Raw genomic sequence first — 143482 nt, 5'->3', positions numbered from 1 at the left:
ATGCCCGAGAGGCTGGGAATGCTTCATGTAGCCCTTGCCTTGGGCGACACCGGCCTGGGTTAAACCAGGAGTGGGGGTTCCTGGCAGTTGTGGTGTGTCCTTCCCTAGGACTGCAGGACTTGCTGGATCCTTCCGTAAAGTCCTGGTACCCTGGGGCCAGCCGCAGGCCCAGACCTCATAGACACCTGAAATGCAAGTCTACCAGCAGAAGGAGGTGAGGTGGGAAGGAAACAAAGACCAGCCCTTCTTTCCTCCTCCTCCTGGGCTTGGTCTGAGTGGCCTCAAGGCTCTTGGAAGCCTCGGAGCAGAAGGGCAGAAAGGGGATTGTGGGTGTGGAGCTGGGAGGAGCCCAAGACCCCTTGAAATGACTTGAAGCATTTGGGGCATGATTTGTTGGAAGTGAATGACTTATGTTAAGCAGCTGTTAGGAATGTTTCCTAGCTCAAGTCCATGCACGTCTCTAACTGTGCAAGAAAGAAAGGGGGCTGGCAAGGTGTGACCATGAGTGAGTTCTTTCTGTACCATTCACGGTCTGGATGAGAGGTCTCATGGGCAGCATTCCTGAATGCCAGACGCATGTCTCTGTCGTGGTCCTTTTGCTGGTGTGATGACATGGCTTATTAGTAGCGTGGCTGCTGATCAGCACAAGCCTCCATCCGTCCAGTGAGGTCTTAAGAATTTGGACTATTCCTATCAGTCTGGAATGGCAGCGTGAGGACCTTCATGAGCCTGCTCCTCCAAAAAGCCACAAACACACTGGCAGCAATGGTCAAAGTCAACGTGTTCAGGACTCTGGATGCTCGCCCAAGGCTTGCAACAACCTGAGGAGCTTTGATTCGAGAAAAAGTGCTGAACCACAGCAAGCACAGAGGGTTAGTGGCTTTTTAACTTGGACTATTCCTGTCCCCTTTTCCCCAGCTTCAAGGGAGTCTTCAAATCCAGCCTTACAATCTCTCTAATTATAAAAACCAGGCACCTAGAGAATAAACCAAAACAAAACAAAACAAAACGCCAAAATGGAAAGCAGTCCAAATATACTTCTGTTAATAGTGATGATGTGATTGGGGATTGAGATTTGAGCAACCTTTGCTTTTCACTTTATAGCATTTCTATCCTATCAAATTGTTAGAAGAGTATTACTTTTTGTTGTTGTTAAGTAAACTCACCCCAACATGGGGCTTGAACTCACAATCCCGAGATCAAGAATCGAATGCTCTACTGACTGAGCCAGCCAGGCACCTCACAAGAGTGTTAAATTAAAAATAAATAGTAAAACAAAAGAGCAAATGGGGGCGGAGTTTCTGAAAATGGTCTAGTGATTAAAGAATGGTAGATAGAAACTGCATAGAACTAACGATTTATGACCGTTTCTAGTTGAAGACCTGTATAAAACAACCATGGCCCTTTTATTTGATATGCCATCTTTTACATTTTGTCTTAGTGAGATTCCAAAAAAAAAAAAAAGAAAAGAAAAGAAAAGAAAAGTTTGTAACAGCTTTTATACACTCACATTTTGACCTTTGGTTCCTGACTCTACTTCCCCTATAAGATTCTAAGTTTGTCCGGTGTGAATTCTCCTCCCATGGTGGTTTTCAGGGACATAACTGTAGCAAGGGGAGAAACAACCAGGGCACGGGGTTATCAGGCAGCATGGCTCTACTACTGTTTGCAGAAATAACTATTTCAATTCATCTTTCCAACTAACAGCTAGGGGCCCCTGGGTGGCTCAGCGGGGTTAAGTGTCTGCCTTTGGTTCAGGTCATGATCTCAGGTTCCTGGGATCCAGCCCCACATCGGCCTCTCTGCTCAGCGGGGAGTCTGCTTCCTCTTCTCCTTCTGCCTGACTTTCTGCCTACTTGTGATCTCTCTCTCCCTGTCAAATAAATAAATAAAATCTTAAAAAAAATACTAACAGCTAACCAGAAGCCATCATAAGCAGATTTCTGTGCCCACTGTGATAGGCCAATCTGGAGGCTAAAACTATTTTTGACTGAGAATAATGCATCGAGGGCCCAAGAGGTACATTAGCAGAGGGCTTTGGGTAGCCACCTGCTGTGATAATATCCCCACAATTATTTCGAAGGCTGTCTGTGTGAATGAGCTGAGGAAAAAAAACCTGCCAGGAATAAAATCCCCCGCCTCCCACTCCAGACACAACAGTTATTCATGTTTTGTTTGAGACCAGGAAGTAACCTGCAGAGTTCAGATTCTCCCATAATTATTGGAAAGTATCTCTGCTTAAGACCAGGAAGTAACCACTGTGATCAAATCCCCCACAGTAACCTGTTGACCATGGATAGGCTTTGGATCTTCTTTGATGGCCCTAAAGCTGTAGATGCAGTTTTGGGCTAATGTGAATTGGGAGAGGGTCCACTGCTTTCATCAGTTTCCTGAAGTGGCTCGTGGCCAAAAGAAATATAAGATCCATTGATCTGAGGGTTTGCTGGATTGAAAGTAGGAAGTACCAGACCGATGAAAGGCATTCCTTTCCCCCCACCTCCTCCCTAGATTCTTCAAAGACCTTGTTGAGTCTGGGATAATCCTTGTACCTGAAGATTTTTGGCAACTTGATCATTTTAAATAAAAGTTATTGAAGACATAGCCTGCGTGAGGAGAACACTCAGATCCTCCTCTGTCTCTTTGAAAGCACAAACCAAATATCCCATGTGAAAGGAACCTTTCCTGGACCAGGAGGCAAAGAGACATCTTTATTGCCACAGCTGGGAATTTCAGAGCACAGAAGGTTATAGAAACATCCCTTGTTACTTTGTACTAACGTACAACCCTGGCCCAAATTCTGTTTAGGATTCCTTCCTCCCGGAAGCTCCCAAAGTTAAGTTTTCTTTGCCCTGCCTGTACCTATAGATTTATTGTCTCTTTCTCTAAAAAGGATGAAAACTTCCTGCCTTGGTCATTTCTTTAAGTCTTAATTTCATTACTGGTCCTCCGTGCACATTAATAAAACTTTTTTTTTTTTTGTCTCCTGTTGATCTGTCTCATGTCGATTTAATTCTTATTCCAGCTAGAAGAACTTGAAGAGTAGGGAAAGAATTTTTCCTTCCCTACAGATGAAGCCCTGGGAGAGGAGCTGGTAGGAGGAAAACATGATAAGGCAGAAGGGTGCTTCCAAGCTCCTGACCTGGAAAGGATCTTCAGGGAGAAGGATCTGTCCTAGCTTTGAAAGTAACCCCAGTCTTAGGCTGTGGAGCCTAGAGGAGAGGGCAGCTGGGTGTTTCTGGATGTGTGACCCAGGCAATAAGTAATTGCTATGTTAGGAACCATCATAGATCCTGTTGCTATTGGATTCAGGGGAATTGCCCCTGGAGCCGGCAAAAATAGGACCAAGCACCAGGGCTGAGGGAGAGACGCTACCCAGCCTGGAGTGAAATGGGCTGGAACAATGCAGAAGCATAACATACAGGGAGCACTGACTGGCATCCCAAGTTCATGGCTCACTAACTGTGTGCACTTGGCCCTTAGCCTTTTGAGATCCCATTTCCTTCTCTGCAGACTGTGAGTTTGGGACTAATGACACTCCCGAGCATACATCTTTCAGAGTTTCATGTTTAAAAGCTTTGTTTATGTTTCCAAAAGTCAGAAAAGTGTGACTTTGGAGCTAATTTGTGCAAGTAAGATGGAACTAAGCTGGTCATCTATATAGTGTATCTACCTGGGGCCCTGAGATGCCTCCTGCCACATGACAGTAGAGTAGATTTTGTTGTCTCAGGTGCTGTCTCAGATCATTATGATTGAATGAAATGCTCGAGAGGAAAGGACTGGAAGTGGCATGATGCTCAGAGCTGCAACCGGAAAATCGCTGCCCTCAGAGGAGAAGTAGATGCATTAATTTCTCTGGTAAAGGCAGTAGAATTGACCTGAAGGAAACTGGGTGAAGATCCTGTTTGGAGGTGCAAATTTATCACATGAATCAAATAAACCTTTGGGGGACAATTCTTTTAAAACAAGATTTATTTATTTACTTATTTGAGAGATAGAGATAGAGATAGAGAGCACACAGAGGGAGGAGCAGAGGGAGAGAATCTTCAAGCAGACTCCCTGCTGAGTGCAGAGCCCAACACGGGTCTCTAGCTCCTGCTCCTGAGATCATGACCTGAGCTGGAAACAAGAGTCGGATGCTCAACTGACTGAGCCGCCCAGGCGCCCCTTGGGAGACCATTCTTAGTCTAGGTGGAGGATCATCACCATAGAGGCTCACCTGTACCTTCAAAGCTGAAGGATGTGTTCATGGAGCATCAAACTTCAGAAATGGTTGATGACATATTCAGGAACAGTCTCGCATCTTCTTGTAGGAAAGCCAATTGTTTGAACCCTCTTGGGAAGCAGTTTTCAAATATTTAGTAAAAGCCATGAAGCTGTTTGTAACATCTGAATTAGTGATTTCCATTTTGGAGATTCTATCCTAAGGAAATGGCCCAGATGATTGAAAATTCATCATAAACGGATTGTCATCCCACTGACACCGATCTCACCAGAATATGGAAAAATGATTCATAAAGTATGCAAAACAACTGATGTACTATAGTCCAACCCCTCCCCTCCAGCCCCCCCAGCTGCCCAGCATCCACACATGCTCTTCTTTCTGTTCGTTTACTTGCAAAAATGCACCCTGTGTCACTATCATATGCACTGTGCCAAAGGCACTCACCCTTTTCTCAAAGGAGACAACCCAAAGTCTCATCCTTCTTTTGTATCAAGCTTCAAGTGCAATACCTCCAGGTGATGGTCTTTGCTTTTGTTCATTTCTAGATGTAGTAGTTTTTAAAAAAATATTTTATTGATGTATTTATTTGAGAGAGAAAGAGAGAAAATGAGAGAGAGAGGGCATGAGAGGGGAGAGATCAGAGGGAGAAGGAGACTCCCCACCAAGCAAGGAGCCTGATGTGGGACTTGATCCCGGGACTCCAGGATCATGACCTGAGCCGAAGGCTGTTGCTTAACCAACTGAGCTGCCCAGGTGTCCCCAGATGTGGCACTTCTTAATTCATAATTTCGCCTGCAGTTTAAAGGAGAGCGTGACCCACTCCCAGTAGTCCCAATACAAGATGAGAGTAAGATAACAGAATATCTGTAATACCATGTCCATTTAGAAAAGGAAGGGGAGAGGAGAGCCTGCATGGCTCAGTAGCTTAAGTTTTTGACTCTTGATTTCTGCTCAGGTCATTATCTCAGGGTCCTGGCATTGAGCCCCACATCAGGCTCAGTGCTCGGTGGAGAATCTTCTCCTCCCCTCACTCGTGCTCTCCTTCTCTCTCCCTCTCTCTGAAATAAATAAATAAATAATTTGGAAAAAGAAAAGGAAGGGGAGAAATCACTCATGGTGGTCCTCAAAATGCCGCATATCTCTCCACACTCTGCTGTAGAGGAGAAAGCAGGTACTCCCCATTCTGATGAAGGAGTGAGTTGCTTGGGCCACATTTCTGCTGCCCTTGGTTTCTGCTCTCTGGGAAGATAAACTTTGTCCCTTCTTGTCCTGCCCGCATCTGAGTAAGGTACAGGGAAGGAGTCCTCTTCTGGGGGTGTGGCAGCCTCCTTCCTCATGGTAGGGTAAGTATATGGTGGGGTAAGCCTTCAGGTCTTTGATTTTGAGTCTGGAAATTTCTCCAGCAAGATGACCCCTTTATCAAATTAGAAGGTGGGGGATCTCTTTGCTTCTGGTCAATGCTATAGACTAATGATTAAAGAAGACAGTTACCAAACAATAGATTTCAGGGTGTGTGGCTTTTCAGTCCTTGTTGCTAAGACCAATCCCCTGGCTTTGAGCTTAATGACCTTTGATTTCTGCTTTAGGATAATTCAAAACAATAACCTGGGATGGAGAGGGTCTATGGGGATAATTGATATCCTTTCCAGGCAAGGAATGTCCAGCCTGAGTTGCATAGAAAAGGCTTGGAGGATCAGTCTTGGCTTCTCTTAGGTTTCTGCCTTAACTGGTTCTACCTTCACCTTGGGGCAGATAACTGGACTTTGTCCACGTTGCACTGTTGTCTGATTCAACCATCTTGGAATTAGAATACAGGGGTCCTATTAGGACAGCTGTATTTTCATCTTTGTCTGTCTTAAGATGGATCAACCTCACCATCCAAAACTTGTCTCTTCCTTATAGTACCTCTTTGAATGCCACAAGGAGCAATGAAAAGGATACTTGTATTGAAGTCATATAACCAGGTTCTCCATTTTCTAACACAAGACAGAGAGCTTTTCTCTGTCCTCCACCCAACCTTTCTTTAGTCAATTCTACATTATTCGGAATGGCCCTTACCAGACCACACTTATAGGAACCAATTTCTGTATGGGATTCTTCCACTAGTCTATGATGGAAGAATGGAATCATTGTGTTCTTGTGATAAGTTCAACTGAATGAGTGTCAAGTAATGTTGGATTGTGAGATGGTGGTGGATGAGTGAAAATTTTCCATACTTCAATTTTAGTTTTTCTGATGTCTGCTAGTGCTTATGCCCCAAATATTTAGGTGGTTTGAAAGTGTTAGTGCTCTCTAGCCAGTGACTACCAGGAGCACACTTGTAGTTGAACAAGTTGGGTTTATTACTCTTTACAGGTGAGGAAAAATGAACACAGTGGAGGAAACCATAAGGTCTTTCAGTAACAGCAGTGTGATGGGATTCTTCCAAGTAGGTAAGACCAAAGGGTAAGAGGGAGGCAGAAATTGAGCAAGAAAGCAATAGAAGGATTGGATTTTATCCAGGCATCCAGCCTAGATAAGAAGTCATATCACAGAAAGATAGTTTTGAGATCACTGGGAAGGAGGACAGTGATCAACAGCATTCAATAATAGGGAGATGACCAGAAAGAAAAGGACTGAATTGTGTCAAGACCAATATTGACTGAGTAATAGGGGTAGAATCCAGATTGCAACAGTTGAGGAGTGGATAGGAGAGCAAGATTTGGAGAGAGCAAATACAGACAATTCTTTTGACAAGCATGACCATGAAGGAAGAAGAAAGAATGATAGAGAGTGCCAGAATCAAGATGTTGATTATGTTGGTATTGTTTTAATGGGAAAGATTTGGGTTTGTTTAAATGCTGGTGAGAAACATTAAAGGGTGGAGAAGAGATTGAAAATAGAGGGTAAAGGGTGGAAATGGAAGAGAGGAATTAGAAAAGAATTCAATCAGTCAACAAGTGTTTGAGGGGCTACCATATTCTCCACATTATATAGATCCTGAAAATGCAGTGGTAATCAAGACCCAGAGCACAGATGGATAGACTGGGCTCAGATGAAGCAACCCATCTTCTGCTGTGACAAAGAGAGAGGAGACAAGGATGGCTGCTGAAGTGGGGGAGATTTTAGGGCCAGGAAGGTAGAGAGCTGAGGGGGCTCTTGCCCAACAATGTCCATTTTCCCTGAGGAGTCGGAAGGAAAGTCCTTTCGCTACAACTGAGGTTTAAAATTGGAGAAGGTTTCAAATAGTTCTTGTGGGGCATGGAAAAATGTGATGGTTAGTTTATGTTTTGACCTGGCTGGGTCACTATACCAGGATATTTCATCAAACACTAGTCTAGATGTTGCTGTGAAGTTTTTTTTTTCTCCCAGATGATATTAGTGTTTAAATCAGTGGACTTTGAGTAAAGGATATTACTTTCCATGATATGGGTGAGCATCATCAGTCAAAGGCCTTAAGAGCAAAAGACCAAGGTCCCCTCGGGAGGAGGGAATTCTGCCAATGGACTGCCTTTGAACTCAAGTTGCATCATCCAATTTTCTCTGGGTCTCCAGCCTGCTGGCTGACCCTGTCAAATTTCGGCTTGTCCAGCTTGTCAGCCTCCACAGTCATGTGAGTCAATTCCTTACAATCATTCTTTCTCAATAGATGGATAGATAGATAATAGAGATATATCCTATTGGTTATGTTTCTCTGGAGAACTCTGACAGAATCTAGAGAGAGAGATTGAGTCTGCTGACTTAGGATACAGAGAAGAATTGATGGATGGCATCAAGGACTGAGTTGAGGTCGGAGACCACGAATCTGTAGTCCATCCATCCATGTGGTTGCAGGATTTTCTCTTGCAGTGTTCAGCAGCCCTAGATAAGGGGACATAAAGAAGGCAGAGGTATTTGGATTGATATGGGATCAGAGTTTTGGAGAAATGGAATAGAAATACAAGGTGGTTAGGATAGGGAGTCATCAAATGATGTATTGTACATTTAGTCTAGATTGGGAAAGAATTAAAGACAGAAAGGGGTTAATTGAGTAGGAGAGCATGGAAGAATCAGGGGCCTTAAATTTGGTGAGATTTTTAAAAAGACAAACCCAAAAAACCAACCAACCAACCAACCACCCAAACACCCAACCAAAACAACAACAAACAGTGTGTTATGGGCTGAATTGTGTACCTTCCAAAAAAGAGATGCTGAAGTCCTTATCTCCAGGGCTTCAGAACGTGAACTTATTTGGAAATAGGATCTTTTACAGAAGTAATCCAGTTCAAAAAAGGTCATTAGTGTGGACTCTAATCCAACAGGACTTTCTGTGTCCTTATAAATGGGGAAATTTGATACAGTGACAGACATGCATAGAAGCAAGACAACATAAAGACACAGGAAGAATGCCATGTGAAGCCAGAGGATTGGAGTGAGGCACCTATAATCCAAGCAACACCAAAGATTGCTGGCAACCCACTGGAAGCCACTAAGAGGCAAGGAAGGAATCCCTTAGAGCTTTCAGAGGGAGCAAAACCCTGCTAACACTTTAATTTCAGACTTCTGGCATCCAGAGGTGTGAGGCAATAAATTCCTGTTATTTTAAGCCACCCAGTTTGTGGTGCTTGTTACAGAAGCCCTAGGAAACTTACACTACGTATGTGGAGAGTAAGGGAGTCAAAGAGCCTGAAGGATAGGAGTTGATTAAAGAGTAGATTCTAATTGGGTCCAGACCCCTAAGGAAGTTAGGTAATCTTGGGGGGGTATACAGAATAATCAGTTCCCCCAGAGTTTCTGAAAGCCCCAGATTTGTAGGGGCTGATGCTGAGTAACTAGGGGGCTTCATTGGAGCCATGGGACTCTTTCCTCTGTCATCCCAAGTCTTGCTGGTGGTCCCAGGGCACCCCAGAGCAAACCAGGGGTTCAGAATGTAGGACCTCCCCAAGGAAACCATTTTGAGATCAAATGAGCACTGCCTTGCTTTCATCAAACATCGCTATGAGGCCATTTTGTGCGTAGCTGTAATGGCAAACAGACTTGCGGTTCACCATAGGGTGACTTCCTTTGGCCGTCACTAGGCAACAAATCAGGATAGATCCATCTGTAGCCAATTACATGCTCTCCAGAGCAACACACTTTCTTTAGGAAGCAAACCTAAAAGTCCTAGATTATCAAAACCGCAGTAGAAATCCTTTATTTTGCTAAAAACACTTTGACCTTTTAAAATTGCTTCAAAATGAAGTCAAAACTTCATGCTGTGCATTGGATTCTAAGTTGTAGTTAAGGTAGCCATTATTGTTCGAGAAATGTCTGGTTTTGTTTTATAAAGCTAAGGTGGCAGGTGACCCATTTCATTGACCTACTTTCAGTTTAAACAGAAAGTGTCAACTAAAACCCACCTCATGTCAGTTGCAGGGATCTTTCAGTGTTGATGTGTGAAGGAAAAATACTATAGGTTTCTTCATAATTAACAAGGAATGCCTATTGGACATTGGCTCCAAAGATGATTAGGACACAGATCTTGGCCTTAGTAGAATGTGCTACAACCTAGTTGGGGAGTTAGTATGTGCAGGTAGAAAGATAATAATATCCAGTACCATGGGGGAATATTTCACTCAACCCTCATGACAGTCTTATAAGGAAGACACTATTACTGTGGCCATTTTACAGATGAGGAAATCAAGGTACAGACAGGTAAAATAAATAGCCTAAGGCAACATGGTTATCAAATGGTACCTCCAGAATTTGAGTCTAGGTAGTTTGGCTTCAGAGTCCATACTTTTAAGACAAAACTCGAATAACAGTGAATGACTCTTTGAATGACAGCCTCGGTATTCCAAGACTTGAGCTAGGACAATCAAGAGAGAAAAGGCTTTTGAACATAATTTCACATTCCAGTCCCTAGTTAATAATATAGATAGCTTTCTCAAAGTACACTAGGTTATCATAGACAGTCAGCCAATACCAATCAATTATTATAAAACTACCCCAGACACAGGTGAGTGTGAGGAAGGCTCTTGGTCATCCATACCTCAGTGCGAACTCTTCTCTCTGGTTTCTCACCTTTATCATTTTTTCTGACTCCACTGTGATGGTCTGCCATCTGACCAGTTGAGAAAACATAATGACTAATAAAGGACATACAACCTTACATTTGCATTTAAGGAACACAAGCTCATATGCGTAAGCATTATTGTAAGCTCATATGTGTAAGCATTATTGTGTATTAGCCTGTTTGTATCTATGGTATCAATCTTTATCAAAAACCCAAGGGTAGGGGCACCTGGGTGGCTCAGTGGGTTAAGCCTCTGCCTTCGGCTCAGGTCATGATCCCAGGGTCCTGGGATCGAGCCCCGAATCAGGCTTTCTGCTCAGCGGGGAGCCTGCTTCCTCCTCTCTCTCTGCCTCCCTCTCTGCCTACTTGTGATCTCTGTCTGTCAAATAAATAAATAAAATATTTTTTTAAAAAAACAAACCCAAGGGTAGGGGTGCCTGGGTGGGTCAGTGGGTTAAAGGCTCAGCCTTCTGCTCAGGTCATGATCTCAGGGTCCTGAGATCTGCCCCACATCGGGCTCTCTGCTCAGCAGGAAGCCTGCTTCCTCCTCTCTCTCTCTCTGCCTGCCTCTCTGCCTACTTGTGATCTCTCTCTGTCAAATAAATAAATTTTAAAAATCTAAAAAAAAAAAACAAAACCCAAGGAAACCCAAGGGTCTCCTTACTCCTCCATCTTAACTCCCACAAAGCCTATGGAATTAGTATTATTATTACCTTATTTGGTAGCTGAGGAAACTGGAGTACATATTTTTTGAAGATTTATTTTTTTACTTCAGAGAGGGATGGAGGGGCAAAGGGGAAGGGAGAGAGAGAATCTCCGCCAGACTTCTGGCTAATCGCAGAGCCTGATGGGGGGAGGCTCAATCTCACGGCCCTGAGATCATGACCTGAGCTGAAACCAAGAGTCAGATGCTTAAGGGACTGAGCCCCCCAGGTGCCCCAAAACTGAGGTACATATTAATTAAAGGGCACAGAGCTAGCGAGTGGTGGTGGGGACCAGGTCTGACCGACTGTGGTCTGTTTTCTTTTTTCAAGACTTTTTTTTTTTTTTTTTTAGAGAGAGCATGTGGGGTGTGAGGGATGTGGGGGGAGGAGGGAGCAGAGGAAGAGGGAGTGAATCTTAAGCAGGCTCCATGCCCAGTGCAGAGCCCAACGCGGGGCTCGATCCCAGGACCCTGAGATCATAACCTGAGCTGAAATCAAGAGTCAGGCGTTGAACCGACTGAGCCATCCAGGTGCTCCTATGGTCTGTTCTCTTGAACTCTGTACCCTAATGAATTCCATGCAATACTGAAAGAGAAAATTATGTCTGTGTGTCAACTGACTATGCTGTTTTATATTCCTGTTAATGTTTATATGTCTCTTCTGGGTACATCTCCTCAGCTTATTTGGAATGTCATTGCTCTAGGATTCCCCATCATTACCCCATGCAGAGAAACCAGAGTTTCTCTATTTCTCTGTTGTATGGCAAATTTCTCTGATTTGAGCTAACTCATTAAATTTACCCACTCTTCCTGTTTAGGGATGCCTGTGTGTACGTGTGTGCATATGTGTGTGTCTTGCATGCATGCACACATGTGAGTGTTTATTAAACAGTAATTCAACTCAGGGGAATCTATTCAATGAAGGACCTTAGCTATAGCAGTCTTGCATTTCTAGATACTTCTGCTGTGAGAGAGCCATTACACACACGTGCGCACATGAGCGTGACTTGCATTGGGTCAAGTCAGCAAAATCATCCTTACCTTAAGGCCAACTGGAAGGTGGTTCTGAGAGCCCCATGTGCTGGAACTCACGTAAGGGGCATGCTGAGAGAGAGAATAAGTCCCTGATGTAGAAAAAGAAGTTACTGGAGGCTCATAGACTGAGACTGGCAAGTTATGAGGGACCACTCAATCGTCCTGCTCTATGGTGCCTTTTCTCAGGAAAGCAACCCTGATGTGCATTTTGCCTTGATTTGCTCTGGATTTCAAACATAGACTGCAAGGATCAGAGAAGGCATTGAGAAGTAGTTTTCCCAGGCTCCTGTTAATGACGACTTAGAATGTTCTATCCACTGTCTATTTTCCAGGCTCTCCACTGCCAACCTAGCTTAAGCTGTCCTGTTCTCTAGCCTGAATGATCACTTGCTGGCCTGGGTAGCCACAGTGGTTCCCAGATTCAGTCCATCCTATGAACCGGATACAAGAGTAATGGTCCTTCAAAGTCACACATGACACTCACCTCCCTGGGATGAACTTTTCAGTGGCTCCCTGGATTTCCAATACAAGAAAGTGTAACTTATCTGTTAGCCTATCAAGACCCTCTCCCATCAGGCCTCACCCCCGCCACCCCCATGCCCTCATTTCCTGCAACTCCCAACACACTTCCGCTCTAGTCAAGCCTGTCCTATCAGTTCCCCACAAATCTAGCAAGCTCATTCATTCACAGATTGTTGTATTATGATGAAATACTGTATTTCTTTCATTCAAAAATGTATTGCAGATGTCCTCTGTTCCAGGATCTTGATGAGGTCCTAGATCCCAAAAGTGAGCAAGACAGTCCCTTGCCACTGAGTAAAGGTCAGAGAGATGAAAAGGCAAGCACAATGAGTAATATGGTGAAGGAGGCCAAGGTTGCTGCGGGAGCGCAGCAGAGAGGCACCTAAGCCAGACTCGGGGCAGCCAGGAAGGATCCTAGAAAAAGCAGTGTCGTAATCCCGAGACATGAAGGATGAGTAAGATAAAGGCAGGCCAGGAGCTGGAGAGGACAAGTGACATTGCCAGTCCGAAGAGCAGCATTTACAAAGACCTGGAGAGAGATCCTGACCCCTGCTGCACGTAACTGCGTAACTGCCTGTAGTTCAGTCCTGGAGGGTTGAGAGCAGGGAGTTGAAAGTGTCATGGGAACACACCAGGGCAGAGAATCAAAGACAGCAGGGAGGAGGAGTCTGAACACTGTTTGGGTCTTTTGCTTTGCTCATGCGCCACGCACTCTCCTGGGCACAGAAGAGGCGCTCGCGAGTGGTTCTTACTTGACCCTTCTGCCTCCCCACCTGCTACCATGTAACAGATTCATTTTGGCTGAGGGATAATGCTTTAGTCATGCTGCAGTAACGAGGCCAAAATCCCAGTGGCGGACTACAGTAGCATTTAATTTCTTGCTCACGCAAAGTCCACTTTGAGGCCAGCTGCCGCGCCGGGGCAACGGTGACTCAGTGGTCACTGTCGCTCTGATTCTGTGCTTCCACAATCACTGTGGTAGGGTGGAGGGAAAGGGCAGGGTCTCACACAGCCGTTTCTGCACCCTAGGCATGAAAGTGGTCACTTCATTTCACAATGCATTGGCCAGAATAAGTCATCTGGCCAAGGTGGCCGCAAGGGGCAAGCCACCCAGCAGCCAAGGGGTGCAGGGAAGTGGACTCCTCTGGCGTGCTGGGAAGAAGGGGACCAGTTAGACTAACGCCAGCTGAGTGAGTGCTCGACTTCTAAGCAGATACTACTTAGGAGTATGGCATGCTGAGTGGGTCTGTGGGTTATTGTGTCCAGAGAGCCAGGCGCTCCAAAGTTTGGGCTTTAATGGTTTTGTTACAGTTGTTGTTTTTCCTGCCTGGAAATTATGCCATCATCCATGCTTGGGTTTACGCCAACAATGCTAAATCATCAGGCAAAGTGATTACACTGCCTGAGGCACAGTATTAACGATGCTTTTGTCACCATTTGGAAAATGGGATCGGTAGGTGGAGTAAAGCAAGACAAGCGGCCAGGTTTGCAGACCCGCTCTGCTCTCTAAGTTGTTGTAACCTCCTAAAGATTTTCTTCCTTGTGTCTTTTGATGGCTGAGTGGGCTATTTCCTTGGATTGGGCTAGTGTGTATCCTGAGTCACACCTATTACCCATTTAGGTCTCCAGTTCCTCCCTATAAACTCTGTGAGTTGATATATACCAGACATATGTCTCAGTGCGTGTTCCCAGAGTGGGCATCTGACATGCCAGGCCCCCGGAAACGGCCGTGAGAACTTTCTGGAGATATTTGCAGGTTATACAGAGGAACGATAGAAGCCCAGTTAACTTCTTCAATAGTGATGTTTCCTAATTCACCCTAAATAGGGATGTTTGGCATATATCGAGTATTGGAACAATAAGATATCTTTTTTTTTTTTTTTTGGTCCTTTGTAGTAGGAAAGGTTTAAAACTTCGATAGTATTGAAGAGGATGGGGACAAACCAACACCCTCCCGCTGAAAGTGAAAATTGGTATAACATTTTCAAAAGGCAGTTGGATAGCGTGTATAAAAGGATAGCTTTTCAGACCCAATGATCCAACATTTTCAGTGCTAAAAATTGAGCACAACTGTGAAGAAATTCGCCACAAACTTGCCGAGATTTATGTGCAAGGATGTTCATGGCCGTGTTGTTTGTGACAGGAAGCATGGAAACAACCCAGGTGTCTATTCATACAAGAACTGAGAAAAGATACAATGGCGCATTGTTTTTACTTTTATTTTTTAAAAGATTTATTTATTTGAGCGGGGAGGAGCGGAGGGAGGGGGAGAGAGAGAATCTCAAGCAGACCCCCTCCCAGTGTGGGGCTCAATGCAGGGCTCAATCTCACCACCCTGAGATCAAGACCTGAGCTGAAATCAAAAGCTGGACGCTTACCCAACTGAGCCACCCAGAGGCCCAAGTGTGCACTATTTTTTTTTGTTTGTTTGTTTAATTAGATGGATCTCCGTGGTATGGGAAAATGTCTGTGCTATATAAATCAGTGAAGAGAGAAAGCTTCAAAATGGCATGAAAGGTTTGTTTGAGAACTGTTTTTTCTTAATAAATGCTATTATGCAGACAAGAAAAAAAATGTCTGGAGGAATAGATACCGACTTCACAGGAGTTAATCTCTAGTGCTGGGACAATGGGACACTTTCACTTTCTGTAACACTTGCATAGTTCCATAACATTAGAAAATTTTGGAATCAGTAAATGACATTAATTTTTTTCTAATTTAAAAAAATGGTGTAAAACCTTCCTCCGAGAAAACCTATAATACAATTCTTTGAATAAACCCCCGACTTCTGAGAAAATCCCAGTTCGCTCTATAGCTCAGGGAATAGATTTGACAGCTCTTAACTTGACCAGCCAAGTGTAGCAGAGTGGAGCTTAGCAAACAGCTCCGAGCAATTAAAGCTATAGAAAATTCCCAGGCACCAGAGTTTCTGATGGAACCCTGGCCTTTGCACTGTCGTCTTTGATCTGCTCTCAGGACCTACTGTTCTAAGTGCTTAGCGCTTTGGGGAGGAGAGCACAGTGCTCATCAGAACACACGCTTTAAAACTTTCCATGGCTACCAGTTGCATGCAGAATAAATCCAAATCATTTAGCATGGCATTAAAGGCCCTATGCTATTTCCCAACCCTTGATGCCAACCTAGTCAAAGGGCTTATATAGCAAATGTTTAAGTGTTCAGGCTTTAGATTTTTAGCTAGATCTAGGATTGAATTTTCTGCTTCATATCCATTTCAAGAAACCCTAAGCTATTTGCCTTTCAAAGCTGAGTTCACCTGTCCTTTCTCCAGATCCCTGCATGGTTTTGTCCATATACCTTCATGGCTCCGACACTTCCTTACAAAGTAGTTTTTCTTATGACCTCCCTAGTAAAAGATGAGCTGCATCTTCATGAATGTCTGAATCCCCTACAGCGTGCAGAGCATTCCTTACACCTGCCAGGCTGACAATAAATATTTGAATATTTGTGGAATTGAATGACTAAACAATAAATATTTGAATATTTGTGGAGTTGAATGAATGAACAAATAAATACATTTCCCTTTTAACCAACTCCTCTGCCATTCATCACATTGCTACTCATCAGAGCCTAAAATCCGTAAATAAAAGAGAATAAAATCCTTCTGCAAGGGGAGAATTTCTAGTTTAAGATGATTTGGTGGCATCGAAAGTGCCGAACTCAGAGTCGGGTAACCTCAGCCTTGTCGCCCCAGATCCTCCATGAATGTAGATATGTGAATTTCAATTTCCTTCACTTTCTGGATCTGTTCGTGTCTTCAAAATGAACATCAGGATGGGGTGATTTCCAGAATTGGACATTCCATGTTTTTTATAGTCTGCAAACTTGAGATAACTGGAGCAATGAGATCCTTGGATTGTGGCCACCATCATTTTCTCATCTATTCTAGAATATACTTACAATTACAATAGGGACAGAGGCATTTCCTTAGATATTCTCTCCAAATGCTCTTTCCTTGTTTGGACATAGTGGGATACACCAGGGCCCCACCATCCCAACTCTCTGACTGGTATGACTTGAATGAGGAAACTGGGTAATGCTCTTTAGAAGTGGGAGGAAGAGGAGGATGAGTGGAGGAAATTCGGCTCAAGAACCATGGGATCAGCGAAAGCCCCTAACAGCGGGAAGGAACTCTGTTGTGTTTATTTGGCAACCTCTGTTTTCCTTCTGTACAGTGTTCTGTTTGGGGGAAAGGCATAGTTACATTCTATAATGACTGTTATAATTCAGCTGTTGAAAAAACTTTAAAACTGGGTGCCTGGGTGGCTCAGTTGGTTAAGTTGCCGACTCTTGATTTCGGCTCAGGTCATGATCTCAGGGTCCTGCGATCAAGCTCCGAGTTGGGCTCCACACTCAGTGAGGAGAGTGTTTCAGGATTCTCTCTCTCTCCCCCTAAGCCCCTCCCCCCTGCTCACTCGTTCTTTCTCTCTCGCTCTCTCCAAAATAAAGAAATGAGTCCTAAAAAATTGAAAACCCACAGTTTTATATTTATCAATAGAACACTGTTCCTGCCTTCCCAGGTGGGGAACAGATGGCTGAAGCCAGAGAACCAAATGGTGCAGCCAAAGTTTAGAGGCCTAGGTGAGAGCAGGTAGGCATAAGGACAAGAGAAATTCCTATCACCTAGGTCAGGTTTCAAAAACCAAGAAAGGAAGGGGGCACCTGGGTTGCTCAGCTGGGGTTGAGCATCTGGCTCTTATTTTCAGCTCAGGTCATGATCTCAGGGTGGTGAGATGGAGTCCAGTGTCAGGCTCCATGCTGGGTGTGGAGCCTGCTTCAAGTTCTTGCTCTCCCTCTACCTTTCCCCGCTCCCTCTCTAAAAAAGAAAACAAAACAAGAGAAGAGACAGGGTTGCCAATCTACTTCAAAGAAAAAACATGTACCTAGTTAGTGTTTTATTTTTAACTTTTTAAAAAGATTTATTTATTTATTTGAGAGAGAGAGAGAGAGAGCACGAGAGAGAGAGAGAGACAAGGTCTTAAGCAGACTCCCTGCTGAGCTCAGAGTCTGACCAGGGCTCCAACTCAGGACCCTGAGATCATGACCTGAGCCAAAACCAAGAGTCTGTGCCTAACCAACTGCACCACCCAGGTGCCCCTCGTGTTTTATTTTGATCAACAGATTTAATGGGTATTGCATTCAAAGTGTGGGTACTTCTGAAGCTGCAATAATTTTTTTTAAAGATTTTATTTATTTACTTGAGAGAGAGTGACAGAGAGCATGAACAGGGGGTGGGGAGGAGACAAGCAGACTCTCCATTGAGCAGGGAGTCTGACACAGGGCTTAATCCTGGGATGCTGGGATCCTGACCTGAGCTGAAGGTACATGCTTAACTGACTGAGCCACCTGGGCTCTCCTGTATAATTTTTTTTTTTTAGTAAAAATTTGAACTTGCAGTAGAAGTCTGGTTCTAGCTCCAAGGGAAGATTGTTGCAGCAGAGGGTGCAAATTACAAGAGCAAAGATGAAATTTGGAGAGGGAAACTAACAGGTGGAAAAAATGCTTCCTAGTTATGAGGAACAACTACTTTAACTGGTGAACCAAGGATATTAATGCATTGAAAGAAATATAGAAGACAGCATGAGAGAAAGATTCGATCTGCGCATGGGCAGCATAGTCTAAGGGAGAGACAAACTGAATCTTATATATATTAAGTGGAATAAACAGATTCCAACCTCTCTACACAATATGATCCATTGCCTTTTTTATGGAGGTATAATTTACACAACATTATATTAGTTTCAGTGTACCACTATCTTTAATTGTAGTGCATACACATAGAAAAATGAATAGCAAGGGCACCTGGCTGACTGAGCCAGAAGAGTGTGTGGCTCTTGATCTTGGGGTCGTGAGTTCAAGCCCCACGTTGGGTGTAGAGATGACTTAAAGAAATAAACTTGAAATAAAGAAACAAAAACACATGCATGGCAGAAAATACACAAATTATGTTCATAGTGGTTATGATGGAATTCTAGGCAGTACAAAATTTAAGTTTTCTTTATAATTTTCTGTATCTTCTCACTTCTCTATGGAACTTGCAAAACTTTTACAATGCAGAACAAAATTAATGCCAAGGCCTGCTGCGTGAACAGGGAAAAAGACAGGCATAGGGTCTGTGGATCCTTGAAGCCCATCTTACCAGCCAACACCCACAGATTCCCAAGAGTAAGATATAATCCCAAAGATGCCCCAGGAAAGAGCCTACTTAGTGCTCAGTCTCTAAGTAGTTAAATACTCTGGTAAACCAGCCTGCACGAGCGAGGTTTAGAGACGCCTCTTGCCCCTTGAGCTTAAAGGAATTTAGGCTGGGGATAGACCTGCCTTTTTCTCCTTGGCCCACTCCCTGGGAGAGGTCAAGGGTGCCTGCTCATAATAGGAGGTGACCCTGGTCTGCCTTGCCATAAGAGCCACATGAGATGCAGGGGTTAAGGGAGAATGTGGACAGAGCTTGCATCACATGGGGGAGCTGGCTTTTGTCCTCTTCTAACTAAAATCAGCTTGCTGTTTCCAGAAAAAAAGCGCCAACCCCACTAGGGGAGGGGAATGGCAGAAGCAGGGGCTGTCACGCTTTGGTGACCATCCCCGTACACACACAGCACACACTCTCACACTCTCTCACACACCCCAAAACAATGCATTCGGCAGCAATACCTTATAATCGGGGCTGACTTCCTAGGCACATGACTCATACAGTAACATAGGGCTCTGAGCTCAGGAAGACTCCCACACTATGGTTTAATGTTCTGCTGTTGCCATGTTGACATCGCTAATAATTTTATTTTTGAGCTTGTGTTTTGCAAGTGAAGTGGGGTGGAATGGTGGAGCTTGCCCGTGAGCAGGTGCAATTCGGGCGGTATGCATGTCTGCTGCCATTTCTGTTCTTTTCCTTCCTTCCTTCTTTCCTTCTTTCCTTCCTTCCTTCCTTCCTTCCTTTCCAGACTTTTATTTATTTATTTGACAGAGAGAGACACAGCGAAAGAGGGAACACAAGCAGGGGGAGTGGGAGAGGGAGAAGCAGGCTTCTTGCTAAGCAGGGAGCCCAATGTGGGGCTCAATCCCAGGACCGCAGGATCCTGACCTGAGCTGAAGGCAGATGCTTAATGATGAGCCACCCAGGCGCCCCATAGTAAAGCAGTAGTTTAACCCCTTTTGAGCATAGTAGACCTTCAAGTATTTTTTAAAAGACTTTATTTTTAAGTAATCTACTCCCCGCATGGGGCTCCAACTTACAACACCCCCATAACCCCCCAACCCTCCCCTAATCAAGAGTCATGTGCTTTACCGACCAAACCAGCCAGGTGCCCTGACCTTCAGGTATGTTTGTATGTATTTTTAAATATTTTATTTATTTATTTGAGAGAGAGACAGAGATAGCAATAAAGGGCACAAGTGGGGATGAGAGGGAGAAGCAGGTTGTCCATGACATCTCTGATTTTTAAAAAATATTTTATTTATTTTATTTGAAAGAGAGAGAGAGAGAGTACAAGCAGGGGGGGAAGTAGAGGGAGAGGGAGAAGCTGGATGTGGGGCTCGATCCCAGGACCCTAGGATCATGACCTGAGTCGAAGGCAGATGCTTAATGACTGAGTCACCCAGGAGCCCCTCTGTGGCCATTTCTTGCTGCCCACTTGCATACAGTGTTGCTGATGCTCCATGAACACAGAACTCTGGTGGGCCCATGAAACGGCATGGTGGGGGGTAGTTCAGCAAGACCGGGGGCCAGGGTGAGGTCAGCATGTTGCATCTACAGCTGAGTAAGATGGGGGGTGGGGTGGGGGACCATCGGTGGTGACAAACCAGAGTCCATGCTTTCCTTTTGAACCAGAGCTTATTCCAGTGCAGAAAGAAGGCAGGGGAATTCTGGGAACAGGAAGACCAAGGAACCCTAGCACGTCCTGGTGGGTTGCTTTCCTGCATTAGCGGACCACTTATGCTGAAAATAATGACACGGAAGGCAAAGATAAACCCACCCTTTCCCTTTCCTCCATCCTTGCTCACCAGTAAACTGAAGGTAGAGACAGTTGGTGGAATGCATGTGTATCAAGACGGGAAATAACGTTTTGTCCTTGGGATGAGAATAGCAAATAATGATGTTGTACACATGAAACTAATATCATGTTCTATGTCAGTTATGCCTCAATAACAAAAAAAGAATAACAGAACATTTAGAACATGAAATCAAAACAGTTGAATCAGTTTCGTGTGGTGTACTCACTATTCTGGTAAGAACCAGTACTTAGTATAAATGCAAGTATGAGCTACAGAATATGAATTGTGTAATTTTGGTGATTCTGCAGGTTAGTTAAATGTTTTTACGTTTGCATTTTATTTTGTATTTTTAAAAATATTTTATTTATTTGACAGAATGAGAGAAAGAGAGAGAGAGAGAGAGGGAGAGCACAAGCAAGGGGAATGGCAGGGAGAGGGAGAAGCAGGCTCCCAGCTGAGCACAGAGCCCAATGAGGGGCTCCACCCCAGGGCCCTGGGATCACGACCTGAGCCAAAGGCAGTCACTTAACCGACTGAGCCACCCAGGTGCTCCCTTAACATTTGCATTTTGAAACTGCATTGCAGAACATAAAGAGGTCTAGTGAAATTCATGGTAAGAATTTTCAATTTTATTTTTTTTTCCTTAGGATAACAAACGGATAAATAGCAAATGAAAAAAAAAATGCTGTGACAAGTCATGCCAGACAGTGCAGAAGAGCAGAAGAAAGGAAAAGCTGAGTGCCTTAAATGCTGCTCATGATCTACGAAATTGATTTCATGATAAAAGCATTGTGACGGGCAGTTGGAAGAACACTGTCCTAGAAATTAGAGGGTCTGGTTACCATTCCCCCAAACATTCTTCTCCTTAAGGGCTTAACAGCCAGGCTTGGGGTCAATCAGAGGTGGTATTGCCCTTCCCCCTCCCTGGGGCTGAGGATCTGAGATATCAGAAAAGTCCCACCAGCACCTTCACGAGACTGCTTGATTAATTATTGCCATGGCTTCTTGAACCGATGAGATGGGTAATTTGGTCCCTTAAGGCCTTATACTTATGTCTCTTTGATCTTACCCCAGAAGTCTCTGCAATCCATCAAACTAATGCTTCAATTAAGTTTACCCAAAGCTAATCTAGGTACTAGGTCAAGAAGTCACCCCCGATTGTATTTCCCACCTAAAATCCTGCATGACTCTGTTATCTCAGTAAGATCATTAGACGGGTTTGTACAACGAGTACCAGAGGAAACTACATTTCTAACACAACGAATACTTCGGTGGTTTGGAGCATATGCATAGGAGTCAAGTAGACGCATACTAATCCCAGTCCTGCTCCTCTCTTGGGCGTGTGGCGAGCTTTCTGAGTTTTGATGACCTCATCTGTAAAATGGGAATATTAATACTGACCTCGCAGTGTTGATGTGAGGAGTAAACTAGTTAATGTGGGGGGAGTGCCAAATAGCACTTAGTAAATAAATGATAGCTCTTGTCAACTGTATTTCTAACAGAGAAATGTCAGTACAGTTATGGAAAGTTCTTACATAACTTTCATCTTGAATTGTTCAGTCCCACCAAAAGGGCCTTTATGGGGTGCCTGTTCTGTGGTTCTCAGTGGAGGGAGGGGGACTTTGCCCCACTAGGTGATATTTGGCAATGTCTGGAGACATCTTTGGTTGTCACAAGTGTGGGGGAGGTGTTCCTGACATTGAGTGGGTAGAGGCCAGGGATGCTGGTAAACATCCCACCACACACGGTCTGCCCCTCCCCCACCCTAACACACAACAAAGAATGGCCCAAGGCCAAATGTCAGTAGAGCCAAGGTTGAGAAATCTGTGGCATCTATGGGAGAGTGCTCAGCTCCCTCCAAAATTGGATTGCTCCAACCTCTTACCTTCCAAAGTTCCCAGAGCCATCAGAACCCATGGCCCCTGGTGCAGTAGCAAAGGAAAATACCCATCATTATCTGAAAAAGTTATTGAAATGCTCATCTTTTTTCCAACTGGCTGTCTATATGAGTCCTGATTCTCTTTGCATGTTGTAACCAAAACAACATATGGCAACCGATTGAACACAGAAGCCGACATGAGAATCAAGCCGTCTTTTATTATCCCAGACACTAAGGAGAATTTTGAAAATGCAAAACAATGCTATTTTTCTCACGAATTCATTTTGTTTTGGAAAACGTAAGGTTTCTAAAAAAAATTCACCCCCTATCTGAATAGCCATCACATCTGCGGATCTTCTTCCTGCGAGGAAAGAGATTCTAAATAAGAATCTAGCTGGCTTTTATCATCTGTTTCCTAGGGATAGGCACAATCTGAGTGAAAATACGTGAATTCCTGGAAAATGTGTCCCTGAAGTGAAAATAAAAATGGAAGCGCATTTCCGTGGACAAGGTTGGAAGATTGTAAGGTTGGGAACTGATGAATCGAAGGGTAAATATGTATGAATGATGGAAATTTGAGGTAGAAAATGGGGAGATAAACAAGAGAAAAGTGATTCAGAGGTATGCCTTGCTCTGTAACGAAACTCTAGTGAAACTCAGAGCGACAGTAAGCTGCTGGGCAACTACTCAAATGTCCATGAACAGGAGGATGGAGAAAATGCGGGATGTTTTCTTGCAACGGAATGCTACTCAGCCATGGAAAGGAATGGTCTGTGGTTACACACAACACAGTCTCAACAACGGTATGATGAGTGAAAAAACCAGGCACCGAAGAATATACACAGTGTGTACATTTTTCAAAGGCCATAAAAGGCATGTAGGATCTGTGCCTTTAATTGAATTAAATTTTGCCTCAATGAGAAAAGTAAATTCACAAACCAATGGTTCAACCGTGTTTTGAAAGTATCTGTTTGTCACTGATCTCTCCTGAGACGCTCTTCTTTCCAACCGCAGTGGTTGGAGCAAGACTGTCACTGCCTGTGGTCTGTTCTTGTGCATCTGAGACAATCCCCCTCTCCCAGAGTATGTCTAGCCCTACATGTATGTGCCCCTGCATCCTAACACGGAGCTTCATGTAATGTCTCACTTGGATAGTACAGAGAGGAGTGGAATAGGGAAAAACACTCCTTCCTCCAGCAAAAACATCCCAACCAGGCAGATGGTCCTAAAATGAGACTCATACTTAGTTGATGCTACAAATACTTCACTAGCACTGAGTGCTGGGGAAACCACTGACTGAGAACAGGACAGATAGCCCCTGCCTCCCAGAGTTCACATTCAAGTGGAGTGAATGACATAAAATGCATAGTACAACATCAAGGCTATGGTAGTAATCCAGGGGTTGAGCTAACGGTGGCTCTTCCGACACCATCTCCACCCCCAACATTGGCAACCTAGTAACAGCTGAGAAATCCCACCCCAGCCTGATCACGTTGCTTCTCTCTGCTATCTTCCTATGTTAGGCTACCTCCTGACCAGGTTACTGCCTTTCCTGTTTTCACTGTGTTTCCCAGCCATGGCTGCACAGTGGGATTGTTTAGGGAGCCTTTAGAAATACTGATACACTGGCTTCCCCTCCACCAAATACTCAGTTTTAATTGTTCTGGTGAGTGGTCATTACAGGCAGATATTTTCAGTTCCCAAGGTGATTCTAATGTGTAGTTATAAGGTTGAGATACTGCATTAGAAAGATACAGCAAGGGTGGGTGTCTGTGATTTGTTACAAGATTTTATTTATTTATTTGAGAGAAAGAGTTAGAGAGAGAGAGAGAGAGAGAGAGAGGAGGAGGAGGAGGAGGAGGAGGAAGAGCAGAGGGAGAGGGAGAAGCAGATTCCTGCTGAGTGAGGAGCCCAGGTGGGGCTCAATTCCAGGACCCTGAGATCCGGACCTGAGTCAAAGGCAGATGCTTAACTGACTCAGCCACCCAAGTGCCCTGACATCTGTGATTTTTAAAAAATATTTTATTTGTTTTATTTGAGATAGAGAGAACACAAGCAGGGGGAGTGGGAGAGAAAGAAGCAGACTCTCCACTGAGCAGGGAGCCCCATGTGGGGCTCAGTCCCAGGACTCTGGGATCATGACCTGAGCTGAAGGCAGACACTTAACTGAGCCACCCAAATGGCCCTGGACGTCTGTGATTTTTAACAAGCCCCTGCCCTTTGCTGAACAGTTCAACCCTAGATGGAGGTTCTCTTCTGTGGTCCTCTCAGTGCCTGATTCTGCTGGAGGGCTTGTTGAATGCACACTCCTAAATTCTACACCCACAATCTGAGATGAGGCCCACAAACCTGTCTTACCACAGCATAGAGAACTTCCAGCACTGTGTTGAATGGTAGTGGAAAGAGCAGATGTTCTTGCCTTGATCCTGATCTTATGGGGTTGGGGGGAACATTCATTCTTTTCCCATAAAGCATGATGTAGGCTGAAGGTTTTCTGCAGGTGTTCTTTAACATGTTGTGGAAGTTTTTGAATACTTTTTAAATTTTTATTGATTGATTGATTGATTGATTGATGGAGGAAGAGGGTGGGAGAAAGGCAGAGGGAGAGAGAGAATCCTAAGCAGGCTCCATGCCCAGTGCAGAGTCCAACACAGGGCTGGATCTCACAACCCTGAGATCATGACCTGAGCTGAAATCAAGAGTCAGACACTAAGCCGACTGAGCTACCCAGGCGCCCCTAATAGTTTTTTAAAAATCATAAATAGCTATTGGATTTTGTCAGATTTTTTTTTCTGCATCAAGTGATAGAATCATGTGACTTTTCTTCTTGAGCCAAATTATTCTTGTGGATTATATTGATTCTTTTTTTAAAAACTACTGAACCAGGGGCACCTGGGTGGCTCCATTCGTTAAGCCTCTGCCTTCAGCTCAGGTCATGATCTCAGGGTCCTGGGATCGAGCCCCCGCATCGGGCTCTCTGCTCAGCAGGGAGCCTGCTTCCCCCTCCTCTCTGCCTGCCTCTGCCTATTTGTGATCTCTCTCTCTATGTCAAATAAACAAATAAAAGTCTTAAAAAATTAAAAAAAATAAAGTTTGCAATTCTGAGGTTTAAAAAAAAAAAAAACTACTGAACCAGCCTTCCATCTCTGGAGTAAAACTCGTTTGGTTATGGGATAGAATTGTTATATTGCTGGATTCTAGTTGCTAATATTTTCTTGAGTATTTTTGCATCTCAGTTCATAAGGGATGTTGGTCTATAGTTTTAGTTTTAGTTTGTTTGTTTTTGCAGTGTCTTTGCTTGGTTTTGTTACTGGAGTAAAACTGACCTCATAAAATGAGTTGAAAAGTGTTCCCCTCTCCTGTAAGGTACGGAGGATTATTCAGGTTAATCGATTGTTCAGTGTTTGGTAAGATCTTTAATGAAACCATCTGGGCCAGGAGATGTCTTTTTAGGGGGATTTAAAGTTACAAATTCAGTTTCCTTCATTGTTGTAGTACTATTTGATATTATTTATTTAATAATTGGGTGAGTTTTGGTAGTTTGTGCTTTTCAAGGAGTTGGTCCATTTTATCTAGCTTCTCTGTGTGTAGGGTTGTCTGTAGTATTTTCTTATTATCCTTTCGGTGGTTGCAGAGTCTAGTGATGTTCTCCATTTCATGCCTTGTGTCTTCCCTCTTTCCTTTCTTTCTCAGTCTTGCTAGAGGTTTGTTAATTTTATATGCTTTTTCAGAGAATCAGCTTCTTTTTTTTTTTAAGATTTTACTTATTTATTTGACGGCACCTGGGTGGCTCAGTGGGTTAAGCCTTTGCCTTCGGCTCTGGTCATGATCCCAGGATCCTGGGATCGAGCCCCACGTAGGGCTCTCTGCTCAGCAGGGAGCCTGCTTCTCCCTCTCTCTGCCTGCCTCTCTGCCTACTTGTGATCTCTCTCTCTCTGTCAAATAAATAAATAAAAATCTTTTAAAATGTTTATTTATTTATTTGAGAGAGAGCAGGAGCACAATCAGGGGGAGGGGCAGAGGGAGAGGGAGAAGTAGGCTCCCTTATGGGAAGTGAGCCCGATGAGGGACTCAATCCCAGGACCCTGGGATCATGACTTGAGCCAAAGGTAGATGCTTCACTGACTGAGCCACCCAGGCATCCTGGGAGAACCAACTTCTTCCTTCATTGCTTTTATGTGATTTTTTTCTCACTTTCAGTTTTATTGAGTTCTGCTTTTTGTTATTTTCCTCCTTTTCCTTGCTTTGGATTTATTTTTGCTTTTCTTCTTCTGGGTTTTTTATTATTTTAGATTTATTTATTTAGTTGAGAGAGAGAGAGAGAGAGAATGAGAGTGTGAGTGGGGGGAGGGGCAGAGGAAGAAGGAGAGAATCCTCAAGGAGACCCCTGCTGAGCGTGGAGCCCTATGTGGGGTTCAAGTCCTTGACCCCGAGATCCTGACCTGCGCTGAAATCAAGAGTCGGTTGCCTGACTGAGCCAACCAGGTGACCCTTCTTTGAGTTCTTCAAGTGGGGACTTAGATTATTGATTTGATTCTTTTCTAACATAAACATTTAGTGCCATAAATTTGCCCTTTAACATTCCTGTAGCTGGGAGTCAGAAATTACATGTTGGATTTTCATTTTCATTCAGTTCAAGGCATTTTAAATTTTTCCTTGAAACTTCTTCTTTGATCTATGGATTATTTAGAAGTGTGTTCTGTAGTTTCCAAGTGTTTCAAAGTGTTCCTGTTAGCTTTCTCTTCCTAGTTTCTAGTTTGGTTCCACTGTGGTCAGAGAACCAACTGTGTGCTTCCAATTCTTTTAAATTTGTTGAAGTTTGCTGTTATGGCCCCGAGTCTGGTCTATCTTGGTATCACGTGTCACAGGGGCCTGAAAAGAATGTGCATTCTTCTGTTGTTGGAAGGAGTATTCTGTAAATCTTGATTAGATCCTTTTGGCTTATGGTTTGGTTCTTCTCTGTCTTTACCGATTTTCTGCCTGATTGTTCTGACTCTTTGCTAGGCCTTTTCCACTCCACTCTAGCCGGGGGATGAGGATGCTCTGTGACAGCCTCTTGAAGGTGGGGTCTAGGTTCTATACCAAGATTTCAGTGGCATGGCTGGGTTGAGGCCATTGTACTTTCTGTGGGGTTTGGCTGGAGTAGAGTGCTTACTGTCTAAAAGGTTCCTTTTTGTTAAGATTTTGTTTATTTATTTGAGGTAGAGAGAATGCACACAAGCAGGGGGAAGTGCAGAGGGAGAGGCAAGCTCCCCACTGAGTAGGAGCCGGATGTGGGACTCGATCCCAGGACCCTGATATCGTGACCTGAGCTGAAGGCAGATGCTTAATGACGGAGCGATCCAGGTGTCCCAGTCTAAAAGGTTTCTGTCTTGCTAGGTTGTCCCTCTCCTTGGCCTTGGGCTAGAGAGAGCTTGGAGGCTTTTCTGTCTGTGTCTTTTGGCATTTGGGATTGCTACCTTCTCCAGCATCCAGTGTAGACAGGATTCACTGCTGTTGAGTTCCATGTGTCCCAAGTTTTCTCCTCCACTTGTTTTTTTTTCCCTCACCTTTCAGTGTCTTCTCGGGTTTTTTAAATTTTTCAGTAAGTAACGTTAAGACATTTTAGCTGTACTTCATGGGAGAAGTAGGGGAAAGCACATCTATTCGATCTTTCTGGAAACAGAGGTCTGCAGATCCATTTTGAAATTCAGAATTTGGGGGATTTGAAGATGGCAATGTGAGGCACAGTGGTTCTCACACTTGAGTGTGCGTCAGAATTGCCTGGAGAGCTTGTTAAAACACAGCTCGCTAGGCGCACCCCCCAGATACCTGGATTGATTAAATGTGGGTTGGGGCTTAGAAATGTGCCTTTCTGACAAGTCTGAAGGCTCCCCAGACCTTACTCATAGTAGCCCAAAAGTGGAAATAACCCATATGTGCCGCACCCAAAGAATGCATCATCAAAATTCGTTATACCCATACAACAGAACAACATTCAGCCATGGAAAGGAATGAAGTACCAGTCCATGCTACAACACAGGTGAACCTTAAACATGTAAAGTGAAAGAAGACGGATACAAGAGGCCACCCACATATTATGATTCTGTTTCTGTGTAATATCTGAAATAGGCAAATCCATAGAGCCAGAACTTAAACTAGTGGTCGTCAGGGCTGGTGGGATGGGGAAGAAATGGGAAGTGGCTGCTAACGGCCATGGGCTTTCCTTTTGGGGCTGATAAAATGTTCTGGAATTAGACAGTGGTGATGGTTGCAGGATTTTGTGAATGTGCTAAACACCACTGAATTGCACTCTTCAAAAGAATGCATTTTAAAGTTTGTGAAGTCTATCTAATTAAAATAGATTTCTCTTACGTGACACCCAATATGTTCCAACGCCTGGAACAATGCCTCACGCGACGTTACAATGTGGACAGGAGCCACAGAAATTTGTAAACGTCTAGGTACAGTGTTTATATTTATTTTCTTAAGTCACAAATGTAGTGCCCTAAATTTGTCTGATTAGAAGACTCCCCTGAGAGCATGTTAAAAATATAGAGTTCTAGGAGTCCCTGGTTGGTCCAGTGGATGGAACACGTGACACTTGATCTCAAGGTTGTGAGTTTGAACTCTATGTTGCATGTAGAAATTATTTTAAAAAATGTATTAAAAAAGTTAAAAAATACAGAGAGTTTCAGACCCTTTTGGTGAGGATCTCTGGGTTATAATCAGATTCAGATCTGGGACAGTGCCTGAATATCTGGAGTGATTTTGATGTTCAGCAAGGTTGGCAAACACTATCTCTCTCCTTTTTTAAAAAAATAAACTTTCCTTTTTATTAAATTTTTAAAAATTGAAGTAGAGTTGACACAGAACGGTGTACGACATAGTGATTTGACAAGTCTGGACATTGTGCTGTGCTCACCACAATGAACAAAACACCATCGTAAGTGAAGTGAAGCCACTGAAGGTTTATTCTCTTTTAATTGAGAATTGTTATTTTCTGAAATGTCTTATTGTTTCAGTATCTTATTAGAATACAGTTAATTTAATCCAAATTTTGATTTACCACACGTTTGTCAAAGAGCTCTTCAGTGCCCTTATATGTGAGCTATGTTAAACAACGGGAAATGGGCTGTGTATTTGTAAAGCCCATTTGATGCTGAGTCTAATTATGTCTCTGTAGTTGGTTCCCACAGTTAGCAGATGTGAATTGATGTCAACTGTAGATTCCAACTGCTAGCTCATTGTTTCCTTGTCTTGTTCTTTTTTTTCTTTTATCCATGCATAGAACATTTCTAACATTTACATCATTTATGCAGTGTTTCTCAAAATGGAAAATATCTTTCCTGACAGTATTAAATGCAATTTTTAACTATAATAGAAAAAAATTAAAGTTCTCCAGACTTGCCTACTTCCCAGAAAGAAATTCTGTTAATGCCATTTTATTTTTTAAATTATTTTTTAAAGGATGTGGGTTTTTTTTTTAAGATTTTATTTATTTTTTTGACAGAGATCACAAGTAGGCAGAGAGGCAGGCAGAGAGAGGATGAAGCAGGCTCCCCGCTGAGCAGAGAGCCCGAGGCGGGGCTCCATCCCAGGATACTGGGATCATGACCTGAGCCGAAGGCAGAGGCTTTAACCCACTGAGCCACGCAGGCGCCCCTGTTAATGCCATTTTATATACTTCCAGACACTTTATGCATATATACAAAAATGGAATTATACTATGACTTCTGTCTTTTTCACTTGGTGAACATCTCATGACAGTGCTTTCGAGTGCTACCTTGTCTATATTAGTGGCTATATGGTACAAAAATTAGACAAGATTAATAGTACCTTGTTTGGGCTAGAGTGTTATGTAGGTGAAAATTGGTCCAGCCCCATTAAAAGGTCCATCTTACATTGCCTATCTATATTTAAATTGTCCACACCCTAGGATCCAGCAGTCACGTTTCCAGGACTCCAACCACTTCTATCGAAATGGCACAAGTGCATTAAGACATTTGCACAACAGTACTCCTTGTGGCACTACTTGGTAGCAAAATGTAGAAACAATCAGATGTTTTTTGATAGGGAAATGGTTAAATGAGTGATGGTGTAATATACTGTATAACTCTTTTTTTTTTTAAAGATTTTATTTATTTATTTATTTGCCAGAGAAAGAAAGAAAGAGTACAAGCAGAGGGAAAAGTAGTCTCCCCGCAGTGCAGGGAGACTGACATGTGACCTGATGCCAGGACCCTGAGATCATGACCTGAGCCAAAGGCAGATGTTCAACTGATTGAGCCACCCAGGTCCCCCTGCTTTGTAACTCTTAAAATGAATGAATTAGATCTGCATGTGCTGTCATGGAAGGATAACCAGGAAGCAATGTTAGGTAAAAAAGCAAAATGGCAAAAAGAAAAAAAAAGCAAAATTATGGGACATGATGTGTGTTGTGATCCTAATTTTGTAAAAAAAAAAAAATGTTTCTTGGGGCGCCTGGGTGGCTCAGTGGGTTAAGCCGCTGCCTTCGGCTCGGGTCATGATCTCAGGGTCCTGGGATCGAGTCCCGCATAGGGCTCTCTGCTCAGCGGGGAGTCTGCTTCCCTTCCTCTCTCTCTGCCTGCCTCTCTGTCTACTGTGATCTCTCTATGTCAAATAAATAAAAAAATAAATAAAATCTTTAAAAAAATGTTTCTTGAACATATCTACTGTATATGTGTATATAACATATACATATATGTGTATATAACATGTGTATGTGTGTATATATTTTTACATATCTAGAATAGGCAGAATACACACATACCTAGAATACACACACACACACACACACACACACGCATGCACCCCTAGAAAAATGTCTGGAATATAACAGCAAATGTTCACATTTGTTGAGCGATAAGTTCACTTTTTTTGGTATTGTATTGTATTGTAACAAATCTGAATTTATTACAGCGAAAAAGCAAAGCATAATTTCTGTAAGTATATGTATATATTCAGAATATATGTCTATTTGGAATATATAAATTGCAGCTGGAATTGTATAATTCCATCTGGAAGCTGTGCTTTTGTGAAAGTTGGCAGTTTTTGAGGAGTTCGAACATGATTCCAGCTTGGCTTTAGTTTCATCTGGGGAGACAAGCACCAAGGGAAAGGACAGATGGCAGAGACACCCTAGAAAGGAAAATCTATAGGACCTAATAATGACTCATTGTATGCAAATGGAGAGAGCTCAGTCACTGAAAGAACCTGGGGATACTAATTGCCCGCATAGGGAAGCTAGAGGAGGAATTTTTAAAATTTTATTATTATTTTTTTAAAGTAAGCTCCATACTCAACATTAGAATCCTGAGATTAAGAGTCATGTGCTCTACCAACTGAGCCAGCCAGGTGCCCTACTAGGTGAGTAATTTTGAAGGGGAAAGCATCTAGGTAGATGTGTCAGCTATCTGTTGAAGCGAAATAAGTTCTTCCAAAATTTAGTGGCTTAACTTAACAATAATCACGTATCATCTGTATGGTTTCTGTGAGTGGGAAATTCAGACGAGGCATAGTAAGGGAAACTTGTTTCTACCTCATGATGTTTGCACCCTCAGCTGGAAGATCCAGAAGCCAGGAGCTGGAATCATCTGATGGCTTTTCTCACTCCTGTGTCTGAAGATCGACGCTGGTGTCGGCTGGGCCCTAGCTGGGACTTTCTGCCAGAATGCCAACGTGTGGCCTCTTTGTGTGGCCTGGCTTCCTCACAACATGGTGACTGAGTTCCGAGAATGAGCATTCTGACAGAATGAGAGAGAGAGTGTGAGCGTGCGTGTGTGGGAGAGGTCCAGGTGGAAGACATATTGCCTTATGACCTTGCCTTGGACATCTTCCAGCACTACTGCATGCCATTGGCCAGTGCAGCCACAAACCCACATCCCTGGATTCAAAGGCAGAGAGCATAGACCTCAGCTCCAGTGGGAAGAATATTAGCCATGTTATAAGAGCACGTGGGTGAGAGCCATACGTGTGGCTATCTTCGGAAAACACAATCTCTCACACCTACATCATACCTTGAGGTGAATTAGACTATTAATGTCTCAATGGATTATCACTTTCAGAGAGATCTGTATTTAACTACAGACCCCAGTAGTCCCCCATGCCTTGACCTAAATGAATAAGTCACTAAAGGTGGGAAGGCTACCTCATTAAATGTGGGAGGCATGATTGAGGAAGAGTGTTTGAGTCTAATAGAAAAGGCTTAATATAAAAATAAAAAAGACTCACAGGTCTTGAACAGGGCACAGAAGGTTCTCTATGATCTGGCCCTTGCCCAATTCTTGGGTTTAATATTCCAATTATTCCTAGATTCACCCCCTAAATACAAGGTATGCCAAATTTCTAGAAGTTCATCAAACATACTATCTTGGTTTGGGTTCCCTAGAAGCAGATCCTGAGTGGAACAAGGATCGGGGTGATTGTAATTTACTGTGGGAAAGATCTCAGAAGAAAGAGAATGAGGGAAACACCATGGAGTGGGGAATGGGGCTAAGCAAGGATGTGGTCTCATTTGGAGTCTGACTCTGGCCAGATCCCAGATCGCTGTGAAGTGCGAATGACACCACGAGGTGATCCCATTCTAGGGCAAGGGGACCGTGTCCGTCCGTCATTGGCTGCAGGTTGGAGGAGGGGAGGTGGGAAGGCTGCCCACGTGGCACGGTGCCTAACCTCCGGGCCAACGTTGCTCTCACCCCTCAGGGTAATTTTCCAGAGAAGGGAGAGAGGCTGAGAGCCTTTAGCAGCCCATGGTCACAGCAGCTGTGGGATGGGTGCACCGGCCACGTCAAGGGCCATCATGCCCATTAATCTGTTTCAAGACCTCAGACCCTGACTCGTACTAGTCCTTTATCCCGGGATACAACTGCCTCTTTTTTGCATAATGGATATCACGTCCTCCAGGAGGTTTTCCATGGTAACTGGCTGGCCACCCCCTACCCTTCCATGCTCGCAGAGAATCCTATGCTACTCTCCCCGTAGCTTAGCATTTACCACCTTGCGCTGAAAGTGTCTGCTTGTGTGACCAGCCTCCCCCATGGAGTAGCCACTTACCAAGGCAGGAACCATGTCCTGTTCATCTGTTTGCCCCAGGCAGCCAGCAGAGTGCCCCGCGGAGCCGGCCTCAATAAGTATCTGGTGAACTAAGCACCAGGTAAGTGACTTCCGAAGGGGGTAGCGCAGCTCGGTTGTCAAGAGTTCTTCCGTCCCCAGTAGTAGGAGGGAAAATGGGAAATCTAGTTAATATATTTGTGAAAAATTAAGTGATTTAAGACAAACAAAGTGGCTGTAGGACTTCTCCCTCCATCTAAGTACAAATACTGTCCTACTACTGGTGCATTTTAAGGAATATGTTCTAACATGGTTTAGATATTGTTGATTTAAAAAAAATTGTGGGGGTCGTCTGGGTGGCTCAATCAGTTAAGTGTCTGCCTTCAGCCCAGGTCATAATCCTGGGGTCCTGGGATCGAACCCCCGTGTTGTGCTCCCTGCTTAGCAGCGGGGGAGTCAGCTTCTCCCTCTCCCTCTGCCTGCTGTTCTCCACTCTCGTGTTCGCTCTCTCTCACTCACTCTCTCCCAAATAAATAAATAAAATCTTTAAAAAAAGTGTTATGGGGCACCTGGGTGGCTCAGTGGGTTAAAGCCTCTGGCTTCAGCTCGGGTCATGATACCAGGGTCCTGGGATCAAGCCCCGCATCGGGCTCTCCGCTCAGCGGGGAGCCTGCTTCCTCCTCTCTCTCTCTGCCTGCCTCTCTGCCTACTTGTCATCTCTGTCTGTCAGATAAATAAATAAAATCTTTAAAAAAAAGTGTTATGATGAGAAGGCAAAAATGATGACATCTCTGCTTTAGCAGGAAAAGAGGCAGTTTCTTTAAGTGGATATGGCTGGTGTAAGCTGTTGAAGAATTTGTTACTGCCTTAATTCCTCCCCAAGAGGTCAAAAAGGAAACTAAAGGTATGCCAGTAGTATTGGCTCCTTAGATGCCAAGGGCCCAAATGGAGGGATAAGGAGGGAGATGAACCCGAGTAATGTCTATAAAGTAAAAGCTCCCTGGGACTCAGTGGCTTGGGGGATATGAGGAAGGGCAGAGGGGGAGGGCTCCGCATTGCTGGGGGCATGGGTGGGGGGGTGGGGCTGGCTTCCCTGCTGTTGGGCTTGGGCTCCCCGTGGCTGGGGATGCTCTGGCCTTGCGAGTTTCTGACTGAGGTTCCATACGATGGGGGAATGGGGTGGTGGCCCCAGGGCGGTGAGATGGAAGGAGGGGAACACCACAGAAGATCCCAGGACCTCAACCCCAGAGGCTCCTAATGCCCTGACTGTGACAGGAAGTTACCCAAGTGGCAAAACCCGCTGGGGAGCTTGTCTGGGGCTGCCCTGGGCCGAATTTCATCACCAGCTATTTTTACTTTTAGCTTCCGCCACCTCTCAGAGTTACCGGGTCTATAAATGTCCGTCCGACTTGCTGCGTCTGAGCCCAGGGCAGAAGGGAGCTGCTGACAAGGACTGTGCTAGGCCCCTGCGCCAGGCCACCCGCTGGCCTGGATTGGCAGAGGCCTGGCTCACAGACGCCCCTGGCTTACCTCACTGCCCTCCTGCCATCAGGTTTTTCACAAAGAAGGTTCCTGGGGCCCCGGGGAAATCAGCAGGCAGCAGGAGGCTGATCACAGCAAAGCCACGACCTCATAGGATGGGTTCTCACAGGCCAGGCTTTCGGGGGTGAGCGGCCAGTCTCCAGGCCACTGGTGCTGCCCGGGGCAGGTGGACGGCTCACACCTTCCTCTCTCCGGCTCTCTGCTCATCCCCTCTCATCCCCTCTTGTCCCTGCAGAGTAGGGAAGGAGTGCTCGGGCTCTGGGCTCCAACAGCTGCCCAGATGAGGGCCTGTGGTTTCCTACCCCGGCACCATGCTTTGAATAGGCCTCCCCTCGCAGGACTTCTGGCCTGAGGTGAGGTGTGCAAAGCACCAAGCACCTTGCCTGCCACGTCGTTACGGCTTACGAAATGAAGCGCCCACAACTTTGATGTATTCCCCCCAAAGCTGCCAGAGTGGGACAGTGTCTCCTCCCTCGGAGGCTTATTTTTATACTTTCCTAGGCCAGCTTGCCTCCTACTTAGACTCGGGTGTCCCTCCCTTATTTTCTCCACAGCGTTGGTCTCGTGCACTAGATATGCGCTTGTTTATTTATTTTCCATTCCTGAGGGCAGGGATTTTGGCCTTTCTTGTCCACCGATGTCTGTCTAGCTTCTGGAGCAATGCCCGGTGCGTAGTAGATGTTTAATAAACATTTATTGCCTGAACCTCCCCCCCTCCCCCAAGTATGCCTCTCTTCCTTCATGCCCAGTCTCACTGTGTGGCCCCACAGTGGCCCTAGTGCTCAAGCGACAACACTGGTCCTCCTCTGCTCCTTTCTCTTCCTCACCCTCACATTCAATCAAGGGATAAGACCTGATTATCCTACCACCTAAGGGTCCCTGGAACGCATGCGCTTCCCCTCACAGCCTTGTTAGCATGACCCAGCTAGAATAAAGAATGAGACCTCTAATTTGCCTCCTGGATTCCATGTTTGACCTCATCTGACCCATCCTTCAAGCTGAAGACAGAACGATGATACCCAAATGCAATCCTTCAGTGGTGCCTCACTGCTCCCAGAATGAAAGTCCGACTCCCCCCGCAGGACCTACCAGGCTCCACCAGACCCCACGCATTCTGGCTCTTGCTCACGTCTGCAGGCCCATCTCCAGCCACAACTGTCTCCATCCTGCTTTCCCTCCCTCCTTCCCCTTTAATACACAACTCCCCCCCCGCTTTTTTTTTTTTCCTACTGGGGCTCTTTTAATGTCACTCGCCATCTTGCTCACCTCACCGTTCCCTGACGAGAACACTCTCCCTAGCCTCCTTGTACCATGCCTCACCTTCACCCACCCTCCTCCAAGCTATTTTGTTTCTTGTGTGTCAGCTTCAAAGTCAGCTCCTCAGGAAGCCTTCTCTCTGTGTCCCCCTGACCTCCCCATGCCCTCTAGAGCGAATGTGCCTTCGCATGGGCCCATGACACCAAGCTTTGCCTCTCTCCCAGAACTTCCTAAACACTACATCCACTCTTCTGATCATTTTCCCCACTAGAATGTCCTCTGCATGTGCATGGACTCTACCTGTTGTTGCTTTGGTTTAACACCTACCTAGAGCTTACCCTGTGTTAAGCCCTTCTAGAAACTCTCTACAGATATTCATTCATTTGCTCCTTGTAACAGTCATACGAAGCACAACTCTTATTACCATTTTCCAGACAACGAAGCTGAGGCAGAGAGAGGTCAAGTAGCTTGCCCAGGGTCACAGAGCTAGCCAACAGCAGAGCTGGGATTCGAACCCCCAGATCTAAGCTCTGAGCTCGTGCAATAGACCATTTCCCTTGTTCACCAAAGGATTCTTGTTACCTGTCATATACCATGCATGACCAAGAAATATTTGGAAAAAAGAAAGAATGCATGAGCACCAACAGGGGAAATAGCCAAGTCTTCTGTGGGGCTATGGGGGGAGGGAAAAGAGGTAGCCGCAGACTGAGACAGCCAGTGAGTTTAGGAGTCTCAAGAGTTTGAAAGCAAATCATCCAAGGGGTAAGGAAGACCCTGATAGAAGTGGCAGGTGATGAAAGAAATGCTGGCCCGGGAGAGGGAGCTCAGAAAGGCAGGTGACAGATAGCTCCATAGTGGACAAAGGAAAATATAGAACAGACCATTAGATCTGGCCAGGAGCTGGCCCCTGGGGACTTTGGGGCAGTTTCCAAAGAGTGCCGGGGAGAGAAAGCAGACTGCATGGTCCAGCCAAGGAGGAAGCAGGAATGGGAGCAGCCCGACAGATCTTACTCCCCTCTGAGCCATGACCAGCAGAACTCAGGAACGGGGTGTAATCAGGTTAAGCAAGGTCTTTTTGTCAAGATGCCAAGGTGATTAGGGCCGGCTTAAAGGCAAGAGGTAACAAATCTTTGGAAAGCGAGAAGTCAGACCAGATATCTCTAAACAAAGGTGGACTGCATCGCCATACCACGGCCAATGCTAGGAAATATAAACATGGGACAAAGCGTGCTAACAGTTGGTGTGGAGGGAGTGAAGGCCAGGAGGGCAGTGTTTGGAGGAAATTTTATCCAAGAGCTGTCTGGTAACCCCAGACATGAGGTAGAAAGGTCTGGAACGGGGGGAGTATGGTGAGCCATTAAAGTGAATTGATTTAGAGGCTTCTGGTGAATGAAAAGCAGATAAAGGGCAGAGACATGAAGAGGGAAGCGGAAACTATTTTCAAGAGCTAGCGAGTTCAAAAACATGAGAAAAGCCAAAAGAAGACAGGATGGTTAGTGCAGGTCACAGGGCCGCCATGAACAAAGCATCCTGTTACCTGGCCAGAGGCCTGGCGGCAGAAGTGGGCCTGAGACTGGATTTGACTGAGGGAAGCAGAGAGTGAGCAGTGGCTCAAGGAAGAATCATTGCAGAAGGAAGCTTGAGTAGAACCACAGGGAAGCTGCAGGGTTTTGGGTTGGTTGGTTTTCTGGCAGGGTTGTTGGTTGATTGGTTGATTGGTTTTCAGGCAGGGTGAGGATCATCAGCTCAAGGGCTTTGCCCAAAAAGGGCTCACTGGTGCCCAAACCCCAAAGGGACAGGGAGCTGTCCTGCTTCAGTGGAGGGTAGCAGGCAGAGGCTGGTAACTCAGGCCTACAAAGACAACAAAAGAAGGGACAGCCAGTAATTTCTTTCAACAACCATTTGCTGAGCCTGTGCTCTATACCTGTCATTGGTTCTAGGCTCTGGCTGCTCCCCAGGACTTGACATTCCAGAAGGAGGCAAAGCCAAGGCACACATTAACCTATAACCTGAGTGGGCTGATGGTCCGGAGAGGAAAAAACGGGAGAAAGGGCTTGTGCGGCGGGATTTAGGGTTGATGTGTGCCAAAGAAATGCGATAAAGGTGTCTACGCCGGCTCAAACAGGACACGGCGGTTATTTTCCTCCAGGGAGTAGGAAGAGAGGTTTCATGCTGAAGGCTAATCCTCCTGGGGGGATTGTTTGTGAAGCGTTTGTATGTCATTTAAAAAAAAATTTTATTTATTTTTTATTATTATGTTCAGTTAGCCAACATATAGTAAGTACATCATTAGTTTCTCCTGCAGTGTTCAATGATTCATTATTTGCATATAACACCCAGTGCTCATCACATCACCTGTAATCCTCAGTACCTGTCACCCGGGTACCCCATCCCCACGCCCACTTCATACAAACTGTATGTCATTTTGTAACGTAATCTCTTGCCTGATGGTACAAGTAGGGTACACTCATTGTAGAAAAGTTGGGGGGAAAGCAAAAAGATTTTTGTGTGTCATCTCAAAATGCCATTGGTGAACTGGGACATAGCTCTGTCTATCTACCTACCTATTATATATAATATAATATAATATAATAATATAAATATAAATATATATAATTATAAATAATATAAATATTTATAATTAAATTTATTTATTATATTTATTACTATAGATAACTGTTTTCATATAGATACAAATGTATAAATAAGGAGTGTGATATGCCCCAATTAATAAATGATATTTATATATTATATCAGTATATTATAAAATATATTATAAAACATATTAAAATGTATAATATAAAATATATTATATATAGCATATTATATATTATATAATATAAAATATATTATATATAGCATTATATATATTATTTATATGCTATATATAAATATATTATATATAGGATATAAACTTCTATAGGAAATCTTTTTATTTTTTAACTTTAAAAATTTTTTTCTTTTTTAAAAATTTAAATTTAAATTCATTCAGATACAGTGTTCAGTGGTTCATCAGTTGCATATAACACTCAGTGCTCATCACATCACATGCCCTCCTTAATGCCCATCACCCAACTACCCCATCCACCCACCCACCTCCCCCTTCTGTAACCCTCAGTTTGTTTTCCAGAGTCAAGTGTCTCTCATGGTTTGTCTCCGCCTCTGATTTCTTCCCATTCAAGTTTCCCTCCCTTCCCCTATGATCCCCTGTGCTATTTCTTTTATTCCACATAGGAGTGAAACCATATAACTGTCTTTCTCTGCTTGACTTATTTCACTCAGCATAATCTCCTCCAGTCCCATCCATGCCGATGCAAAAGTTGGGTATTCATTTCCGATGGCTGAGTAATATTCCATTGTGTATATGTACCTCATCTTCTTTATCCATTCATCTGTTGAAGGGCATCTAGGCTCCTTCCACAGTTTGGCTATTGTGGACATTGCTGCTCTGAACGTAGGGGTGCATGTGTCCCTACTTTTCGCTACATTTGTATCTTTGGGGTAAATACCCAGTAGTGCAATCGCTGGGCCGTAGGGTAGCTCTATTTTTGACTTCTTGAGTAACCTCCATACTGTTTTCCCATACTGTTGCATTCCCACCAACAGTGTAAGAGAATTCCCCTTTCTCCACATCCTCGCCAACATTTGTTGTTTCCTGTCTTGTTAATTTTAGCCATTCTAACTGGTATAAGGTGGTATCTGGTGAAACGTGGTATCATAGATAAGGAGTATGATATGCCTCAATTCACAAATGACATTTATATATTATATCAATTTATTATAAAATATATTAAGCTGTATAATACAAAATACATTATATATATGATATAAACTCCTAATAGGAAATATTGTTTTAAAAGACTTATTATTTGCTTTAGAGAGAGAGAGAGAATGTGTGTATGTGAGTAGGGGAGGGACAGAGGGAGAGGGACAGAGAGCTTTGAGCAGACTCTCCACTGAGCACAGACCCTGGCTCAGGGCTCTATCTCACCACGCTGAGAACATGAACTGAAATCAACAGTCGGATGGTCAGGCACCCCCTTAATGGAGAATCTTGTATTCTTCAACCAAAGCATAGTCTAAGCAACCAGTCAATCCCATGCATTGATTTCATGGGCTGAAAGTGGCATATTATTACTTGGAGTTGACTCTAACCAAAACTGTGAGCTAGGCAGTGTTTGTTTCTAGATAATAACCCCCCCATCTAATGTTAGGCAGAATTCATAGATGACCCCCAAGACCCTCCTTCTGACTGAGTTTAGAAGCAGATTCTTTCCCAGTCAAATCTCCAGATGAAAACCCAGCCTGGCCCACATCTTGATTGTGCTCTTTGAGATTGAGCAGAGATCCCAGAGTCATGGCCAGTGTCAGGTAATAAACACACATGTTGTTCTGAGCTGCTGACTCTGTGGTAATTTGTTACGATGCCCCAGCCGGGGCTGTGCTTTTAGTTCCCTGGCTCATGTAGACACTGCCCTTGTCCAACCGTATTTGTGTCAGAATGGAAATGGAAACTTCTAGTGCCCTTTTCATCCTGATTTCCTCTTTAATTCCCACTGGAGGTATCCCACCACACTGGCCTGAAATGCCCAAGCATATTACTATCACTGGCTGAATTTTTGTTCACACTATTCCTTCCAACCCGGAATCCCGCCCTTCTGCCTCTGTGCCCTATGCATGAAACCTTCTGAACTTCTAGACCACTGGACCATTGTCTCTGTTGCACTTTTTACTTGCATTGCTTGTTTGTCCCTGGTTCAAATACTGCCACGTGGCTTCTTCTAAAATCTTATTTTTCTGAAAATGTTATTGAGTGTATACATAGGTATATGTATGTGTGTGTGTGTACACACACTATATATACTACAAAGAACATATGAAATGGTAAGCTCATGGAAGATCAAGTGTTCCACGTTGTTTACAACACACTGCTGGGAATCACACCTCCATATTTAAAAGTTGTGTTACGTGAAGTAGACAGCCAAGCGTGGTTGGCCCCTCCTGAGCCTCTCCACAGAACCAGACCTGAGAATATTCATTTTAAAAAATATTTTATTTATTTATTTGACAGAGAGATAGAGCCAGAGAACACAAGTGGGGGTTGGGGCCGGATGGCAGAGGGAGAGGGAGAAGCAGGCTCCCCTCCTTGCTGAGCAGGGAGCCCATTGCGGGGCTCAATCCCAGGACCCTGGGATCCTGACCTGAGTCACAGGCAGACACTTAACCATTTGAGCCACCCAAGCACCCTTATTTTATTTTTTAAAAGATTTTTATTTATTCATTTGAGAGAGAGTGAGCACACAAGCAGGGGGGAGAGGCAGAGGGAGAGGGAGAAACAGACTCCCCACCTAGCAGAGAGCCCAGTGCGGAAGTGGGGGGGCTGGGTCCCAGGACCCTGAGATCCTGACCTGAGCCAAAGGAAGATGCTTAACTGACTGATCCCCCAGGCGCCCCATCCCCTTTTAAAAGAAAATATTCCTCATTGTTGCCCTAATTCCGGCAAGCTGCACTTTCCCTTATTGAAAATCTAATATAATGCCATCTACCATAATTGTTTCAAAGATTAAATAAAGCTAATGTAGGTACCTGGCACTTCATAGGTGCTCAATAAACGTGAACTGAATCACAATGTAGGTTGGCAAACCTCCCATGTGTAAAGGCTGTGCAGACGCAAGCATGGGTGGAATTATCACTGGCAGGGCAATACTTAAAAAACCTCCGTGAAACCGAAGAAGCTTGTGCATTCAAAAGGCCGGTTTAGGTAACTGTGTTTAAGCTTTAGTTTTCTTTCTGAGTGGATATACGTGGAACGCAAGGCCAGCAACCGCCTTACAAATACGGATCAAGAGTGGGGAGGCATTGAAAGGAATGCGAGTAGGACTTGCCAGGAAAGAAGTTTGTGCTTCTGAAATGTTTTGGTCTTAGCCACTGGCAGGATTGATCGATTGCAGTTAGAGCGTCTTCTGGGCAGCCTGTCCAAGCATCTGCTTCTGTAGTGCTGAGCAACTGTTGCTCAAATTCACTCTCCCTTTCGAATCGTCATCTCTGAAGAGCCAGCGAAAATCCCTTCAAACCACCCAAGTATCCTGACAGCTTTCAAGTCCTTTAAAGGAGGGTCCTTAACATTTCCCCCTTTACCCCCTGCCTGGGTTCAAACTTCAACTCCCAGGGTTCGCCCAAGTCCCTCCCCTTGCCCTGTCATCTAATGAATATGCAAATACCACATAATTGGCAGCCAATGGCGTGGGTTCTGGTCACATGGTGCCCATGGTAGGTGAGCGGACAGAAGTTGTGTGTGGGTGAACAGAGACAGCTCTCAGTCTGGGGCGAGCGCTTGAGTGAGCGTGGACGGATGCTTGGGCAGTAGTCCCTGCGGCGGCGGCGGCAGTAGTGGTGGCAGGGGAGGGGAAGGGGGAGGGCCCCGAGGGCTACACACGCTCACACTTTCAAGTTCCCTTGGAGGGAGAGGAGGTGGGGCTGCAGAAAGAGGAGGCCAGGAGCAGTTCCATCCGTCCCGTCCCGTCTCCCCCTTTTCCTCTTGCTCCCTGCACCCTGGCTCTGCGAGAGTTGAGGGTTCGGGTGGTAGTCCGCGGCAGTGAGGGCAAGAGGGTCAGGAGAGTGGGCAGCGGAGCCAGGGGTGCGGGGGAAGATGCCCATCCTGCTGTTCCTCATAGACACGTCCGCCTCTATGAACCAGCGCACTGACTTGGGCACCTCCTATTTGGACATTGCCAAAGGCGCTGTGGAGTTATTCTTGAAGGTAAAGGGAGGGGAGGGGAGAGCTGGGGAGAGCTCCTGAGGGATGGGGGTGGTGGTGGATCTAGGTGCTTCTGCAACGTTCGTATCGCCCCCTCCTCCCTCCTTCCCTTCGCGGCCCCCTCCGTCATCCCTCGTCACGCAGCTGCGCGCCCGGGACCCGGCCAGCCGCGGAGACAGGTACATGCTGGTCACCTACGACGAACCTCCGTACTGCATCAAGGTAAAGGGGCCATCGAGGGCGTGGGCGGGCGGGAAGTGGGAGCCAGGCGCCCGGGGCTGCCGCCCCCTGCCCCCGCCCGAGGCGGTGCTGCGGTGCCCCGCGGGGCGCGCGGGCCGGGCGGGGGCGCGCGGAGGGCTGGCGGAGCAGCGGCGGCGCCCGGGGCCGGGGCCGGGGGACGCGGGAGGGGCGGCCGCAGGGCAAACGGCTGGAGGGGGGGGGCCGCCGAGCCGGTGGCGGCGCCGTCCGCAGCGGCCTCGGAACATGGCGGACATTTTGCTTTTGTATGAGCCAGAGAGGGAGACTGAGGGCGCTGCTGAGATGGAAGGGAGGGAGGGGAGGGAGGGAAGGGGAAGGAGGGCCCGAGACCCGGAGGGAGGCCGCGGGGTGGGCCCGCCCCCTCGGGGCGCACCGGGCGCGGCGGCGGCGGCGGCGGCGGCGGCGGCGGCGGTGTTGGCGGTGGCGGCTGCCGACGGGCCGGGCGGGCCGAGCGACTCCGCCCAGAGGTGCTGCGGGCCAGGCGCGCGGGCTCTCCCGGCGCCGGCTCCTCCTCTGGCCCTGCCTCCTCCTCCTCGCCTCCTCCTCCTCCCCTCCTCCCCTCCCCTCGCCTCCCGCATCGCGCCTCCCGCTCTTCCTCCTGCTGCCCTCCCCTTCCTGCTGAGAGCGTGGCAGAGCCAGCCACCGGCCCTCGGATAGGAGACGGAGCCTGTGCATGTCTGTGGACTCTACCCCACCCCGCCCGATGGCCGATCTGCCCCCGGAGCGAGCCTCCCCAGCCCCAGACCCGGAGAAACTTATCTTTTCAATCCCCCCCCCCCCCGCCGCCCCGATCGGTCCGCTCCCGCCCGCCTGTAGGCACCTCTGCTACTGTTAGTGTTTCTTTGCGGACTCCGCTGGAGCCTGGACGGGCCAGGGCGGAGACGTGCTGATCGGAACTCACAGGGGGCCCGAGCTTTTTAGGGACCTGGCCTACCTATTCACATCCTAAATTAGGTTGCTGTTAGCCACGGAGGGGTTTGTCCTGGGCGAAGAAGAGAGGGAAGGGGTGGCGAGGACTCGACTGCGCGAGGCTGCAGTAGTCAAATTCGATGATTTGATCCACGGCACTCTGACCTACAGGCGAAAAGTAGGGAGGATTTAACCTCCATGGGGTGGTTAATTTATGTTCTGAATAGCGAGCAGATAAAGAACTGCCTTGCCTGCAGTGGCCCGATAAACTAGAACGCAGACTTTGAAATCAACCTGCATAAGACTCCTGCTTGCATGTTGAAATTTCAAAAATGTATTATTACCATAATCCTTGACGTCTTTTGCTAGACGCCTCCTTTCTCAGAATTATCTTAGTAGTGCTGGAGAACAGCAGTCTGGATGTGTTGTAATCCGTTTTCAGGCGAGGGAAGTGTTTTAAAGAACGGAACCTACCAAACCGAGTAGTTGGCCAGAGAGTGTGCCTTCAGAAATAAAACCAAAGGGAGGCTTTTTAATCTTGTTAACTCCTAGTTTGGGTTAACAGTTCGATTAGTGGGTTCCCTCCAGACTCCTCTGGTTTGGAAGCTTTGTTTTCAGTTTTCCATTTATCTATATTAAAAACTGCAGCGAGTAGACAACTTTCAAAATGCCATAAGCTTTTAAAAAATGTCAGTTTCCCAAAAGGGTGTGACCATTTTTCTTCCATAGAGAAAAGCAGATGTTTGTCCGTCCTAAGTCTGAAAGTCTACACCCTTTGAGTACTAATGCAGATAAGAACCCACCATCTGTAGTGTGGCCATTGGAAATTCTCCTTAATTTGAAGTAGTAAAAAGGATAAGCCACAAAGCAGTGTGGCTTTTTTTTTCCTTGAAAGGATAACTTATTGAACGCTTTTGCTCTAGAAACATTTCATGACAATATTTACAGAATCTTTTTAAAGGAAAAGGAAAGTCTCACCCCTTCCCCCTTAACAACCATCATGCATCTTAACCACCATATACATATTACTTTTGTTCTTACTTTCCCCACCTATTTTGTCCCATGAATTATTCCGGCTTGCCACATAGTCTTCATACTTAAAATTTTTAGCGGCTGCGTAACTTATCCATGGTATTTTGGAGGCTCCAGATAGTTCTGGGAACAGAGGGGAAAAGTTGGATCTTGTTTTTAGTGGAAGTTTCATCTGTTAGCTCATTTTATCCTGCCATTTTATAGATCACATTTTTTCCCCTTAAGGAAAAAAAAAAAGTCCTTCCAAGTTAAATTTGATCCTGTTTTCTCCCATAGGTCAGGTATGGGAAGGCACTTTGTGTAATGCTTTTAATTACCCATCATTAGTTGCCTTCTTATTTAGGCTTGATACTTTTCCAAGGTTCGCTCAGGTTTTTCATTTTCATCTCACATGATAACTCCATGTGCTAGAAAATGGTTCATGGTTAATGATCTCACAGATGTTTCTGTCACGTTGCTGTGTGTACCTGAATCACTAAAGAAAGGCATCTTTAGTAGCATTTTCTTTTTCTGAGTCTCCTTAACCACTCCCTCCTGCCTTCCCCCAACCCCTCAGCATGTGGTAACTATTTGTTCTTTGGCTTTTAGGATCTAGGCATTTGGGAAGGCCTGAAATTTTAGAACATCTGGTGAATTTTTCTTAAAATTTAGTTGAGTCTTTCATTAGCTAATAGCTGGGAGCCAGAAAGGTCTGTTTTCTGTCACACAGATTACCAAAAAGTTCTTTGATTGTCAGCGGGCATCTGAGTTCCTACTCAAAACCTCACTCTTCATTAATAGCCTGGGCCCCGGTCAGCCAAGGGATGTTCCATTATAGGGTTTTATCGGTAGCTGATTTTTCTGCAGAACACTGTGTACTGGTATTTCCCAGTCGCTTTACAGTTGGAGGACCATTGATTATCTCTTCTCAAAATAACCGCTTATTTCTCAGGTGTTGGTTATATACAGCTCCAAACACTGCAGAGAGAATTTTTTTTCCTACCATAAGATTCAGTTCTTTTGGTGGTGTAACAGGCAGGAGTTGTGCATTTGGTTGGGAGGTTTTTTTTCCTAATAGGCGTGGAACTATTCCCAGTATATCCACTTACAGGCTCTGACAGTAAATCTTGTGAAAAGTTACAGTGGCTCGCATTTTCCCCCCATGTATACTGTTGAGTACATGAATATAGTGTTTCACCTGGGACTCAGTAGCTTCTTACTGCACATCCCCTAGAATGGCTGTGTGCTCTTTTTAAAAAATTAGTCATACCTGTTACTTGCAGTTGGCTGGCAGGGATGGAATGAGGTTTGATTGGGGGACTGCATAAAAAGCATATGGAATGCAAGCATTTTGTGCTACATCTGTTTCAAGCACTGCTTTGTCGGCAAGTTTAATACACAGTGTCACGAGTGTTAACACTACTTTTATAAAATGGTATCTTTAGTGTACACAGCTTGGATGAAAATCCCCATTTAATATTTGACGTTTCTAGTGTAATCATATAAGACTAATACATGGTTTTTAAAAAGTGGGGCTTGTTTTGCTTACTGGTTCTTAATAGTTTTGGCTGAGGTTCTGCTGTCTTGTATGTTTTGTTTTGCTATGAATCATAATTTCCTTTTATTCAGTGAAGAAAGTTGAGCCATGAGACTAGGGGATATAATACATATTCAGAATAGTTTGATGTTTGAAACTACTTTCTTAAAATGATTTCTTTTTTGTTGAAGGAAATGCTTTTTGAACATCAGACTGAGTCACTTTTCTAGAAATAGCTGAAACACATGTATAAATAGTGGGCAGTTGTTTGTTTGTTTTGTTTTTTTTATAAGTAGGAAGACATGTTTCAAAGAACTATCCCAAGTCTGTAATCTGAAAACACAGAGCACTTGAAAAAGTGAAATTTCCCCTGGAGTGTTGCTTTTTCACATCCTGTAGCTAGCTTGTTTTGCTTACTGGTTTGTTCCCTGGTATCTGCATGCCCGAGTCCACATGTGTCAGCAAAGGCAGCAGTTTGGCTTACAGATTTAGGAAGTAAATTTAATGCTTTTTAATTGATCTGTGTTCCAAACATGTGTTGGTATTTTAACTAAGGCATCCCGTTTTCCTATGCCTGCCCCCCTGCCCCACCCACTATATGTGATGGTCCTTATTTGGACAAAAGAGTGACTTAGAGGGGAGCCTTTCACTGTGGTTGGAAGCTAAGGAAGTACTTTTGGGTGAACTGGTAGCAACAGGGCCTGTGAGAGCAACCCGAGACAAGAAGGTGCACTCGAATCTCAAAATGCCACGAAGGGGGTGCACCAACTTCTATGATCAACTGTGTCTCCCCGGACCTTGCTTCCTTTTCAGCTGTCATTGGCCATTGCAAGCATGTGGTGGTGGGCATTTTGAAATAAGGGGAGAGGAGCTTTTCACAAAGTGAAAAGGCAACCTTCTGAATGGGGAGAAAATATTTGCCAATCATATATTGAGATAAGGCATTAATGTCCAACATCTATAAAGAACTCATCCAACTCAATAGCAAAAAACCAATCATCTGAGTTAAAAATGGGCAGAGGAGGGGTACGTGGGTGGCTCAGTCAGTTAAGCGTCTGCCTTTGGCTTAAGTCATCATCCCAGGGTCCCATAGTATCAGGCTTCCGGCTCAGTGGTGGCCCGCTTCACCCTCTTCCTTCTGCTGCTCCTCCTGCTTGTGCTCTCTTGTACTCTTCCTCTGTCAATTAATAAATAAAATCCTTAAAAAATGGGCAGAGGATCTGAATTGATGTTTCTCCAAAGAAGACATCCAGATGGCCAACAGGTACATGAAAAGATGCTCAATATCCTTCAGCATCAGGGAAACGCAAATCAAAACCACAGTGAGATATCACCTCCCATGTGTTAATGACTGTTATCAAAAAGACAAAAGATAACAAGTGTTGGCAGGGATGTGGAGAAAAGGGAACCTTGTGCGCTGTGGGTGGGAATGCAGACTGTGCAGCCGCTCCGGAAAACAGTATGGAGGTTCTTCAAGAAATTAAAAATAGAAATACCCTATGATCGGCTTCTGGGTATTTATCTGTAGACAATAAAAACAATGACTCAAAAGACACCTGCACTCCCAGTCCCCTAGGTTTATTGCAGCATTTTTTATAATAACTGAAGAAATGGAAGTAGCCTAAGTGTCCATCAATGGATGAAGGATAAAGAGATAGTGATACATGTATTATTCAGCTATACAAAAGAAGGAAATCTTGCCATTTGCAAGACATGGATTATGTTCAGTGAAATAAGTCAGGCAGAGAAACACAAATACCGTGTGATCTCACTTATATGTGGAAGCCAAAACAAACAAACAAACAAAAACCAAGCTCATAGATACAGAAAACAGATCAGTGGTTGTCAGAGGTAGGAGTTGGGAGGTGGGTAAAATGGGTGAAGGGGTCAAAAGGTACGGACTTCTGGTTATAAAATAAATAAGTCATGGGGATGTAATATATGGCATGGTGATTATAGTTAATAATACTGTATTGCACATTTGAAAGTCGTTTAGAGAGTAAATCTTGAAAGTTCTTACCACAAGGAAAAAGAAAATTTTGTAACTGTGTATGGTGATGGGTGTTAACCAGAATTATTGTGGTGACCATTTCGTAGTATATACAAATATGAAATCAATACGTTGTATACCTGAAACTAATATAATGATATATCAGCTATATATACATACATGTGAAGTAAATGCTTACAGACTTTTGTCCAACCTATGAATTAAATGTAGTTTACTGGAAAGAATTTCTCTTTTTTAAAAGATTTTATATATTTCTCAGCGAGAGTATGCTAACACGAGCGGGGTGGGGGGCGGAGGGAAAGGGACGAACCGACTCCCCACTGAGTGGAGAGCCACTCAGCTGGTCTCCCTACTTCTGGCCTTGCTCCCTACCGATTTCTCCCCCTCCTTGCCACTAAATTGGTCATTCTCATAATAAAAGTAAAATAAAGTCATCCCCCTACTAAAATCCTTTAGTGGGTCCCCAGTACATTTCGGAGTAGAATCTGGACTTCTCCAAGGCCTTCATGATCTGGCTTAACTTCCTAGCTGTGCCTTCTCCTGGACCTCAGGCTCCAGCCACAGTGACAAAGTCGGCCGGCTGTCTTCTCCAGACTCACTCTGCCTCTTGTTGTTCCCTCTGCCTGGGACAAACTTGGCCTGACATTCTGTACATTCTTGGTCTTCATTCTGTATTCTCCAGAGTCACCCTGCCCCTCTGCCCCACGTCTACTCCAAAGGGCGTAACAGCTTCCACTGTGGTCCCCCAACACTGTGCAGACCTCCACTGTGGCAATCAGCATGTCATATGGTGATTCTCAGTGCTCACGCTGGCTTCGCTAATGTGAGCTCCTTAAGGCCCCATATTTGAACTTCTTTCTCTTTGTGCCCCGAGCTCCGCGGGGAGTGCCTAGATTTTGGCAGGTACTCAAGAAATGGGAGAAAAAGACTTCAAGTAGTACATAAGTGAGACAGCTCCCCAGTCCCCACTACGGTTTCTGCTATTCTTCCTAAAGAGAGTGATCACTATTAACGGTTTGACGTGTTTATTGTTGATTACAGCTAGTGTTTTCACTTAGGTTCAGGTTTATAATTGGGGAAAATTGTGTCTTTGACAAGACCGATGTATGTGCATCCTTGTTTCTTTTGTTGGCTGGAGTATAACTTATATCCTGAGATACATCAATCTTAACGACCTGATACAGTTTTAAACCTTTCTCCATTCGTGGAAGCACCGCCCCAGGCCCAGCTACAGAACGTTTCCATCACCCACCGAAGAAGCTTCTTGCTGCTTCCTGCAATCCCTTCCTCCCCTGCAGGTAACGGTGGTCTGACTTTTATCACCACTGGGGTCATAGGATCAAAATGGTGCTTCCAAAAGAGAAGTCTGACAGTGGATTGTTAGCACTGTCTAGGGGCCTGTGATCTAGGCCTGAAAGATCTGGCCAGGGGGAGGGGCGGCAGAAGGGGAAAAGTCATGGTCCTAAGTCATCAAGAGTCATGAGGATGGTCCTTGGACAAAAGGTGACTGGAGAATGTGAATGAGGGATGGGGTGGGTCAAGAACAGTGGACTCTTAGCCAACAGCTTGGAGGTGAGGAAGGCGGGTAGGCAAGCTATGGCGAGAATCAGTTTCTCCAGTCAGGATTATAACGAGCTGTGACTGGATCACGAAAGGGCTCTGAATCCTCCAAGTTAGAGTGTGTACATTTTTCCTGGGATGAAGAAACAGAAGACAGTTGAAGAGCAATGGCGCCGGGTTTGTCTGTGTGCTTATTTGGTGATTATTCCAAATAATCACCTGGGGGGAGGGGATGAAGGAAAGGTGGGAGGGAACCCAGAAGCTGTGGGAGAAATTGCCTAGTTTTGCATTAGTGCTGACCACTTGAGAGCTCTCCGCCTTGAGGTTGGGATTGGGGTGGGAGGGATGGCAGAAGGGCAGGGCACAGGGAAGGAAAGGGCAAATCCTGTCCTCCTCAGGTTGCTTGTGCTTCAGGAAGATAATTAGAACCGTTTCTGGGACAGAGCTCTTAGTTTCCCAGAGTGCTCAGACATGGCTGCTTCCCAGAGAAGAGCGGGATTCAAGGACCCTCCATATGGGGGACCCTCTGTATGACTGGTCTGAAGACAGGACCCCGCTGATTTAAGTCCTTCAGTGAAAACCTCTTTGTAAACTGGCCTCCAGTTCCCTTTTGCAGAAAGCATAAATGAGAGATCCAGGCAGTCCCTTTGTGTGTGTTCTGGAAGGTCAGAACACACTCTCTCCAGGATACAATGTTCTAAAGGGTGATTAGGTTCCCAGATCTTCCTTCTCAGGAAAGCCTTTTTAACCCTTAATGTCGCTTAACCAGGGAGCTATTGTGTTTGTTATTGTTTCTATGGGGAAATGGATTTGGGTTTCCCCAATGTGTTAAAAACACATCCTTCCCCTCTTCCTCACAACTCCTGATGGCTAGTGGTCCAGGGGAGGGGTGGGGACACTCTCAGGGCTCCAGTAAGGAGGGTGAAGGACTGAGGTGGCAGTGAGGGTAGGCATAGATTTTCAAACATACCATTCATGTTTTATTATTTTTTAGTCTTTTTAATTCATTTATTACACACACACACACACACACACACACACACCACACACATTTTAGAGAGGGAGAGAGAGAGAGGGAGAGGAGAGACAGAGGGAGAGAGAGAGAGAGAACCTTGAGCAGTCTCCATGCCCAACCGGGGCTCGATCTCATGACCCTGAGATCTTGACTTGAGCTGAAATGAAGAGTCGGATGTTTAACCGACTGAGCCCTCCAGGTGCCCCACCATTAACGTTTTAGATCGGCCATATTTACACATTCAGTACAGTACCCTCTGGGCACATATGGCAGTCGAGCCCTTGAACAGTGGCTAGTCTGAATCAAGATGTGCTGTAAGTGTAAATTAAATACTTGGTTTTGAAGACTCAGTACAAAGATATATAAAATATCTCATTAACAATTTTTGGGTCGATTATAAGTTTAAGCAATCATACTCTTCGTATATTGGGTTAAGTAAAATATACTATCACTTTCACCTATTTCTGTTTTTTTTTTAAATGTGGCTACTTAAAAATATAAAAGGACATATGTGGCTTGACTATATTCCTGTTAGCAGTGTTAGTGTATATTCTTTCTTAAGATATGACGTTCATGTCCTAGAAACTATTTGCTAAGGAGGCTCTTTTCTCTTGAAGTTCTGTTTAAAATTAACACCATAATGGACTCATTTGTGCATGAAAGGTTATCATATAGTTCAGAGTCGATGGGTTGATAACCCCTGGCCTTGGAGCAAAATATGAAAGCATCCCATTCTTGTTTGAATTGAAAGCCAGTTCGGTAGCTTACACTTTTGGATACAGTTGGTGATCCAACTGGTTGGGTTAGAAGTGTTTTCCTGGGCTCAGTACAATAGAATATATGTGTGAACGCCTAATGTAAGCACAAGAATGCAGAATTCTGTTTGTAATATGTGCTTGCCAGTGGCCCTACATGTTGCATGCTTTTAGTGTTATTAGAAATATGTGACATAGCCCTGATTCGATTTATAGAGCTTCTTGGCCCAAGAATCCTTAGGAACAGCATTCATCAAGAAAAGTAGGATAAAGGATAAATTCTCCAGCTTGGCATAGTATAAAACCCAAGAAACAAAGGGGGTTTGTATCCCTGCTCTTACTGAAGGCGTTCTCCGTGTTTCCTAGCAGAGCCCTCGTCTTATATCATGGGGTGTCATCAGAAGCATTAAAAGGTTGGGGGACGTCCAGGTCCACAAGATAGGAGAACTCCCATGATTCCTCTCTCTAACCTTGGTCCTCCTGATGTGGGTTATTATTATTTTTGCCACTGTAAAGACTCCCCTTTAAGGAAGAAATAGCAATGTTCAAATCTGAGTCTGGAAGAAAGTGCTTTTTACAGATATGATTGGCCTTTATAACTACTTTCTTATAGTCGTGGACAGTAATACAGTCGCTTTCTAATAATGGCAGCTGACATTTCTTGAGTAAATTAGCCTATGTACAGGGCAATGTGCCAATGACTGTAGAGCACATAACTCCATTTCTCTTCCCAACCAGCCTAACTCAGAGAAACCCGGGGCCAGAGCTTGCTTATAATGCAGCCGAATAGTAACCCGGGTCTGTCTGTATTCAAGTCTTCAGTAAATGAGCCACTTTGCTTTACCTCCAGTCATGGGAGAGCTTTCCTTTTAATAACTTCCCACTGGTATTTTCTCATTATGATGTACGTGCTGGAGCCATGTTTTTTAGACAGAATTATCATGCTCTTATTTATAGTTGAGCGAGCACTCAATGAATGAAAATTATTACTGCCAGAGTTACTAGTTTTATTTATTTATTTTTTTTCCTGACTGTTTCTAGGTGAATATTGTGGTGCTCTCGTTTGTGAAATGGTTTGGGTTTTGATGTTCCCCAGGTTCTGCCCTTACCTAGGACGGTGTGTGGAGCTGGTGGAGATCATGGTGATAGGGGCTCTTTGTTGGGGGCGGAGTCGAGGGCCTGTCCTCCGGGCTGAGTCCACCCTCTAGAAAGACCTGTAGGCCTGAAAAAGCAATGGGCTAGTCTTCGCCCAGCTATTGGCTTCCAGAATCTGATCTGCCACTTTCACTTTAGCAATCTCCTGATACATGTTTTTCTTATAAGGAAAAGAAAGGTGTTCAAGATACGCCACAGTAACCGTTTCATTTCTTCAAATCCATAACCTGTGTGGAGGCAGAGTGGTTTTGTAGAAGCCTGGAAGGCTCCAGAACCTCCTTTGCCCTGTTTTATGCATCAGCCTGGGCCTTACCGAATGGTACCTTTTTCATTCCCTTCCCATCGCCCAGTCTCCCCGACCCCCGACCCCTGCCATACCAGGTAGCTTTTATTTCTTCTTGCTTAGTTAGGTTGGGAGAGGTGGATTTCAGAGGAGAAATGGAGATGCCCCCTGCCCCCACCCCACTCACTCGCTGGGGTCTTAACCAGAGAAAATGTGTATGAAGATTTTCGTGCTGATGTGTCCGACATTGGGAGGAGAAATGGAGTGCCATTTCTTAAACAGTGTTTGCCTGAAAATACCTGTCATTAATGGCATTTGTTCTCTCATTATCTATGTCCTGCCCTGTAGGTTGAATAGTTCAGTAAACTTAGTACCAAGAGCCAAGCTCTGGACTTAAATGCTAATGAACAAAAGACTGAAACCATTTATGTTGGTACAAGTGAGGAACAGTACTAGCGAGGAAAGTAAATATGATTTTTCAAGGTCTTAGAATTCACTATATAGCTACTTGGGCCAGTTTACTCATGTTTATTCTCATGGCCCTTGACTACGTTTGGAACTGTTAATACTCCTTCCTTCCAGAAGCTGTCTCTTCTGTATTCTTTCCCTGTCTTCCAAATCTGCTCCCTTGGTCAACTCCTTTATGGCTTCCAATATTCTTCCCACACAGATGCCTCTCCATCTTCAGCTTCTTACCCAGGCACCTGTAGCTGACTACAGGGCATCTCCACTTGGCTGTCTGTCCTGCCATCAGCTCATAGTAAGCACGTCAGGAAGACCCTATAGCCCCAAATCTATCCCCTCTTCCACATTTCCCAGCTTTCAGTCACCCAGGGTTGAAAGCCAGGCACTATTCAGCTTTGACCTTGTCCTTCCATTTCTTCTAAGACCTGTCCATCATCCCTTTGAAATGTCTTTTACATATGTTCCTTTAACGCAATTTCCGCTGCCATCACTTGAAGCTGGGTCTTGCCTGGCCTTTTGAGCTTTGACCACTGTGGTCTCCCCAGTGCCTCCCAAATTCCTACCCTTCCCCCACTGATTGCTGACTTTCTAAAAACGGCTCGTTTCATCATATCGACCCCTTTCCCCACCCAAGCTTTCAAAGACTCCCCACGTCTATGGATGCCATCCTAGGCCCACTGGGATCTGCTTCATGCCGTGAGTATAAAACTTATTCCGCATCATTTCCCCACAGGAGCCCTGTGCTTCAGCCACGCCTGTCTCTTCTACCCCCTGAGCTGGGTCTCCCCATTCCTGATGCCAGCCCTTAGAGCATCAGTTAACCAAAGGCGGTGGGGGGGAGACACAGAGCCCAGATAGCTGGAGGCTGGGGACGTCATGGGGGGGGGGGAGAGAAAGTGAACTGGCAGCATTCCAATAAGGCTGTGACATGAGGGGGTGGATGTGACAGAAGGTGCTTTATTATAAAGATGCCAATTTGCAAAAGGAAGGGGGGGAGGGTAGAGTATGACCTTTGGAGGCTGACTAGCCTAACTAGACCAAGATGTGATTTAAATCGGCCTGCAGTTGCCTGGAGGCATGGCTGTGTCCTCAGGAGCCCCGTCTCTCTTGGCGTTTGTCTGTGTCCCAGGGAGCCTGCAGAACTAGACAGTAGACAGCAGGATTGTGGGGGAGAATATCTAGGCTTTCAAACAGCCATGGCATTGGAAAGTGAGGGTCTGTCCTGGTTTATTTCTTGCAGGTGAAAGCTGAGAGTGGGCGGGGCAAAGGTCTCTATTTTTCTTAAAAGCTCACCCATCTGTGTCAACGTTGGGATCTCTACCTCATAGTGACGCTTCTGAGCTGTGTGTTAGAAGTCTGGTTAAGTCTAGGTCCTTTTTACAAAAATAAGTTTCTAAAAAGTGGTCATGGTACATCCTGTCTGGTGGTGTCCCGTCCCCCCCGCCCCGCCCCGTCACGTCACGTCACGTCACGTCACGTACCTGTGGCTAGGGATGTCAGTTTAGGACGTAGCCACAGTCTGCCACTGATTAGATAGATTCTTGACCCTGGGCAAGTCACTTCCCTTTTGTAGAGTCAATTTTCTTATCTGTAAAATAAAGGGATTGACTAGATTATTTCCACTGTTCTTTCCGGAAAAAGTACAGGTCAGACTGTATAACTGAAAGGCATGCAGGGGAATAATTGAGGCATGGAATTCAGGGTGATTTCAAAATTGCTTTAAATTTTAAGAAAAATGGTTCCTGCCCATGCCTAATGTGCTTTCTTACACACTGATTCCTTACATCAGGGAATGTCACTCCATTTTAGTGGTAAATGTCACTCCATCTTGTTGGTGTCATTTCTGTTTGCTGCTAACAGATCAGTGATTCTCAGCAATGGTTATGTCTGAAGAGTATGAAACTTTTTTTCTGAAGAGTATGGAACTGACCTTGTGTTTCTTTTTTTCTTTTTTAGATTTTTATTTATTTATTTGAGAGCGATAGCGAGTACCGGCGCACGCACACACGGTGTGAGCCAAGGTGGCTGGGGTGGGGGAGGGTGGTGGCAGAGGGAGAGGGAGAAGCAGGCTTCCCGCTGAGCAGAGAGCCTGATACGGGGCTCCCTCCCAGGACCCTGGGATCATGACCTGAGCTGAAGGCAGACACTTAACAGACTGAGCCATGAAGGCTCCCGCTGACCATGTATTTCTGTTGGGATTTTCAACAATGAATATAGGTTACTTATATAGTGGAAAAACAAAACAAAACAAAAACTGCTCATAAAATTTTTTGACAAAATAATTTTTTAAAAAGTCTAAGGGTGCCTTGGTGACTCTTGGTTTTGGCTCAGGTCGTGATCTCAGTATGGGGGCTCTGTGCTCAGTAGGGGGTCTGCTACTCTGTCTCCCTCTGCTCCCCCCACCCTGCCCCTACTTGTGTGCTGTCTTCTCTCTCTCTCTCTCTCTCTCTCAAATAAATAAATACTCTTTAAAAAAATTAGTCTGGAGGAAAGAGATGCTATGTGATCTTTTTAAGTCATGAGTGGCCATTCTGCGGTCTCCTCTGTTCCATTCATTCTGTAGTGCGTGGGTGGCTTAGGCTCACTCTGTCCTTGTGTTTTTCCAAGGCCACCTTTGTTAATCTGTATTTTGTGTATGTGTTCATAAACGTGTCTCCTATCGAAACCCAAAATCTAAACATTTGAACACGTGATCTGCGCAGTGGACTTTTTTTTTTTTCTGATAATAGGTCAATAGCTACAGTTGAAATGGTCTGTAAGTGAGAGAGGTAGCATTTAACACTATATCTGACCGAGTTTGGCAAATTCTTTGCTACTCCAAGTATTTTTTTTTTCCTTTCGTAACAGGGCAGTTGACTCTCAGAGAAAAGTTTCTAAAGTTTGGTTTTTATGTGTTCGCATCCTCTGGCAAAGATCAAATTTCTTTTGATCATATGCTTTCAGGTGAGGGGTGTGCTACTTCACAATTTCATCCTGATTCTTCTCTGGGGTAAGAATTGAAAACTCATAAATGCATTTTGCAGATATTTTAGACTAGTCTTTAGGATAACAATCCTATCCACTAAAAAATCCTACTAAAATCCTACCCGCTAAAAACAAACCAACCTCATACTTCTAAAGAGATAGAAAAAAAATCCATGAATTTTGTGTCAGTAGACTCAAACTGTGAATTATTTCTTTGCCCATTTTACTTAAAAATAGGTGTTCATGGTGGCACCTGGGGGGCTCAGTGGGTTAAATGTCTGACTTTGGCTCAGGATTAGGCCCCACATCGGGCTCTGTGCCTAGTGGGGAGACTGCTTGAGGATTCTCCCTCTCCTTCTGCCCCTCCCCGTGCTTGTGCTCTCTCTGTCTCTTTCTCTCTCAAATAAATACATACAATCTTTTAACAAATAGACACTCATTAGGGCCTTAGCCATCTGCTGGAAAAACAGTCCTGCAGGCTACAGACTGTCAGATACATTTCTGCAGTGTACTGGAGGGGGGGCAATTTCGTAAGAACTTTTTTTTAACAAGTAGAGGATTCAAATAAGCCAGAATTTTTGTGTGGTCATGACTGGTAGTATTTCCTGAAGCACGTGGATGGAAATTAATTGGTGGACCGAAACATAGAATGGTAGCATTCAGAGTTCTCAGGGAGAGAACTGATTTAGTCAAATAAACACACTTTGAGTCTTTTAGCAAGTTCCGGACATTACATGCCTCTGGGGAAGAGACTTTGACAATCAGGAATCCAAGAGAACTGAATATTCTTAAAACCAGTAATTTTATAAGAAAAGGCTATATTAGTAATGCAGAATGATAGACCACCTCTTTTGAACCTGAAAGTCTGTCAGTACCTTCAGTCCCCCGAAAGTGAAATCAGTCTAAATCGTGAGTTTTGAGGGGGAAAAGATATCAGGGTTAGAAAATATAATACCAGGAGAAAGTTTTAAAGGACATGCAAGAGGCAAGACAATTTCACTCTTTTAATGGTACGGTGTCTTCCTAGTGTGTATGTAGTTCATCATTTAACAAGCTCCTTTCTAAGTGTGTGGCCTGTAAATACAATTTAAAAAGAAGTTTGAATGTTTTAAGGTGGTTCGGCTATCACAATGGTCTGTTTACATAGGAGGGCAAGAAAACCTTGTCTTCTCTCTCTCAGAATTAGAGTCTGTTTTCATTGTGAGAAGAAAACTGCAGAAGTTTTAAAGTTTTAACTCGCGTAGTTATTCCATATAAGGCTAAGGGCAAAGACCAAGGGAAAAGTCATCTGTCTCCTCAAGAGACAGAGTTGATTGGAAAAGCAGGGCTTCCTACTCTCCATGTCATTCCGTCTCGCTGTCCGTTTACCAACGCGAGAACGGCATGCGATGACAAAGTTGATCGAACGTCAGATGGGAGAAGAGAGTAAGTTGGTTAAAAACCGCGGTGGAAATTGATTTAGTCCGATTGTCGGGAGTCACTGCACACCCAGTTTGCTCGCAGCTTGCGGAGAGCAGATGGAAAAAAGGAAAACAGTTTATCTTTCAACAGGAGAAATGGTGGCCCTGCTAAACTTAAACCCTTTGGCTTTAACTTGCGACATCTGGGGAAATACTCAAATCCATTAATCATCTGCTTTGTAACCACCTCGAAGAAGAGCCCAAAGTCCAGGATGGCCCTCTGTATGGGATTATGAAGGGCAAATATTACCATGTTGATTTCATTTCCTTTAATAAAAGATTAAAAAAAGAAGTCTTGTCAAGGAGAGGGAAGTAATGCGTATTGTCTCCTTTTTATTCATCACGGAAGGCTTACTAACAAGCTACAAAGACTTGGGTAGAGCGGAACTATTACTTTTCAGGGGAATGGCCAGGTAGGCTTTCGGGTGTGTGTGCCCAGAATGGGTCGGTGCAGTGGCTCAGCAGGAAGGCAGAGGGACACAGCCATCGTGCCCTTCCAGTGAGAGAGCTCAGCTTGTGACAAGCTATAGTTCTGCCCTTTGAGACGATTCCCCACTATTCCCTTTCCATAGCTATCACCCTAGAGAATTGGAATTACTCACTTATTTCTTGATTGATAAGTAATCCATTTACATAGTTTTTAGGGGGGCACTTGTCTTGTGGAAGGTTAGCTGCAGCTGTCCTAAGTATGTTTTTCAGTTACCTTTGAGGGGGAGAATAACAGCCTGTTCATTAAGTTTGCACGTGAGGCTAAGCCTAACAAGGTCATTTATATTTTGGAAAAGGCTTACGAGTGCCCTTTAGAGATGGTGCAGGGCTTTTCCCGAAGGGCTCTAGTGCCTCTCCCACATCCCCTTCAAGGACAGTTGATCTGCTCTTATCTTTGTGACTTGTTTATACTTCCTGGCATGATTTCGAGGGAGGGAAGGGTTCTCTTGTTTAAAAAATAAAAAGTCAAAATAAATAAAAATCAATGAATCAGAGAAATGGTCTGGCCAAAATGAGATGAAGTTCAGGAGGGACGAGTGTTAGGATGGGGACGTGTGGGGGAGCGGCTAAATGACACCCCCTCCTTTCCCTCCTCCATTGAAACCAATGGCGAAGTAAGACACAGGAGCCAGCCAGAGCTCTAAATAGTGGCCATTTTCCTGACAAAGGCTGGACTGGAGGACATAGCCTAGGCGTGTGTTCCCAAAAGTTTCCCAAAAGTGTTCACACTTTGCTAGACCTCCCCTATAGGTCTGTTGTAGGGGCAGAGCTTACCCCTTAAGCAACATATGTCGGAACATACCAGAAAATTAGAAGGAGTTTCAGCAACAGGCCTGTAGGGAGCATGCCAGTTTCCTGTTGCCAAACCCGGCGGTCAGATAAGAAGATGGAAGGAAGGCGGCAGAGGAGAGTGGAGAGTATTTCTTTTAGGCTTGGCCTTTCCGGGGAAAGGAGGGGATATTCTCTCCTTTCTGTGGTGATCTGAGGGGGGAAAGAAAGAGCTAGTAGCTAGTCAGTAGAGCTGGGCTAGAACCCAAGGCACTGATAGACCAAAAGGCCCATTCTTTCTCTGTTGGTATTCAAAGACGTTTTCAGTTGACTATACAAATTTCAACCAGACCTGAATTAAAATATTAAGTTGTGAGGTGTTTCCTTTCTGTAAGTGGGATTTATATAATGGTATGGAATTAGAAGATGTGAAAACTCAAAGGGGCCTTAGAATTGGTTTTTCAGCCCTTTCATTGCTTGGATGAGGCAACAGCCCCAGTAAGGGGTCACTGACTTCCTCTGGACCAGTTGCTTCGCTAGTTCATTACAGCTAGGATAGACCAGGGTCTTCTAAGTCCTTGGTCACTGCTCCACACACCTGACTGGTCTACGTTTAGACACAGGGAAAGGAGGCTTCAGTGAAATGAGCTCCGAAAGTTCCATTAAATGTATGAACTTTTAAGCTGCTGTAGCAAGGCTTGTCTATGAGGTGAACGTGTGGAATGTGTGGAATGGTAGAAGATGCTCTAGTATGGCTGTTTAAATGGGTGGTCTCTAACCTTAGGCTACTTGAGTTCAAATCCTCGCTGTGTCATTTATTAGTTGTTGGATCTGGATGAGTTGCTTATCCTCTCCGAGCCTCAGCGTGTTTATCTGTAAAATAGAAATAAGAGCAGGGTGATGGCAGCGCCTGGACCGGGAGGGTACTGTGCTTAGCCCGAGTGACGTCCTTAGCCTAAGTGAGGTCCTGACACGTTGGCCCAGACACTCATTTACCTGTCGTTCTCATTCAGCACCACCATCGTCGTCATCACCATCATCATTTGACTTCTGGGAGACTTTTAAAACTTGACCTGTGAAGACCCTAAACTCTTTAGGATTTCACTCATCCCAGCTTATCCCTTTGTCCCAACCTCTGTTCCTTCCGTGTCCTGGGCTTGAAGTTTTGTCATCACCTTCTGCTGCTCTCTCTCCTGAGGCCCATACATGGTCTGTCTGTCACCAGGTCCTATCTTGTTGGTTTGAAATGTTTCGTAGTTAACCTCTTCATTCCCATCCTAATTACGGCCCTGATGCCCTCAGGCCTGGATTACTAATTCAAGTCCCCTAGTTTCTTTTTCCTGACCACAGTTTCTCCTTCCCCAATCTTTCCTCTATGTCATTGCCAGATCGACCTGCCTGAGACCCTGCTTTGATCCCGTCTCCCCTTGTCTTGCAGTCTGTAATGCGTCTGTTGCATCTCTGCTCTCTTGCCTGACTTCCAGGTCCTTCTAGAACATCTCTCTCTAGCCAACAGACATATAATGCCAGCCATACACAAAATGTAACGTTTTCTAGTAGCCATCTTAAGAAGTAGAAAGAAACAGGTGAAACTTTTAGTAATGCATTTTATTTAACTGTGAATATTCAAATAAGTGCAACTCCAGAGTGTGACTCCCTGCCGCTGTCACCACCCCCCCAACAAGACCTACTTAAGTCTTTTTCCTGGTTTAGGAAAACAAAAGAGTGATGGTAATACCATGCCTAATTTGTAGGGTTGCCCTACACAAATGGGAAATGGGAAAGTGCTTGGCAAGCTGCAAAGCTCCATAAGAATGTATGGAACTCGGGGCGCCTGGGTGGCTCAGTGGGTTAAGCCATTGCCTTCAGCTCAGGTTATGATCTCAGGGTTCTGGGATCAAGTCCCGCATCGGGCTCTCTGCTCAGCGGGGAGCCTGCTTCCCTCTCTCTCTCTCTGCCTGCCTCTCTGCCTACTTGTGATTTCTCTCTGTCAGATAAATAAATAAAATCTTTGAAAAAAAAAGAATGTATGGAACTCATCATCATGAGTCAAGGCTTTATGGACATGAGAGTAGGATACCTTTGGAGTACGTTGAAAGAAAAGACTGTATTAAGAAGGTAAATGGCAGTGGGGGGTGCCTGGCTGGCTCAGTCAGGGGAGTGTGCAACTCTTGATCTCAGGGTTTTGAGTTCGATCCTACATTGGATGTAGAGATGACGCCGAAATAAAATCTTAAAAAAAAAAAAGGAAGGTAAATGGGCTGTCCTGAATTCATTTATTACAAAAAGTCAACTCCAAACAATGAAGAATAAAATGAGAATGAGAATGAGGAATATAAACATCTACTTTCTGCCACTAGCTCTTTATAATTACCTTTTGGGAAGAGATTTGTCACATGAATAAAGTTCTGTAAATATTGAGATTAACTCATTGGCTTTTTCCCCTTCAGCATTGTGAGGAATGCATTGGGGGACATTTGGTTTTTCTCTTGTAGGAGCTAGACTGCTCCCAAGATGGTTATTGCTTTGGAGAGTATGTGTGGCCCCCACACTTTGTGGTTCCAAGATGGGAGGAGCATCCAGATTTCTTGTACTGCAAAGAAATTGTGTATTATTCATTGCAAAGATTTGGAATTGACCTAAAAACAATGCCAGTGATTCAGGTCCAGAAACAATTAGTAAAATGCTTTCAATCCATAGTATGAAGGGAAACTCAAAGGGCAGTTATTCCGACAGATTGATTCGTAAGACGATGAACAATCAGGATACATTATTTTACATTTGGATGAGTTATAGTGTGCTTGCTTAAGTGGTACCCATGTCTTATCCCAGCCCTTTCCCAAATCAAGTGTCTGTTAATTTTTCTGGTCATGCCTTGGACTGCTTTGTGGCTCCCAGAAGTTCAAGGCTCGCTGTAGATGTCATGCCGGGTTTACGGTGTGGAAGGAAGATTGCTCAGTGAAGTTAACTCCAGAAAAGAAGTCAACTTTATAAAGTGAATGGGTGAATGGCGGACCATTCTCAGGTTTGCCCAGGCCACAAAGCTCAACCCCATGGACAACCTTTCTCCCTCACCCCGCCCTTCTGATTAGCTCCTAAGACCTTATGACTCCTCCTCTGAAATACTTCATTCCTTGGCAGCCTCCTCTCCCCGCCCCCCCGCTCTAATTCAGGCTTTCATCACTCTTCCCATAAATTATTGCAGCAGTTTCCAAACCAGTTTCCCTGCTTTGAGCTTTAGTCTCCCCTCCACTCCCCAATTTATTCTTCAGTTCCCCAGCGGAACGATCTTGCTAAAATCCAGATCTGATCGTGCCACTCCCCTAATTAAAAACCTCAAGTCATTCCCAGAGCCAACAGATAAAATCCAAACTACCCAGCACAATGTACAAAGCACCAAACAGTCAGGGCCCCGCTTATCAGCCTTGCCTCCTGTCGTGTACCCAGAACAATGGTAATCAAAGTACTTGCAGTTCCCCATGAAGCCCAAGCCTTTTATGGATGCTCAGTTCTCCTTGGTGTGCCCCTCCATTCCCACCGTCAGGGTGGGACGCCCCATGCTCTTCTGCAGATGCCCCATGTTGGGTGAGAAACCCTCCCCGCCTTTCTGGCCACTTGTCCCTTCAGCCTCCAGAACTGCGTTTCTCATTCCTCTGTGGCAGAAGCTCCTCAAGGGCTGAGCCCTTTGCATATCCTCTGCATGTATGGGGCCTGTGCAAATGTGCTGACTGAAGGATAGAATTGGGGTTGTCCCTCCTGACTGCAGACCTTTCTCTTCCGCCATGAAGAAGAAAGCTTATTTTTGAATTCACTGTGATTTGTAACCTGCTGTTATTCGTAGGTATTTGGTGAGGACAGTTTGCACCACAGGCCTTCCTTTTAAGTAAAGTTGAGTTTGTCTAAGCCAGTAAGATTTTCTTGGGGCCATAAGGAATTATTCTTGGGCTCTATTCCCTGGGCGCTGGAAGTCATAGCTACAGTGTGCCAAAGGACACGTAGAAAAGTTTTACCTCTAGATCCTTTGCTCTAGAGGATCTGTTAGGAGTCTTTAAAAAAAACCAGCTAAGCTCATCTTTAATTTCACAGACTCCCAGACTATTGGACTGGACTGGATCATAACCAGGTTCTGGACTGTTTGGCACGAGGAGCACCATTCTCACAGATCGCAAGGGGAATGAGTCCTCCCTCCAGTTGTGTTTTGCGCAGCCTCCCACAGTGTCCCTGCTTGCCTAACCCTCTTCATTTGCAGAGAATACAATTTAGGTCCTCAGAGCCAACGGTTTTGCTGCGGGTCATGCAGACCCTGCCCCCTTGCTGTCTCCCACTCATCCTGACCGAGAGACTGCTTCTGGAGACTGGGGAAACTAGCGAAGAAGATCTAGCATTTGCTGTAGTTGTGTGGCTCATGGACAGGATGCCTCCAGCTAAACATGACATTTAAATGCTTTACTTTATCGCTTATTATTTGCTTTTGCTTCCACTTCCAGCTGTTCTGGCGCAACTGGCATGACTTCAGCCTTCAGCATCTCACACTGATGCCTGTGGGGTTACTAAGACTCAAGGAGCCATTCCTCCCACCAAGTGGCCGAGCTGTGCTATTTGCTCTCTCCCTGGCTGGCCTCCTCCTCTCTGACCTGGTCTTAGCTGCCAAGTCTTCATTTGGCTTCTCTTCTTAGCATTTGGTGCTGCTTTGCTTTTATGGCCGTGACCGACCAGTCACCGTGATCGTTCCCTTCTCTTCTACCAGCCATTCAGTCACAGCATGTTGGCTGCTGACCTTGGGTCTTGGGTTCTTGGCTGGGTGCCAGGGGTTGCTGCTTCTTTGCCAAGACACTTAAAATTTCTTTCTCCCCCTTTTTCTAGATTTGGGGCTTTCTGAATGTTTGAAGATGCCAGAAGGGTTGTGTCCAAAGAGTTGTGGCTCTATTCCTAGAATTGCCCCTTGACTCTTATTTAAAGTGAAAATATTGTTTGAGAGGAAGTCTTGGTTAGAAAAGTTCAAGGAGATCAGACACTCAAAGAGCGAGTTGTCTCTGTCAAGGACATGCTCATCATCCTTGTCAAAGTATTATAAATACTGAGGTGTTTGGGTAGGTTCGATTGGACCCGAACAGAAGATCGGACGAATGCACGTTTGCATCTTTGCTGTTGGTCATTAATGCTGACAGATCTTTCTGAAACTGATTGCTTGCTTTAGTTCCACTTGGTCAGTCAAGACATAGAATAGAATTAGATCAAGGAACTATTAATTTGTTAGAGGTTTAATACTTGCACTTTATATATTGTTCATTGTATAATCGGGAATTTCTTTGTAAATGTTTGGTTTCAGGCTGGTTGGAAGGAAAATCACGCAACATTCATGAGTGAACTAAAAAATCTTCAGGCTTCTGGACTGACTACTCTTGGTCAGGCTCTAAGATCCTCATTTGATTTGTTAAATCTCAATAGATTAATATCTGGAATAGACAATTATGGACAGGTAAAAAAAACTTTGAGTGAGTATAGCTAATTTATTTTGGTGACTTGGGGCAAGAGTTAAAATTGGGCGTGGTTACGAAGTTTTCTGCTACTTTTCACAACTGCCGAAAGGAAGTCCGTATCTTTTAAATATCTGCTTTAAAAAAGATCCCTCTTTTGGGGTTGGGGGGGGTCCTTGTATGTGGCTTGATTATAACATATGTCGTGAAAATTGCCTCCCCATCATATCATCAGATATCTGAGAATGGGATGAACAAATTGCTGAGAAATACTGGAATGAGGCCATTAAAGCGAAATTTTCAGTGTCCTGAACTCCCTCATCTCTTCCCAATTCAACGGAAAAGCCCTAGAATAAAGAAAGGCAAGATAGCATCTGGTGCTCCTGCTGTCCTTACTCTAGAAAACTCTGTGCACAATAACCCAGAGTCACTGTCCTCATCCCAGAGCATAAGTCACTACTGTCCCCCAATCCGTGCCAGAATTTTGACTCAGGCGAATGGATTCACGGGTGTAAAGGCTGCTGCCCTTATAGTCTCTTTAATATCTTTCTTTTATGATTACTTGGAAAGGAGTATTTGGATGTTATAGTTTTGGGAGCTCCTGAATGATATGAATTCCTCAGTTTATTCGGAATGGTACCTCAGCAGGGATCCTTATTTGGGGTCCCACCCACTTCATTCCCTAATTTTTTCCTTCTTATTTATCCAGGCAAATTTTATCACACACTTGAGAGATCCCTGGCAAGGCAAATGTTAAAAAAAAAAGTTTAAATACAATTTTATTACTTTATATGGCTCTAATACTTTTTAAATGTATTTTAGGGGAGAAATCCATTTTTTTTAGAACCATCTATTTTAATTACCATCACAGATGGAAACAAGTTAACGAGTACTGCTGGTGTTCAAGAAGAGGTGAGATTTCTTTTTTTTTTTTTGAGTTTCGTTTAAATGGCAGAGAACATGGCGCTATTTCTGTGGCAGGCCCGCGTTGCCAGTTAAAGAATAAGTTTGATCAAACCTTCCATCTTCATGAGCCCTGAAAGATTACCGAGTCCATGAAAGAAAAGTGACCCTTTTAACTCTTTCTTCTGTTGCATGGGTTCTTATGATGAAACTTCTCAACTTTTCCCTTATCAGCTTCATCTCCCTTTGAATTCTCCTCTGCCCGGAAGTGAACTAACCAAAGAACCTTTTCGTTGGGATCAAAGGTTATTTGCCCTGGTGTTGCGTTTGCCTGGATTGGCTTCCATGGAACCCGAGCAAGTAGGGAGTGTACCGACTGATGAGTCCGCCATCACACAGATGTGTGAAGTCACAGGAGGTATTGGCAATATCTCATATTTCTAAAGGAAGAATCCAGAACGGCAGGGTATGGTTTCTCTTAAGCACCATATTCTGTCTTGTCTTGCTTTCCTTCAGGATCTTTTAGCGCTGCTCCTTCTGCTTGTCATGAGCGTGAGGTCTGCTTCCAATGTAGTTATGATCAGTCCAAGATTCAGTCCAAGATCTATTGTGGGATTTCATATGCTTATATTGTTAAATCATATTTTATTGGATCCAACTTACACTGTTTGTTCTTCCTTCTGGTATAGGTCGCTCCTACTGTGTGAGAACACAAAGGATGTTGAATCAGTGTTTAGAATCTCTAGTTCAGAAAATTCAGAGCGGCGTAGTTATTAACTTTGAAAAAACGGGACCAGATCCACTTCCTGTCGGAGAAGGTACAGTAGATAATTTTTTTTTTTACCCTGGAGAATGATCTGAGACAGAGAGGACATTAAACTCATAATAGACGTGGTCTTTACTCTCTGCATGCATTCATGGGGTTGCAAATACTCATCCAAACAACTGCCATTCACTCACTAGCTGGGTGGTCAGATTCTAACAACTTTAATTCAGTGTCAGATCTTCTTAGAATAATTCCTTCCATTCCCTACCTTTTTCATATCCCCTGGTCCCAGTCTGGGGATGTTCTGTGTTATTCATCTCTCGATTCACGAGATATGTGGAGAATCACTTTGGAATGCCACTCAACCAGTAACCTGGTGTTGGTCATGTGAGCCCTAAATGTGCCAAGTCACCTTTACGAAATCTGTGTTTGTCACTGCATGTCAGCAAGAGACTGTGAAAGTTTGTCCAGAAACTGCTAATATCCTGTAAGATCCTACACTGGGAGTTTCCCGGCCACTTTTTAATGGCCGAAACTTTTTGAGTGACATTTTACAGAAAGTTCAACGTCTCAAAAGAGGTGAGCACAGAAGTACTTTTGTATAAGGGGCGGGTCTTCTCCCTCATGTGATCCCCCGCTGCAAGGCTTTCTGGGAGCCCTGTGCAAGGCTGCTGCTTCTCCTCGTCCCTGTGCGCTCACACACCTCATTACCATGGTGCTTGTCTGGCCTGATGCATACATTGTCACTGCGTGGCCACAGTCAGTGGTGGCTGCTCAGAAAGACACACGTTTCTGTCTGAAGCCATGGATCCTGTGGTTCGTGACCGTTTTCATGTTTAGTTCCCGGAACCCTTTAAGAAGCTGTTGGAAACCGAGACCTCTCTCCCTAGAATAATGGACATAAGCCACACAAAATACAAATTGGTATTTAATTCTAGGGTTTCTCGAACTCCACTTTAAAAACACCCATCACAGAAGACTGAAGCCTCACAGCCTATTTGAGATTCATGTAATTAATTGAGGAAGGACATGTTTGTTCTCTTGCTAATGATTGATGGCTCCGTCCATACTTTTGTGTTCGTTACCTTAAGGTGAACTGGGAACTGCCCTATGGAAAGCCTGTTGGATTTGGTGTCCTGTAAATAGCTCATATTTTCTTTTTTTTTAAATTTTTTTAAAAGTTTTTTTTAATTGATTTATTTGACAGAGAGAGAGATCACAAGCAGGCAGAGAGGCAGGCAGAGAGAGAGAGGAGGAAGCAGGCTCCCCGCTGAGCAGAGAGCCCGATGCGGGACTCGACCCCAGGATCCTGGGATCATGACCCGAGCCGAAGGCAGAGATCTTAGCCTTAGAGATTCTCACGAAAGCTAAGAACTCTCTCAGAAAAAGGCACATCCCCAGAATTGTGAGCTCAACTTCAGGGGTTGTCTCTTGGTCCCCCGAAACTTTTACATGTATTCCCTAGAGATCGGGGACCCTAGTAAATCTTCTGGTGTAAAGTAATTACTTGTTTAAAGTAATGCTTAAATAAGTAAATCAAATGACCTGTAATTTAAGAAATATAACTCAAATAATTAAAACGTCTCTTTTACAAATATAGACCATTGAATCATTGCATTAAAGTTTATATAATTCTGCCTTGTCTTCTTTTGGGGGGACAAATGAAATATGCTAGTTTAAATAATTAAAACACATTCAGGATGCATTGTTCAGCATTATACAATGCCCAGTTTCCATGGACTTTTAATGGTGCAATGGGAAACTGTCATGAATTAGTCCCTTGAAGCCTTTGCTCTATATTCCCTTCCCCAAACTTTATACATGGGTTGTCCTGTCAACATTCCTTCTATCTTTGAGTGAATCTGGATTGTTTTAATTTTGCCTTTGTGGTCATTGGGTCTGTTTAATAAGGTATACTTTAAAAAAAAATAATTGGGAATAGAAAGAAAATCTAAATGGAATTTGTGACCTATTTTTGTCAGATCCCCCAAATATAAAAACTGTACCAGGGGATGAGCGATCTCATTTGCCTACTTTGGAAAAATAACTAGTGGTTTGGTGTGTGTAATATATGTGTCCAAATTTAGAAAATTGAAAACTAATTTTATTTATTTTTTTTGAAGATTTTATTTATTTATCTGACAGAGAAATCACAAGTAGGCAGAGAGGCAGGCAGAGAGAGAGGGGGAAGCAGGCTCCCCGCTGAGCAGAGAGCCCAATGTGGGGCTCGATCCCAGGACCCTGGGATCATGACCTGAGCCGAAGGCAGAGGCTTCAACCCACTGAGCCACCCAGGTGCCCCGAAAACTAATTTTATAATAGTTTTCCATGTAACTAGATGTTGCGGGCATATTTAAGGATGGGGGTGGGGTGTTGGATTAGAGGGACGGATTAGATGAAAAAAATGCTAGAGAGAACATTCAGAAATCCCAGTAGAGTCTTTTAGTTCTTTCATTTTTCATGAATGACCGTTTTAGCTTGTTTTGTCTTTGTTGTTTACCTTTTAGATGGACTTATGGATTCAGCCAGGCCAAGCAATTCATTTGCTGTTCAACCATGGCACAGCTGTCATAAGCTCATTTATGTACGACCTAACTCTAAGACTGGTGTTCCTGTTGGACATTGGCCAATTCCAGAATCTTTTTGGCCAGATCAGAATTTACCTTCACTAGTAAGTGTCATAAAACAAAAAGGTAAACATCGTTTGGATTTTCAGTTTGCTGATTACAGTGACCTTTGTAAAATTGCTTTGAGACTTTTAAGTTACACCTTTTATCTCTGGCTGGAAGTCTAAGCTTGTACCTAAAAAAGCCAGAGAGGACTTCCTTGCTCTTTTGGCATTCTTTCTTTTCGTTGCCTTTCGCCACTTGAACTGCCCACTTTGGATGGTAAAGCAAAGCATAATTATTTTTGATGGCATCACAGTCTGTGGCTGGGTTTTTATTTCCCCTCAGCTGACTTGATTGACATGGGAAATGCCATGCCCAAAGAGGGCTAGCATTGTTTTTCGCACACATCCTCAGGAAATGAAAACTTAGCTTGCGCCTCACATAGGTTCTAGAAACACATTAAAAACAGAAGCTCTTCTGCTTCCTCCCAGGGAGTCATTAGACATACAGTGGACCTTCGTGGATCTGCTTTTCATCTTTTTGTACTCCATCGACTTGTTTCCTTGGCAGTGTACCTTTCAATGATGGATAATTAAGCAATATTTTAAAAATGATCTCTAAGTCAGGGCTTTTCTTTTTGTTCACTGCATTGGGAGAGGAGGGTTTGACATTGTAGTTGCTCCTAGTACCAGATCAATTGGCTTTTTGGGGGAGAGGGGTGTCTGATAATGAGGGAAAGCATATGAAACCCACTCTGCCTTCATCTTCCGCCCCCCAGCCTCTGCACAAAGGCCAGAGTGATCCTTCTTGTGTGGGGGGAGAGGCGCAAAAAATGATCACTACGCCTTCAGTTCAGCACCTTTCCAGTCAGCCGCTCTGCATTCTGTGTATGTTTTAGAAATTTCTGTCATGAACTGCATTTTCTTCTGGATTACTCCTCCCTTCCTTTCTTTCTCTCTTTTAAAAAAAATTTATTTATTTGACAGAGAGAGACACAGTGAGAAAGGGAACACAAGCAGGGGAAGTGGGAGAGGGAGAAGCAGGCTTCCCGCTGAGCAGGGAGCCAAAACCCGGGGCTCCATCCCAAGACCCTGGGATCATGACTTGAGCAAAAGGCAGATGCTTCACCAACTCGGCCACCCAGGTGCCCCGTGGATTATCCTTTCTAGGCTCCTTCTTTTAGGAGAGGCCACGAGGACATAGGACTGAAGCCACTTCTGCCCCTGCTGTGGGTGAGGGTATATCTCTTCCGCCTTTCCTCAGCGCTCCGAGGTACACACTGGTCGGATTTCAGCGCCCAGTTGCTCTTAGCTCCAAACCCCAGAGTGAATGTTTCAGTTATGAATTTATGTCATTATTGCTAGTGACAGGGCTTCACTTGTGTCTTTATGGCTTTTTAAAAATTGGCTTAAATTTAAGAAGCCAGAAATATTTCTCAAGTTTAATTTAGATGAAAATCAAGGGGGCGCCTGGAAGGCTTGGTTGATTAAGCAACTGACTCTTGATTCCAGCTCCGGTCATGATCTCAGGATCATGGGATGGAGTCCCATGACAGGACGCCACGCTCAGTGCAGAGTCTGCTTGTCCTTCTCCCTCTCCCTCTGCCCCTCCCCCCATGCTTGCACCCTCTCTCTCTCTCAAATAAATAAATAAAATCTTTGAAAAAAATGGAAATCAGGAAAAATTGGAACGAAAGCAATTCCAGCTCAGATATCACCCCCGTTGCCATCCCTCCAGCTTTAAAAGCACTTTGATGGCTGTTTCCTTTAGCTCCCAGGACAGATCTTGTAGGTGTGTAAACCACAAACACCAAGGAGCATGGTTTCCCCCTTTATAAGGGAAACAGAGATGTTTTGTCATATTCTTGTTAGACTGAAAGATCTCTTGGAAGAAGAGGGGGAGTCACGTCTCACCCTTGTCCCTGGGACTTGTCCTATCTCCTCATCTCTTCGGCTCGCTCTTGCTGCCACCATTTCTCTCCCTGGTGCTCTCCATCCCCACAGACTAAACCTGTTAATAAAATGGCCCCTCCACCCCTCCGCTCTGGTGCCCCAGGCACGTGGGCCTTTGCAGCCCAGCCCAAAGCAGCCTTGGCCCTCAGCTGTTCAGAGGCAAGTGTGCGGGTGTGCAAAGTGCTGTAAAAAATCAGCTTGAAAGGAAATTTCCAGTGATCCTGGGTGTTGGGACTGGCTCATTTTTGGTATCTGTCTTGCCCTTCCCACGGCTTTACAATTTTTCTGCTTTGCTCATTAATGGCTCTAGCCCTCTCATTTGCTCATTAGACAGCTTCATGGATTTCTTCTTCCCTGGCAACATCTGGACTGTGTGTAACCTCCCGGTACCAAGGAATGAAGGGCAGATCATGCTTGGGGATTGCAAAGTGGATCTGAAAGTTGGAGTTCACCTTTTGGATCATTAGTGACTTCCTAACTGTATTCAAAGCCCTTATCATCTTTGCTTCACTGAAATTATAGTTACGAGTGTTCTAATTTACCTTTCCTCCTCCCAATGCCAAGTAGATGGTAGAGCCAAAGAATCCGTGTGCCCTGCCTGGATGGATGCTGTTGGCAATGCCCTCTTTTTCAAAGCGCTGGTGTATATCTCAACAATGGTTTCACAAAACACAAAAGGGGTTGTGGGTTTGTCAGAAATGTTAAGCTCACCTTGATAACGCACTGTATTTTCCCCTCTTGTCTTTTAGCCTCCACGAACATCTCATCCTGTTGTGAGGTTCTCCTGTGTAGATTGTGAGCCAATGGTAATAGACAAACTTCCTTTTGACAAATATGAACTTGAACCTTCACCCTTAACTCAGTACATCCTGGAACGAAAGTCTCCCCATACCTGCTGGCAGGTACTGACCCTTACCTGTCGGCCAAATGTCTGCAACCGTTCTGGGATCTGGGATTTGTTTCAGGAAGTTTCAGCGGTGGCTTCTGCAGCTGAAGCTTCACGTGACCTTGACAGATTAGAAGTACAAGAACAATTTTTAAAATGTTTTTCTTTAAATTCCAGATAGTTAACAGCACAGTGTAATATTAGTGTCAGGTGGACAAGATCGTTTTGACACAAAAACCCCATAAGCCCTGAAACTAGTTTTTGTGTTAGCGTCATGTAACCAAACTTCTCTTCCTGTACAAAGCACATCCTTGTGCATAACGCGGATTTCACTTGGATGTGGCAAATACACGTGTTAACCAGCTCTTCCAAGTGTTACACTTCAGCCGGAAGGGCTTGCTGATTTATTAATAGACTCACCTTCAGATATTAGTTTGTAAAAATCCAGACATGGCAGTCACACAGCCTTTTATTTGGATATAATAAGGAAGTCCTACGGTGGAAGTATGTTTGTTCTATCCCTAGACGCCAGCACCATAGAGCAATCAGTAATTGTTAGGTTCTATTTACGCAAGAAACACTTTTAGACTGCCATCTGTTTCATCCTAAAATGTGAGATTATTGCTACTAGTTGTCTTTAAGCTACTTAAATTCTCCAAAGATGCTAAAACTGGGTAGGAGAAAAGGAACACACTTGAAGCAGGAATGTAGAAGTGTAAGAAATAGACCAATCTCATAAATATAATATTGAGCAGAAGAAGCCAGACATCAAGGATCCCACATCTTATGATTCTATTTTATCTATGCTCAAAGAGAGGCAAAGTGGGCTGACTCTGTCAGAAGTTGGGTTGGTGGTTTCTCTTGGGGGTGCAGAACAGTGGCCTGCAAGGGACACCCGGCAGGGGGCTTCTGGTCGTGTTCTATTTCTTGATTTGGGTGCTGATGACACATGTGCTTCCACTCACACACTTTACTGAATGTATGTTTATATTACAGTACAATACCCCAGAAATGCGCTAGGAATATAGAGATATAACGTAGAGATAGAATGTTAACTCAAAACCACGGTAGGAGGTTGACTTCATGGATTGACACCAATTTTGCCATGAAAGCAAATACAGTTACAAATCATACCTTTTCCCTAAAAAAGAAGCCCACTTTTCTGTATAGCACATTTCTTGCAAAGCTTCTCCCAAGACACGTAAGACATCGTGCCCTTGTTCCCTGAACCACCCCTCAAATATGCCATATGCCTGTGGTCCTGTAACTTAGGTGACTTTGGTTTAGTTTAAAGGCAAGGAATTAGTGGGAGTGAAAAGGAATAAGATGAACCGGGAGCCAGAAAATTTGGCTAAATCATAGTGGCGCCTGGACTCCAATCCTAGGTCCCTTGGTCTGCCACCAGTTATGTGGTCTTGGGCCAGACACTTTCTCTAGATGAGATGGTCTCTAATGATCCCTTTGAAACCTGCCCCCCACCAATTCTGTGAATCTGCAGGTGATAAGGAATTTGGAAAAACTCAGGGGGCTTATGAGAAGGAAGGAAGGAAGAGGGGAAGTAAGGGAGGAGGGAAGAAAGAGAGAAAGGCAGAGAGAGGAACAAAAAACAGTGTTTCTCCTCTCATGGGGCTCCTAGGTCTGACCCCTGATGGCTGTGTGTAATATTTTTAATTGTTTATGATGATTTCCCCTCTCTTCTGTTATACATACTTAGGAAAAGGGGGGAAATCCACCCTGTGTACTACACTTCTTTGTTTCTGTTATGGTTCAGATAATGACATGAAATCTATAGCACCAACACGACTTATTGTTTTGTGGGGTCGAAATGACACAGAAAAGATTTATTCTTAGCTATGACTAAATATTGCAAGAGTTTAGTCAACTGGTAGGAGATATGGCTGGTACCAGGAATTAACAAGGTGAGTGGATTCTGTTCGCCATCAGGGTTTGACTTTTGTCTCCAGTGATCCTGCTGAAGGAGTTGGGAAAAGGCAGCAATGTAGGTCCCTAGAAGTCTATACCGGTGCCCTAACTTGGGCCAAAGAGGAAACAAGGAATCGAGAGAAAGCATGGTAGCCAGAGGACTTCAGCCCAGCCTTTCGAGTGTACGGGACCTGACTGTATAATATATATTGAACCAGGAATCATCAGCGAGGAATAAGGGGGTAGTCACATAGAATAAAGATTAATGTTTTTTAATAATCTTTTTAAAAGATTTTAATTATTTATTTGACAGAGAGATAGAAAGCACAAGTAGGCAGAGGGAGAGGGAGAAGCAGGCACTCCGCGGAGCAAGGGAGTCCGATGAAGGACTGGATCCCAGGACCCTGGGATCATGACCTGAGCTGAAGGCAGATGCTTAACTGACTGAGCCACCCAGGCGCCGCAAGATTAATGTTTTAATCTCTACTGAATGTTTGCTCTGCCAGCATCCTTTAGAAGAGAAAATGCCTTCCAGATTGAACCAAAGCATCTCTTTGCTGCCTCTTAATAATTAGCACCGGTGTCTGACTCATAATAGGCTACTTGATAAGTATTTAGTGGATGAAAAATGAGTGAACGGGTAGGGGAATGGGGGCACCAAAGGAAGCAAAGCCCATTTAAAGTCCGTTGTTTGTTTTCATGGCTGGTATCACTTAGTGGTGTTTCAGCCTCGTTTGCCATTGTGCTAACCAAGTAAATATTTGGAAATTGTTGATGGAGCCCGTGGTCTCCGAATGATGACTGCAGAGTCTGGGTTCAGTTTTTTTTTTAAAGATTTTATTTATTTATTTAACAGAGATCACAAGTAGGCAGAGAAGCAGGCGGGGTGGAGGGGGAGCAGGCTCCCTGCTGAGCAGAGAGCCCAATGTGGGAATCGATCCCAGGACCCTGAGATCATGACCTGAGCCAAAGGCAGCAGCTTAACCCACTGAGCCACCCAGGCACCCTGGGTTCAGTTTTTAATATAATGTAAAAAGAATTACAATCTGAACATTTTTATTGAGTATGGTCTATGTGGGTATAACCCCAGGTTAAAAACACTATTGCCATTTTTACATTATAGTTAAGCTATGCGTTAGATGTCATTCTGGCTGGGAGTTTGGTTTCACATAAAATCCTCATTGTCATGACTGTGTCTGACTTCATGTTTCTAGGTATTTGTTACTAGCAGCGGAAAATACAATGAACTTGGCTATCCATTCGGTTATTTAAAAGCCAGTACGACTTTAACTTGTGTAAACCTCTTTGTGATGCCGTACAACTACCCGGTTTTACTCCCTCTTTTAGGTAAGTAAAGTTATGTGCCATTTCCTCGTCTTTAAAATGCAACAGAAATGAAAAAGAGGAGAATGGGCTAAGCGTTTAAAATGTAGTCGAAGAGTAATTGATATCGGGATATAGAAAAGGCTAAACACGGGTTTGGAAGGATAGAATTTGCACATTGTTTTCTGTTCTGTTCGCTTTGTTGCTGTTGTTTTTTGTGTTTTCTGTTTTTTGTTTTGTTTTGTTTTGTTTTGTTTTTAATCAGACCAAAGAGACACAGCCTCTATCCTAAAGACAGCTCCTGCTGCTCCTCAGACTTCGAGAACCAGAGCTGCCATTCCATCCCTCCAGCCTCATTTCAAGAGACTTGGCTTTTCTGTAGACTAATTTGGGACCAAAAATTCCATGATTGGGGTTAATGTTCCAAGAATCTGATGGTTTTCTCCAGAAAATAGGGCTTCTGTGGGGGTTACTGGCTCCCACTCATTCCCCCATAAAAGAATCTTAATAGCTCTGGAGGCATTGGTGTTAGGCAAGTTAAGGAACAAGGTACAGAGTCAATTCTGCGATCACTGTAGTCATAGAAGCTGTCATTTCCATGGTAAAATTCTACAAGGAGCAACTCCAGGAGGTGCTACCGAGATATCACTGAAAATGTGTCTAGAGATTTTTTTTTCCTCATTGAAAGAGCCACATCTGTTTGGAGCAATATAGTCGTACCACGTGGTATCCTTCTAGTTGTAAAATTGGGATCATTTTTATTTGATGGTGCTTCTTAACTTTTGCCAAAAGTTTCAATCTTTGTGTTTTAATCGAGTCATTAAAAGCATAAGATTTTTAGTGCTATAAATAGTGTTTATACTAAATATACTGAAAAAGCAGTTCCTTCAAATGTTGCAAGTTAAGCAGGTTAAGAATGGGTCATCCTAAATGGATTAGCATATGATTGTTTTGTATATAGTCTACCTACTTTATTTCTTACTCCAGTCTAGAAATGTCCTCTCGAAGGTGATTGTTAATGATATAAAATGTAAGTTATGCCTTTGAGCTTCATAAGGGTACTGATAGAAGGTACCTATATTTTGTGGATTTGTTGAAATTATTTATAAATTCAAATAAATTTAGTTATTAATGACTTCGTAAAAATATTTTTACATGAGTGTGGTTGACACACAATGTCACACAGTTTCAGGTGTATGACATAGTGACTGGACAAGTCTGTATGTTCTGCTGTGTTCCCCACAAGTGTGGCTGCCATCTGTCCCCACACAGCACTGTTATAATACCACTGGCTACATTCCTTATACTGTGCCTTTTATTCCCGTGACGTAGTCATTCCGTAACTGGAAGCCTGTACCTCCTGCTCCCCTTCACCCGTTTCGCCCATCCCCCCCAGCCCCCGTCCGTCCATCAGTTCAGTCTCTGGATTTACAGGTCTGATTCTGCTTTTTGTTTGTTTATTCATTTCTTTTGTGTTTTTAGATTCCACATATGAGTGAAGTCATACATTTTTCCCCCTTTCTCTGTCCAACTTTTTGCACTTAGCGGTACACAAATGGCACAGTTTCATCCTTTATGGCTTTCAGTTTTGCTGACTGTAAAGTGTAGGATTTGACTAGACAGCCTCCACTTAGACTGTTAATGGTGTTATTTTTCTGTTTTTAAGACTACTTTTTATTTTCAGATAATTGTAGAGTCACATGCAATTGTAAGAAATAATAACACTGGGGCGCCTGGGTGGCTCAGTGGGTTAAAGCCTCTGCCTTCGGCTCAGGTCATGGTCCCAGGTCCTGGGATTGAGCCCCACATCAGGCTCTCTGCTCGGCAGGGAGCCTGCTTCCCCCTCTCTCTCTGCCTGCCTCTCTGCCTACTTGTGATCTCTCTCTCTCTGTCAAATAAATAAATAAAATCCTAAAAAAAAAAAAGACCACATAGTATAAAAAAAAAGAAATAATAACACTGGGAAAGACAGTATGGAGATTCCTTAAAAAATTTAAAAAAAAAAGAAAAAAGAGTTAAAAATAGAGCTACTCTGTGATCTAGTAATTGTACTATTAGGTATTTACCTAAAGATTACAGGAATGATAATTCAAAGGGATACATGTACCTCATATTTATAGCAGCATTATTTATAATAGCCAAATGATGGAAGCAGCCTGGGTGTCCATCGGTAGGTGAATGGATAAAGAAGAGGTGGTATGTATACATAATGGAATATTACTCAGCCATGAAAAATGAAATCTTGCCATTTACAACTGTGTGGTTGGACCTAGAGAGTATAATACTAAGTGACATAAGTCAGAGAAAGGCAAATACCATATGATTTCACACCTATGTGGAATTTAAAGAGCAAAACAAATGAGCAAAGGGAGAAAAAGATGGAGAGGCAAGCCAAGAAACAGACTCTTAACCATAGAAAACACACTGCTGGTTACCAGAGGGGAGGAGTGCGGGGAAACCGGGGGTGGGCATTAAGGAGGGCGCTTGTTGTAATGAGCACTGGGTGTTGTATGCAGGTGCCGAATCACTAAATTTTATACCTGGAATGAATATAATAACACTGTATTTCATTAACTGGAATTAAAATAAAAACTTGAAATTAAAAAAAAACACAATAGAGACATGACACCAAAAGCACAGGCAACAGAATCAAAAATAAACACATGGGGATCCATCAAACTTAGAAACTTTTGTGCAGCAAAGGCTGTAATCAGCAGAGTGAAAAGGCAAGCTACGGAACAGGGAAAAATTTTCAAATTATGGATCTGGTCATTTTGGTGGTTGTGGTGGTGGTGGTGTGTGTGTGTGTGTGTGTGTGTGTGTGTGTGTGTTCTGTTATTCAGACTGGGTGATTTCTCGTGTTATCTTTTACAGATTACTGATTATTTACTCTGTCCCCTCCATTGTGCTTTTGAGCCCCTCCATTGAGTTATTTTGGCTTTTGTATTTTTCAGTTCTAAATTTCCACTGGGTTCTTCTTTACATCTTCAGCTTTTTCCTTTCTCTTTCTTTGTTGAGGCTTTCTGTTTTCTCATTTGTGTCATGCCTGTTTAAAATTGCTTGTTGAAACATCTTTTTTATGCTGGCTCCTTTTACATCTTTACTGGATATTTTTAATGTCTCTGTCACTTTGGTGTTGGCATCTCTTGATGGTCTTTTGAATGTGTTTTGAGATCTTTCTGGTTCTTGGTGAGACGAGTGATTTTCCATTGAATCCTGTGCCTTTTCAGTATTGGGTTCTGAGTCTCGATCTTATTTAAGCTTTCTGGTTCAGCTTCCTCTCACCCTCCTGGCAGAGATTGCAAGGTACTGCCTTGTTAGTGCCGGGAGCAGGTAGAAGTCCAGATTCCCCACTTGGCCTCTGTTGACACTCTTAGGGAGGGGGGCTGCTCGTTACTGCTGTTGGGGGCTGGGCAGGGGTTCTGCATCCTCACTAGAATGATACCTCCCTGGCTGGGAGAAGTAGGAGTTCCTCGATACTCCTCCCCACATGGTCTTCAATGACACCGCGGGGGCGGGGGGTGGCCTTATTACCACAGGGCAGTGGAAAAGTTCTGTAGAACTATTAGGGGCTGAATTCCGGGATCTCATCTTTGGTTTCAACTAAGCCTGCCTTCCAAATTATTATGTGAAAGTGCCCCTAACCATGGTAGCTTGTCTCCCGGTAGAGACTGAGATGCGCAGCTTTTCACCATAGCGAGAACTGCTCTCTAAGCATGGGCTTTGCTGGTCTTGCGGGGAATAGAGGTGAAGAGGAGGCATCCAGTCCTTCCTTTGTCTAAACCTGCTGTGCCTGAGTAGCCACATGTTGCCCACTCTTGCACTCCCCAGTACTAGGTAAGGTCAACTCCCAGCACCGGCTGCTTGTCACCCATTAGTCTGCCTCTTCCCCAAATGCCAAGTTCCCCTTCTCCCTGCAGTGTCTTCCATCGCAAGAGGTACATGTGCCACATCTGTCCCTGGTCCTCCTTCACCTCTGACACCAAGGATCCAGCCCTACCGAGAGCATCACCGTCCCTCTGCAAACATCTCAAACCAGGAACCCCAGACTCATCCTTGAATCCTTCCCCTTCCCCAATGCCACGCATCCATTTGAGGGTCAGTCTGTCCTCGACTCAGTTCCTATTCTGTCCTTTGGCCTTAAATACCCATTTCCAGGCTTTTCTGTAACCTTTGTTTTCCTAGGGAGCATGGGGTTTTTCATACCCTTAGAGGCTGGAGGTCCTTGTGCCCCTGAATCCCAAACTTGGGTTTTGTGTTGAGTTCTGAACTAGACGCTCTCGACATTTCCACCATTACTTCGCTTTCTGGGTTGTGTAGTCCCATATTGTTAAGAGTATGGACTGTGAGGGGCACCTGGGTAACTCAGTCAGTTGAGTGTCCAACTTGTGATTTCAGCTCAGGTCATGGTCTCAGGGTTATGGGATCGAGCCCCGTGTCAGGTGCCCCACTCAGCGGGGAGTCTGCTTGTGATTCTCTCTCTCCAACTCTCCCTCTGCCCCTTCCCCCCTCTCAAGTAAACAAACAAATAAATCTTAAAAAAGAAAAGACTGTGGACTGTAGAGCATAGCTGCCCTCATGTGGATCCTGGCTTTGCCATTTGCTGGCTTTGTGAGATTGGATAAGATACATAGTTTCTTTGTGCCTCACTTATTTCATCTGTAAAATGGGCATAATGATAGTACATATCCCAAAAGCATTTAGTTGGGATTAAATGAATTAATGCAGTTAAGTTGCCAATAGTAACTGTTCATTTATGCTATTAGCATTATCATTACTGTAGTCATTATTGATACCTGTGTTATTTTTTAAAAATATTTTATTTATTTATTTGTCAGAGAGAGAGAGGAGCGAGAGTGAGCACAGGCAGACAGAGTGGCAGACAGAGGCAGAGGGAGAAGCAGGCTCCCTGTCAAGCAAGGAGCCTGATGTGAGACTCGATCCCAGGACGCTGGGATCATGACATGAGCTGAAGGCAGCTGCTTAACCAACTGAGCCACCCAGGCATCCCGAAACCTGTGTTATTTTAATAGCTCTTAAAGACACTGCTATTCCATATGAAGGACATTATATAAAGATGTAGGACAGTTTTGCAGTTTTGTGGGCAGGATATTTAGTAAAAAGGCAAGGGAAGACATGTACACTTCCTAATGCCCAGAAACATCACTGTATTACTGCATAATATGATAACTGTTCATAAAGGTCACCCTTATTTTTTTTTCTTTATCGATTCAGCATTTCCATCAGAAGTAGTTAACAGAGGTTTAATTATTTAAGCACTAAAACTTACCTGGAATGGATAAGTGAGGCTTAATTGGATCGATGAGCCATCATGAGAATCATGTCAGTATCATAGTTAGCAAGAAGATTCTCTCTCAATAAGGAATTATTTTTTTCTATCGAGGGCCAGTAACTACAGAAATTAAGGCATTTGTAACAACTTTTTTTCTTAACTCTACCAGTCAGTTCACCTGTTTTATTTTTTTAAAGATTATTTATTTGATTTTTTATTTTAGAGAGACAGAGAGAGTATGGAGGCGGGGGCAGAGGGAGAGGGAGAGAGAAATCCCAGCAGACTCCCCACTGAGCACTGAGCACAGAGCCCTACGTGGGGCTCAGTCTCATGATCCTGAGATCACCTCCTGAGCCAAAACCAAAAGTCGGATGCTCAACTGACCGTGCCACCCAGGCGCCCCTATTTTTTTTTTTTAATTAAGAACTGGGATTTGTGTAAAAAAAATAAAATTCAGCTCCATATTAAGACCAGTTTCTATCAGGAGAACAAAAAGAAATGGAGGCTCAACAAGGCCAGTGGTTTCTCTAAGCTCACTCTGCTAAGTGTGTGGCTGAGCCTGGGAACTCAAACCCACCTCCTCCACCCCCTCTTTTTTTTTTTTCTTTCAGCAGGAAATGGGGAGAAACGAATGAAAGGGAAAATGTTACTAGTTTTTGAGGTGTGGGCAGTATCACTTCACTCTCCTACACTCTGATCTCTTTGTCTTTCAAATGTTGACTAGCTGAGTGTTTATGACGTCACCATTGTCCCATCCTCCTACAACGCCATGAACATCATTTCCTGCCCCATGGAGAATGTGACTCAAGTGGCCCTTACCCCAGTAGCTCTCTACCCTTAATCTAGGCTGTGGAACATTTTCTTTCTTCCTCCCCCGTTTCAAAAACTCCCAACAAGAAATAATTAGACTCAGTTAGACTAATTGGTGGAATCATTGCAATTGGCATTGTTTGAAATTCTAAGACTATTCTTGACTCTCATTATCTAATCTATTTATATCTAAATGTCTCCCCAGTCTTGTATTTCAGTTTGTCAGTTTCTAAAAATCTGCTTAATTCCCAACAGACTCCACATAAAGACCCAAGTATAACAGCATATTTCCACCGTCTCCCGTTCCTTTCTATCAAGATATGAATGGTCTTTAAAGGACCTGCATGTTACAATGGGCCAGAAATCTCTTCAGATCTGTTTTTCTTTGTGCTTTCTACCCTGCGCCAAAAGAACAAAAGACCCACATTTTATGACTTTGTAAATTCATTTAAATTAGTTTCGGCAGGGGTGAATAATTTATTATAGCAGTAAAAGGAAGAAAATGTGTAGTTGCTTTTCTTAACTAAAGTAATTCAGCATTTCAAAGAATAGGCCTATTTGTAGAGAAATTATGCATATGGCATAGGGATGCTTTTGTTCTTGGAAGTAAAGCATTTGGATTTTTTTGGATAAGAGCCAATGAAACCTGAAGAAACAAAATAGAAGATGAATTCAAAATATCTTTGGCATTTGTATTAAGTGTGGCAGGTTTCTGTTGATGTCTGACGATATCAATTTTGAATTAATATATAAAAATACATTTTTTGTACCCTTGGAAGGAGATAATGACATGATTTGGAAATTTTTCTGTAGTTTATGCATTTAGATTCTTAAAACAATTAAATTTAAGTTGGAGAAAGGTAAGGGATGTCTGCTTATTTAAGGACAGTATCTTTAGGGGTATTAATGTGCATGGTATTCAAGAAACATACTTAGTTGTACAGAGTTTCAAACTTCAACCTAACGTCTCCACTAGCATGTACTAGTGCCATGACCTAATTGTTAACTAACATTTGACAGACCCAGTGTTTGGCTTGAAATGGAAGAAATGAAGGGTGGGGGTTGGGTGTGGAATAGGACAGGCTGACAAAAGCGAATCCAAAGCATAATTTAGAGCTCGCTGTCCTTGCCTGGAAGTTAGAGGCTTCGCTTTTGTTCTCATATACTTTGTAAAGTTTCTTTATAACATCCTCCATTTATGTATGCATGAATTATTGACATATAATTGACACATAACATTAGTTTCCCATGCACGACATAATGAGTCAAAATTTGTACATACTGTGAAAAGAACACTGCAAACACTAGTTAACATCCATCACCACACACGACCACAAATTTCTTGCAATGAGAACTTGGAAGATTACTCTCTTAGCAGCTTTACAAATAGGCAATACAGGATCATTAGCTAGAGTCCCCGTGCTGTGCAGTACACCTCCAGGACTTACTTATTTTGTAACAGGAAGTTTGTACCATTCGACAGCTTTTGGCCGTTTCGCCTACCCTGCCCCTGCCTGGCCTCTGGCCACCAGTGAGCTGTTCTCTGTCTCTCTGTGTTCGGGGTTTTGTTGTTGTTGCCTTTCCACCCTCCATTCGGATAAAAGAAATATTCCATCAGCCAGTGACCATGGAGTCCCCCTCACGGGAAATTAGTACAGCCGTGTTACCAAAATGTAATGGGTCAGCAAGTTCACGTGGATCGGAGTCAGCTTTAATATGATTAAATATGATTTAAGTAGCTTCACAGATGGCAGAGGAATATCTAACCTGAGAATTTTTTTTCTAGAAAAATACTCTATATAATTTTGGTAAATAGTACCAAAAAAGACAATCAGATCAATGAATGTTCAGCTAATGTAATTAAAACTTGAGATGTCTAGAAAACGATATAACAGATGCAGGTTGCTTGGTTTTGATCTTGGAATTTAGGACTGGAATCACGTAATACTTTGGTTTTTCTCTTACAGATGACTTGTTTAAAGTTCACAAGCTTAAGGCAAATCTGAAGTGGCGACAGGCTTTTGACAGCTACTTAAAAACTCTGCCTCCGTACTACTTATTAGTATGTATTTATGTGTATATATATGCATTAGCTGTATCAGTGATGATTGTTGTCACCAGAAATGTCAGTGAACCAAACACTGGACCCTTGAAATAAGCTCAATATTTTTATTGCTAAATATTTGTATCACCACTGTCCTCAAGTTATGTGTAAGAGAATTGTTTCTTTATTTTATTGCCTTTAACTGCCATGTTTTTTTTTAAATAACAACATGTCTATCTGTGTTTCTCTTATGAAAAGTAACCTTATGAAAGTGGAATTTGGGGATTTAAGAAAAATAGGTCTGGATTCATGTATGATATCAACTTCCCTTTTTAACTCTAGAAATTTTCAATATGGGGTTTCCCTCTGAAAAACAACTCGGAAGGCTGGATGTGGACGTTCTGCCTGTTAAATGTGTCCAAGACACAGCACGAGGCAAGGGTGCTGGTTGGGGGAGGGGAATCCAAAAAGAACAAAAAGCTACTTGGCCTCATTTGGGTTTCTACAATTTGGGAAAAAACAGTCATGATTTTGAACTGGTTGTATAATCGAAATCAAGGTGATCAAAATCATTTCAGAGGCGGATATGGCAAACTTTCAGCCAAGTTTCTAGAGGTGAAAAGGCAGAATCTTAAAGGGTACCATTGGTATCACTGGGAGGAAAAATTGGGGTGTGTTAGTATTTACCATGGCAGGAACGGGGTGCACGATAAAATGCAATATGAAATGATTTTATGACTCGGGACTTAAGCCTGAAAGCAATTTACCTGTTTGAATTTGCTGTTTCTTGCTCTTCTTATCCCACTGTCTTCTGATTTTGTTACTTTCTGCTTCTTACTCCTCTGCTGTATTCATTGCCACTTTTTAATGTTCCATGTTTGGTTTTATGTGCAGCACCTTGACTTCTAAGAAATGAATCGTGTCCCTTTGCCCCTTATAACTGAACTTTGAGTATTTTAAGATTTATTCTATTCTTACTGTTGTGTATTTTGTTTCCTTATAGCCATTAAAGAAAGCACTAAGGATGATGGGAGCTCCAAATCTGATATCAGATAATTTAGATTGTGGACTTAGTTACAGTGTTATCTCTTACCTTAAAAAACTCAGCCAACAGGTAGTATTGGTAAAAATAAACAAACAAAAATCCTTTGCCCTCAGAAGTGCATTTCCTTATTCTTTAGTGTAATTGTACTTTTTTCAGATTAAATGTGTATCTATTTCTCCACTTTATGGATTAGTAATAATGTGATTCTCTATGGCTTCTAGCTTCACCATTAAACTACAGTTAAGGGTCTGTCAGTGTCATTGGATACTGTGCCATTTCTCCTTTTGCTCGCCGGTTTGTGCTGCCCACAAGCTGGTTGATAACCTTGTGGCCTAAGAGGGGCAGAGGCTTAGTCAAATTATTTCATGGGTCACATTTTGTCTGTCCTAAACCTAGTTTCTCCTCAAGTCACATTGGGCTAGAGCACCCCCCCACCTTCTTTAGGTCAGCCCTCGGAGGCATGGTGTGATTCAGCGTCTTGCCTGACGTTCGTGTTTAGGCAATAAATACGCAGATGCCTTTTCTTGGAGACGGGGAGATGAGACCAGTGTCCCTCGCGCTGGAGGGCGACAGGCCCCAAAGGAACCTGAAGAGTGGAGTTCAGCCTCCCCTCTTCCTGCCCTCCATCTGTTCCTTTATCCCCCCAACCTCATTTACCATTATTCACCTCTATTAGTACCTCATTCTCCACTCACCCCTACTTATCATACTTCTCACCTCTACCTAGCCCATTCTTGCAGGATGGAAATATTTGAGAACTACTGAGTTAGAGCTTTACTGCCATACAAATGTGTTACATTATATGACAAGGTGATGCAGCCTTTTTGCCTTTTTACTTTCTTCTTCCGCACAAGGGTTTTCCCAGGTAGGGACCAGTACTAGCTAGCATTTGTAGTGGCTGTCAGGCTTTAAGTCAGACATGTTTGGAAGCTGGGCCTGTAGGAGACAGACAGTAGTAAGCAAAAGAGTGTCAGATTTCACTAAAGAACCAAAATGACTCCACAGTTGGGGACACTGACACTCCTGGTGAGGACTTGGCCCAGACAGAAGGACGGCCTGGGGCTTACCAGCTCCTGACCGGCCAGCGTGCTCATAAATGCAAGAGACAGTAAAGGCAAACCTAGATTTCTGGTCTACCGAGTGTCCCCACGACCCCCTTTCCTCTCTGCTAATAGATTTTTGTTGTTGTTGTTAATGTTTTGTTTTGGTTATTGATTGATTGACCTGTTGATTTATATATATTTTTTATTTGATGTCTACCTTAGGCCTTTAAGGCTGTGTCAGCAGGGTATGGCCACAAGGAAGAATAGTGAGCAGAGTTGAAACTCATGCAAGTTCTGGGACCTTCTGAGACACGTTGCTTGTGTAGTTTTCCGAATGGGATTTTGGGACCATTTCTGGAAACAGATCCTTCATTTGCTCTTCTCCCTTATTTCATAACTTAATTTTTTGCAAAAGATAATACATGTACTTAATTCCAAGCATAGTGAGAATTAGTGGGTATCTCTGACCTAATCATAAGAAACTCAAAATTCTTTTGGGCTTACTGGTCATTGGCAGGATTCCTTCTTTTAGAGAAAAAGAAAAAGATTATTACTAATTTATAATTACTCCAATTACTAATTTAATTACTAATTTAATAACCATGTTGCCAGTGTTCCTTGAACCATCTCAGATGTATGTAAATCCCAAAATATGCCCAAAATATTGCTATAATACGCTGTCAAGCAATATTTATCAATGTGGTTTAACAGTGTCTAGTAAGAGGGGTGTTTTTTGCCAATTAGCTAGAAGATTACTGAGTATATACATTACATATTATTTACATGGTAATGTTTGTTAAATTAAGCATTACTTTTCTGGGGGCAGTCCGATATTAGAAACAAACAGTTTAATTTTTCCAGATGTAATGCCAATCTATGTAATCCGAATTTTAGCACTAGTTTACATTTATAAATTCAGAGTCTTAAACCTTTATGTCTGGATCTGAAATAAATATGTTGACTTAGACTAGATTCTATAACAACAAAATGTGATTTTAAATGTCTATGAACGGAAGTCTTAGCCACAGTTTCCATTCTCTCCATGATTCAATCAAATTTTGACACTAGACAAGAGAAAAGAATGTAGTAAGTTATTTACCTTTCTAGGCCCCCTCCCTGTTTGCTGTGCTAGCACAGAGAAGCACAGGGAAATGTTTAATTATCAGTTTTTCTGTGATTTACGATTGAAAAGTTGTTCTGTGGGGTTCTTAAAGTATTACCTTTCTTAAGTAGTGAAAACTACTGTGATAATGTAGATCTTTTCTTAACATATTATGTACTTTCATTTTAGACCAAACTAGAGTCAGAACGAATACTAGCATCCGTGGGGAAGAAACCTCCCCAGGAAATTGGAATCAGAGTGAAAAACCATTCTGGAGTTGGCGTGTCCTTGACGCACAGTAAAAATTTTAGAAAACTGTTGAAAGAAATCATAGGGGAAAGTGCACCAAGACTGACAGAATTGAATACCAAAGAATTTGCTGGCTTCCAGTTAGGGCTCTTAAACAAGGTAAACCGTGACATAAATCATTTGTGTTTGTTTGAACTTGTCTGATACGTTTATGTCGTATTATTTTCGTTTTGAAATGATTACGATCCTGTTTTGGACTTCATGGTTATCCATACGGACCAGTCTAGGAATTGTCCTGCCAGCAGATGCCGATACGGCATGAAATGCACAAGATGCATTCCGGGGGGGGGTGGGTAATGTCTGTCAAGGATAAAGGGAAGAGAGGACAGAAGTGAGCAGGGAGAGCCTTCAGGCTGGACTGCTGATCTAGCTCCCGTGAGAGGAGAGGACCAGGAGGAGGATCAGGTATGAAGAGACTCAGGCAGCAGAGCACCAGTGAGAGTCTGGGCCAGCCTTGCCCGGACCCCTGGACCCACGATTTCCCATAGACGAGGTCCATGTTGGGCAGAACTGGCCAGGCCAGCTGACATACTTGGAAAAGGATGTTCCCAGTGCTTTGAATACTGTGTGGGTATATTGGAATTCAGAACAAGGCCGTCAAAGGCTAATTGGCCACCAGCCTAGTTCTACCATAAGTTAATTACATTGACTCTCTCTCTCTTCCCCAATATTTTAAGAGAGTTGAGAATGACACTTCTACACCAAAAGCCTCAGGAGTGACTGAAATTATTTGTTCCCTTTCGAATAGGATTTGAAACCTCAGACATATAGAAATGCTTATGATATTCCGCGTAGAGGTCTTTTAGACCAGTTAACGAGAATGAGATCCAATCTCCTGAAGACACACAAGTTTATTGTGGGACAAGATGAAGGTAAATGAACAAAGCAGTATTTTTTGTTGGTTAGGAAAACGTCAAACCTGACTTACATGAAGGCACGTACTGCATAATCGGTAGGTTTATTTTGTAATCTTTAATGGCTTAGAATGCCCATTTTTGCTAAATCCCTACACCCCCCAGGCACAAGTTGCTTGTCCTCAGGTTTTAGGGGAGGTGTGCATTAATCAGCCTGCAGGCTTCAGCTCTTGAAGCATCAAAATAGTCCCATGAGAGAGATACTGCTTTTATGCCCATTTTATGGACATGGAAACTGAGAGTGAGCATCTTTTTTTTTTTTAAAAGTTTTTATTTTAATTCCAGTCTAGTTAACATACAGTGTAATATTAGTTTCAGGTGTACAGTTTAGTGATTCAGCACTTACATCCAAAGAGTGGGAGCTCATCACAAGTGCCCTCCTTAATCCCCGTTACCTGTTTCACCCATCCCCCCAACCCTCTCCCCTCTGGGAACCATCAGTTTGTTCACTATGGTTAGGAGTGTGTTTCTTGCTTTGACTCTCGCTCTCTCTCCATCTCACGAGCATTTTAATAGCTAAGTCCAGGTTTCGTGAGTTGGAAAGTGGCAGGAGCTAGGTCTGTCATATTTTGGATATTGTACAACCTGGCCTGCCATGATGAATTCAATCCAGAATTCCTCATTTAGATGAAAAGAATGAACCGGAGAGTGTCTAGGATAATTGGTGATGGTGTACAATTCCCCTTTACTCCCTTTTGTTCATTTTAAAAGGAGTCATTTGTCCATTAAAATGAGCAAATCTTAGTCAGCCCATCTCTTGCAATCATACACCAAGTTTTGTGGTGAGGAGAAAGCTTCACTAGGAAGAGAGCCTGTAGATTTAATCACATTCTCCCAAGAACATAAGGCCTACTATCCAAGGTTCTCTGGATGATGAGAGAGAACCATGGAGCCTAGGCTCTTTGAAATGCAGAACAAACATGGCACCCCAGGTTGGGTGGTGGCCCATTTTCAAACCCAGTTGGATGGAGAAGGGAGTTGTGGTCAGCCTCGTGATTGGAGCTTGTAGGCAGTAGTGATGGTACCCCGAGTATTGAGTGGGATGAAGAGAAGTGCTTTTGGATCTTTGAATTTGAGATTTTAGGCTTTGGATGCCAAGGTCCACATTGTTAAAGCCAGCTAGGATCGTGTCCGCTCAAAACAGGGCATTGGCACTGTACAGCATCTCTGTCTCTTCCTGTGATGTTACAGATTCCCTTCATAGCATTCCAGTGGCACAAATGGGTAACTATCAGGAGTATCTAAAGACATTGGCTTCCCCCCTTCGAGAGATTGATCCTGATCAACCAAAAAGACTGCATACTTTCGGCAACCCATTCAAACAAGATAAGAAGGTAAGATGCCGATTTCTAGGTTTGCCTACCTTGTGATATCCTTGCTACATTTCCTTTCTTCTGGGCAAGATGAATATAAATCAGAGCTTATCCCTCTGTTTAAAAAATAAAATAGGACTCTAGGGCTCTTTGTGAATGGATGTGAAGGTGTGTTGCTTGAAGAAAATAATAAGCCTTAATTGGGTACCAAGTAGGAGCGGGAGTTTCAAATGATCGCATCTTGTGCTCGCAGTGTAGATGAGCGTTCCCATCTGCCCTTTAATAAGAAGAAATCAAGACTCTCAACAGTCAACTACCATGGCTGGTGAAAGTCAGGATTTGAACTCACATCTTTCCAGCTTTGAGCCTATATGCATTCCCGCCTCTACACACCAATTCCTTTAATATTGAGATCGCCATTTATTTCCTGTTTCCATGACTCAGATCGCTAATGCTCTATCTAGACCGTGATGAACTAACTGGTCCTTTTGAAATAGGAAGTACTAGGTGATGTTGCTTTATTTGGATTGTCCCACTAGAGATCTAAATGTGGAGTGTGGTGGGGGTGGGAGGGAGGGAGAGATGCTGACTTGACCATTTCAGGATGAGGACTCATGGGGATTATATCTGCACACATGGAGAAGACAATTGGTATTAAGGTACAGACCATACAGTAATCTCTCTTGTAACAAAACAAGACTGGAAGGCATTCCACTTCACCCCATCCTCAATTAATTGGAGTTTTTCTTAATCTTTTTGTGCCTTGGTCTCTTCCTCTGTAGCGCTGGGGCTGCTTGTTATGCTTAACTAACAGAGCCCTGTGCAGTGTTGAGTGGGTGCGTGTAATACCGTTTTCGAACACGACCTGGCATGTAGTCTTGCTTTGGAAAGTGCCTTGGAAATATCATTCATGATTTTATGAAAATACTTTCATATTCTTGGGTTATCCTTGGATGAGAACAGCTTTTAGCTACCCTTTTACATGTCTGCTCTCATCCTGTACCCCCCAAGAGTGAAAAGCCCCCACGGTGGACATATTTGAATCTTTGTGAGCATGTCAGGGGGATGACATTTTCCATCTGCCTGCCGCCCACCATCTCCACGCAGCATTCTGTACAGGGATAATCAATATTTCCTAATGATGCGTTTAAAGTGCAAAAGCACACAAAAGGGAATTGTTTCCTTTATCCAGGGTTGGTTCTGAGTGGTTCATCCTTCTGCAGAAAGGTCATTTCAGCTGATGCAAGTTGCTCATTCCTCAAGCTTTCTGTGTGATCGCGACTGTACCGTGTCTGACCTTGGTGCCCCGTTCTGCTGGAGCGGAGTGGCAAGGCCTGTGTTGGGGGTAGGACATGTGGTCTTTAATGGAACGCGTTCGTTGATGTCTTCTAGGGAATGATGATTGATGAAGCAGATGAGTTCGTAGCAGGGCCACAAAACAAAGTGAAGCGTCCGGGAGAAGCCAGCAGTCCTCTGTCATCTAAGAGAAGGCGGAGTATGTCCCTGCTGTTGGCGAGACCACAAACACCACCTACTGTAACTAACCACGTGGGCGGCAAGGGACCACCCTCAGCCTCGTGGTTACCATCTTATCCAAACCTCCTAAAACCCACCCTTGTCCATACAGGTATAGAGTAGTGGTTGTGCTTTCCTTATGGCTCCTAGAGGACTAAGACCCTAAGCAACTTTCCGTTTCTTTTGTACTCATGTCTTTCGTATGTGCTTTTCGGTCGTTAAGTAAACTGTTATTAAACCCAAGGTGGCCTGTGGGGGAGCGGAGGCCCTGCTTGTGGTGGTGGGAGCAGGTCTGCTGCGGGAATCAGAAAGAGGCAGCAGGTTCCCGAAGCAGCAGGAGCGAACAGGCTCAAGAAGGCCGCGGCTGGGTCTGGGCTGCCTTTGTGGCCTCATGTATCCATCCTGCTCTCACCTAGTGCAGTCCAGATCCGCCTTTCCTTTCCGTTGCCACGGGCATCATCAGGGTCCCCCATGTCTGCCACCCGTGGCCATTGCTCTTTTGTGTCATCTGACGTGGTTTTTTGCTCCCTCCCCCATGGAAACTTTCTCCAGTTCCTAGACACTACGACCCCTGGTTTTCTTTGCCCTTTTATGGCAGCTCCTCTTGATCCTCTCTTTGTGGTTCCTGCCCTTCTCTCTCACCTGTAAATAGTGTACAGCCTCTATCCCGAGGCTCCATCCTGGCCCCTCTCCCCTCCCTAGGTGATCCCGTAAAGTCTTGGGCTCTCCAAGAGATACACATGTCAACAACTCATGTATTTACCTCTCTGGACTACAGCTTGCTCCAAAAACCAGACTTGAATTTGTCGATGGACATGGTATATCCACCGAGATGTCCGATAGGCAGACAAAACTCAGTGGACTTCACGTGGTTCTTGGGAAAGCCTCACCTCTGCTGTCTCCGTAACAGCTCTCCCCACAGCTGTCCCCAGGGCATGACGCTTAATCTTAAGTGACACCATTTGGCAGTGTGTGTTGCTAAAGCTGTGTGTGACAGCCGGCCGTTGGAGGGTGTGGGGGCTGGGAGAGCGAAACCCTGGATTACAGTGTCTGCAGGTTTCTGTAGTGTAAATAATGCCAGCATTCTTGAGGTCAGGCCCTGGGCGTGAGGTCACTGAGCCAGGTCAGGAGGAGCCGGGCGCAATCCCTTCTCAACGAGCAGGTGGGCACCAGCCCCTGGCCAGCCCTGGCACTGTTATTTCCCCAGGGGTTCAGGTGAAAACCGTTGGAGTCCCCATGATTTCTCTCAGTTCTTCTCTCACTTCCATCTCTTAGCAAATCTGGGCAACCTGACACCCAATGGAATCCCTGTCTTGCCCCCTTTGGCTCCATCCCTCTAGTGTATGCTGCCACCATCTGTCCCCAAACTACTACAGCAGCTTCTCATCTCATTTCCCTGCTTCCCATTCTCGGCCCTGTCTAACCCATACCCTACCCTGTGGCCGGAGTGACCGTGTCCGCACAGAAACCAGATCGTGCCACATCCATCCTGAAACCCATCGCCACCTCCCCTTGCACTCAGAACAGAGTCTGCGATCCTGAGACTGGTCTCCATGCCATGCACGACCTGGCCCTGCCAGCCTCTCCTGCCATCACGTGTCCTGTCCATGTCCTCCTTGCTCTCTCTGCCTCTGACTTTTGCTCCATGGCCCCGGCTTGTCCCCCAGTAGGGGCTGTGCACGGCCCTCACGGCAACCAGACCGCCGCCTTTGTGTGTGCGTGGGCCGGCTCTGTCTCCTGCTCCTGGCTCTGCCCAGGGGTCCCCTCCTCGGAGCGCCCTGCCTGACCTCGCATCGTGGAGGCTTCCCGTCCTGTTCTCACTCACATCCCTGCTTCCTTCCTTCCCAACACAAAGTCAAACTGTGTTATTCCCTTTGCCCATTGTGCACTTACTGTCTGCCTTCTCTGTGAGGATGTAAGCTCCATAAGGGTATGGATTGCTTCCGTCTGTCTCATTCCCTGCTGATCCCCGGGCTTTGGCTCGGTGCCTGGCCTGGGGAAGCTGAGCATATGAACTACAGGGATCAGACTTGGGAGGAAAAGGAAACCCACTTCTTTGTCAGAGAAGGGAATGATGAGAATCATATACAGACAAAGGTTTTTGGTGATGGAGTCCATATAGAACCTTGAGACATAATGGCCACCTCTGTTTTCCTCAGAACTTTCGAGGTAGAAAAGAGAGGTTGCAGGGGGCCCACGTAGTATGGTGCCAAACTCAGTGAGGCATGGTGGTTTTTTTTAAGATTTTATTTATTTATTTGACAGAGATCACAAGTAGGCAGAGAGGCAGGCAGAGAGAGAAGAGGAAGCAGGCTCCCTGCTGAGCAGAGAGCCCGATGCGGGGCTCGATCCTAGGACCCTGGGATCATGACCTGAGCTGAAGGCAGAGGCTTTAACCCGTATGTCAGTGACAGGAATCGTGACATCATGTGAGACTTGCTGCTTTTCAGCTTGTAAAACACAGGCAGCGTTAGGCCATGGCTGCCAGGGATCAGAGAATGTTTATTAGTTGTAGTGTCTGACTTGATTTCCATGTGTATTTGGAGCACCAGGAAGAGAAGCAAATGGTTTTGTGGTATTATGTCCTTGAGCTCAGTTGGAGGGCTCTCAGACTCCATCTGTACGTCTTCTTGCTCTCTGAAACAAAGAATCTCCTCACAACTGAGGAGCACCGGGATCTCCCTGTGGGGTGGCTGGAACACACCTACCTCACAGCTTAACTTCTTCACTTGGTTTCCAGACGTTACGGTCATTCCTGAGGTCCACGAGGAGAAGATGGAAAATGGTCAGCTCACGCCTGATGGCTTCCTGTCAAAACCTGCTCCGCCAGAGCTTATGAATACGGCAGGAGATGGTATTCCACACAACCAGTTGGATTCTCTGTCTGATGACTTTGCTAGTCTGAGGAAGGATGGCCTGATTCACAAACCTGGGACTAACGCAATCCTAGGGGGAAGCAAAAGTGGCAGTGTCTCTGTAGAGGATCGGAAAGTCTCAGGAACATCTGCTTTGGGAACTGTAGCAAACGCTTTGCAGATAACTCCTGCCATGGCACAAGGAATCAATGCTGATATAAAACATCAGTTAATGAAGGAAGTTCGGAAATTTGGACGAAGTAAGTAGTGAAAGAACATGCGTCAATAATATAATGGAAGGTCCTCATTCTGTGACTTGGGGTATGATTCATGCTCTCTCTTGAGGTACATTTTTGGGGGAGTATTGGGTTTTCACATCATTTAAAGCGATTCCTCTTGCTTTAACTAAAGGGACCCAGTACACCTTTCTCTTAGAGTCATGGAAGTCGGAATCCTGAAATTGTTTTCGCTGAGCTGGAAGGAAGGTGCTGGCTGGCCAGAGCTCCTTCTGGAGATTCTAGAGACAATCTGTCTCCTTGCTCTTTCCAGCTTCCACGGGCTGCCGGCCCTCCTTAGCTCCTGGCCTCTTCCTCTGTCTTTGAGCCTGTCTCGTTAGCACCTTCTCTCCTGCCTAGCCTCTTCTCCCTCCTCACATCTTTCCTCTCTGATGCCAACTCTAAGGCCTCCCTCTTGTTTGGATGTTTGTGACCACGCTGACGTATAAACACAAAGAGCCTCCCCGTCTCAAGATCCGTAACTTAATCCCATGTGTTAAGTCAAGTCCCTTCTGCCGTATCGGATAACGTATTTGCAGGTTCTGGGAATTGAGGTGCAGACAACGTTGGGGGCCGTGACTCAGTCTGCCACATTTGTGCAGTATTTACTAGTTTCCTTAGGAGCTAAAGGGCGGATGTTTTGATTTGACTATTTAAAATACAAATTATATCTAACTTTCCACCCATGAAGAATAACTCCCGAGGATGTATAAAGATTGAATTTTATTTCCCATTCATGTTTTTTTAATACTGAAGTGTCTTTTTTTAAATATATATATCTTCATTTTTTTTTTTATATCTTCAGAGTACGAAAGGATTTTCATTTTGCTTGAAGAAGTGCAAGGGCCTCTTGCAGTCAAGAAACAATTTGTTGAATTTACCATCAAGGAAGCCACAAGGTGGGTGTAAGGAGACCTTCATTTTTTAATTTTTTTTTTTAAATAGTAGGGCCCAGTGCAGGGCCAGGGGAGGAATAAGCCCTGCCTGGCTTTTCTCCAGCCCTGGCCCTCACTCATAGTTAATTCTATCTCCAGAGGCATTTAGATCGATAGTATCTGAGTCCAACTCGTTCATCCAACTCTATGGAATCTTCTGGGATCACCACAGTCTGAGGCAGACTTGGGCCCTCCCTCAGTTGGCACTGTTCGTATTTGCTAAGCCGAATCTTTACATGAGGATGCATTTTCGATCCTCATGGAGATCACCAGCCCCACTTTGTCCCCCGCCTTCCACTTTGTCACTCATATGTCGGAAGTGCTTTTATTATCTTTTGGTGAATAAAATTTCTCTTTACTTTTTAGGTTTAAAAGACGAGTCTTAATCCAGTACCTGGAGAAGGTCCTAGAAAAAATAGACTCCCACCACCACCTCAACAATGTTAATCATATCAACAGCCGATCATCGTGTTAATACAAAGACCAAGGAGAAAAAAGGGCAAGTTCTCCGTGCTATAGGATGGAACAGAATATTGTTAAAGCTTCCTAGCATGTTTTGGCCAAGGGAATTGCCTTCCTGAAGCTAAGAAAAAGCCATGAAGCTTTTATTATTATTATTATTATTTTTTTAATTTTATGAGTCTCTGGAAGTAAAAGGTGGCTCTTGCCCTAAGAGTTTTCCTTGAAAGTATTCGTTTGTTGTTTTGTTGTTTCTTTTCCCAGTTGAGGAAGGTGATATTGTTAATTCTGCAGGTTTATTTCAGTAAACACTGTCACCCCTACTAGATGTGATAAGGGTTTCCTCCTTGGAGCTTTGTTGTTCTGGGTGTTTCCAGAGTGACTAAGGGCCCCCTGTAAGTGGAGCACTGCTCGGTGCCCTTACTACGTCCTCCAGAAAAGAATAGGTGTTCAGAAGCCAACTGGTCATCTTGTGCGTGCCGAACAAAGTTTTCAACAATTCCTAGTTGTGCCTTTTAAACCATGCAGTATTCAGGACAGTTTGAAGCAAAGAGTAAGAAAGCTGCTATTCGGGTAACTTATTTCTCTGTGGGAGGGGGCAGGGAGAGTCACAAACGATCTACCTCCAACTCTCTTCTATTTTGTCTAGAGACATCACCAAGTGCACCTGAGGCTACCCCAACCCTGACATTTGTTCTTGCATGTAACGCCAGAAAGTCTTCAGGTGGACTTGGACATTCTGTGCTTTGAAAGCACTAAAAGAAAAAAAAATCATGTATATAGTTCCTTTAATGTTTATACAAAGGTTTATATGGAGCAGTATTGTGATGTCTGTATTAATTTGCAAAAATTTTAAGTGTACAAAGATATTTTGAGTTTGTGTATATAAAATAAATCATTTTATGGATTTTCACAAGTTTGGTAATACTAGAGAATGTTTTAGTTTTTTAAAAAGATTTTATTTATTTGAGAGAGAGAGAGAACACACAAGTTGGGGGAGAGGCAGAGGGAGATGCAGGCTCCCCCCTGAGCAGGAAGTCTGAGGCAGGGCTCGATCCCAGGACTCTGGAATCATGATCTGCACTGAAGGAAGGCACTTAACCAACTGAGCCACCCAGTTTCCCCAAGAAATTTCTAGTTTTATCTTTTCTGTGATGTGTTATTCCTTTCAGGAAACAGGGCACATTGTTAAATGAAGATGTTAACGCTAGGATTTAAGCCTTGAAACATCACTCACGGAGCCCAGTGATGTTGGGGAAAATGCCAGAGGAGTATACTCTGGGGGGTCAACCCCTGTCCAGACACACTGAAAAATCTGTGGGAATGAAGGACTCTGGAAGATAGTCAAAGATTTATAGCAACCAAGCAAATGCTGAATCAGGAAAAAAGCCATCGAGACATGATAAGAGAGTATTGGGGGATTTGAACGTATTCTTGCCCAACTCCCTCCCTGGTCTTGATGATGGAAGCTTGCATTCTAAGTGTGGATTCCTGGTTCTGGAGGGAGGGGATTGGACCTTAGTCCCAAGGAATTGTGTTTGTCTGTTTGAACCTGTCTGGGGGCTCCCAGAGGGACTGCTTCTGTTTGGCCCACCTCTGGGAAGGAAACACTGGGGAATGAGTTACTTTGGAGAATAAGGCCGTTGACATGTTCCCGTGTGCACCTGGGTATCTAGAAAACCATGTGCATGCCCGTGGCAGGGCTCAGAGTCAGAAAAGACCTGAGAGGACCATAAGATTTCACCTCTGGTTAAGCATTAGGCTCAGAACGATAGAGGATAGAACGACGAGTTAGAGGATCAGTAAGGAAATGGAGCACTTGAACAACACTGTAAATCAATTAGGTCTAACAGACACTTAGAGAGCAGAGTTCATATTCTCAAGTGCTCACAAAGTACTCTCCAGGGTTGTCCACATGTCAGGCCATAAAACAAGTCTCAGTGAATTTTAAAAGATTGAAATCATGCAAAGTATCTTTTTTTTAAAAGATTTTATTTATTTATTTGACAGGCAGAGACCACAAGTAGGCAGAGAGGCAGGCAGAGAGAGAGAGAGAGAGGAGGAAGCAGGCTCCCCGATGAGCAGAGAGCCCGATGCGGGACTCGATCCCAGGACCCTGAGATCATGACCTGAGCCGAAGGCAGAGACTTGAACCCACTGAGCCACCCAGGCGCCCTATGCTTGCAAAGTATCTTTTAAAAAAAGATTTTATTTATTTGTTGAGAGAGAGAGAGAGTTCATGCAAGTGGTGGGGAGGGAGCAGAAGGAGAATCTCATGCGGACTCCCCAGTGAGCACAGAGCCTGACTCAGGGCTCGACCCCATGATCCTGAGATCATGACCCGAGCCGAAATCAAAAGGTGGATGCTTGACTGACTGAGCCATCCAGGAGCCCCTACAAAGTATTGTCTTTGCCATAATAGAATCAAACTAGAAATCAGTAACAGAAGTTGTATACCCACTTCATTCTATATACAAAAATTAACTTTAAAATTAAAGTCAATAAGAGCTAAAGCCATACAACTCTTAGAAGGAAATTTTGGAGCTAATTTTCATGACCTTGGATTTGGCAATGGTTTCTTAAACATGGCACCAAAAGCACAAACAACAAAAGAAAATATAGATAATTTGACCTCAGCAAAATTAAAAGCTTCTGTGCATCAAAGGACTATCAAGAGAGTGAAAAGATAACCCATAGGCTGGGAGTATTTTAAAATATTTGCAAAGCATGTATCTAATGTCCATAATATAAAAAGAATTCTTTCAACTCAACAGTAAAGAAGCAGTCTAAGGAAAAAGAGGCCAAAATTTTTTGGGAAAAAAAGTATCTTCAAAGAACATACACAAAGCACCAACAAGCACATGGAAAGATACTCAACATTACTAGTCATTAGGGACCTGCAAATCAAACCCACAATAAGATAACACTTCACACCTACCAGGACGATTGCAATAAAAAAGAAACAGAACAAGTGTTGAGGATGTAGAGAAACTGGAACCCTCATACATTGCTGGGAATAAAATACCAACACATATACAACATGGGTGAACTTGAAAGCATTATGGTAAGTGAAAGAAGGCAAATGAGACAAGATATGTGTATGATTCTGTTTACACGAAATACCAAGAACTGGCCAATCCATAGAGACAGAAAATACATAACTAGCACTGAGGGACTGGGGAGAGGAGGAAATGGGGGAATGACTGCTAGTGTAGTTTCCTTTTGGGATAGTAAGAAAGTTCTAGAACCAGATATCCATCATTTTAGAAAAGGCAAAACTCTGGAGACAATAAAATGGATAGTGGTGGCCAGAGGTTGGAGAGATTGAGGAGAAATGAATGGACCAAGCACAGAGGATTTTTTAAAAGAATTATTTATTTATTTAATATGTAGAGAGAGAGAGAGCATGGGGGCAGGGGCAGAGGGAGAGGGAGATAACGAGTCCCAAGCAGACTCCACATTGAGTGGCGTGCATGATGTAAGGCTCCATCTCACAACCTGGATATCATGACTTGAGTCAAAGCCAAGCCTCAGGTGCTTAACTGACTGTGCCACCCAGGCGCCCCACCACAGAGGACTTTTAAGGCAGTGAAAATACTCTGTGTGATACTATAAGGGTGGGTACATGTTATTATACATTTACCCAAACCCAAAGAATGTGCCACACCAAGACTGAACCCCAACATAAACTCTGGACTTCGGGTGGTACTGATGCGCCAGTGCAGGTCCATCAGTTGTAACACAAGTCCCACTCTGGAGCGGGATGCTCATAGCGGGGGAGGCTGTGCATTGTGGGGTTGTGGGATTAGGGGGTCAGGCCTTTGGGGGGGTGACTAAGTCATGGGGGTGAGGCCCTCCTGAATGGGATTAATTTTTTAATAAAAGAGACCCCAGAGAGCTCTCTTGCGCTCTTTCTGCCGCATGAGGACATAATGAGAATTGAGCAGTCTGCAACCTGGAGTAAGGCCTTCACTAGAACCCAGTCATGCTGGCACCTAGATCTCAGACTGGCACCTTCCAGAACTGCAAGAAATAAATTTCTGTTGTTTTTAAGCCACCATGTCTGTGGTATCATGTTATAGCCACTTAAAATAAGACATTGCCAATCAGTAATGGTATTTGTTTATGCTGGATTTGAAACGTTGAACTGAACAACAGATTGTAAAAGATGAAATTCAAAGGTGTTTCTATCTACAATATATCAGCATAGGGAAGACTACCAGGCTCTAGAAGCCAGTGATATAAGGAGGCTTAATAAGATTTAGTCATCCTCCGGGACGCCTGGGTGGCTCAGTGGGTTAAAGCCTCCTTTGGCTCAGGTCAGGATCCCAGGGTCCTGGAATCAAGCCCCGCATTGGGCTCTCTGCTCCACAGGGAGCTTGCTCCACCCCTCTTTGCCGCCTGCCTCTCTGCCTACTTGTGATCTCTGTCAAATAAATAGATAAAATCTAAAAAAAAAAAAAAAAAAAGATGTAGTCATCCTCCTGTCTGTATCAGTCAACTAGAGATGCAGAAAAAGTAGGGGATGTATATGTTGTTGTTGCTGGTGATGCTGGTACAGAAAATTCGTCTTATTTATCCAATTGTGGAATGTGGTTAAGATGTCTCTAAAAGGGTGCTGTCACCTCAACTCCGGTGGGGGGAAAACTCATGGGCTAAAACCCACAAACTTGATCTGGAACCCCAAAGGAACAAACAAATGCATTACCATTCTTGTTGCCTCTGACCTTGGTAACAAGGGTATCTGCAGAATACAGGGCCCAGCCTCATGGGGCTAAACAGAAACATCCACGAGATAAACTGAGGGAGAATCCAGGATAAGGTCAAGACATGGCAGGGCCAGCTGCTGACTCTGGCCAACAGGTGAATTAGCAGACCGGAAACAATGTGTGTGAGCTACAAAATGGCGGTGGCTTCTCTTCTGCCATGCCCTTCAGTCTCTGGAAACCTCCTGTGGCACACTCTGACTGGAAATAGCCAGTGGAGGCGTTTGTAATGTGCGCCATCTGACCAAGTGAACACATTACAGTCGACGCCTGCTTGTGTGTTTGGCACCTGTGAACATCTCTTTAAACCACACTTCATCTTGACGTAAAGGCAGTAAAGAAACCAGATTCCTGGCTTATGACAGAACATGTTGACCATTTTCCTAAAGAGGGTACAAAGCTCAATTTTTGCCTTTAGGTCTTTGTCATTCTTTGGCTGCCTAGATCACCCCTGACTTTATTTTTAAAAAATTTTTTGAAAAAAAGAGTGCATGAGTGCCGGGTGGAGGGGGGGTAGGGAGGGGCAGAGGGAGAGAGAGAATCTTTTTTTTTTAAATTTTTATTAACATATAATGTATTATTTGCCCCAGGGGTACAGATCTGTGAATTGTCAGGCTACACATTTCACAGCACTCACCACAACACATACCCTTTCCAATGTCCTTAACCCAACCACCCCGGGAGAGAGAGACTTGATCTCATGACCCTGAGATCATGACCCGAGCTGAAACCAAGAGTCGGACGCTTAACCAACTGAGTCACACAGGCACCTCTCCTCTGCCTTTATTTTTTTTAAGATTTTATTTATTTATTTAAGAGAGAGAGAGAGAGAGAGAGAGAGAGAGAACGAACACAAGCAGGGGAAGTGGGAGAGGGAGAAGCAGGATCCCCGCTGAGCAGGGAGTCTGATGCAGGGCTCCATCCCAGGATCCTAGGATCATGACCTGAGCTGAAGGCAGATGCTTAACTGACTGAGCCACCCAGGTGCGCCCCTCCTCTGCCTTTAATATCCTGCATCTTGAATACTGAGAAATAAAGTTACTTCACATTAACACATTCTAAGTTAGTGGCTAAGGGGATGAGGGAATGAAACCCAAAAATATTGGGTGGGGCTCCTGGATGGTGTTGAGCATCTGCCTTTGCTCAGATCATGATCCCAGGGTCCTGGGATTGAGCCCTGTGTCAGCTTCCTTGCTCAGAGGGGGTCTGCTTCTCCCTCTGTTCCTCCCCTCCAGCTCATACTCTCTATTCCTCAAATAAATAAAATCTTAAAAAAATAAAAAAGCATTCAGTTATTCTGTATGTAAACTTATTCTTATCAATGCAAGGAAGTAATATTCATATTTATTACCGTCCTTGACTCTACAAATGGCTGTGTGGTCACTTCTCTCATTACTCACTCCACATTCCCTTAGCTCTCAGCAAGCACCTTGCCTGGTGATGGTCCTGTTCCTATTGGGGTGACCCAAACCTTCTCTCCAAGGTTCATGGCCATTAGCAGTCCTGAATGAATTAACTTGGTGTAGTTTCCATTGACCAAAGTAAGTGGATGTGGGCGTACTGACATGGGAGTATCTCGTGCGTTGCCCACATACACCTGCTTACTCCCCTTCTGACCAAGAGTCCCTGAACCAATCAAACCCCACACCTGACTTGGTCAAAGATCCAAAAGCTCGTGTATGAAGGGGGAGGCTTCTTAAGGAAGCGCCCTTCTAAAAAAGTTTCTGTTATTATCTTTCTCCCATGCATACCCAAAGGGGCCTGCATCCCTTTACCAGGGTGACTATCTGTTGGGGACAAGAAATAATCAGATTTGTCCATAATTAGAGGACCCCGGCTCCAAACCAGCACAAATTAGAGGACCCCGGCTCCAAAACCAGCACAAACCAAAACATCATTCTGGTCCTTTGGAATAACACTGGGCTTACTACTGGCCTTAGTAGGACTGAAGGCTTGACCAGGGGACACCTCGTCCCCATGCCACCTGAGCTGTCCGTCCCAACCCGGGTGCTCTCTGACCCACCAAGTCATCGCCGTGGGTGTGCACAGAAGCAGCCTTTTCCAAATGGAAGTGGTGTGTGCAAGATCAGCCCAAGCAGGTCCCAAAGCCATGAGGGCTTTGCACGAGGAAGTGGCCCCAAACCCATGGCTCTGAGTCCTGCGACCTTCACTTCTTTTTCTTGCTCAGGAGAATTCCAAGATGTTCCCCATGACCTTTGCCCTCTGGTGTTCTCCCATCACGACATTACAGGACAAAAGTGACTTCGCAGATGGAACTGAGACTACTGGTCATCTGACCCTTGTAGTGGGATGAATGGGAGCGCCCAGCCGCCCTCCTGAGCCTTTGAATCCGTGTCCTCCAGCTGGTGGCTGCAGCCCAGGGAGTTAGAAACCTAAGAATTTGATGTGTCATCGCTCCCTTGGAGACAACAGAGCCACATGAAAAGGGCCCGAGAGTGACCTCTAGAGGTGACACTGTGCCCTTGCTAACAACCTGCGAGAAATGCAGCATCTGTCTGATAGCAAGAAGGACTTGACTTCCGCCAAAGATGCGAATGAATTCGGAACCGCGTTCCACCCCACATCTTCCAGACGAGAGCCCAGCTCGGCTGAAATCAGACTTCTGAGCTACAGGACCCTGAGAGAAGAGAGAACAAATATTCTTTCAAGCCTCTAAGTTTGGTATGATTTTTGAAGCCGTGAAAGTGGGGGTAATTTGTCACACAAAATTAAACAATGAATAAACTCCCTCCCGGAATGGGGATTCGCATGCGCTCATGTGGATTTCGCTAAAACCAGTTGGCTAGAGAAGCAATACGTGCAGCCTGGATTCTAGAGAGTTCTTCCTGATATGCAGGCACTGCCTATTCCAGTTTCCTTCCAGAACAAGAGAGAAACAGCATAAATAATTTGCAGTCTCATGCACTGGATTTTATACTTAGTTTACTATGTAGCCTATAGGAGGAGGCATTTCAGGGTCGGTGGAGGCAGGGCCTGCGAAAATCCGCCCCAGCATACAGGCGAGGAGAACGCGGGCAAATCCTGTCTAATTAACTGGTTTCAGAACGGCGCTAGTTAACCCAAGCCTGGCAACGACCGGAAGGGCCTTCACTCGAGAGAGATGGCTCCGTCCCACTAGAGACCGGGAGCTTTGGGCTGCTGTCGCCAGCACTGTTCTCGCTGCCCCTCCTCAGCCCCGCGGTGGCCTTGAAACCAAGGACCTCGCGTCCGCAGTGGCTCGGAACACCAGCGACAGTCAGCCACTGGAGGGGACGAAACTGATGGGCGCTCCCCACAAATCTCCTTTCCCAGACTCTTGTCACTATTTGACGTGCCCGGAGACTCCACCCCCGGGCTCGTCCATCACTGACCAGCGTGAGAGCTCGCTCTGAGCAAACAGCCATTTACCATCTGAAGGTGCAGGGTAGGAGTTCCAGTAGGGAGCGTTGGACAGAAGGGACGACCGTGGGCAAAGTTGTCTCTGATATCACAAGCAATACTTCCAATTATACACCTAGGAATAATATATGCTGAAGATTTCTGCAGATTTATTTTCATTTTTTAAATTTGTGTAGATTTATATATCCTCCTTAACAAATGCTTTTAACTCTTTCTTCATGAATACTTATTGCTTTTTGTCCCGGTTTTTTTTTAATTCTTCGGGATGATCAAGTTACACTCCTTTTGTAGTGTGTTAATAAAGTGCCTAGTTATACTGCCTGTAAGCTCCAAATTTACTCTTGTCCTGCTCTGGGGAAATGTTCTGGGGCCTTTGAATTTTTCTTGTAGCTGTTGTTACTAATGTCTGCCTACAGAGGGCGCCAAAGTCAAGGGGAAAGTTTCGCTTTCTCGTTCTGGGCAGTGGGCACAGCAGGCTGCTGGGGGGCGTGAGGCTTCTCCAGCACCAGGCTGTGCACCACACACAGCTTCTCCGGGGTCGGGCTGCTGCGGGGCAGCGTGGCCAACAGCACCCCAAGTCCTGCAGCTGCCCTTACACCTCCCTGGTGCAGTGATAATAGATCAGAGTCTTCTGGTTGAGCGGGACTTTGCCTTGTGTGCTCTCAGCCCCGACGGGATACTTCCTGGGTGCTCCTTCTCAGCTCTGAGCAGCAGTCTTCCTTGCGGGAGCTCACTCGATCCTTGCGGAATTCCACCTTGAGTGTTTTAACTCAGCCGAGGAATGATGTGGGGGGTGGGGAGCTGCAGTGGGCTTTTCTTTGAATGTTCTATCTCTGCAATGGCCGGGTGAAGAGTGGGAGGATAGGCTGTCTTGGGTGCCACAACAGAGGACCACAGACTGGGTGGCTTAAGAAACGACAGCAATTTATTTCTTACAGTTCTTTTTTTTTTTTTTAAAGATTTAATTTATTTATTTAACAGAGATGACAAGTAGGCAGAGAGGCAGGTGGTGGCGGGCGGGAGGCGGGGGGGAGCAGGGAGCCCAATGCGGGGCTCGATCCTAGAACTCTGGGATCATGACCTGAGCCGAAGGCAGAGGCTTTAACCCACTAAGCCACCCAGGCGGACCCCCCGCCCCTTTTTAAAGATTTATTTATTTATTTAGCAGTATTTCTTACAGTTCTGAGGCTGGACATTCAAGACCAGGGTGCCAGCATGGACAGGTTCTGGTGAGGGGCCTCTGCCGGGTCGCAGAGAGCTGACTTCTTCTATCCTCACACAACAGAAAGAAAACCTCTTCTTACAAGGGCCCTAATCCCACTCCCGCAAAGGTGGAACCATGTAATTACCATGAAAGCGGAGCCCTTATGACGAAATGACCTCTCCAAAATCCCACCTGCAAATACCACTATCCTGGGATTAAGATTCCATATATGAATTTAGGGAGCTAGGCACAAACATTTAGCCCATTGCAAGTGCTCTCTTTCAATTCTGGGGACAGTAGCCGCTCCTTGTATCTGCTTTTCCTCTACTTAGAGTTCTGCTTACTTCCTCCCAGTCAATCTCTTGTTACTCTTTCCCCCCCATTTGAGTTAATAATTCTTTATATTAAACATGTAAATGTTTAAACAGTAATGTTCAGATTACTCTGTGGTTTCTCTCTACCGATGTGATGCCCTCTGAAATAGAGCTGGGGCTGCAGGTAGGATGGTTCCTGGATGAGATTTTGGGGTTGGTTTCACTGACCTTTGGGCTTGAGGGCAGTGCTTTGCTTCTTGCCAGTGGTCAATGGGATAAAAGTAATCCATGGCATGTGGTGATGCCACAATTTTTCACATTATCACAATGGATGTTTGTGATCAAGTGCCAGCTGAGGCACAGAGGAACCCGTGTGTCAATCCAGAAATGTATGAGAATTCCAGCTACATCGAATTCTCACAAACATAGCTATTCTGGTGGGTGTTTAATGGCATTTCGTTGTGGCTGTGACTTAAATTCCTCTGCTGATTAATGAGTTATTCTTATTTGTCAGTTTAGTGGTCATTTGCAGATGTCCTTATGAAGTTCCTTTTCAGGCAATTTGTCCATCTTTTGGGGATTTGCCTTTTTCTTATCAATTTCTGAACTTAAATCTTATCAATTAAGTTCTGAACTTAAATCTTTTCTCATACGTATATGCTATGAATATATATCTTCTGTGAGTCCCTGGTTTACTTTTTCACTCTCTTAATAATGTCTTTTGATGAAAAGAGGTTCTTAATGAACTCCAATTAATCAATCTTAGATTTGTTTTTGTACCCTGTTTAAAAATCTTTGCTTACCGCAAAGTCATGAAGATGATGTCACAAGTTTTCTTCTAGATTTCTGATGCATCGGAAATAAATTTTGTGTGTGGAAAATTGTAAAGATCAAGGTTCATTTTCCCCATATGGTTATCTACTGTACTTACAAGAAGATTCTCAGGGCACCTGGATGGCTCAGTCAGTTAAGTGTCCAATTCTTGATTTTGGCTCAGGTCATGATCTCACTGTTGTGACATTGAGCCCCTTGTTGGGCTCTGCGCTGGGCATGGAGTCTGCTTAAGATTCTTTCTGTTCCTTTCCCTCTGCTCCCCACCCGCTATGGCATGCATTCTCTCTCGTTCTCTAAAAAAAATAAAATAATTTCCACAAGGATATATAGTTATATTTTTCTGTGAATTTTCTATTTCACCTATATTTTCAAATTTAATATAAAGTTCACAGTACTCACCATCCCCTCTTAAAAAATCTTTACTGGATCCTCAGTTATCTTTCCCTTTTCATTCCTAGTATTACTTATTGGTAGATAATCTTTCTCTTGATTAACCTCATTAAAGGCTTGTCAGTGTTTTTGTTGTTCTCAAAGGACAAACTTTGGATTTTGTTGATTTTCTTTATTGCAGTTTCTTTTTCTATTTCATTAATTTCTGCTATATCTTTACTAGCTCCTTCTTTCTACTTTCTCTGGATTTAGTCTACCTTTCTACCATCTTCTTCTTTTTTAAGATTTTATTTATTTATTTGACAGAGAGAGATCAAAAGTAGGCAGAGAGGCAGGCAGAGACAGAGGGGGAAGCAGACTCGCCGCTGAGCAGACAGCCTGATGCAGGGCTCGATCCCAGGACCCTGAGACCATGACCTGAGCTGAAGGCAGAGGCCTTAACCCACTGAGCCACCCAGGTGCCCATTTCTTCCAACTTCTAACACTGGACAATGATAACTGATTGTCAGTCTTTTTTTTTCCTTTTTTATTTTTATTTTTAAAAAAGATTTTATTTATTTATGTGAGAGAGAGAGAGAGAGAGAGAACAAGATGGGGGAATGGCAGAGGGAAAGGGAGAAACAGACTCCCCGCTAAGCAGAAGGCCTGATGTGGGGCCCAATCCCAGAACCCTGAGATTGTGACCTGAGCCGAAGGTAGACGCTTAGCCAACTGAGCCACCCAGTTACCCCACTTCCCCCTTTTTAACAAAAGAGCATAAGGAAGGCTATACCTTTGAGGTCCACTTTCATAGCATCCAAAAAGTTCTGTTACGTAATATTTTCCTTATTCGTTTCTGTGTATTGGTTTAGAAGAGTGTTTAAAAACCTCTAAATACATTTTTCTTTTGTTCTTGACTTCTAATTTAATTTCGTTTTGCTTAGAGAGTATGGGCTGTATGAAACTATGTATTTGAACATTGATGAGACTGTAGCCATTTTTTAAAAAATTTTTATTTTTTTTTTTAAATTTCTTTTCAGTGTTCCAGAATTCATTGTTTATGCACCACACCCAGTGCTTCCATGCTGTGGCCATTTTTCTAAGTATGCTTGAAAAGAATTTATACTATGATTTTTGGCCATAAATTGAACTTGCTAATTGTATTATTAACATTTATCCGTTTACTAATCTTTTGTCTGTTTGAACTAACAATAATGTAGAGAATTATGTTAAAAAATCTTCTGCAATGAAGGTGAAATTTTCAATTTCCTTCAGTAGTTCTGTTTATTCTTGCTTTATATATTTTTGAGGCTGTTTTATTAGGTTCATGCAAGTGGACAACTCTTAAACATTCCTGGTGAAATTAAATCTGATTATTTTATCATGACCTTTGCACGGTAATAATGCATTTTAAAGTCTCTTTTTATCTGGTATTAATATAACTAACTAGCTCCGCTTTCTTTTGATTAATATTTGCCTGGTATAAAAATATTTGCCAGGTATAAAATATTAATTTTTAAATTTCAATCATTCCATGTTCTCAACTTTAAATGTTTCTCTTTTAAAGAATGTATAAGTAGAATTTTAAAAATTCCCTACTGGTAACCTTCACTGGCAAGTTTAGTTTTGCTTATATTTATTATTACAAATAATATTTGGATTTGTATTTAGCAAGTTAGTTTGTGCTTTTTCTTTGTATTTCTTTGTGCTTACTATCTCCTTAATTTTGAATTTTGTTAAAGATTTTATTTATTTATTTATCAGAGAGAGAAGGAGAGAGAGAGAAAGCACACAAGCAGGAGGAACAGCTGGTTTTCCCCATTGAGAATGATATTTGCAGTGGGTTTTTCATAGATGGCTTTGATGATATTGAGGTACACACTTCCCTCTTAGTACCACCTTTGCTGTACCCAAAAGGTTTTGAATAGTTGTGTTTTCATTTTCATGTTTCCATGAATTTTTAAAGTTCTTTAATTTTCTGGTTGACCCATTCATTCTTTAGTAGGATGCTCTTTAGCCTCCATGTATTTGAATTCTTTATAAATTTCTTCTTGTGATTGAGTTCCTGTTTCAAAGCACTGTGTTCCAAAAATATGCAGGGAATGATCCCAATCTTTTGGTACCAGTATGTGATTTGTGTCACAGTATGTGATTTATTCTGGAGAATGTCCCATATGCACTTGAGAAGAATGTGTACTCTGTTGCTTTAGATGGATTGTTCTGAATATATCTGTGAAGTCCATCTGTCCAGTGGGTCTTTCAAAGTCCTTGTTTCCTTGTTTATCTGCTTGGATGATCTGTCCATTGCAGTGAGTGGGATGTTAATGTTCCCTGTTATTATTGTATTATTACTGATGTGTTTCTTTGATTTTGTTATTAATTGGTTTATATAATTGGATGCTCCCATGTTAGGGGCATAAATACTTACAATTGTTAGATATTCTTTTTGGCTAGACCCTTTAATTATGATATAGTGTCCTTCCTCATGTCTTATTACAGTGTTTGGCTTAAAATCTAATTTGTCTGATAGAAGGATTGCCACTCCAGCTTTCTTTGATGTCCATTAGCATGATAAATGGTTTCCCACCCCTTCACTTTCAATCTTATGGTATCTTTGGGTCTAAAATGAGTCTCTTGTAGACAGCATACTGATGAATCTTGCTTTTTTATCCAGTCTGATGCCTTATTTCTTTTGATTGGGGCGTTTAGCCCATTTACATTCAGGGTAACTATTGAAAGATGAATTAGTGCCACTGTATTGCCTATAAGGTAACTGTTACTCTATATTGTTTCTGTTCCTTTCTGGTCTATGTTATGTTTGGGTTCTCTCTTTGCTTAGAGGACCCTTTTCAAATTTCTTGCAGGGTTGGTTTGATGATCACAAATTCTTTTAGTTGTCCTGGAAGCTTTTTATCACTCTGTATATTTTGAATGAAATCCTACCTGAATAAAGTATTCTTGAATGCATATTTTTCTCACTTAGCACCCTGAATATATCATGCCAGTCCTTTCTGGCCTCTGGATCACTTTGGATGGGTCTCCAGCCAGTCTAATCTTTCTACCCTTGTAGGTTACAGACCTCTTGTCCTGAGCTGTTTTCTGGATTTTCTCTTTGCATCTGAGATTTGCTAGTTTTCTATTATATTTTGGGGTGTTGACCCATTTTTATTGATTTTGAGAGGGGTTCTATGTGCCTCTTGGATTTGAATGCCTGTTTCCTTCCCCAGATTAGGGACGTTCTCCACTGTAATTTGCTCCAATTTACCTACTCTCCCCACTTCCTCTGCTTCTGAGATCCCAATTATTCTAATTGTTTCACTTTAAGGTATCACTTATCTCTTGAATTCTCCCTCATGATCCAGTAGTTGTTTATCTCTCTTTTTCTCAGCTTCTTTATTCTCCATCATTTTGTCTTCTATATCACTAATTCTCTCTTCTGCCTCATTTATATTAGTAGTTAGAGTCTCCATTTTTTATTGCATCTTATTAATAAAATTTTTTATTTCAACTTGATTAGATTTTAGTTCTTTAATTTCTCCAGAAAGGGGTTCTTTAATGTATTCTATGCTTTTTTCAAGAGACGCCAGTAAATTTTAACCATTATTCTGAACTCTAGTGCCAACATGTTACTTATGTCCATGCTAATTATGTCCTTGGTAGTCAGTATTCCCTCTTGTTCTCTTTTTTGAGGTGAGTTTTTCCATCCTGTCTTTCTGTCCAGGGAAAAATTGATGAGTGACATAATGAAATGCTAAAATGGCAGCAATGACCCCAGAGAAATATACACTAGATAATGGCAAAAATGACCCCAGATAAATATACACTAAAGAAATCAGAAGAGACCTGAAACTGAAAATAAAAATTAAAAAAGAGAATATAATCAGACAGGTGAATAGAACAGAACAGAACAATACACTGAATCCTATGTGTATTTTGGTTTGTTTGTTAGAAAACTAGATCCCAAAATTATAAAGAAAGAAGAACCTATGTGTACAAAATTACCATTAAATACAATGAAAGGATAGAATGTAGTGATACAAATGAACATTCAAAGGAAAAAAAAAGTAGTAATATAAACAGACAGGTGAACAGAACAGAACAAGCCACTATATTCACAGTATATTTTGGTCAGTTTGTTAGAAGAAAGCACATCGTATCAAAACTCTAAAACAAAGAAAACTTAAATATAAAGAAAAACAAAATTAAATATATTGAAAGGGTAGAATATAACTGTAAAGATTGAAAACTAGAAAAGACAAACAAAAAAAGGAGAAAAAAAAAGAGAAAGTATGATCAGACAGGTGAAGAGAATAGAACCATACACTAGATTCTGGGTGTATTTTGGTCTGCTGGTTAGAAGAAACTGCATCCCAAAATTGTAAAGAAAGAAAAACATACATATTTTTTCCTTGGACATGTATGTATACACAAACATAAAATTAAGTACAATGAAAGGGTAGAATGTAACTATAAAAGGAAAATTCAAAAACATTAAGTAAAAGAGTTGAGCCTGGTGGTGGGTATTAAGGAGGGCACATATTATTTGTAGCACTAGGTGTTGTACATAAACAATGAATATTGGAACACCACATCAAAAAACTAATGATGTATTTTATGGTAACTAACATAACACAATAAAAAAAGTTGATAAAATAAGAAACTGTTTACCAAAGGAAAGAGAAGAAAAGTTAAAATTGAAAGAGTAAAGTATTGTGGGGAAAATACGATGAATTATATATGCTATATTCCTTTAGCCCTGGAGTTTTACAGTTCTGTATGATCTGTAAACTTGATCTTGGCTGTATATTCTTGCTGGTCTTCTTGGGGAGGGACCTGTTGCACTGATTCTCAGCTGTCTTTGTCCCTGGTGGGTCCCCAGTGCCCTTGCCAGGTGGCCAACCTAAGTAAGTGACTCCTGATTGCTCTATGTGGCTTTTGCTCCCTGAAGGCTTTCCACACAGTTTTAGAGGATGGAAAATGGTGGCCTCCCAATCTCCAGCCCGGGGGCCAAGAGCTTGGGGTCTCACTCCTCAGTGAGCCCTCAGGGGAAAGCTATCAATCACTCTTGTCTCCCTGGTCTTCATCTGCACTTTATGCTCACCTGGCCTGTGACCTAATGTTTCTATCTCAGGCACACAACCCTGTCTTGAGTCTCCAAATGCTGCAGATTCCTGCAACACACACCCACAGTGCTCCTCCCAGGTGAGGAAGGGGGATTCTGGCCAGTTCTTCCACTTTTTGGGTCCCTGCTTGGAGAGTGGTCTCCCTAGTGTGCCGTGGGTCTTGGTTTATGGCAACCCTGAGCTGAGAGCCCACTCCTGGGCTTGCTGTTTGCTGCCGTCTTCCTCACTCTGATGCCTGGGAACTCTGCTGCACTCATGCACCCCTGGGGATTCGGAGACCACACGGTCCCACCTAGGATTCCACTCCACTTTACCACCTGAGTGCCATTTAGGCAGGGACACCTCTCATTGGAGCAAACTTCTATATGTTCTGATTTTGTGCTTCTCTGGTATATTGCTTTTCAGTAGCTGGCTTATGGAGGCTCCTTCTACCCACTCCATGGTCTATCTTCTGATACGTTGCCTCAGATTCACTTCTCTGTACCTCCTACCTTGCAGAAAGTGGTTGTTTTTCTATTTTTAGGGTTGCAGCTATTCTTAGATCTCTGGTTGAGTTCACAGGTGTTCAGAAAGATTTGATAGCTATCTAGGTGAATTACTTGGACCAGACTAACTAATTTCTCCTACCCTTCCCACCATCTTGGACTATCTCCCATACAGTGCCCTCTTCATGTTTTATCTCTTGTAATCCTTAAAACAGTTCCATGAGGTAGATACTGTTTTATGCTCATTTTATGATAAAAGTAGTTCCCTCAGATTTAGCCAGTTGAATAGCGGCAGAACCTAGATCTAGAAGATTCCAGAGAGTGCATGCACATCCTAACACTGTATCACACTGCCTACAGTTATGAGTTCAGCAGAGAATTCCTTATTTATATGAAAGTAACTTAACTGATCATATGTAGGATAATTTGTGTCAGTCTATAATGCTTCTTTGCCCCCTTTTTGAAGATTTTAAGTGGGATCATCTGTCTAATTGAACAGATCTTAGTCTGGACACACACCTGAAATTATACACCAAGTTTTGTTTCTAAAGCAACTCTCCTAGAAAGAAAATCTGTAGGTTTAATGAAATTATTCAAAGAAGTTAAGGTCCTCAAAGCTCTTTGGATTATAAAGCAATGTCATGGAACACAGGCTATTCCAAATGGGAAAAAATATGGTCTTTTAGTTGGGAGGGTGGTATAAGGTTGATCAGCCCGTTCTCTAACCTGGCTTGAGGCATAAGGGAAGTTGTTCTGGACGTAGTGGTTTTAGCCTGATTAATGACTTAGATGAGGAGAGATGATTCTAGACTCTAGAATGTGATAGATATCCTAAATATGAGATTCTAAATTCTATTTAGAGCCATGGTGCACCTCACTAACACTGTATTTGGCTATGTCCTCCCTAGAGGATCATACGATTGAGCTGCATAACATCAATTTCTTTCCCAATGACTTCCCAATTTCCCATCAGAGTGTTCTACTCACACAAATAGTTAACTATGAGAAACATCTGAAGACAACAGCTTCTCCCACTCAAGAGACTGATCCAGGACAACCTAAAAGAGTTTATACTTCTAGCTATTTGCTTAAAAATGATAAGAAGGTAATATAACTATGACAATTTCTGCTCAAATTGTGGTATATTTAGTATAATTATTTTCTTCAAATGATTAATGTAAGTCATATGCTCTACTATTTATTTAGAAGGTGAAATATGATACAAGTATTCTTCTGTGGACAGAAGGAGGGAGCCTGCTGATCTTAGAGTGTGTTGGTGGGACAAAAATAATAGTTGCCATTTACTAAAGTAGTAGCTGGTGTTTTAGATGATCACATTTAATGCTTACAATTGTTCTGCAGACAAGTGTTCCTATCTGTCCTTTAATAAGACAATGGCTGACAGGTGTCAAATGCCTTGTCCTGAATGACACAGCTGGTAAGAGATAGAGTCGGGATTTGAATCCACATCTTTCTGGCTCCAGAGTCTGTATTCTTGCCCACCTCATCCTCCAGTAACCCTTTTGATGTTGAGATCATAGTCTACTTCCTCTGTTTCCATTATTCAAGTCATTAGTGCTCTTCCCAGAAAATGGCTAAGTGTTCCTCTTGAAACTTGAGGTACTAGATAATGTTGCCATGATTGGATTGTTCTTATGAGCATCTTAGTGTGAGACACATGTAGTGTCTATGAGACAGACATACTGACAATCAGTGAAGCATGAAGATGAAGAGGTTTGTATCTGCTGTCATGGAAGAGATCATTGATAGAAAGGCACAGAACATGCTACCATCTCTTCTGTAACAAAACAAGACTTACAGTTGTCCCATCTTACCCCAAACTCCTCAGTTAATTGGACTTTTTCTTAACTCTCTGTGCCTTAGTTTCCTCATTTTTAACAATGGAGATAGTAATCACACCTAAGTCAGGGCTTGGTGGAGGATTAAGTTAATGTAAAGCACTGAGAACAATACCTGGTGGAGACTAAATGCTCAATGAAAACATTTTCACCCATTCTGGATTCCTCTTTTATGGGAAATGCAAATGGTTTGGGAAAATATTCTTATTTCAACTGTATTCAGGTAGTGCAGGGGCATATCCTCAGGTTATCCTTTGGTGAAAACAGCTTTTAGTTAATGGATTACATCCTTGCTTTCACATTTGATTTACTACCAACCCTGCTCCCACCCAGCTCCAAGGATGACAGATTTCATTCTCCATAAAGTTTGGGATGGGCAGATTTACATTTTCAATAGATTCTAGCTTTTACTATTTACATGTATCATTTAATGGAGTGTTAATCAGTGTTTGTTAATAGATTGAAAGCACAAAAAAAGGTATTTTCTTTTTTTTTCCACTAACAAAATGTAAATCTACATGGTGTGTACTCCAAAGAGATAATCATGTATTTCTAATTTTGAAGGATGAGAGCCACTCATTCTCCAGCATTCTTTTTTTTTTCTTTTTTTTTTCTTTTTTCATTCTCCAGCATTCTGAACAGCCATGGTTGTCCCATGTTTTGTTTTGGACCCAAACCTTATATTTTACCTTCTCCTTATTTCACTTACGTTAAATTAAAATCAGATTGTATTTTCTGAGAACACAGTGTGGGTTGAGTGAGTATAAATTTTTGGCTAATGATTAAAATTTATATTAATAATATAAATGCATGGCTATATGAGTATATAAAGAGTGTGGTTTTCCAATGATCGGATTTTGTCTTTAATGGAATAAGTTCATGGACATCTTTCAGCAAACAAAGAATGATGAAGGAGATCAGTTTGCAGCAGAACTTCAACAGCAAATGAAGCATCCTGACAAGCCCAGCAGCCCCTCATCAACTAAGAGAAGGCAGAGTATGTCACCATGGTTAAGCAAAGAGGGGGGAGTGTGGGAATCCCATCTTTAGGGCTCAGCCATGTCAGAGGAAGTTTGTAGTTATGTCCTTGAGGGATGGACAGATATGAGCATGTTTGCAAGTGTGGGGGGCAAATCTCTATGGTAGGTTCAACCATTTGGGGTGGTGTAAGTAAGACTTAGAATAAACAGTTCCTGAGGCAGAAAAGGTGGTGGGCTTGACAACAGGATGGGTCTGCACATGTTCTGCCTGTCTTCACATTATGTTCATGCTCTAACCCAGCGCTCTAACCCAGTCTGGTTTCTCCTTAAAATAGTCCAATGAAGCCACTAGTGTCAAGGTCACCAGTGGCTGCTACACTCTGACTTTAATTTCTTAGCAACACATGATATGTTTGTTTGCTTTCTGTTCCATGGACAACCTCTTGGGTTTCCAGACACCACATTCTCCAGATTCCTTATCCCCTTATTAGTGACTCCTTTTCCTTCTCTTTTTTCTAGTTTTCCCCTCTTCTTTCCCACCTCTAATATTTCAGAGGCTCAAAACAGGATATTGGACCCTGCTCACTTCAACCCTCTACCTCCTTAAGTGATTCCACAGACTTACAGTTTATGATTCACACTAAAGAACTCTCACCTTTGTACTTTTAGACTACAATTTGCTCCTGAACTTTAGTCTCAAATACAACTGCTTACATGGCATCTCTAATCAGTGTCTACTACATGTCTAAAATGTAACTGCTTCTACATGAACTTCTGACCCTCTCCCTTTCCAAAAATTCTCTACTTTCAGCCTTCTGCATCTCAGCTAATAACACCATCCATCCATGTAACATTTAAAAAGGTGTAACAACATGCTGCCCACAGGTATGGGAGTCCTGGGAGGGTCTAGAAGCCCCAATATATTTTAGTTGTAGATATCCATAGTGTAAATGGTCCCAACCATGGCCTAGTTTAAGCTGAAGGTCACTGACCCAGAATCAGGAGAGGTTGACCACACTTGCGACTCTGTGAGCAGTGGCCTAACAACCTGCACACACCTGTACTATTATTTCCCCAGTGGTTCAGGCCAGAACACTTAGATTCGCTCATGATTCCTCTTGTTATTCTTCTGTTCTTCTCTCACTTCCATCCTTTAGCAAGTCCAGGCAACATGACATCCAACAGAATTCTTGTATTGGCCCCTTTGTCTCCATCCTTCTAGTGTATGCTGCCACCATCTGTCCCCAAGCTACTACAGCAGTTTCTCATCTGATTTCCCTGCTTCCCATTCTTTTTTTTTTTTTTAGATTTTGTTTATTTATTTGACTGAGAGAGCTAAGCAGGGGGAGTGGCATGCAGAATGAGAGGGAGAAGAAGGCTCCTCATGAGCAGAGAGCCTGATGTGGGGCTCGGTCCCAGAATGCCAGGATCATGACCTGAGCTGAAGGTAGACCCTTAACTGACTGAGCCACCCAGGCATCCCCCCACCCCAGTTTCCCATTCTTGTCTCTGTCTAACCCATTCACTGCCCTGCGGCCAAAGTGACCCTATCCACACAGAAACCAGATTGTGCTACGTCTATCCTGAAAGTCATCATCAACTCCCCGAGCATGCAGAACAGAGTCTGAGCTCCTGACACTGGTCTTTGTGCCCTGCACGACCTGACCCTGCCATCCTCTCCTGCCATCATATATCCTCTACATGTCCTCCTTGCTCTCTCTGCCTCTGACCTTTGCTCGATGGCCCTGGCTTATCCCCTTGTATGGGCTGTGCATGGCCCTCATGGCAGCCAGACTGCCTCCTCTGTGTGTGCACAGGCCAGCTCTGTCTCCTGCTCCTGGCTCTTCCCAGGGGTCACCTCCTCAGAGTGCCCTGCCTGACCTCACATCATGGAGGCTTCCCATCCTGCTCTTACTCACATCCTTGCTTCCTTCCTTCCCAACACAAATTCAAACGATGTTAATCCCTTTGCCTTTTTTACACATACCGTCTGACTTCCCCGTGAGGATGCAAGTTCCATAAGGGTAGGGACTGTTTCTGTCTGTCTGGTTCCCTGCTGATCTCCCAGCATTTGGCAAGGTTCCTGGCACAGAGAAGGCTAAGCATTTGAAGCAGAGGTGTTGGACTTGGAGTAAAAGGGAATTCACCTTTTTGAAACAGAAAAGACAAACGAGGAAGATCATATACTGACTGGGATTTTTGGTGATAGAGTGCCAAAATCAGACATCTTGACATCAAGTGAGATGTTCAGCTTTCCACCTTGTAAAGGCATCAAGGAGACATTAAATCACGAGTGCCAGGGCTCTGTGGATGTTTATTTATTAGTTGTGCTGTCCAACCACATTTTTGTATGAATTCATAGTGCCAAGAGAGAAAAGATGATTTATTGTATAATCTTCACAGAGCCCTATTTGTGGGATCTGACATTTACACTTGGTACATACTCCTGCTTTATGAAATAAATAATGTTCTCAAAACTGCAGAGGACAGGGATGTCCCTTTTGGGAGTGACAAAATACACCTACCTCAGAGCTCAATCTCTTAACTGGTTTCCAGGTGCTACTGTCACTCATGATGTCCGTGAAAAGAAGACAGAAAGTCATCCAACCCCACCTGATGGATTCTTGCCAAAAATTGCTGCGCCAGAAGTTACGAACAGGGCAGGAGCTGGTATTCCACCCAACCAGCTGGATTCTCCCACTGATGACTTCACTAAAGATGGCCTGATTCCCAAACCTGGTAGTAATTCACTTGGAGGAGGAAACAAAAACTGCAGTGGCTCTGCAGGTGACCCAAAAGGTCCAGCAATGTCTTCACCAGGAGCAGTGCCAAATACATTGCAAATAAGTCCTGCTGTGGCAAAGAAAATTAATGATGATATAAAATATCAATTAATGAAGGAAGTTCGGAAGTTTGGGCGAAGCAAGTAGTGAAAGAATGGCTCTAATAAAACCATGGGAAGTCTGTCTCATTCCATGATTTAGAATATTCAGCCCACCTCTTGAACTCATCCTTTGACCATACTGGGCTTTTACATAATTTAGGGTGATTTCTCTTGAATTGGTCTCAAAATTCCTAAGTACACTTTGCTTGGTTAGTGTTTACAATCGTTTCCTTAGTAAGCATTCAAAACACAAACACCATGTAACCCTCTAGCCCATGAGGAATGATTACTGACAGAGTGGATGCACTAAGGTGGAATTCTAGACCATCTTCATGTTTTTTAAAATGTTGAATTTTTAAAAAAATGATTTTCAGAGTATGAAAGGATTTTCACCTTGATTGAAGAAGTGCAAGGACCTCTTGCAGTCAAGAAACAATTTGTTGAATTCACCATCATGGAAGCTGCAAGGTAGGTGTAAACAAAGAACTCTCCACTTTCTTTTTTTTTTTTAACTCTCCAATTTTTTCAAACAGTTGTGTTCAGTGCTGAACAGGGTCACAAAAAAGCCCCAGCACTCAATCATAGTTCATGCTCATTTCCCTAGGCATATTGGTGAATATTATCCTAGTCTAACCCATTCTTTCAAGCCCATGGAATATCCATGTTCACTATACCTGGTGTGGGCATAGGCCCTCAATTGACACTCTTGACATTTTTCCAAGAAGATGCATTTTCCTATTCCCATGGAGACTGTAAGCTCTATTGTTTATCCACTACTATCTCTTACATATTAGAGATGTGTCAGATAGCCTCTGTACTTGTATTTGTCTTTACTTTCAGGTTTTAAAGAGGTGTCTTAATTCAGCAACTTGAGAAGGTATTAGAAAAAATAGAATCCTGCCCCCACTCAAGAAAGTTAACCACCAGGAAAGAAAAAAAAATTGTGTTCTTGCAAAGACCAGTGAGAAGCAAGGATGAACTTTCTATGCTGTATGATAGAATGAGATATTGCTGAAGCCCTCCTAAAATGTTGTAGTCAAGAAAATTGTAGTCAAGAAAAGGCTAAGAAAAAAGGCAGTGGAGACTTGAAATTTTATGGTTCTCTCTAAGTATAAGTTGGGCTGTGGCCCTAACAATTTTCTATGAAAGCAGTTTGTTGTTTGTTTTTTTCTTTGTTCTCTTACCTGAGGAGGGGGATGTTATTAACTTACCAACTAGAGGAAGGGTATGTTATTAACTTACCAAGCTCAATGATATTACAGTCCTGGGTTCTGTAGCAGGTCACATGGTTGTAGCTGGAATTTATAACTGCTTCCTTTCACTGCCCACCTCTTATTCGAGTTTATATGTCTCTAGGAATGCATCCATTTCTTCCAGATTGTCAAATTTGTTGGCGTGGAGTTGCTCATAGTATGTTCTTATAATTGTCTGTATTTCTTTAGTGTTAGTTGTGATCTCTCCTCTTTCATTCATGATTTTATTTATTTGGGTCCTTTCTCTTTTCTTTTTGATAAGTCTGACCAGGGGGTTATCAATCTTATTAATTCTTTCAAAGAACCAGCTCCTAGTTTCATTGATTTGTTCTATTGTTTTTTTTGGTTTCTATTTCATTGATTTCTGCTCTGATCTTTATGATTTCTCTTCTCCTGCTGGGTTTAGGGTTTCTTTCTTGTTCTTTCTCCAGCTCCTTTAGGTGTGGGGTTAGGTTGTGTACCTGAGACCTTTCTTGTTTCTTGAGAAAGGCTTGTACCACTATATATTTTCCTCTCAGGACTGCCTTTGTTGTGTCCCACAGATTTTGAACCATGTGTTTTCATTATCATTTGTTTCCATGAATTTTTTCAATTCTACTTTAATTTCCTGTTTGACCCATTCATTCTTTAGAAGGATGCTGTTTAGTCTCCATGTATTTGGGTTCTTTCCAAATTTCCTCTTGTGATTGGGTTCTAGCTTCAGAGCATTGTGGTCTGAAAATATGCAGGGAATGATCCCAATCTTTTGATACCGGTTGAGACCTGATTTAGGACCAAGGATGTGATCTATTCTGGAGAATGTTCCATGTGCACTAGAGAAGAATGTGTATTCTGTTGCTTCGGGATGAAATGTTCTGAATATATCTGGTCCAGTGTGTCATTTGAGGCCTTTATTTCCTTGTTGATCTTTTGCTTGGATGATCTGTCCATTTCAGTGGGGGGAGTGTTAAAGTACCCTACTATTATTGTATTATTTTGGATGTGTTTCTTTGATTTTGTTATTAATTGGTTTATATAGTTGGCTGCTCCCACGTAAGGGGCATAGATATTTAAAATTGTTAGATCTTCTTGTTGGACAGATCCTTTGAGTATGATATAGTGTCCTTCCTCATCTCTTATTATAGTCTTTGGATTAAAATCTATTTGATCTGATGTAAGGATTGCTACCCCTGCTTTCTTCTGATATCCATTAGCATGGTAAATTGTTTTCCACCCCCTCATTTTAAATCTGGAGGTGTCTTCGGGTCTAAAATGAGTTTCTTGTAGGCAACATATAGATAGGTTTTGTTTTTTTGTCCATTCTGATACTCTGTGTCTTTTGATTAGGGCATTTATCCCATTAACATTCAGGGTAATGTTTGAGAATATGAATTTGGTGCCACTGTATTGCCTGTAAGGTGACTGTTACTGTTTATTGTCTCTGTTCCTTTCTGATCTACTACTTTTAGGCTCTCTCTTTGCTTAGAGGACTCTTTCAATATTTCCTGTAGAGCTGGTTTGGTGTTTGCAAATTCTTTCAGTTTTTGTTTTTCCTGGAAGCTTTTTATCTCTCCTTCTATTTTCAGTGATAGCCTAGCTGGATATAGTATTCTTGGCTGCATGCTTCCCTCATTTAGTGCTCTGAATATATCATGCCAGCTCTTTCTGGCCTGCCAGGTCTCTACGGATAAGTCTGCTGACAATCTAATATTTTTACCATTGTATGTTACAGACTTCTTTTCCCGGGCTGCTTTCAGGATTTCTCTTTGTCACTAAGACTTGTAAATTTTACTATTAGGTGACGGGGTGTGGACCTATTCTTGTTGATTTTGAGGGGGGTTCTCTGCACCTCCTGGATTTTGATGCTTGTTCCCTTTGTCATATTGGGGAAATTCTCTCCAATAATTCTCTCCAATATAACTTCTGCTCCCTTTTCTCTTTTTTCTTCTTCTGGAATCCCAATTATTCTAATGTTGTTTCATCTTATGGTGTCACTTATCTCTTGAATTCTCCCCTCGTGGACCAGTAGCTGTTTGTCCCTCTTTTGCTCAGCTTCTTTATTCTCTGTCATTTGGTCTTCTATATCACTAATTCTTTCTTCTGCCTCATTTATCCTAGCAGTGAGAGCCTCAATTTTTTATTGTACCTCATTAATAGCTTTTTTAATTTCAACTTGGTTAGATTTTAGTTCTTTTATTTCTCCAGAAAGGGCTTTTATATCTCCTAAGAGGGTTTCTCTAATATCTTGCATGCCTTTTTCGAGCCTGGCTAGAACCTTGAGAATTGTCATTCTGAACACTGTATCTGACATATTACCAATGTCTGTATTTATTAGGTCCCTAGCCTTCAGTACAGCCTCTTGTTCCTTTTTTTGTGGTGAATTTTTCCACCTTGTCATTTTGTCCAGATAAGGGTATATGAAGGAGGCAGTAAAATACTAAAAGGGTGGCAAAGACCCCAGAAAAATATGCTTTAACCAAATCAGAAGAGATCCTAAATCGTGGCGGGGAGAAAGGGGATAAAAAGAGGTTCAGAGAAAAAAAAAACAATTAAAAAAAGAAAATGAATAAAGAAAAAATATATATATTAGATAAACTAGTTTAAAAAGTTAGAAAAGAAAAGGGTAAAAGTTAAAAAAAATTAGCAGCAGAAGAAAAAACATTGAAAAAGAAGAAAAAAATTAAAAAATAAAAAATAAAATTAACTGCAAGACTAAGGAATCATGGGGAGAAAGCCATGAGTTCCGTGCTTTGCTTTCTCCTCCTCTGGAATTCTGCCGCTCTCCTTGGTATTGAACCTGCGCTTCTTGGTAGGTGAACTTGGTCCTGGCTGGATTTCTTGTTGATCTTCTGGGGGAGGGGCCTGTTGTAGTGATTTTCAAGTGTCTTTGCCCCAGGTGGAATTGCACCGCCCTTACCAGGGGCCAGGCTGAGTAATCCGTTCGGTTTGCTTTCAGGAGCTTTTGTTCCCTGAGCGCTTTCCGTAGAGTTCCGGAGGACGGGAATACAAATGGCGGCCTCCTGGTCTCTGGCCCGGAGGAGCCGAGAGCCCGGGGCCCCACTCCTCAGTGCGCCTTTAGAGAATAGGGCCCAATTACTCCCGTCTCCCTGGCCTCTGGCCGCACTCCGAGCTCACCGAGCCTGCGACCGGTTCAAGGTAACTCCGAGCTGTGAGCTCGCTCCTCGGCTCTGTCTCTGTAGCTGGCTTCCCCGTTCTAATACCTGCAAGTTCTGCGACACTCAGACACCCCCGATCCTTCTATGAACCTGCGGGATCTGAGGCCACACTGGCCCCGCGTGGGCTTCACCCTGGTTTAGCCTCTGGAGCGATGTCCCTTAGCAGAACGGACTTTTAAAAGTCCTGATTTTGTGCTCCGTTGCTCCGCCGTTTGCCGGGAGCTGGCCCCTCCCCCCGCAGTCTATCTTCCTGTTGTTTTGGATTCACTTCTCTGCCAGTCCTACCTTTCAGAAAGTGGTTGGTTTTCTGTTTATAGAATTGCTGTTCTTCTTCTCTTCGATCTCCTGTTGGATTTGTGCATGTTTGCAATCTTTAGATAAGCTATCTAGCTGATCTCCTGCTACCTGAAGTAGTCTCAGCCTGCTACTTCTCTGCCATATTGACTCCTCCCCTTCGACACACTTATCTTCATATGTCTGTCTGGATGGGTGTATCCACATACCTCCTTCCCAGACCTCCTTGTCACAAATATTCAGTCACATACCATTCAGCCAATGACTTGAACACAGCTTGTACAGGACCATACACTTGTACCTCTGCTCAAATCTACCCTCTGGCTTACCCTTCACCAGTCTCCTTCAGGGAAGTCCCAGGTGAGACTGTAGTATGGATGTTGTCCACATTTGGCCTGTGTGGTAGGCAAGTGTTATGACTAAATGTTTGTGTCTTTCCCCTAATTCATATGTTGAAGTCCTAACCCACAATGTGAGGGTATTTGGAAGTGGGCCTTTGGGAAGTAATTAGGTTTAGATGAGGTCATGGGGGTGGAGTCCTCATGATGATATTAGTGCCCTTATAAAGAAGAAACCAGAGAGCTTGGTCTCTTCCTTCACGATGTGAGGACACAGCAAGATGGCACCTATCGTAGTCTATTAGGGCAGCTATAACAAAACATCATAGACTGGGTAACTTAAAAGCAACAGAAATGTATTTTTCACCATTCTGGAAGCTGGGAAGTCCATGATCAGGCATGGGCAGATTCAGTGTGTGGTGAGAACTTGATTCTTGGTTCACAAACAGCTGTCTTTTCACTGTGTCCTCACAAGGCTGAAGGAATGAGGGAGCACTCTAGAGCCTCTTTTATTTTTTTTAAAGATTTATTTATTTGAGAGAGAGGGAGAGAGAGATCCATGAGTGGCGGCAGAGGGAGAGAGAGAATCTCAAGCAGACTCCCTGTTGAGAGTGGAGCCCCAGGCATGGTTTGATCACAAGCTCTGAAATCATGACCTGAGCTGAAATCAAGAGTTGGATGCCCAACCAACTGAGCCACTGAGGCACCTCTGGAACCTCTTTTAGAAGGGCAAAAATCCTGTTCATGTAGATCTGCTGAAGACCCCATTTCAAAGTACATGATGTTGATGTAGAGAGGAGTAGCCACCCCTTTCATCTACTGACTCCCTGCCTGACTCCAAGCATCAACAAGGGACAGTCCCTCCCAGCCACTGAGCCCAGAAAGACAGGCCCCTACCTCAAAGTACCATCACATTGGGGGATTAAGATTTCAACATATGAATTTGGGGTGGGGGACATAAACATTCAGACCATGGCAGTAGCGGCTGTCTGCAAGCCAGGAAAAGAGCCTTCGCCTGAAAGTGAACCTGCCAGCACCTTGATCTTGGACTTCCCAGCCTCCAGAACAGTGAGAAATTGATTTCTGTAGTTGAAGCCTCCCAGTCTACTATATTTTGTTAAAGCAGCATGAGCAGACTAACACAGCAAGATTTTAATCTTGCCTTCCCATATTCCCATCTCTTCTATCAAACACAGAAATACCACGTGTGAGTACCATTCTGGTGGGGTTTTGCTGATGTAATTAAGATCCCAAGTCAGTTGACCCTGAGATATAGAGAGAATATGGATGGGCCTGACCCACTCAGGGGATCCTTTCAAAGTTTTCCCCATCAAGGAATGGAGGAGGAGGTCAGAGAGACTCAAAGCACAAAAAGCATGTGGCACACAATGACCAATGTGAGGATAAAGAAGCACTCCTAAGAAGGCATGAAGATGGCTATAGGACTGTATAGCACCTCTTGCCTGACAGCTGCAAGGAAATGGGGACCTTGTTCCTGTTGGCTGACAGCTGCAAGGAAATGGAGACCTCGTTCTCCACCCTTCAGAAGGTAGACTTGTCAACACCCTCAGTGAGTTGAAGTGGATGATTCCAGAGCTTCTAGATAAGCACCTAATGAGCTAAGGCTTTCACTTGGGTTTGTGAGTCATCCAGCAGAGATGCTAGATGAGTCTTCTGGGTCTTTCCATGCCCAGAACTGTGAGGCCATGATGTGTGGTGTTTTAAGCTGTTCTGCTTGTGATGATTTCTTGTGTAGCAATATAAAATCAATATAGTGTTGCTGCCTACAGTGAAGGAATACCAATAATCTAGGCCAGAGGTGTTTAGTTTTGTTTTCCAGCCACCTGTTCATAGAAGACTCCTCTGGATGTCATAGGTGTAGGAGCAGAGGACTTTTTCATGTCCTAGGGCCCACTCAAAACTAGTGGGTTTTCAGGTTACTTGACAAAGGGCTCCTAATACACAACAATGAGGAATACATTACCACTAGAACCAACAAGTCCCATTTCTTCTTCCTGCCCATTATAATGGTAGGAAAGAGTAGCTGTCACACATTGTTGCTCACCATTGTACATGCTCCACACCACTCATTTCACATCTCTTCTCCAATTTCAACTTTTTTACATTGTGCTGATATTAATTGACAGTCGCTTTGCTTGTGTAGTATTGTTATCTCCAAGCTGGAATGGAAGAACCATGAGAAGAGTGTCCAGTTCACTGTTCTTTCACACCTAGATAAGCAGCTGCCACTTAGATGGTTTAGAGCAAATACCAAATGAATTACTTTTGACCCTCACAACCAGCCTGGGAGGTTGATGCCGTCAGGGGCCTCGGTTTGTAGGAGGGGATGTGGAAACAGAAAGGTTAGGCATATAAGCCCAGGTCATGAGCAATATATGCTCATGGGTGGACCTGGAGCAGCCACTCAGAACCAGGGCTGGCTTGAAGCCAAGCTCTTCCCACTGCTCCAGGGCTGCCCCCAGACTTCACAGCCTCCAGCTACTCCTGACCCACAGTATGCCATTGGTCCTTATTTGTCATCTGACCCTGGCTCTGGAACATTCTCTGCTCACTCTTCCTCCCTGACAGGAGCTCCCAGAAGAGGGGGGTCTTGCTTTCACCTGCCTCAAGCTCTCCCTTAGCTCTTCAGCCCTGAGGGCTTTCAGGAAGAGCTACCCTGTCAGACAGGGCTCAACTTCGGTCCCTCAGCAAATCCCTTGCCCAAGGGAGAGTCTGCAGTCTGTATGCTCCCCAAATGAGATCACTGACCCCCAGTGAATGGCCTACGCTGTACTTCTCTCTGGCCCAGTGCCTGTAGCCTCTCTGAGGTATTGGGCCATGCTTGTCTCCTATAGGCAGCACCAAGCCTGAGCAGAACCTTTCCCAAGCACCTCAAACATGCCAGGGTAGACTTTCGTTTCTTACTATCCTCCTCACCACAACCCCACAGCCACCTAATGAGGCAGAGGTCACAATTTCCACTTAACACCTGAAGACACTGACCCTGCAGAGAGCCTGTCCTTTCTCCAGGTCTAAGAGCTGGCTGGGAGCTGACGCCAGAGTGATTCCCAGTGTCCCTCAGGCCATAGCGTGTGCTCTTGAGAACTGTAGAGCACCGTGTCCCTGCTTCAAAAAGGGGAACCTATAGTCCTTACTATATTTAGATCTATAGACTAACAAGTGTCAGGACTTTGCCTTCCCAAGTGAAAAAGTTGTGAGCCTTAAAAATAAAACTGTCAGTCATTTTGCCAGCAAAATTTATTTGGGAAAAGCAGAGACTTGCAATCTAGGACAAGCAAGTTAGAGCAAAACCATAAGCAGTTCCCAGAGAACAAAGGAGAGGAAGCTCTTATATAGATGAGAGGGGGCAGTTGTAAACAAGAGTCCACTGGAAGAAACTGGGATTTGGAAGTACAGCAGCTTCTCATTGGTTGGGCTGTGACTATCCTTCACTGGCTGGGCTGTTGCTGGATGGAGCAGGAAAATCTTTCTTCCTTCCGCTGGGACAGTAAAGCAGTAGTTGAGTTAGTATGGACTTGCAGATTTCCTGTCTTCCTGTTGGATTCCCAATTGGCCACAGATAGTAGGGTGTGAGAGCTCCCCATTCTCGTCTCTTGACCCTGGCTTAGTGAAGTTTCCCTTTATTAATTTTCATAAAGTGCATGACAAGACCTCCTTTGATCTCCAAGTATAGCAGGAGACTTCCTGGGTTCAAGCGACCGGGACAGAAGGTTGAGTGCCTCTAGGCAGTTTCTGCAACATGAAGTGGATCAAGGAAGAAAGGATGGCTTTAATTCTGAAAGCCTGCACCTGGACCAACAAATTCTTCCCTCAAGGGGACTGATGTGAACTGAAAACAAGTTCACATTAACAGTGGAGAGCCTGTTGAAAGCTAAAGCCCACATCCCCTTAGGGAGGGTGTTCCTGCCCCCCAAGAGCATGTCAACCTGTGGCTAGCTCTCTGCACATTGAGAGTGTCTCCCTTATGCTCTGGGTGCCCCAGAGTCCGTCTCCATGTAGTGGTCACACAGCATTAGGGAGCCCAGCGATCACTCCTCATCACCCTCAGCATGAACCCACAGATTTCTGGGTGCCACTGAGTCCAGCAACACACTCAAAATGTGCAACCTCTTCTACTCCTTCTTACCATCTGTGGAGTAGAGATGATTTGGCTCTTCTGTTGTGAGGAGGAGAATCAAGCCAAGGCAGCTGAAGGCACAGGCAAGGTGGCTCTCTCAGGAAGTGGTAAAGCCAACTGTTACTGATTAGGGACAGAGAAGCAGCAGGGTCTCTGGAGCCAGAGAATGTTTTTAGGAGCCTTGATGAGCGGGGTGCAATTAACCCTGGATGCTCATCTTCCCACCCTACTTCCATGATAACTTACCCTGATGGTTCAGGAAAGAGCTTGCACATAATGAGAAGGTCATCTCTGAAGATCAAAAATCAGGGTCCCACATGATTGTGCCCCTGGATGTGCGGCAGGCCTCCACTTACAGCTGGTCGTCTGCTTTAAGTCGACTTTCCACGACGTCATTATCCAATTCGTGTAATCATTAAAAGTGATGGTCAGGGAACTTAAAAGGGGAATAGTTATCCCCTTCTATCAAAAGTCCCTTTTGTGGGGAGCTGTGGGCTGCACAGACCTGTGTTTAAACTGTTTTAACCATGACCTTGAGCCATTTGGCCATGAAGGACTGGCAAGTGCAATCATGGAAGGGCCAGTTGAAAAGATTCGTGCCTGTGTCCAAGCACACTTTGGGCCCCCACCTCTCCCCCGTCCCTGCACTACAGCCACCCTGGCCTGCAGCTTCACAGCATGTGGCAGCCTGCGCCCATTGGGGGCCTTTGCAGTGGACTTCCCACTGTCTCAATCTCCCTTCCAATGTCTTGTCATCCTTCCTCTCTCTCCTTAAATGTCACCTCCTCAGAGAGGCACTGTGTCGTCCCATCTAAAGTAAAACCCTCAGTTGTATATACCACATCTTCTCTATCCATTTGTCAAAAAAAGTCAGATAACATGATTTCCCCCATATGTTCAATTTAAGACACAAAACAAATGAACAAAGAAAAAAAGAGACAAACCAAGAGCAGACACTTAAGAATAGAGAACAACCTGGTGGTTACCAAAGGTGGGGGTAGGTGAAATAGGTGAAGGGGATTAAGAGTCCACTTATCATGATGAGCAGTGAGTAATGTACAGAATCAAAGAATCACTATATAAACCTAGAACGCATTTATCACTATGTTAATTATATTGGAATTAAGGAAGTAAAAATATATTTTTGAAAGTCATTGAAAAGATATTGTAAAATTGAAAGATATGTGTACCCTAACTCACAATACTATTTTTGATTTGAATATTTTTGTACCCAAATAGAATTTGTTATAATTTGACTTTCTGGCTTTCATGGTAGCAAACTCATCAATCATATTTTCAACCTATACTTCTTGTCCAATGTCCTTTTTGATGAGCAAATTGCCATGTGTGCCAACCTCTCCTGCCAACTGATGATCTCTAATGATTTTTATTTAACTTCAGCTTACTGGAAGTTCTTTTGCAGGATGCTGCTGTGATTGGTGTTCAGTGCAAATTTCAAGGCTACTTCTACATTTTGACAAGAGTAGACAAAGGAAAATTCATAAGTCAGATTTATAAGATCCAAACACAATTCTGATGTGTTACAAAGTCCAGATAGTGTCCCTGCTTTAAACTAATTGCTATCAATGAAATTTCTACAGAACTTACATTGTCATCACATTTATGAATCACAGCAGTTACTTCTTTTTGTAAATCAGATATAGTCATACAGAGTGTTTTTCTGTTAAAAATTCCAAGCCTTGAGAACACTTCATTTAATTTGAAATATCCCCATTTGAATGTGAAATTAGTACATTTGTAACTTCCTAAATTCTACTTGATATGCACCCCCCCTTAAAAATTGAATCTGTCATGTGGTGATTTGTGCATTTCTAAGTTCTATACTTATCTTCCCTTCACTGCGTACTCAAGAAATATATTCCCATCTTTGCTACGGCTACATAAGCATCAAACACACTTTCAAAGTTACTTTCTTTCATGAAATCAAGGGAATAGACCTTTTCTTTTTAAAAAGGAAATGGCTTTATATACAGCCATAGTTTATGGCTGTAGAGCTTTATTAACTTTCTCAATTTTTTTCGTAATATGATCCTGCTTATACCAGTTATGTAAGAAATCATAGTCCATTTGACGATATGCTTTTGATTTGGTATAATGTCTTTATGTTGTCTGATATCACACCTTTTAGAACTTTGTACAAGTCTCAGGGCGCCTGAGCAGCTCAGTGAGTTGAGTGTCTGACTCCTGGTTTTGGTTCAGGTTATGATCTCAGGGTCATGAGATGGAGCCCTGCATTGGGCTCTGGACTCAGTAGAGAGTCTGCTTCAGATTCTCTCTCTCTCTCTCTCTCTCTCTGCACCTCCGCACGCCCTGCTAGCATGCATGCACTGTCTCTCTCAAATAAATAAATAAAAATTACAAAACTTTTGTGGCAGTCCCTAATGTGTGTGCAATAGTATCTTGATTGCCTTTGGTCTGATGCCTTATCATGTCTCCATTTGTACTCAAATACACTTTATCTCACAGAGTATTACTCAGCCAGTTGTTTTCATCAAAAATTGAGCCCATCAAGATACAAATTTGACACAATCATTTCTGTGGGCATAATGGCCTCTATGCACACTTGTACATGCCTGTCATAATACTTGGTCCCTTATCATGTCTCTGTCCTGTGCATTTTAATGCCAATGTCATCTTACATTGTATGAAAATTTTTATCTCCTAGGCTGTGGTCAGCTTTTTTAAAAAAAAAAAGATTTTATTTATTTATTTGAGAGAGTGAGAGAGCGTGCACACAAGCAGGAGGAGCAGCAGAAGGAGAGGGAGAAGCAGACTCCTCTCTGAGCAGGGAATCTGCTTTTGGGGCTCCATCCCAGGAGCTGGGAATCATGACCCAAGCTGAAGGGAGATGCCCAAAAGACTGAGCCACTCAGGCCCCGCTGTGATCAGCTCCTCTTCATTTCAACCAAATCAACAAAACTATTTACTGTTGTGACATTATTCTTAGTGTGAACATACATAATAATCAGAAATTTTGGTTGGGATGAATCAAATCTTGTGTACAATCAAGAGGCAAGAACATACACATTTTGCTTTTTTTATTCTCAATAACATGCCACATTTAAAATGTTTTCCTAGAAGTGTGAAACATTTGTTTTTAATTTCATAAGAGAAAGATGATACAGAAGTTTTTTACTAAATTTTTAAATAAACATATAATGTATTTTTAGCCCCAGGGGTACAGGTCTGTGAATCGCCAGGTTTACACACTTCACAGCACTCACCATAGCACATACCATCCCCAATGTCCATAACCCCACCACCCTCTCCCGACCCCCCAACCCTAAGCAACCTTCAGTTTGTTTTGTGAGATTAAGAGTCTCTTATGGTTTGTCTCCCTCCTGATCCCATCTTGTTTCATTTATTCTTTTCCTACCCCCCAACCCTCCATGTTGCATCTCCACCAGAAGTGTTTTTTATAGTCAGCTAATTTAGCAGTTATATCAAATGTATACAATAGAAATATAGTGTCAATGTTATAATGACCTATGAGTTCAAATCAATTGTAATATTCTAAAGCATTTGGACTTTTAGTCATTTCCTGGGGTCTTTTAGGAGAATCAATTATTTTGTGCACAACGCATCAACCTCCAATTTCATTCCACAATACTCAACTGTTTTCTTTGTCTTCTACCCTGATCACCTTCTGCCAACTGTCCTGTATCCTGTATGAAACTGAACATTTGCAAGAAAGCACAGTTTTGAATGGGGACAATGTGGCCAGTGCCCATGCCACCTCTAAGATGTCCCAGAAAGGGGACCTGATGGCAGGCTCTGAGAGGTGAGAGTGGCCTACAGCTCATGGTCATCTAGAAAACAAGGATGATACTCCCACGTGGCAGGGAACTGGGTTGTACCTACAATCCTGACCAAGTGTGGAGACCAGTGTCCCTGCAGGCCTTCCACAGTATGACTTGGCTTGACCACAGTCATGATGTCAGCTTTTTAAGCCCTGAAGCAGAGACCCCGGTCAAGATGATCCTGAATTCGGAGCTACAGAATAATGATAGAAGAAAGAAGAAATGGGTTTCACCCACCATATTTGGGAGAACGTTTGAAGCCACTGAATTTGGGTAATTTGTTACACAAAATTAAAAACTAGTACACTCTCTGAATCTGCACCCTTGTGCTCCTGTGCATTTCACAGAACAAGTTGTCTAGAGAAGCAACTCAGGAGGCTTGGTTTACAGGTAGTTTTCATAATATGCAGGCACTGCCTATACTAGTTTCCTTCCAGAACAAAAAGGAAAGCAATATAAATGATTCACAGTCAGATGAAGTGGAGTTAAACCTCATTTAAGATGTAACCTATAGGGCACCTGGGTGGCTCAGTGGGTTAAGCCGCTGCCTTCGGCTCAGGTCATGATCTCAGGGTCCTGGGATCGAATCCCGCATCGGGCTCTCTGCTCGGCGGGGAGCCTGCTTCCCTTCCTCTCTCTCTCTCTGCCTGCCTATTTCTGATCGCTCTCTGTCAAATAAATTTAAAAAAAAAAAGATGTAACCTATATGAGGAGGCATGTCTGGGTTGGTGGAGGCAGGGCCTGTGAAAATCCACTCCAGCATACAGGCAATGAGAATACCAGCAAATCCTGTATAATTAACTGGTTTCAGAACCATGAAAATTAACCCAAGCCCAGTGAAAACTGAAAAAGTGTCCCATCAAGAAAGATGACTCCATCCCAGTAGGGAGAGTGAGCTTTGGGCTGTTGTCGCCAGCATTGTTCCTACTGCCCCCTCCTCAGCTCTGTGCTGGCCTTGAAACCAATGACCTCACGTCCACAGTACTCGGAACACCAGTGACCTGTCAGCCACTGGAGGGGACTAAACTGATTGGAGCTCCCCACAAATCTGTATTCCCAGACAATTGTCATTGTTTGACGTGCCTGGTGACTTCCTGAAAAGGACAGCTCCTGGGCTCGTTCATCTTGGAACAGTCTGAGAGCTTGCTCTGTGGGCATAGCCCTGTTCACTATCTTAAGGTGCCAGGCAGGACACCTGTAGGGAGTGTTGAATAGAAGGGACTACAGTGAGCATCTTGTCTTTCTTTCATTTTATGTGCAAGAAATACTTCATATATTTCTCCCCAGGAATAATGGGCAAAGCAGATTTGTATAGGAAAATTTTATGAAATGTTTTTAATTTTTCCTCAGGTTTATGATCATCAAGTGTTCTTCCTCTTTCTCTGTTAAAACAAGGAGAGTTTTTGATTTATTCAATTTCAGCTTCGAACAGAAGCTTTTTGCCTGGTACATAAAAAAAATTCTGGTTCCTGGAAATGTTTTTTTCCTGTGGCCTGTGTGACAGAGTTCTGCCTCCAGGGGGCGCCTGAGACGTGGCCGGGACCACTTGATTCCCTATTCTGGGCACAGGCACAGCAGGCTCCTGGGGCGCATGAGGCTTTTCCAGGAAGGAGAACCGCGCCTCACACAGCTTCTTGGGAGTCGCACTGCTGCAGGGCAGTGTGGCTAACAGCACCCCAAGTCCCGTAAATGCCCTTACACCTTCCTGGGGCAGTAATAATCTATCAGCCTTCTGGCCAGGTAGCTCTCTGTGCACACCACTTCCAGACCCCCTAGGGGGCATATTTCCAGCAACTCCCAGGGGGCACATTTCTAGAAAGTTCCACGTGAGAGGCACCACAACTTTACTGCCATCGTGTGAGCTGCTTCCAGGATCCTGGAACAAGGTCAGGATTTTAACCCTGGGACAGTGGATTCTTCCCCCTGGCGCTCTCCCTGGGCCCTCAAAGTGCCTCTCCCTTGGCTGCGGTGTCTTCCTGGGGGGTCTACCTCAGCTCTGCGGAGGGACGTGGGTGGGTTCTGACCGCAGCACGGGGGGGCATTTTCCCGGGGTGCTCTGTCTCAGCCATGGTGGGCCTGGGCTTCCGTGGTGCTCTGCTGGTCCCTGGTGGGGACTCGTCGTCCTGGGGAGACTTTCGTGGGGGCTCTGTCCCTCCTAGGGGGGTGCCGTTCCTCCGATGCTTGAAGACGATGGGGAAGCTGTCCCCGGGGGGCTCCGTCTGAGCCGGGCGTGGCCGGGAGAGAACTTCACCTTGGGTGCTCGCTCGGCACTGGGGGTTTGGGCTCTTTCTCGGCGCTCCCGCTGCCGTCGGGGAGCCGAGGCTCTTCCTCGGAAGGTCCCTCTCTGCCCAGAAGGGGGGTTCTCCTTGAGTGCTCTCTCCCAGCCCTGCGTGGAGGGTTCCTTGGGCACTGGGTCCCCCTTATGGAGGTGGGCGGCTCTTCCTCGGCCACCCTGTCTCAGCCGTTGCCGGGGGGCACTCCGGGGGCTCTGCTCAGGGGGTGCGCTCTCCCTCGTGTGGTCTGTCTCCCTCAGCCTTTGGGGTGAATTCTTACTCGGGGGCTCTCGGGCACTTTGGGGTGGTTTGCTCTTGTTTGGGTGCTCTGTCTCAGCCCGGGGTGCGGTAGTTTCCCTGGGCTTCTGTATCTCAGTCTCTCAGGGGTTCTATCTCACCTTCTGTGGGTGACCGCGGTCATCCAAGTGGGAATCTGGGGAGGACAATATATGAGAGTTGGTTGCCTTCCATACTCAGAAACACTTGCTATAGGGCATCTTTAATCTCAGTGCCCTGGTGGGTGTGCAGGGGCCTCTCATTATCTCTTCTACATGTGCATTTTGTACTGGTTAATGTGCTTTACTGGCCATTTATATATGTCTTTTGAAGAGATATTCCAGGACTTGTACCCACATCTTACTGAGATATCTGTAGTTTTAAAATTGATTTGCTGTTCAACATATATTTATATTTATACATATAACTTAAAATAACATTTTCTGTGTCTTCTGCAGATCCTTTTTGTTTTGTCACTCTCTTTTTTGAGAGGGAGAGAGAAGGCATGCACACAAGAAGCAGGGAGTGACAGAGGGAGAGGGAGAGAGAAAATCATAAGCAGGTTCCCCACCCAGCACAGAGCCCAGCTTGGAGCCCAGGTTGGGGCTCAATCTCACCACCTTGAGATCATGACCTTATCCAAAGTCAAGTGTCAGATACTTAAGTGCCCTAAGTCATTGCCTTCTTAGTATATTTTTGATGCACCGAAATTCTCAGTATAGTTAAGTCTAATTAGTCAATTTATTCATCATGGTCAGTGCTTTCATTCTTTTCAAAAGCTTTACCTTTTAAAACCATGACAGTAATATCCTACATGTCCTATTCATGGGAGATCAGTGTTATATGGACAAGAAGGGATCAGAGCAGAGGTGCCATTCCCCGCAGGGAGCAGGTGGACTTACTGAATGGACCACAAAGGTTTGCCGGCCCCATTGTCAATGATCTAGCACCTGCTGTTTCCTGAATTATGTCTAGACTCCCTGTCCTGTCTCACTGGTTTATCCGCCCACCTTTGCTCCAACCCCACAGCATTGTCATGGCTCCTATGTCTGCTCTCTTGCCATGTGCATCTTCCAACCTGGTGCTTTTGCCTAAATAGGGTCTCAACTCTTTTGGGCCCTTTGATATCCATATACTCTTTAATATCAGCTCATGAATTATCCCCAATATTAACAGGGAGATTTTAAAATTTTAAATAAAAAATATTTATATTTAAGCATGATGCGATAATTATTCTGGGCAGAAATGGCAATAAAGACTTAATAACAAGTCTTCCCATCCACCCAGTATGTATTTCTCCCCATTTACTGAGGCTTTTGATTTCTTTCCATCAGGTTTATGTTTCATGGGTAGTGGTTTAGCACACCCGTGGTTACCTTTATTCTATGGGTTTTGATTTTTTTAAAAATTTCTTTTCAGCATAACAGTATTCATTGTTTTTGCACCACACCCAGTGCTCCATGCAATCTGTGCCCTCTGTAATACCCAACACCTGGTTCCCCCAACCTCCCACCCCCACCCCTTCAAAACCCTCAGGTTGTTTTTCAGAGTCCATAGTCTCTCATGGTTCACCTCCCCTTCCAATTTCCCTCAACTCTCTTCTCCTCTCCATCTCCCCTTGTCCTCCATGTTATTTGTTATGCTCCACAAATAAGTGAAACCATATGATAATTGACTCTCTCTGCTTGACTTATTTCACTCAGCATAATCTCTTCCAGTCCCGTCCATGTTGCTACAAAAGTTGGGTATTCGTCCTTTCTGATGGAGGCATAATACTCCATAGTGTATATGGAACACATCTTCCTTATCCATTTGTCCGTTAAAAGGCATCTTGGTTCTTTCCACAGTTTGGTGACCGTGACCATTGCTGCTATCAACATTGGGGTACAGATGGCCCTTCTTTTCACTACATCTGTATCTTTGGGGTAAATACCCATTAGTGTAATTGCAGGGCCATAGGGAAGCTCTATTTTTAATTTCTTGAGGAATCTCACACTGTTCTCTGGGTTACAAGAGTGGTTCAGCATTCACATATCAATAAATGTGATAGGACAAATTAATAAGAGAAGAGAGAATAACCACATCATCCTCCCAGTTGATGCAGAAAAAGCATTTGACAAAATCCAGCATCCATTCCTGATTAAAACACTTCGAAGTATAGGGATAGAGGGAACATTCCTGAACTTCATAAAATCTATCTATGAAAGACCCACAGCAAATATCATCCTCAATGGGAAAAAGCTTGCAGCCTTCCCATTGAGATCAGGAACACGACAAGGATGCCCACTCTCACCACTCTTGTTCAACATAGTATTAGAAGTCCTAGCAACAGCAATCAGACAACAAAGAGAAATAAAAGGTACCCAAATTGGCAATGAAGAAGTCAACCTCTCTCTCTTCGCAGATGACATAATTCTTTATATGGAAAATCCAAAAGACTCCACCCCCAAACTACTAGAACTCATACAGCAATTCAGTAACATGGCAGGATACAAAGTCAATGTACAGAAATTAGTGGTTTTCTTATACACTAACAATGAAAATACAGAAAGGGAAATTAGACAATTGATTCCGTTTACTATAGCACCAAGAACCAGATTCCCAGATACCTGGTAATAAACCTAACCAAAGAGGTGAAGGATCTAACTACAGAACACTCATGAAAGAAATTGAAGAAGACACAAAAAGATGGAAAAACATTCCATGCTCTTGGATCAGAAGAATAAACATTGTTAAAATGTCTATGCTGCGTAGAGCAATCTATACCTTTAATGCCATTCCAATCAAATTCCACCAGTATTTTTCAAAGAGAGCAAATAATCAAAAAATTTGTTTGGAATCAGAAGAGACCTGGAATTGCTAAGGAAATGTTGAAAAACAAAAATTAAACTGGCGGCATCACATTACCTGATTTCAAGCTTTACTACAAAGCTGTGATCACCAAGATAGCATGGTACTGGCATAAAAACAGACACATGGACCAGTGGAACAGAGTAGAGAGCCCAGATATGGACCCTCAACTCTATGGGCAAATAATCTTAGACAAAACAGGAAAAAATATACAGTGGAAAAAAGACAGTCTCTTCAATAAATGGTGCTGGGAAAACTGGACAGCTATATGTAGAAGAATGAAACTCGACCATTCTCTTACACCATACACAAAGATAAACTCGAAATGGATAAAAGACCTCAACATGAGACAGGAATCCATCAGAATCCTAAAGGAGAACATAGGCAGTAACCTCTTTGATATCAGCCACAGCAACTTCTTTCAAGATATGTCTCCAAAGGCAAAGGAAACAAAAGTGAAGATAAACTTTTGGGACTTCATCAAGATCAAAATCTTCTGCACAGTGAAGGAAACAGTCAACAAAACAAAAAGGCAACCCACGGAATGGGAGAAGATATTTGCAAATGACAGTACAGACAAAAGGTTGATATCCAGAATCTATAAAGAACTTCTCAAATTCAACACACACGAAATAGACAATCATATCAAAAAATGGGCAGAAGATATGAACAGACACTTCTCCAATGAAGACATACAAATGGCTATCAGACACCTGAAAAATGTTCATCATCAGGGAGATTCAGATTAAAACCACATTTGACACACCACCTTACACCAGTTAGAATGGCCAAAATTAGCAAGAAAGGAAACAACGTGTTGGAGAGGATGTGGAGAAAGGAGAGCCCTCTTACATTGTTGGTGGGAATGCAAGTTGGTGCAGCCACTTTGGAGAACAGTGTGGAGATTCCTCAAGAAATTAAAAGTATGGGTTTTGATTATTTTTTTTAATTTGTAAGTAATCTCTTCACCCAGCATGGGGCTTGAACACACAACCCCAAGATCAACATTCCCATAATCCACTGAGCCAACCAGTTGCCCCTTGATGTGCTTTTCACTGTTATAATGGTATTTTAAATATCTTTTTCTAATTGGATTGTTATTATACAGAAATACACGTTTTTTATTCTTGCTCTTGCATCCAGTAACTTGACTATTGTACCCTTATTAATTCTCGGTATTTTACATCCTTTTGGATATTCTACAAATAGAACATGTCCACTGTGAACAATGACAACCTCAGTCCTTCTTCTCCAAAATGTATACTTATTATAGTTTACTGACAGTTTTCAGTTCTTCCAGTATGTTCTTGAAAACACAGCAGACACCGTGTCTTATTTAAAACTCAAGAAAAAAGAGTTGGGTCATCATTAAATACAACATTGGTGTACATTTTGCGTTGGGGGGGTGGCGGAGATAAGCTTTCTTAGGTTGAAAAAGTTGCCCCAACAACCCCATGACCTTTTTTTTTTTTTAAATGTCTTGTGTAATTTCATTTGCTAACCAATTGTTGAGGAGTTGTATGTCTGTATTCAGGAAAGAGATCTGGGTCTCTTGTTTTCCTTTTCTTCCAGTGCTTTTGGTAGATGTTAGTAACACATTTATATTGGCGTCACAAAATGAGTAGGGAACTCACACCCTTTCTTCCCTTTTCTGAAACAGTTTGCGTACTGGTATTATATCCATCCGGAATGTCTGAAGCACTCTTCAAGAGAGCCTTTAGGTGTTCAGATTTTCTGTTTCTTCTTGGTGACTTTTGGAATGTTTCCTTGTTCTAGGAAAGTGTCTGTGTCATCTCAGTTTCCAAATTTACTATAAAGTCACTCTGGGTGTTCCCGCTGTCTTTCACAGTGCTCCCTTCTGAATGCAAGGCTCAGACTCCTGCTTGGTGGCTAGTATTGTTTATATGTGGCTAAATTGTCCGCGATAATCATGCAAAAGAGCCATCTTGGTCTGTTCAGGCTGCCATAGCAACATGGCAGAAACTGGGAAGGTGACAGGGACAGAAATGTGTTGCCTAGGGCTGGGGAAGCTGGGAAGCCAGGACCAGGCTGCCGGCACCAGGGCGATCTAGGGAGGTCCATGGACTAGTTCAGAGTCAGGTGCCCTCATTTTGCCCTGTTGGAAGGCTTGGTGTCTCTGCAGCCTCCTTTCTGAGGCACTGATCTGGTGCAGGAGTGGGCCACTGTCTGCACCTCAGCACACACGAAAGGACATGGATGCCTCCTGATATCAGCTTCCCTGGGGGGTTGGATTTCAACACAGGCTGTTGGGGTTGGGGAGACACAAGTGTCAAAACACAGCATAGCTCTCACTATAGTCTTTTTGCCTCTTCCTCCATGGACAGACCCCATTCATTTGCAGCAATGTTTCTTTCCTAACAGAATGTGAAGTTGTAAGCTCCTCCCCTACCCCATTTCATGTGTCCCACAGAATCAGTCATGTGATGTTTTCTTAGACTTCAATAATGAGTATTGATTTAGAAGTATGTTACAAACTTTTGGAGTACCTTTCGTTGTGTTGGCAAGAAATACTTCTTTAATTTCATTTTGTTTAGATATCATAGTCTACATGAAATTAAGGATTGGGGTTTTGGTGTCGCCATTGCCAATGTTTGCCTGCTTGAGAAGAAATTATGTTCCGATTAATGAATACAGGAGCCTATGTGAGGCCATGGTCAAACATATTGGGGGTGGTACCTTTCAATCTATGCATTTGCTGTCTGGGGACTGAGCCGAGGAAATTGTCGCATTCTGATTGATGCCCCCCATAGAGCAAAATGATTGGTGGAGGTTGACATGTGCACAGAAGGATTCCATCACAGCAAACCTTAGAACTTCTTGTGGGAATGCTACAGAAGGATGTAACCTCATTCTTCTGCTACACAGGACTTGAGAAGCAGGTAACTGAGGAGCCCTGGCAGCCACTTTGCAATCATGAGGAGGAGCCAGAACTCAGATGATGTGGCTTCAAAATGCAGAAGAGAAACCTGGGGAAGGGACCAGTCTCTGGGCCATATTATTGATGGTTTTAGGAACTGGGCAAAGGAACATGACATGGAGTGGAGGTTCCCAACCTCTGGCAACCTGTGGGCAGCAGGATAGTAGAATGTAAGATTGACAGATATAAGCAGCAGATTACATTCCCAACCATAGAAACACCTTGGTCTGGTGGACTTCAGTACTGTCCTAGGTTTGAATACCCTTGAATGACAACACAGTAAGGTCTACTTGTTACCCCATCCCCCAGCTGGGGTCCCCTGCTGAGACACACACCCTAGAAAGCTATGGAAGTCTTAGGACACAGCCATTTTCCTGCTTCTCCATGTGGATTCCTGTGCTTTGCTGCTCAGCACATCAAGCCCCATGGGGGGCGGGAGAGGCATGATCTTCCGGAATCTGCCAAGGCATGTATAGCTAGGATGGGTGTGTTTCTTCCCAGCTGTGAGTGAGGGAAAAGGGCTTCATGCCCTCTGGGGTCCTGCTGAGATGCGCCGTACCTGGACTGGAGCACACACCACTGTTAGAGGGAAGAAGGTGGGGTCCTGCTCTGGCAAATCCCACTCCTGGTCCTTCTCCTCTTGCCTGACTGTGCTGCCTTCCCTGACCAGCCTGTGTGAGATGCACAAGCAGGTTAAGTTCCCGATGCTGTAGCCACATTAACTTGAACAGGCCAGGCCACAAGTGCAAATCTTGCACAAGGGGAGTCCCTTCCCATTCAAGCTCTGGCTCAACTGCCTTTCTGCCTTGGACTTCTGTGGCTTCTCTGGTGTCTGGTGACAGAATGGGCCCCAGATGCAAAGACCTTGCTACAGGGTAGTCACTCCTAGTCAGCAGAGGAAGCAATCCAACTGTGGGTGTAGGCAGAGAGCCCCCAAAGGAGCCACGTGCATGCTGAAGAAATGCCTGGCTGATGGCTCAGGACACATTGTGGAAGAGGGAAGGTGCAAGATTGTAAGAGCCGGTCTGGACGGGTGGAATGCTTGCATGGTTTCTCACGTTTTTCTTGAAACTCCAGTTAGGCAACACAGAGATGCTATTAGTGTCAGGGGTAGAACTGAGTGGTTCCACACGTGTCTGTACAACAGCCGGTGCCCGTGACACAAGTGCCCTCCCTCATCCCTGTCACACACATGTCCCCAAGCCCACCTCCCTTCCAGGACCCTGAGTTTGTTGTCTGCCCTTAGGAGTCTGTTTTCTGGTTTGCCCTTCTTTCCCTCGGCCCGTGGTCATCTGTTTGTTTCTTAAATTCTGCATGTGAGCAAACTCGTTTGCTGTTTGCCTTTCTCTCACGGACTTACTGTGCTTAGCATTCTGCTCTCTAGCTGCACTCACGTCATTGTGCATGGCAAGATTTCATTGTTTTTGACAGCAGAGTAATATTCTGCTGTAGACGTACACCTTGTCTTCTTTTTCCATTTACCAGTCAGTCACCAGTCTGGCTCTTCCCAGAGTTCAGCTGCTGTCGGCGATGCTGCCGTAAACATCAGGGTGCAGGTACCCCTTCAAATCAGTATTTTTGTGTTCTTTGGGTAAATACCTGGTACTGCAAATGTTGAGTCATAACGTAGTTCTATGGTAACATCCTGCGAGACCTCTGTCCTCTTTCAGAGTGGTTGCTTTTTTGTCATTAATGGAACATGTTTCTTAATGCTCCTCAGGAAGCGATGAGTGATAAAGCAGAGGAGTCCGCTGTTGGGCCCAAAAGTCAAATGAAACATTGTGGAAAACCCATCACTGAACTTCCATTCAAGAAAAGGCTGACCATGGTGCTGCTTTCAATGAGAGAGGAAGTAGAGGGATCATCCCAGCCTGAGGGCTCAGCCATGTCTTCGGAAGATGGTGAGGATGCCCGTCTTCCACACCCCTCTATGACCAGACCCAGGGCAGCACTACCTCTGCCTCCTCCATGCCTCAGGGTCAGTTCTGATCAAGGTCACTGGCTTTGGGTGAGGCTGCCATTAATTTCTCAGCACACTGGACCAGGTGTTCACTCTGTCCTTCATGGAGACATTCCTGGCTTCCAAAACTCCACAATCTACTGGTTTCCTTTTCCTTTCTGATCTCCTTTCTCTCCTTTAACAATATCATTGCTCTTGAGTCCCACTGTTACACTGTCCCTCATTCCATACTGCCTCATCACTCAGCAAGTTTCTCCAGGAGCTTCTGAGCTCAGGTCCTGCTTTCCCACTTGACCTTGTGTAGCCCATTTGTTTCCGTGCACCCAGGGTGACTGTGTCCACACAGAAATCAGATCATTACATGCATATCCTGAAACCCATCATTAATTCCCCAAGCGCTCAGAACAGAGTCTGAGCTCCCGACACTTGTCTCCATGCCATGCACGACCTGACCTTGCCATCCTCTCCTGCCAACTCATGTCCTCTCTGTTTCATCCTTGCTCTCTCTACCTCTGACCTTTGTTCCATGGCCCAGGCTTGTTCCCTTGTATGGGCTGTGCACGGCCTTCACGGCAGCTAGGCCTCCTCCTGTGTGTGTGTGCATGGGCCGGCTCTGTCTCCTGCTCCTGGCTCTGCCCAAAGGTCAGCTCTTCAGAGGGCCCTGTTTAAGTAAGGCTTCATGGAGGCTTCTCCTCCTGCTCTTGCTCACATCCTTCTGACTTCCTTCCTAACACCAAGTCAAAGTGTGTTATTCCCTTTGTCCATTGTGTGCTTGTCTGCCTTCCCCATGAGGATGTTAAGTTTCATAAGGTTTTTGATTGTCTTTGTCTGTTCTGTCTGTCTGGGTCCTTGCTGATCTCCCAGTTTTTGGCACATGCCTGGCACAAAGGAGGAGGAGTACAGGCTGTACTGGTGTCAGACTTGGTGTAGAAAGAAATTGACCTCCTGAGACAGAAAAGCCAGATGAGGAAGGTCATTTACTGACTGGGATCTCTAGTGATTTAGTGCCAGTATCAGGCATCGTGACATCAAGTGACATGTTCAGCTCTTCTTCTTGTAGAGTGCATCAAGGGAACATTGAATCCTGAGTCCCAGGGCTCTGTGAATGTTTGCTGATTAGTTGTATTGTCCAACTTCGTTTCTGTGTGTATGCATAGTGACAAGAATAGAAGAGGCTTCTTTGTTGTATTATTTTTCATGAGGTCAAATATTCAGTACTGATACATCTAGCTGGTGTATTCTGCTGTGAAAAGAAATATTAGAGACTGTGAAGCACATGGATGTGTGTATGGGGTTGCTGAAATGCACATCATTTCTGCTCCTTATTCAGTGAGGTTTCCAGAGGCACCTGTTGTTCACAGTATTCATGGGGCAGGGAGGGGAAGTGGTCAATCCCCATCTGATGACTTCTGGTCAAAATCTGATCTCCAGAGCTTGTGAGTGTGGCAGGAGATGGTATTCCACACAATTAGATTCTTTGTGTCCTGACTTAGCCAGGGTCAACAAGAGGTGGGCTGATTCACAGACCTGGTAGTGATGCCCTGGTAGGAGGAATCTTTCCCAGCTGTCTCTCTGCAGATGAGCCCATGGTCACAGCAATGCCTATGTCAGGAGATGTGCCAGATCAACTGCCAATACCAGTGAAAATCAATATGGAAATAAAAGATCAATTAAAGAAGGAAATTCGACATTTTGGAGGAAGTAAGTAGGATAAGAATTTTTCTCAGTGAAACCACAGGATGTCTTTTCCATTCTATGATCCAGACTAGATTCCACTGACTTCTTGAGGCTCATTCCTTGCCAGAACTGGGTTTTCCCAATTAGAATGGTTCCTCTTTATCTTGACTGAAATGTCTCAGTAAATTTTTTTTGTTCTTTTGTATTCCTTAATTTGTTATTCTATTGGTGGATATGTTGAGATACCTGAAACTAAGGATGGAACGCACAGGTACTCTGTAACATTCTAGCCCTTGAATGATCACTGAGACTTCAAGATTGAGTTCTACCTCTTCTTTGTTCTTCAGAAATATTGATGATACTGTTTTTCTAATATCTACAGAATATGAAATAGTCTCCAAATTGCTTGAAGGAGTGCAAGGAACTCCAGAAGTGCAGAAAAAATTTGTTGTATATGCCATGAAGGAAGCGGCAAGGTGAGTGCCGGAGGAACTGTCCAGAATCTTTCACAGCGGGGCCAGTGGGCTGCTGGGCAAGGGGTGGGTTTGGGCCCTGCCTGACTTTTCTCAAACCCTGATCCTCACTCAGAGTTCATGCTGTCTCCACTTATTTAGACTGATATTATCTGAGTCTCATTAGTTCTTGCAAGCTCAAGGAACCTTCTGTTCACACCCAAGTTTGAGGTGGGCCTTGACCTTGAACTGGCACTCTCTGTATCTACTGGATTGTCCCTTACTATGCAGGTGTGTTTTCTTTTGGGCTGTAAACTGAGCTTCTCTTTGCAGTTTTCTATAGAGCATCCTGCAACATAGGTTCTTTGGGTATCATTTGGTTAATGACTTGTCTCTTTATTTTCAGATTTAAAAGAGGAGACTTAATAAGGCACCTGAAGAAGGTACCAGAAAAGTTGTA

The 143482-nt window shown here is 43.8% G+C and overlaps 3 protein-coding genes across 11 annotated transcripts in view; all 3 read left to right on the top strand.

The window, feature by feature from the left end:
• The first annotated feature begins 42483 nt into the window (after positions 1–42483).
• INTS6L (integrator complex subunit 6 like) lies at positions 42484–96291 on the top strand. 9 transcript variants are annotated; one of them, XM_044234273.1, is made up of 19 exons: positions 42484–42502; positions 42907–42992; positions 43134–43211; positions 64959–65108; positions 65929–66018; positions 66244–66427; positions 66699–66827; positions 69283–69446; positions 72086–72238; positions 75360–75492; positions 83539–83633; positions 84619–84729; positions 86995–87213; positions 87863–87986; positions 89220–89362; positions 90734–90968; positions 93597–93971; positions 94792–94885; positions 95288–96290. In XM_044234273.1, the coding sequence occupies exons 2-19, from the start codon at positions 42921–42923 to the stop codon at positions 95394–95396; spliced, it is 2658 nt and encodes an 885-aa protein (XP_044090208.1). In that variant the 5' UTR covers positions 42484–42502; positions 42907–42920; the 3' UTR covers positions 95397–96290. The 9 variants fall into 9 exon arrangements, with proteins under 9 accessions (XP_044090208.1, XP_044090206.1, XP_044090214.1 ...); XM_044234271.1 differs by lacking the exon at positions 42484–42502 and adding an exon at positions 42531–42570; XM_044234270.1 differs by lacking the exon at positions 42484–42502 and having other exon boundaries at positions 42670–42992; positions 95288–96291.
• An 8915-nt stretch (positions 96292–105206) lies between these two features.
• LOC122897041 (integrator complex subunit 6-like) lies at positions 105207–118511 on the top strand. Its single transcript, XM_044235184.1, has 5 exons — positions 105207–105247; positions 114628–114730; positions 117270–117635; positions 117972–118065; positions 118438–118511. The coding sequence occupies exons 1-5, from the start codon at positions 105218–105220 to the stop codon at positions 118442–118444; spliced, it is 600 nt and encodes a 199-aa protein (XP_044091119.1). The 5' UTR covers positions 105207–105217; the 3' UTR covers positions 118445–118511.
• A 3458-nt stretch (positions 118512–121969) lies between these two features.
• Positions 121970–143482, top strand: part of LOC122896436 (cancer/testis antigen family 45 member A8-like) — a 21776-nt gene continuing 263 nt past the window's right edge. The window contains exons 1-5 of the mRNA XM_044234633.1: positions 121970–121985; positions 140654–140834; positions 142472–142594; positions 142953–143046; positions 143429–143482. The exon at positions 143429–143482 is cut by the window's right edge and continues 263 nt beyond it. Coding sequence (XP_044090568.1) covers positions 140660–140834; positions 142472–142594; positions 142953–143046; positions 143429–143482 — 446 coding nt within the window. The 5' untranslated portion in view covers positions 121970–121985; positions 140654–140659. The remainder of the gene's footprint in view (positions 121986–140653; positions 140835–142471; positions 142595–142952; positions 143047–143428) is intronic.

Source organism: Neovison vison, chromosome X (assembly GCF_020171115.1).
Source record: "Neovison vison isolate M4711 chromosome X, ASM_NN_V1, whole genome shotgun sequence".
NCBI classification, from domain to species: domain Eukaryota; kingdom Metazoa; phylum Chordata; class Mammalia; order Carnivora; family Mustelidae; genus Neogale; species Neogale vison.
Note: the sequence above shows the minus strand (reverse complement) of the source record. Positions and strands in the feature narration are given on the sequence as shown.

What these genes read in the sequence shown, in the direction of transcription:
- INTS6L (XM_044234270.1), top strand. Translation starts at nt 42,882, where the DNA reads ATGCCCATCCTGCTGTTCCTCATAGACACGTCCGCCTCTATGAACCAG. An exon ending in ATCAGAATTTACCTTCACTA is followed by an intron (nt 69,447 to 72,085) that starts GTAAGTGTCATA and finishes CTTGTCTTTTAG; the next exon opens with CCTCCACGAACATCTCATCC. An exon ending in TATTGTGGGACAAGATGAAG is followed by an intron (nt 87,987 to 89,219) that starts GTAAATGAACAA and finishes GTGATGTTACAG; the next exon opens with ATTCCCTTCATAGCATTCCA.
- LOC122897041 (XM_044235184.1), top strand. Translation starts at nt 105,218, where the DNA reads ATGCCCTCTGAAATAGAGCTGGGGCTGCAG. An exon ending in AAATAGAGCTGGGGCTGCAG is followed by an intron (nt 105,248 to 114,627) that starts GTAGGATGGTTC and finishes GACATCTTTCAG; the next exon opens with CAAACAAAGAATGATGAAGG. An exon ending in ATCAACTAAGAGAAGGCAGA is followed by an intron (nt 114,731 to 117,269) that starts GTATGTCACCAT and finishes ACTGGTTTCCAG; the next exon opens with GTGCTACTGTCACTCATGAT.